The sequence below is a fragment of the Hyla sarda genome, chromosome 8 (genome assembly GCF_029499605.1).
Source record: "Hyla sarda isolate aHylSar1 chromosome 8, aHylSar1.hap1, whole genome shotgun sequence".
NCBI classification, from domain to species: domain Eukaryota; kingdom Metazoa; phylum Chordata; class Amphibia; order Anura; family Hylidae; genus Hyla; species Hyla sarda.
In genome coordinates, this window is record NC_079196.1 from 107,826,722 (window position 1) to 107,930,056 (window position 103,335).

The 103,335-nt window shown below is 42.6% G+C and overlaps 2 protein-coding genes and 1 pseudogene across 7 annotated transcripts; 2 read left to right on the forward strand and 1 right to left on the reverse strand.

The window, feature by feature from the left end:
- Positions 1–3,642: 3,642 nt before the first annotated feature.
- MDH1B (malate dehydrogenase 1B) lies at positions 3,643–62,968 on the reverse strand. Of its 3 annotated transcripts, none has more exons than XM_056533624.1 (11): positions 45,797–45,908; positions 45,521–45,657; positions 40,052–40,164; positions 33,080–33,214; positions 30,305–30,447; positions 27,462–27,961; positions 21,203–21,344; positions 19,247–19,401; positions 13,424–13,563; positions 8,030–8,099; positions 3,648–3,996 (listed from the first exon to the last, which is right to left on the reverse strand). In XM_056533624.1, exons 2-10 carry the CDS (start codon positions 45,540–45,542, stop codon positions 8,040–8,042), a joined length of 1,410 nt encoding a protein of 469 aa, XP_056389599.1. In that variant the 5' UTR covers positions 45,543–45,657; positions 45,797–45,908; the 3' UTR covers positions 3,648–3,996; positions 8,030–8,039. The 3 variants fall into 3 exon arrangements, with proteins under 3 accessions (XP_056389598.1, XP_056389599.1, XP_056389601.1); XM_056533626.1 differs by having other exon boundaries at positions 45,839–45,855; XM_056533623.1 differs by lacking the exons at positions 45,521–45,657; positions 45,797–45,908 and adding an exon at positions 62,892–62,968 and having other exon boundaries at positions 3,643–3,996.
- Positions 45,557–91,366, forward strand: FASTKD2 (FAST kinase domains 2). Of its 4 annotated transcripts, none has more exons than XM_056533619.1 (12): positions 45,557–45,903; positions 53,181–53,900; positions 57,954–58,057; positions 68,437–68,533; positions 69,597–69,720; positions 73,541–73,680; positions 75,282–75,454; positions 84,041–84,186; positions 85,294–85,509; positions 86,389–86,476; positions 87,884–87,998; positions 89,233–91,366. In XM_056533619.1, the coding sequence occupies exons 2-12, from the start codon at positions 53,247–53,249 to the stop codon at positions 89,359–89,361; spliced, it is 1,986 nt and encodes a 661-aa protein (XP_056389594.1). In that variant the 5' UTR covers positions 45,557–45,903; positions 53,181–53,246; the 3' UTR covers positions 89,362–91,366. The 4 variants fall into 4 exon arrangements, with proteins under 4 accessions (XP_056389594.1, XP_056389595.1, XP_056389597.1 ...); XM_056533620.1 differs by lacking the exon at positions 45,557–45,903 and adding an exon at positions 45,924–46,150; XM_056533622.1 differs by lacking the exon at positions 45,557–45,903 and adding an exon at positions 46,187–46,515.
- Positions 78,175–78,377, forward strand: LOC130289976 (U2 spliceosomal RNA; annotated as a pseudogene).
- Positions 91,367–103,335: the final 11,969 nt, after the last annotated feature.

The following is a 103,335-nucleotide window of genomic DNA, read 5'->3' on the forward strand; positions in this document are numbered from 1 at the left end:
TATTTACCGTGCCTGGATCCGCCCCCCCGTTCGGCCGGTATATTCAAATGAGGTGCTAATTGGCACTCTGACATCAGCGCCGGGCCGCAGCACTGCCCAGCTCATCAATATTCCTCTCCTCCCTCCGCCTCTTCTCCCCACTCTGTAATTAAGAGGGGAGGAATATTGAGGAGCTGAGCGGCGCTGCGGCCCGGCACTGATGTTAGAGTGCCAGTTAGCACCTAAATTGAATATACCGAAAATAGAAGATTAAGGCCGAACGGCGTGGGGGATCTGGGCACGGTAAGCATTAAACTGATCAGCCTCACCTGCACTACCAGCCAGTGCCGCTGGTTAGTGCGGGGGAAGAAAGCTGACAGTTTTCCTATAAGGGTGGTAAACTCCCCCCATTTATGATGAAGGCGAATATTACTTTAATTCCTAAGAAAGAACAGTCTATAATAGAGCTCACTGCACTGAGACCAATCTCATTGCTAAACGTGGATGTGAAAATCTTAGCAAAAATTCTGGCACGTAGGTTGATTGAGGTAATACCGACGCTGATTCACTCGGAACAGTCCGGTTTTATACCAGGTATGCAAATCAATGATAATATAGCAAAGATTTTGGCCAATATGCAGATGGCAGGGGATTCCTCTCGTTCCGCCCTGGCATTGGATGCAATGAAAGCCTTTGACAGGGTGGAATGGGAATTTTTATGGCGAGTTATGGACCAGTTTGGATTTGGTGAAAGATTTATTAGATGGGTGAAATTGTTATACAGTGACCCTGTTGCTAGTATAATAATCAATGGAAGATTGACGGATGCTTTCCCACTTTCTAGGTGAACTAGTTAAGGGTGCCCCCTCTCCCCACTCCTTTTTGTATTATTTATAGAACCACTGGCTGAGGCAGTTAGGAGGTCGGTAGATATAAAGGGGTTCGGTATAAAGGAGAGAATAACAAGATCCTTTTATATGCTGATGATATGATATTATTTCTAGATAAACCCAATGATATGATACCAACAGTAATGGAAATTGTTGATTTGAATTTGGAGAAATATCTCGAATGAAGGTGAATTGGGAGAAATCCTTTCTATTGCCAGTAGTGGAAGGGACAAAAATAATAAATCAGGGGATGACATGTTTAAAAAAAGGCGAATCCTTAAAATATGTAGGGATAGAAATTACATCAAATAGTAAATCATTCATGGATGCAAATATTAAACAGTTGAAGGAAAAAAATCAAGAAAAAAGTTAATATATGGTGTAAATTACCAGTTATCACAGGCAGATCGGGTGGCAGCACTAAAAATTATCTTCTTACAGCAAATTTTGTATGTTATTAGGGCCGCTCCAGTATGGGTACTGGACTTGTGGTTTAAAGGCCTAGAAGCAATTCCTAATAGATTAATATGGGGACGAGGTTGAGTAAGAATAAAATACTCATCTCTTACTCTTCCAGAAGGGAAAGGAGGATGGACATTACCGAATTTTAGATTTTACCTCCTGGCGGCAAAAGTACAGGATATAAAGCAAGGTACCAGAAATAGTATCTCGGAACCTATGATCAATTTTTACTCAAGGAACTATAGAAATATTTTTGAAATTCTAGAGTCACAAATGAGGGAGCACTCATTTAAATTTTTTTCTCAATATTTGAGATATATTATAAAGTTTGGAATGAAATAAAACATATTTGTGGAATAAGACACAGTTTTGGATGCACGAAGATTTGGGGGAATTATAAATTTAGTTAATTTAATAGAGGATTCGAAAAGCAATTTTGGGTTCAAAGGGGTATTGAATTTGTACATCAGCTTTATTATCAGGGGGAATTGAGACCCTTGGATTCACTGAGGGTAGAATATAATATTAGGGAAGGGGTTTAAGGTTCTTAAGTGTTGTCAGGTACCTCCTATTTCTAGTTTCTTGACTTATTCACAGTATTTTGTAATTACATCACTCATTTTACCATAAAATGTATGGCAAACCCAAAGAAATATTATTTGTGTTGGGAATTTGAAAAGAAAACCACAATTTTGCAACTTTTGAAGGGTTTTGTTTTTACGCTGTACACTTTACAGTAAAATTACATGTTATCTTTATTCTGTGGGTCAATATGATTAAAATGATACCCATGTTTTTGTTTTTTTTACAAAATAAGTATGTTTAAAATTTCCCTATTTTGACCACCTAGAACTTTTTTATTTTCTGTATATGGAAGAGAGTTTGCAGGATGCCAGCACTTCTTTACTGTTACACCTGAGGAACGTGTTGTGTATACTTAGCAGCAGCACTTGTACTAGATCCTAATTTTCTCCCTATCTTGCAACTCCCATTACTTATCGGTTCCCCAGGGTATGCATGCAGACAGGGTCCTCGAGCTGCATACTGCGAACATATAACACAAGTATAACCTTGAGTTGTGCCTTCACACAGCTCAACCCATAAAAGTAATATAGTGAAAATGTTATTTTATAGCGGCACAACAGATGAATGGAGGAAGAAAGAGTTAATGTTTGTTTTGTTTTTTGCAGCCCTGGCACAATAGGATGAAAACATTTTTCACTATACTACTCCTTTAAGGTCAGTATAGCACCGATTGTGTGGTGGCAGTGGTCAATATCACCTTGCAGTACTACCCTAGGGAGCGCCCTGGCATTTTTTCTTTCTCTTATATGGTTAGTAAAAAATACTGTAAAAATGAAAGGGGTATTCAAGGCCAAAACTTTTTTTTATATATCAACTGGCTCCGGAAAGTTAAACAGATTTGTAAATTACTTCTATTAAAAAATCTTAATCCTTCCAATAGTTATTAGCTTCTGAAGTTGAGTTGTTGTTTTCTGTCTAACTGCTCTCTGATGACTCATGTCCCGGGAGCTGTGCAGTTCCTATGGGGATATTCTCCCATCATGCACAGCTCCCGGGACGTGACATCATCATTGAGCAGTTAGATAGAAAACTTCAGAAGCTAATAACTATTGGAAGGATTAAGATTTTTTAATAGAAGTAATTTACAAATCTGTTTAACTTTCCGGAGCCAGTTGTTATATAAAAAAAGGTTTTGCCTGGAATACCCCTTTAATATGGACTAAAATGTGTAATATCCAAGTATGTACAATGGTCTTTCATTCAACTGTTGTTCTACCTCCATACTTCTATCTAATAAAGGCATGGTGGCTCCGTGATTTCAACTGTTGCCTTGCAGTGCTAGGGTCATGCATTCAAATCCCCACAGGGCAACATCTGCAAGGAGTTTGTATTTCAAAAGACACCTTCAGAGGTACAGTACATTCTTCTAGGTCAGAAGTGTTATGTGCTGGATGACCTACACAAACATTAGGTAGGTAGGATGAAATAACTATCTTTCTATCCTTGCACAATGAAGGAGCACTTCAAATAGTTCAAAGACAGGGGGATAAGGGCCCGGATCCACAAGTCCAAGAGAACACCGCAGTAAACAGCCACAGAATTACTCCAAACGTACTTTAAAGTTTTGTATGCTGAATTGACCCCTTTTGGAGTAATTCTGGATCTGTGTTCTGCTGTCTTTTTAGTATACCTAACTATCTAATTATATTGAGTAGGTATCTTCTGTGATAATGATGTTTTACAGTGCTGTTTGCAGTGATCTCACATGTTAAGCATAGCAGGGCAGATGAAAACAAACTACCACAGCAGCTGTAGAAAGTATTTATGATGAAGAAGAATCTAGAGATAGCACTTTTTCCACCAGCCTGCATGGCTTTCTCACTTGAATATATTGAAAAAAGGAATAGTGGAGACTCATAATCTAAAACACTTCACATTTTATGTTTTTTTTTTTATATTTAAATATCTGTTAAAATAATTATTTTTACAATTAATCTTATTTTGTAATGACAGACAAAGATCCTCATTGTGTGAAAATATGTCAAATGATAATAAACCGCTGCAATTTAGATGCGCAGGTCAGATACCCCACTGAGTAATGAAGAATCTTGGTTTGGTTCTTTTGATGAATTGTCCTCCTCTGAAAGAAGTTGAAACATGCAAAATAATGTTACAAAGGGTTAATTCTAATGGGGTTTTCTAATATTCCACTACATTTAGAAGAAAATACTTATTTGCAAAGAATTACAAAGAATGCCTAGATGCCCACACTATAGCCATTACTTTCATTTTGCATAGGTCCTCCTTGTGCTGCCAAAACAGCTCTGAGCCTCCACAAGACCTCTGAAAATGTCCTCAGGTATCTGGTACCAAAACGATGGCAGCAGATCCTTTAAGACCTGTACATTGTGACCTGGGCCTCCATGGGATAGACTAGTTTTTCCGCAAATTTACAGAGAGGATCAATCAGATTAAGAGCTAGGGAATTTGAAGGCCAAGTCAACACCTTGAATTGCGAGGTTTCTCAAATAATTCCTGAACAAATTTTGTAGTATGGAAAGATAAGTTATCCTGCTGAAAGAGGCCATTGCCATTAGGTAAATTGATCTGAACCATGTTTAGGTGTATGGTATGTGTCAAACTAACATACACGTCTATGCCAGGACCCAAAGTTTCCCAGCAGAGTTTGCCCTGAGCATTACACTGCCTTCTTTTCATAATGCATCCTGGTGCCAATGTACATGCACTCAGTAGCTTTGTCTAATGTAAAAAAAAATAATCATCGGACCAGACTGCCTTTTTCTTCCAATCGCTCTGATAAGCTTTCCTATTATTCCTGTTTCCAACATAGTGGGGGAAATTTATCAATAGTGTCTGTTTGCATTTTTCCTTTTGTTTTGTTCCCTAAATCTAAACCAACATTTCCTAGATCAGTGATGGCGAACCTTTTTGAGCCCGAGTGCCCAAACCGTAATGCACGCCAACTTTTTTTCCCCTCAAAGTGCCAGCACAGCAATTAAATCAGAATACTGAGGTTTAAGTTTAGAAAAAACAATAGCGCAATTTGATAATGTGTATAATTAATTATAAATAAAATATAATATATAAGCATAAAAAATGCAAAAGATGACAGGGACGGGAAAAAAGATAAAAACAAGAAAGTGTAAATGTGGGGGTCAATTGATCACCAATGGATCATAAAAAACACCTGTTGCTATAAAATATGTGCGGATAGTGACAATATATATAACATAAAAAGTATATAACGATGTGAAATGTATATCAAACACAAGTGTATATAAGGTGCAATGTGCGGCAAAAAAATATATGTGTAAGATAAATTCAATAAATCCGTGCAAAAAGAACAAGACAAATAAAGTGCTGATATATATACTTGACCCCACATGTAAAAAGAAGGTAGATTCCACGTCCCTGCGATCACCTCCAACGCGTTTCACCGTGACCGCACATTGCACCTTATATACACTTGTGTTTGATATACATTTCACATTGTTATATACTTTTTATGTTATATATATTGTCACTATCCGCACATATTTTATAGCAACTGGTGTTTTTTATGATCCATTGGCGATCAATTGACCCCCACATTTACACTTTCCTGTTTTTATCTTTTTTCCCGTCCCTGTCATCTTTTGAATTTTTTCTGCTTATATATTATATTTTATTTATAATTAATTATACACATTATCAAATTGCGCTATTGATTATTATCATTTTTATGTATGCTATATAGCTATATACGATTTCTTCATTTGTGTATGATATATGTACTCTTTTTTTGTAGTCTAAATAAAAATTATATATTTTATTGATTTGATGTTTATTGGTTTTATTAGATTTTTTATTTATTTATTTTATTACATATATTTTTATGCTTAGTGGGTTTACCCTATACGCTGTAGTGGCATATTTATAGGTTATCTAGTTGTTGTTTTGTGTTTTCTCCAATTTTACTTAGACCACAGTATACAGGACTTTTTTAGGTTGTTGTTAGAAAAAACAACTCATACAGTTGCCATAACTAATTAACATCTTTTGTTGTATGTGTGTGTGTTTGAGGGGTGCTGTGTGTGTCTGAGGGGTGCTGTATGTCTAAAGGTGCTGTGTGTGGGGGTGCTGTGTGTGTGAGGTGCTGTGTTTGAGGGGTGCTGTATGTCTAAAGGTGCTGTGTGTGTGTGTGTTTGAGGGGTGCTGTGTGTGTTTGAGGGGTGTTGTGTGTGTGAGGTGCTGTGTGTTTGAGGGGTGCTGTGTGTGTCTGAGGGGTGCTGTATGTCTAAAGGTGCTGTGTGTGGGGGTGCTGTGTGTGTGTTTGAGGGGTACTGTGTGTGTGAGATGCTGTGTGTTTGAGGTGTGATGTGTGTGGGGGTGCTGTGTGTGTGTGTTTGAGGGGTTCTGTGTGTGGGGGTGCTATGGGTGCTGGTCTGCTGTGTTTATGTGGGTGTGTTGGGGAAGGGGTGCTGTGTGGGGTAGGTGCTGTGTGTGTGGGAGTAGGGGTGCTGTGTGTGGGGGTTAGGGGTGCTGCAGATTATTTTTAATACATTTAGAAATGCTCATTTATTTATTTTAACAGCTAACCCTCCCCCCTTCTCATTTTCTTACCTTTGGAGAAGGAGGGGGGAGGACACAGTCAGCCCTGGCAGTCCAGTGGTAAGTATGGTTTCTTCCGCGCAGAATGCTGTGTGGCGCAGCAACGCTCCACACAGCCGGCTAGCAGGAGGACGGATCTTTTCAGATCCCTCCTCCTGCCTTTCCGGTAGAAAGCAGAGTATGCTGTGTGGCGCAGCGACGCTCCACACAGCCTGCTCACAGGAGGACAGATCTTTTCCGATTCCTCCTCCAGTCTTCCGGGTAGCACAGTGGAAATCCGGCGCCAGTGTGAGGTGGAAACTTGTGACCCGTGCAGACTTGCGACCGTTACTCCTCTCAGATCTTCGAAGGTTTCCGAAGCTAGAGCTGGGTGGAGCGAAGGCAGAGCAGAGGACGCAGGTCTGCACGGGAGAAAGAAGCCACGCCCCCTCATCTCCCCATCCCAGAGGACGCAGGTCTGCATGGGAGAAAGAAGGCAGAGCAGGGGAGAGAGGACATACACAGCTTCTCATCTCCCCTCCCCCTGCTCTGCCTTCGGAGGAAGCAAGTTTCCACAGGGAAAAGAAGGCAGAATAGCAGGGGAGAGAGGACGTACACGGCTCCTCATCTCCCCTCCCTAATGATTTCTATGTGTGAAGGGGGACATACTGCATGGGCTGGGGATAAAAGGGGGGGGGGGACATCACAGACTGGGGATTATTTCTATGTGTGAAGGGGGCCATACTGCACGGGCTGGGCATGGGGGGGGAGGCATCACAGACTGGGGATGATTTCCGCCCATGCAGTATGTCCCCCTTCACACATAGAAATCATCCCCAGTCTGTGATGTCCCGCTTAACACATAGAAATCATCCCCAGTCTGTGATGTCCCCCCCCCCCCCTTATCCCCAGCCTGTACAGTATGTCCCCCTTCACACACAGAAATCATTAGGGAGGGGAGAGGAGGAGTCTTGTACATCCTCTCTCCCCTGCTCTGCCTTCTTTCTCCCATGCAGTCCTGCGTCCTCCGGGAGGGGGAGATGAGGGGGGCGTGGCTTCTTTCTCCCATGCAGACTTGTGTCCTCTGCTCTGCCTTCACTCCACCCAGCTCTAGCTTCGGAAACCTTCGGAGAGCTGAGGGGAGGAGCGGTCGCAAGTCTGCACGGGTCGCAAGTTTCCACCTCAAACAGGCGGAGCGCATCAAAAGGCATCTATGGTGAACTATGGCCGCGCCATCACTGTCCTATAGGATTAAAATGAGAAATCTAATGGTTTTATAAACCAAGAACACACTCCCTATTTTAAATTTTAATGCAAATTCTAATGTCTGTGGGTTTCTTTCTGATTTTCTAGCACATGTGAGATACAATTTTGGCACATAGGCAATGCACCAAAATTGTGTCTTACAACCCAAGTACAAAGTCTGGGTTTGAGAATAATAAATCCCCATCATTGATGGGGATTTATGCTGCCTAATATACACCCACCCTTGACAGTTGTCACTGTCACAAGATAACATTGTCACAAGGGATTATAATGTTAAGGCTGATTAGTGTAAACATTCTACAGGTTATAACTATTACCAATGGTCACTTAAAGTTCCTCTGATACAATTTTTTCTTCTTGAGAAATACCAAAAGCAATGCTCTTTTCCTGAAATACAGATACAAGATTGTTAAATAGTAAAAAATATCACTCTGCATTTTACAAATAAATCATACTATGGGGGAGATATTCAAAAACTACTGTAATTGCTGTTACACTGATATTACACTTTTTTTCTCTTCAAATTTTCAAAGGTCTCGTTATGAAAATATGTGAGAGTTAATTTTCATGCCACTTTAGTTTTTTCGCACCAAAAATCGCCAATTTTGTCGCCGAATTGGATTTTTTTTGTGCCAACATTGACGAGTTTGGTGGCAAAATCAGCTATTTTGCCACCAAAGTTGCTGATTTTCACACCAAATTTTACATCCCAGAAAATTCTGGTGGAAGCATCTCATGTAATATTCCATGATTACTAGTGCCTAGACAAGCGATAACTGTATGAGTAAAACATTTCTAGGGCTTAAATGTGAGTGCAGGTGCAGTGACCATGAAAAAAAATTTTTTTTATATCATTTTCCAATAATTATTTATTTTTCAATAATTGATTAAATATAACCTTTTCCCCAAAAAACTAAAAGGAAAAAAAAATTAAATAAAAAAAAAAAAACTACAACCATTTCTGTGATTTCTACACTAGCTGGTGTGAAATTTTTTTTTATGTAAAATGGACTCTTACCCCTTTTAAAAATAAAATGCAAAACATGACATTTACATAGTCACGTCCACTTTTGCAAAACTGGTGTGACTAGTTTAAACCTTGGATAATTCTCTTGTAAAGCACTTTGAATATCTGATGTAAACTGAGTGAGTTTTCCATTTCGTCTGCTTTCAGTATACACTTTGAATATCTGATGTAAACTTTTTTGCGCCAATATTTTTGCGCAAAATGCAACATTTTTTATGTTAAGAGTTTTGAATATGACCACCTATGTGTTTTAAACACTACTTTAGTAAGGGCCATCAAAAATAAAATCCTGTTTAGTATACAGTATTTCAATTTAAAGAAGCACTCAATTTTTGCATACTGCACACTCACCATTACTAGTCCTGCAGCACCATTTGCTTTATTTCAGTACAGCTGCATCTATGTGTTTCTTTAGAGTAACCTGGTCAGATGATCAAGAGTCTGTCTTTCCAAACCTTCCTGTGCTTAATGTGTCAGAGAAGGATATCAGTTTTGGGGTTTGAATTCCTGTGAACTACAGGATGAGATCCCCACCTACCAGATCCCCTCCTACTAGCTGTTCGATTCCTCCTCTCCCAGCTCCATCTGCTATCTTTTTTGGGATGAAGAAAAAGGGGGAGATTTATCAAAAACTGTGCAGAGGGAAAGTGGTGCAGATATCCATGGCAACCAATCAGATTGCTTCTTTCATTTTTAACCCCTTAAGGACCAGGGTTTTTTCCGTTTTTGCACTTTCCTTTTTTTCCTCCTTACCTTAAAAAAATTATAACTCTTTCAATTTTGCACCTAAAAATCCATATGATGGCTTATTTTTTGCGCCACCAATTCTACTTTGCAATGACATCAGTCATTTTACCAAAAAATCTATGGCGAAACGGAAAAAAAAAAATTTGGAGACAAAATTGAAAAAAAACCATGCCATTTTGTAACTTTTGGGGGCTTCTGTTTCTATGCAGTACATTTTTTGGTATATGGGTCGGTATGGGTCATTTTTTGCGCCGTGATCTGAAGTTTTTAGCGGTACCATTTTTGTATTGACCGGACTTGTTGATCGCTTTTTATTCATTTTTTCATGATATAAAAAGTGACCAAAAATACACTATTTTGGACTTTGGAATTTTTTTGCGTGTACGCCATTGACTATGCGGTTTAATGATATATTTTTATAATTCGGACATTTCCGCATGCAGCGATACCACATATGTTTATTTTTATTTACACTGGTTTTTTTTTTTTTTTAATGGGAAAAGGGGGGTGATTCAAACTTTTATTAGGGAAGGGGTTAAATGATCTTTATTCACTTTTTTATTTCACTTTTTTTTTTGCAATGTTATAGCTCCCATAGGGGGCTATAAACACTGCACACACTTTAACATTGATCACTGGTTTCTCATAGGAAGCCAATGATCAATGATTCTGCCGCTTGACTGCTCATGCCTGGATCTCAGGCACTGAGCAGTCATTCGGCGATCGGACACCAGGAGGCAAGGTAGGAGACCCTCCTCGTGTCTAACAGCTGTTCAGGATGCCGCGATTTCGCCGCAGACATCCCTAACAGCCCCCTGAACTAACTGGCAGTGATTTACTTTCATTTTAGACGCGACGTTCAACTTGGAATGCCGCGTCTAAAGGGTTAATAGCGCGCGGGCTATTAGCCACGGGTCCCGTCCGTTGTTAGAGGCCGGGCCTGACCCGCTATGACACGAGGCCACGTCACATTATAGAAAGGGAAAGGACTCAGAACGTCCTTGGTCCTTAAGGGGTTAACCCCTTAAGGACGCAGGACGTAAATGTACGTCCTGGTGAGGTGGTACTTAACGCACCAGGACGTACATTTACGTCCTAAGCATAACCGCGGGCATCGGAGCGATGCCCGTGTCATGCGCGGCTGATCCCGGCTGCTGATCGCAGCCAGGGACCCGCCGGCAATGGCTGACGCCCGCGATCTCGCGGGCGTCCGCCATTAACCCCTCAGGTGCCGGGATCAATACAGATCCCGGCATCTGCGGCAGTTCGCGATTTAAATGAACGATCGGATCGCCCGCAGCGCTGCTGCAGGGATCCGATCATTCATAACGCCGCACGGAGGTCCCCTCACCTTCCTCCGTGCGGCTCCCGGCGTCTCCTGCTCTGGTCTGTGATCGAGCAGACCAGAGCAGGAGATGACCGATAATACTGATCTGTTCTATGTCCTATACATAGAACAGATCAGTATTAGCAATCATGGTATTGCTATGAATAGTCCCCTATGGGGACTATTCAAGTGTAAAAAAAAATGTAAAAAAATGTAAAAGTAAAAGTAAAAAAAAAGTGAAAAATCCCCTCCCCCAATAAAAAAGTAAAACGTCCGTTTTTTCCTATTTTACCCCCAAAAAGCGTAAAAAACATTTTTTATAGACATATTTGGTATCGCCGCGTGCGTAAATGTCCGAACTATTAAAATAAAATGTTAATGATCCCGTACGGTGAACGGCGTGAACGAAAAAAAATTTAAAAAGTCCAAAATTCCTACTTTTTTAATACATTTTATTAAAAAAAAAATTATAAAAAATGTATTAAAAGTTTTTTATATGCAAATGTGGTATCAAAAAAAAGTACAGATCATGGCGCAAAAAATGAGCCCCCATACCGCCGCTTATACGGAAAAATAAAAAAGTTAGAGGTCATCAAAATAAAGGGATTATAAACGTACTAATTTGGTTAAAAAGTTTGTGATTTTTTTTAAGCGCAACAATAATATAAAAGTATATACTATTGGGTATCATTTTAATCGTATTGACCCCCAGAATAAAGAACACACATCATTTTTACCAGAAATTGTACGGCGTGAAAACAAAACCTTCCAAAATTAGCAAAATTGCGTTTTTCGTTTTAATTTCCCCACAAAAATAGTGTTTTTTGGTTGCGCCATACATTTTATGATATAATGAGTGATGTCATTACAAAGGACAACTGGTCGCGCAAAAAACAAGCCCTCATACTAGTCTGTGGATGAAAATATAAAAGAGTTATGATTTTTAGAAGGCGAGGAGGAAAAAATGAAAACGTAAAAATTAAATTGTCTGAGTCCTTAAGGCCAAAATGGGCTGAGTCCTTAAGGGGTTAAAGAGACCTGTGATAAATGAAAGAAGCAATCTGATTGGTTGCCAACTGCACCACTTTTCCTCTACACAGGTTTTAATAAATCTCCCCCATAGTACATATACACTTAGACTTTGTACACACATTGGGCCTGATTAACAATGAGTGGAGTGCAGTATTCTGTGTGTTTTTTTTTCCCCCCAACAGGTATTTTTCCATGGTATTTACAAATTTTTCCTACATTTTGCACTTTTCCCTAAAATTGTTTTTTTTTTTTTTTACAACTGAAATACTAAAATTTTATGTGGGAACATTAATAAATATGTTGGAATAGTCAGTGACACGCCCCTTTTGGGGTTTTCCTGGAAAATGTTAGGATTTTGATAAAACTGTCGGGAACACAGTAAATGAGGGCCATTATGTTTCTAGGTGGCTACTTTTCTCTTTTTGCTGATTTATCCCAAATTTCAGCAAATAAGGGGCTAATTTACTGCAATTGAGCAAATCACAGTAAAAATAAGTAATTTGTACAGCAGCTTTGAAAAATCACAGTAAAAGCTGCCAAAATGCAGTAAAAATTTGAAAAATAGTGTAAAAATTCAATATGCAAACAGAGCCTAAAGAATTCAGAACTTAATAAAACACCTTAATTGTGATTATTGGTCAAGTCACTTTCTTCTAATGGCAATATTTCTCTGCATTAAAATAAGGAAACACTTTAAAACCGCGTGTAGTGTGAAATGGCAGTAACACACATATGAGATCACCGGGATAAACTCCAGCACTAGCAGTCTGATTAGATGTCCAGGTGCAATGATCAAATGCCACACTTAAAAGGGGTACTCCACTGGCCAGCGTTCAGAACTAACTCCCATCACGCCCTCTCCATGCAAGTTTATGGGAGGGGCGTGATGACACGCACCCTCCCACAGATTTGCATTAAGGGGGCGTGGCCGTGAAATCACGAGGGGCATGGCCAACCCCCGCAGCGTGAAAACAGCGTTCGGAACATTTAGTTCCGAACACTGGCAGTGGAGTACCCCTTTAATCTCTCTGCACAGCCAGAGAATTCATTTGAAATGAAGCCTGCAATATCAAATCCCGGAACAGCAATCAGAAATGCCTGAAAACCCATGCATGTCAGATTAGGAAAACCAGGTAAGGAGAAAGAAATAGAAGAACTCCTATATTATTCTGTAAGCAAAAAGAGAAAAAAAAAAAAAAAAAGTATTGAGTCGTATACTGTATGCATAAGGCTTAGCTATAGGGTTCAATGGCTAATAACTAGCTTGACTGTTTTATATTAATATACAAGGAATACAAAAGTGTGGTATACTACATGTTTGTGGCTCACAAAGTAAAAATATACTCATGTAAAACGTAAGCATATTTAATTTTTTTTAAACAAATATTTGGTTTAAATACTAAAAGACATAATATTAATATCTTAACAGCATAACTGATCAGCTGAACTGATTTATAGAAGAAAAGAGCTAAATGATCATGAGGCCTTTAATATTGTTATACCATAACTTTTAGAACTAAAACATTGAGTGTATATCATTCATTACTAGATTATTTATAAACTAGAATTTAACCTTACCTTAAGTAACTCATCCGCTGCTCGTAACAATGTCTCTTTTACATGATCCTGAATTGCTACTTGTGCGCATACCTGCCATTCTCCATTCTGGAATGTAACAGGCATGGAATAAACAATATCAAATGGAAGATTAAAAAAACCTAAAAGTAAAAGGAAAATAAAAAGTCACTTAAACAGTATGCATACTATTGCAACTTTTTAAGAATAGCTGTAATCAATGGAAAAAGGAGATTTTTTTGTACTCACCTTAAAATCTCTTTCTCATAGCATTCATTGGGGGACACCTATACTGATGGGTATATGCTCTTGCCACTAGGAGGCACTGACACTAGGATAAAAAAAAGTCGGCTCCTCGTTGGCAGGATATACCCGCCCACTGGAAGTGAGGCAATCAGTTTTGTCACAAAGCAGTAGGAGAAGTCAACAAAAAAAAATGTCTGAAGGACCCTAGAAATGAATCCCGGCTAAAAAGAACAATAACCGGAAAATAATATTTAGACAAAAAAATGAAGTAATGAATGCTATGAGAAAGAGATTTTACGGTGAGTACAAAAAATATCATTTTCTCGGTCGCTCTTCATTGGGGGACACCTATACTGATGGGACCCCAGCGAAAGGGCAGCAGTCCCGAGACCGAACCCACTCATCCATAGGGCCTACGGACGAGACCCCCAGGCCAGAAAAAACCGAGGCCCAAAAACAGAGCTCCTGGAAGATCCCCCCATCCATGGAGATGGACTGGGACGCAAAAGGAAGGGACTGTCCTTCGCAGAGATTCTAAACCTACATAGAGAGACAGGAAAAGTTTGACTAGGAAGCCAGATGGGCCAGAACCATCCTGGAAGGGGGTAGGAAATCAATTCTAGGAAACAGAGAACCAGACAGAGGGCTAGCCCGGCTGGAAATCACAAATGGAAAAGGGCACAACAAGAGAACCCCATCTAGAGTCAACCGATTCAAGGGAACATGGCGTAAAAACGCATAGAGAGAGCAGTGTACGCCTGAGTAGAAGGCGAGCACATAAAGATGGAGACCAGAAAACCACTAGAAAAAAGAAAGATGGAAACCAGCTCTAGAGAGGCCTGGTGCAGAAGATCGATGATCTAAACATCTGCAGACCCAAAACCCCACGAGCACCTGGGAGGTGAAACAGCTCAATTGGTGTAATCCGGAAGACCGGAATGCCCTGCATCTCGAGAGAACCCCCAAAGGAGGAGCCGGAAGGGAATAATGGCCCAAAAAGTAGCAGAATGCCCAGAAAAGGGGTATCCTGGACACGGGAAGAATGAATGGTGAAGAAAGGAGCGGAAGACTATGAAAGGGGAGTATCCGGATCACCAATGTGGCCGACATGGGAATTGGGGGTTCCCAAGTCTCCTAGAGGACTTACACCTGACAGGTAAATAAACCAACGTCCGCGAAATGCTCCGGGTGACAAACATCTGTGCAGAGACAAGAAGAAGTGCAGAACAGAAAGATCGCCCCATAAACAGGATCACGGAGAAGTCTGGGCAGGACCGCTACACATGCCTGAGACCTCAAATGTAAATAAGGCCCAAAGAACCAGGAGGGCCTACCTAGAAAAGAAGGCAAGCCACAGCATCCTAGGATAGTGTCTAAGACAAAGAGACTAAATGGTCTTGGACCCCAGTGGTCCGAGCGGACCAGAGCACTCCAAAGCAACAACTCATCAGGACGGGAACGGAGGGGAAATAATAGGGAAATCATCACAGGAAGGTTACTCCAGAAGACTGTGGTGTCAGTGTAGCACAACTGAAGCTGTCAAAGGGAAGGAGGAACACACCCTACCAGGGAGATTGCGCTGAGGGAGGAGGAGAGCAATGGCAGATCCCAAACGACAGACGGGGGCCATAGTCGTCGAGCCATAGATTATTGCATAAATCCCCCCAACAGAGGAGAGTGCCAAGGCTGCATGAGCAGCAGTACATAACCAAGAAACAGGAAGGGAGCCAGACTGCAATAGTGGGCAGTATAAGCACAAAGCAGAGACAGAGAAAAGCTCTTCCGAATGCTCTCAGCGAAAAACAAGGGCCCAGCCAGATACCCCACCTATATAGTGGGAAGAGAAAGATGGCTCCATCTCGGAATTGGAAAGCGCCCAGCGAAAAAGTCCCCCCTAGTGGAGGGGAAAACAAGGGGTGGACGAGATGAAACTCAGACACTGACCATGCCAAGCCCCCTGATCCACGTACCCCATGGAAAGGGGATTGTCAAAGTGCACCAGGCACTGTAGGAGCAGGGAAATGCCACCCTACGGCAACGGGACAAAGTACTGGGTAAATGTAGCTCCCAGGAACTCTGCAAGAACATATTGAGGAGCCGATTTGTGTCCCCAGAGGGATCTGAATCCTGGACACTGGAGCTGGGCAAAGATGCAAAGACGTGACTACAAATGCAAGGAAGAAGCACACACACATGCAGCAACCAACAGCGTTGAATGGAACCCTGGGCCAGATGGGCGCCAACAGAGCCAGTCCGGTCAGGTGTAAGGCAACCGAGCAGGCACCTGAGCCACCCTGCGCTGAACTGACTGCGATGACCCACCAGGCTCCATGCCAGAACAGGGGTGTTCAAGTGCCGTGGACCTGTGGGAACAAGATTGCAGGAAGGCCCAAGGCACACCCAACCGACAGAAGGGAAGGTGGGCTCAACACGTGCAGAGGTACAGTTGCATACGTAGGGACACAGACATGGATACCTCACGATAGTAGTGGGGTACCAAGTCTGCAGAAACAAAAGAAGCCGCAGACATCCAAAAGTCCGGCAGTATGGAAGTCAGGCCTCCTAGCAGACCAACGAGGCACTCTTAGAAAGGGGAACAGAGAGTGTTGCTGTTGCTGAGAAAGAAAACGCCCACACCCTATCTCCTAATGGACTTCACATGGAAAGTGAGTCACCAGACTGCAGTCATGGGAGCGGCAGGAAAGTGGGAGGTGATCTGGTGGATTAGAAACCATGCAGACAAAGTCTTGCTATATAGCATAGGGACCATGGCCACACCAGGTCCTACATTCAGAACCACACATTGAAAGTGGGTTACTAGCCTTCAGCCGTGAGAGCGGCAGGCATGTAGAGAGGGACCTGGAAAAGCAGGGAACCCTGCAAACCAGTATGTGGTGCACTGTATAAGGCCCATGGAGCAACATGGGGTGACACCTCGGCAGTGGGCTACCGTCTACAGAGTAGGAAATGAATGGTAGTTGACCCGACGTAGCAGTAAATCATGCAGACAACCGTTGACCGTTGATCAGTACAGGATTCCTGAACGCATCACTCCTCCGAACCTTGCCACAGAAAGTTGGGTACCGGAGTGCAGCCGAGCTAATGGGCGACCCAGCAGATGAAAGTCTGGCTGACTGGCATCAGTCCAGTGTTACTGCAAGGACCCTCATCCAGATTCCTCACAACAGCAGTGAGGTATGGGAAACCTGACCATGCGTGTCGCAGCCCTGAGATGGGAGACTGACGGTGGCGGAAACCATGCAGACAACAGTCTGGCTGAAAAAGTACACCTCCAGGCACTGGCGAAAAAGGGGGCGACAGTCATATAGGCAATCCCTGTACCCCTCTGTCACATGTGGGAGGGAGGGGAGGCCTAGGAGCCATAGATAGTATGCCCGCCACCCTGTGAGATCAGGGGAGGCTGAGGAGCCGTGGATTGTATCCCCATCCCCTCATATAGGGTCAAAAGGACACACTGGGTCACTCCTTCATACACCTTGCACAGCAGTGGGGTACCGAAACGCCAGCCTCAGATACATCAGCCATGTGATGAGTGACAGTCGGCGGAGGAAACCACGCAGACCACTGTATGGCTTACTGGTATGGGTCCTTAGAATACAACAGGTCACACCATCAGACACCTCGGACTAGTAGTGGGGTACCGGAATTCCAGCCACAGATACATCAGCCATGTGATGAGTGACAGGCGGCGGAGGAAACCACTCAGACCACTGTCTGGCTTACTGGTATGAGTTCATAGTAGACAATGGGTATCTCCTTTTGATACCTCACACTAGCAGTAGGGCACCGGAATCCAGCCGCGGCAGCTGTGAGATGAGTGACAGGTGAGACTACTGTCTGGCATATTGATATCAGGTCCCATCCCTGACCATGCAGGGACATTTCCACGGAGATTTTGCACTGGAAGTGGGGATTCGGAGCACTAACTGCAGATGCGGAAGCCTGTGGAGGAGGGACATACCGAATGCACCAGCCAAGAACACCCCCTTGATGGGTGACCTGCGGATACGACAGAGGGCGAACTGCGAAAGTGTCCATAGTGTCCGCCAGGAAAGCAAATGCCCTTGCGAGGGCATTCAGCCAGTGCCATCTAAGCAAGGGGGGGACTGGAATTCGGGCATGACAGACATGGTACAGCACCCAGCGGCAGATGAGAACAGACACTGACCGTATCCCCAGGAACTTTCAAGGGATCGCAAAATTCCTGGCAATGACCCCCCATGGCGGATCGCATATGCTCCCAGACAGAGTAAGAACAGCAGAAAACAGATATGCCAGAGACATACCTCAACTGACTAAATGTAATTTGCCATATCAGGTCCCATACAAGGTGACGGAAGCAAATAAAGCGGTCCCTATATACAGTCCCTAGGTGCAGATTTAAATCTTGTAAGAACAGATATTACAGGCCTGTAATAGCTATCGGATATCACAAGAGGAACCCATAGAATTTAAGGGCACAATTCAATTATTGACCACAAGAGGACGTCAAAGACCACCAAATGGTCTGAGTGACCAGCAGTTGAGAAGCACTTTTTATTTAGTGTACTAAACATGGCAGGAAGGAAGCGCGGGAAGCAAGTCACCCCGTGCTGTTTCTGCCCGCATGAACCCCTCTTCGAGATGGGCTATGACGGCCAAAGCATGAGCAGAAAGCATGCAGGCAGTCCTTGGAGTGGCAGCAGGATGAAGTAGCGTGTTAAAGAAGCGCCTGCTAAGCCGCCACACGGTTCTGAGCCAGGGAACAAGAGCAAGCCGTCTGGAAGAGCTCCCACCGGGCTTCTGCGGTTTTGGCGGGCTGGGGAGGGGCGCTGGGAGGATCTCCAAGGTAATGGGAACGACCTTTGCAGCGCGAAAACTTGGAGAGGAGGCGCAGCCCGACCTCCCGGTTAGCACGCTGGCTCAGGGGGAGAAGGGCGGAGCTACGTGCCGCCATTACTTTTTGAATTCCCGCCAGCTGAGCACCCCAGGGGTGCAGACCCGGGACACATGTCGCTCATGATGTCAGGAGCGGCCCCCAGCATGAATTCTGCCCTGCACAGACCCCATCAGCCACTGGCCCACCTAGTGCCCACCAGACACAGTCCAGACAGAAGCATTGGGATCCCCGGCTACCATCTGCACAGCCCTGCCTATGCCAGGATGTAGTATAGGTTAAGATAGAACCTGCATCAGCAGCCAGAAAAGAGTCACCCCGCATGGGGCAATGGCAGCAGTGACCCTTTTCTGGACACTCGCTTCAGCTTTTAGGTGCAGGTTCTCTGAATCTACAATAGATCTTGCCATAAGAGCCAGACCCCTGTAAGCAGCGTGTCTGTCACTATCTTATACTGCCCTTAGTAAAAGTAACATAACCTGACAGCCTCAATTTTCAATGTATCCTTTAATTGTGGAAGTTTTACTACATTTCAGACCACTGAATTTTAATAGGGCTTGTTCCATCAGATGTCTGAGAGGCCATAAACAGCTTCCCATGGCAACTGATCAATGGCTGCTATTCTTTAAGATCAATTGTAGAACAGGGGTTGTCCTGATGGAATGACCAAACTTAATTTTTACCTTCACTGAGGACACCAAGTGAGACGATCCCTCCGTTATCTGAATCTTGTTTCCAACAGGATAAGGCAATAGCAATGGAGTGAGCAGCTGAAAGACCAGATCGATGTTCCTTTCGTTTTTTCCACTCTGTGATAATGTCATTTTTTAGCCATTTTCTGCAAGCAAATTGGACCAATATAACTCACAAAATCTTTCAAATCCTAATCCTTTCTCCATGCATATATTTATAAAACTCATTTACTATTGCAAATGTGCCAGAATTTGCACCAAAATTGAAAAAACCCGACTAACTCTCCATTTTGCTAAGAAAACCCGAAAAGGCCATCAGGGAAAGGGGGCGTGGTCACTGAAAAGGGGCGTGTCCCCGACATTTTCACAAAAACCCAACATATTTACTAAAGTTTTCACATAAAATGTGGTGGATTTCAGCTGAGGAAAACCCGACAGATCAGAGCATATGTAAAAAAAAGCAAAGTGTAGGGAAAGTGGAAAATGTAGGGAAACCTTAGTAAATACAGTGGAAAATAAATTGTAGGGAATTAAAACCCACAAAGAAACCTACACTTCACTCTTAGTAAATAAGGGCTAATGTATGTATGTGTGTGTGTATGTATGTATGTATGTATGTTTGTTCCAGCATCACGTCCAAACGGTTGGAGATATTTCGATGAAACTTGGTACAAATGTCACTTATATGTCAAGTTTTTTGTCTAAAGTCCCATGAAATGTATGGGACTTCCACTACATATCTTGATCACATTACTCTTGGGCTGCAGAGATTGCCCGGGACTTTTAAACATGCTGCCGACTGTCCAGCAGGCAGATACTGGGAAAAGTTAGTGTGGGGGACAGGATAGGAGGTTGAGATATGATGACTGATAAAAGGGCAAGAGCATTGTTATTGTTGCTCCTCCACAAGGTATAGGTACAAAGACCAGACAATGCCGGGTACTCAGCTAGTATATGATAAAATAACCCTAGTATATGATAAAATAAGCCCTATCTTATTGGACAAATTAATGTCAAAGGAGTACATAACCTGTTCAGACAAATTCAAAGCGTTATTGTCATAAAATTTTTTTTTGACAATTCAGACAGGCATGTTACATGTGTTGATCCGTCTGGGTCTCAGTGCTAAGACTTCAATCATTACATGCAGCCGGGAGAAGCATGCACTAGCACACTTCACCCCGCGGCTCTTTGTTCAATTCATTTCACAACTGGAGACAAGTTTAATTTTAAGTCTACGTAGCTTGTCTCCTGCATTTAGAAGGATTGAGTGCTCGAGAGGGAAGTGTGCTGACCTTTTTCTCCTGGCTGTTTCTAACAAAGACAATGAGATATGAGGGTCTATAGTTTATCTAACAATTCAGGGAAGAAGTCAGATGAGTGTAAACTAAATATTAATAATGCAAGTACATATCAGGTGATGGGCTGGATTATACAACCAGGGGGTGTGTATTTGGTAGACACACCCATCAATGTAAAACATCCACACCATCTAAGTGTATAATCCTGTCACCTGATATTTACTCTCATTATTAAAATTAAGTTCATGTCCATCTGACTGATTCCTTGAATTGTCAGACAAAATATAAACCTTTATATCTCAGGAACAGAAGAGTCGACGCCCGCTTTCTGCCCAGCGAGCCGGGGCCTTGTACAGGAGATCACGGGGAGGCCCCAGAGGTCGGATCCCCCCCCCCCCCCCACAATCTGAAACCAATCCCCTATGCTTAGGATAGGGGATATGTTTTTCAGCACTGGACTACCCCTTTAAAAATGTACTTTATGCTGTCACTTTTGCAACAAATGGCTGCAACAATAAAAAAGAGTAACAATACCAACTGTTCTGTAAGTACACATATGTATAGTATAATACCAAAGCAATTTTCATACTCAACTGTTAATAATTAACACAATTAACCATAAAACACTTTTAAATTTCACACACACCTGTCGTGTATCAGGGGTAGTAATGGTCTAGAGAAAGTTGATGGACCCCAAATAGAACTGTCATATCTGTATACTTTTGCCAGATGAAGATCAAGGTGGTTAATGCCACTAATGTTGCCCCAAACTATCACATCTTTGATCACTGTAAGAAACATGAGAAAAAACATTTATGACTTTAGAGAACATAAATCTCTGATGTATATCTTCATATAGGAGCACAGAAGAAAATCATACTAACTGAAAATCCGTACATAGACATTGACCACATGGTAATACACTGCCACAGGTTTACTATTCAAGAACACATGGCATAATACTATACACAAGAATGGGGAGTCTTGTGAAAATTGATGGCAACATAAATTCAGCATGTTATCAGAAAATAGCTGCAGACAATTTGTATTCTTCTGCATGATAGCTGTGAATGGGATGTTCTTGCTTATAGTAGCGGGGACCAGTAGTCGGCGAGTGTAATGCAGCTCCAGCAAGCGCGACATAGACTGTGAACCTGTCGCAGTGTACATGTACGTTGCATGTCTTCTAGGGGTTAAATGTGAGTGCAGGCTGAGGTAGGTCCACACTTCAGCAACTGATTGGCTGTGTCATGACCAAAACTAGGAAGTGATGGTGGTGGGGTGATCAGGGCATGTGAGTACATGTTTTGTTTTTTAACCCCAAGAATTGCCTGGACAACCTATTTATGCAAATAAGCCTGCTTGGTATCTGTCACATTATAAAATGTAACTTTTTTTTATATACTATTATTAGCTTGAAAATACAAAACCTCTTTCAGGAATATATTCTAACGGTTTCAATATAAATCATATCTGTAGGGAACGCAAACTGGATCCCTATGTGAACTATTCAGCAGTCGAGTAATGTACACTTGGGTAATAGTGACACCTGGTGTCTACTGCAATTTAGTAATATTCAGCTACAAAGTTCAATTTATTGAATGATTTAGATATATATTTATTGCTTAGCACAAAAAGTAGAAGGAATCTCAGAATAACTGTCATCTAAACTTAAATTTATTGTTGTCCCTAACTAAAGATTTAGATTATTTAAAGATTCTATTAACTGTTTGGCCAGCTTGCTACATCTTTAGGTGTTTGAGGCTAGTGATGTGAAATGACACGCCTGATAGCTCTTATACTGGAATCTTATTTCTGTTGTCATCAAACAAGCCTCTGAAGATTATGAAGAGTAGGCTAAAAAGACAAAACAAAAACAGCCTATTACTGTTGTGACCAATCATATGGTCCTCATACAATGATAGGCATAAACGTGTCTAATAGAGTGACTGCCAAAATTACCAACCGTATATACTTGAGTATAAGCAGAGTTTTTCAGCATGATTTTTCGTGCTGAAAACGCCCCCCTCGGCTTATACTCGGGTGAACTCTCCACCTGTCAATCCCTTCTCATTGGTCTTCAACCTGTGGACCTCCAGATGTTGCAAAACTACTACTCCCAGCATGCCCGGACATGCTGGGAGTTGAAGTTTTGAAACATCTGGAGGTCCACAGGTTGAAGACCACTGCCGGGCCTTCGTCATCATCCAGACCCCCCCTTTAGTTTTCTTCTCCCCTCGGTGGGAAGGATGGGTGAGCTGGTCCGGGCCATCTATGCTGCAGGGACCATCCGGTGGGGAGGGTTAGTCGTTCCGGGCTGTCCATTTTCACCGGGAGACCCTCTTCTCCGCTCCGGGCCGGCTCCGGCCTAGTGACGTTGCCTTGACGACAACACACAGGGATGTCCGTGCGCAGCAGACTGGATGATGACGAAGGCCGCAGTGGCCTTCAACCTGCGGACCTCCAGATGTTTCAAAACTGAAACTCCCAGCATGCCCGGACAGCCGATGGCTGTCCGGGCATGTGTGGAGTTGTAGTTTTGCAACATCTGGAGGTCTGCAGGTCTGACAGGCGGTGATGATGAAGGGGGGGGGATGATGACGGGAGTGATGATGACGGGGGTCTGGATGATGACAGGGAGGATGATGACAGGGTGATGATGACAGGGGTGATGATGACAGGGGTGATGATGACAGGGGTGATGACAGGGGTGATGATGACGGGGGTCTGGTTGATGACATGGGGGGGGGGGTGATTATGATGATTATGATGATGACATGGGGGGGATGAGTATTTCCCACCCTAGGCTTATAGTCGAGTCAGTAACTTTTCCTGGGTTTTTGGGGTGAAATTAGGGGCCTCGGCTTATATTCGGGTCGGCTTATACTCAAGTATATACGGTAATTGAAATTACATTCCTTCTAGACTGGAAGACTGAAATCAAAAGCGATAAGTGTTAGGCTACATTCACACTGCTGGTTGTCTCTGGCAGTGTGAAGCCCGTTATTTTTGGATCGAGAGTAGCTGGAGAAAAATTAGTGCTTGCACCATCTTTTTATCTCGCTATTCTCTCCGAAATTAACAGCGCCCGACGGACTCCATTGACTATAATGGGGTCCATCGGGACCCGTTATTGGTCGTTATGACCCGTCAAAATTACGGCCGTCAAACTGCAAAAAAAAAAAAAAGAAAGAAAGAAAGAAAGAAAAAAAAAAAAAGAAAGGGGGAGTTTGAAGGCCATATTTGACGGGGCATACCGGCAGTGTGAAAGGGGCTCTGCTATGTATTTGGGCAGATGCCTGTGGCACCTGCCCAAATACATACACTGAAATTATCCTATGCAAAATCCAGGCAGGTAGACTAAGGTAATGTTGACATAATTTTTTGGGGGCTCATTTTAAATGGCACTGTCAGATTCAAAATGTTTTATATGTTGTACATCTTGCAATAAATATAATATACGTCACAAGAAAACTTTCTTTCCTTTTTATAGAAATCATGGCTTACAGTATAAAAATAAAACCCCACTAGGGCTACTCATACCATCCAGAACATAATTCTGTTTGGCTGCAGCATCTTCTTTGTCCAAGCTGAAGCACAGCCATTAACAAACTCCAGTATGTGAGGGTGGGACTAGCACATCTCTGTGCTCACTCCTGTCCTATCAGACTCCTATCTGAACAAAGTGGTTGGATGAAGAGAACAGCACAGCATAGCAGACCCAGGGAGTCTGTCATGCAGAGAGGCAAAAGACAGACATGCCCCCTTCAAAGCAAAGGATGAAAGAAAAATGGCATTTGTGAGAGAAAAATAGGGGCTAGACACATAATTATATTTAAATTAGGGATCGACCAATTATCGGTATGGCCGATATTATCGGCCGATAATCACGATTTTGGGCATTATCGGTATCGGCAATTATCTTGCCGATAAGCCGATAATGCCCTGCCCCCACCGCACCGCGACCGCCACCCCATCGACCAGCCGCACCGCGTCGCACCCCCCACCGTGATGCTAGGCGGTATATCGGTATGGATTTTTTCCCATACCGCTATACCGGTCGGGCCCCTCCCCCACCCTCCGAGTCAATAAAAAAATTTAACTTACCCGTAATGGGGGTGGTCCAGGCCATCCTTCCTTCATGTAGTGTCCGGGGGCGTTCCGGGTGGAGGGTGGTCCGATCCGGGCTGTCCTTCTTCTCCACTCCGGGCAGGCTCCGGCCTAGTATGCTGCATAGACGCCGCTACGCCGTGACGTCAGGTGCGTCGCTGCGCACGGGCGTCACTGCGCAGCGGCGTCTATGCAGCGTACTAGGCCGGAGCCTGCCCGGAGTGGAGAAGATGACCGCCGGAGAAGAAGGACAGCCCGGACCGGACCACCCTCCACCCGGAACGCCCCCGGACACTACATGAACGATGGATGGATGGCCCGGAGCACCCTGGCAGGTAGGGGAGAGAAGCGGGTGGTGGCGGCGGCGGTCTATGGCCCCGCAAAAGCCACTGCAGATCATTGATTTAAAGCGCCTGCTTTAAATCAATGATCTGCAGCGGTGTCGCAGGGGGTTAAATAGCCGATAACTTATACCGGAATATCGGTATAAGTTATCGGCTCTAACCTGCACCGATTATCGGTATCGGCCCTAAAAAAACGATATCGGTCGATCCCTAATTTAAATGGTCACTCTCATTAAAACTAATTTTAGCTATTGCACTCCTTATGGTAGATATTTCTAATGAGCTTTTTAAGCACAAATAAAGCATAGAAAATTTCAAGAGCACATATCCCCCCCATCTCATACACAGACTTTGGACCGAAGCCCAAACACAGAAAGTGCATTCTGGAGTGCTGAGGGGCGGTCCAGCCTCTTCCAATCATAGCTCCTCTCACACTAAACTGCCATATGATGTTTTTTATTTACCATAAGGAGTGCACAAGCAAAAATTAGCTTTAATTAGAGTGACCATGTAAATGATCAACATTCAGTACTGAGTAACATATAACATTTTTGTGGAATATGACAAGTACTCTTTAAGCCTAAAAAAAATTGCCATTTTTAGAGGCAAAAACACATCTGAAACTTTTTTTCCAGCCTATCCTATGGTGAACTCATAATGGAACTCTGCTTCAAAATAAAGACATTGGGCCAGATTGACACAAGATTCTTCTGACACAAGATTCTGGCACAGTTTAGTTGCTTAAAGGGGTACTGCGGTGTAAAAACAAAAATGTCAAACTCAACAGGTGCCAGAAAGTTAAAAAGTAAATTTGAAAATAACTTCTATTTAAAAATCTTAAAGGGGTTATGCACCATAAGGTGATTTTAGTACGTACCTAGCAGACAGCAATAGACATACTTAGGAACGATCTGCACTTGTCTTGGAGCTAAATGGCTATATTGTGAAATTACCATAATACTGTGGCTAGCATTTTGTGAAATTGCTATTTCCTTTTTGAGCTTTTTTTTGCCTACAAATCCCATAATTCCATTTTCCACCCTCCCACACATCAGCCACCCCACCCATTGAAACATAAATGAGCTGTATCCATTCAGAAGACCTGCGGTTTTCAATCAGGGTGCCTACAGCTGTTGCATTAGTTGCAGATTGATCCCTCCACCCATTGAAGCAGACAGGCTCCGTGTCATAGTGACTAGTGAGGTCAGGTCTCGGCCGCATTGCAACCTGGGTAAAATCTGAGACAACAGTCATTTTGTATGCTGTTAAAAATAAATAAAAAATCACAGAAGAATTGTGAGAAAAGCGTAACACACAGGTACAGACACTATATTGTGAACTATACTAACTTTACAGCCCCTGTAGCATAGACAAATAAAAAAAAATCCTGGAATACCCCTTAAATCCTTCCAGTACTTATCAGCTGCTGTATGCCCCATAGGAAGTTGTGTAGTTCTTTACGTTCTGACCACAGTGCTCTCTGCTGTTTGCGTCAGGAACTGTCTGTAGCAGGAGCAAATATCCATAGCAAACCTCTTCTGCTCTGGACAGTTCCTGACACGGACAGAGGTGTCAACAGAGAGCACTGTGGTCAGACAGAAAAGAAATTCAAAAAGAAAAGGACTTCCCCTGGAGCTGATCAGCAGCTGATAAGTACTGGAAGGATTAAGATTTTTAAATAGAAGTAATGTACAAATCTGTTTGACTTTCTGGCATCAGTTGATTAAAATAGTTTTTTTTCCACCAGAATACCCCTTTAAACTTAGATTAGACAGTCTAAAGATGTAGAAGATTTATTAAACAACCTGAGCCACTCTGATAAGTCTGGCACATTCTTAAATTTTTCCTTACATTTCACTGATATGTCAGCACCATGTCAAAATGGCATGCCAACGTATTTGAGCCTGGACAGCCATGGACCCAATAGAGTTTAATAGCACAAACATAGCCAGCTAGTGACTATCTTTATACTGTACATGTTTACGTGGACCCTGAAGCGTGGGTTGCTATGCTCTAGTGTTCAAATACAATACAAAACAGACACAGAATTACGTCAGGCACTATTGTGACATTATTGCAATGGAATTTTGCGGTGGAAAAAGCACAAACACTATGGTGACATCATAACCATAGAACATAGTCCATCAATAAAAAGAGATAATATATATTATCACAATGGAACTCCGCTTAAGAGAAAGACACTATTGTGACATCTTTACAAAAGGAACACAACCAATGGGGAAAGACAATTTAGAATATGGATACAAATATTGTGATATTGTTACACTAAAATACAGCAAAGGGAATAAATTAAAACACTATCATAGCATGACAGTGGAACTTTGTCTAGGAATAGAGACAACCAGTACTAGTCTGTGACATTACCCCAGCAAAACTCTACATAAGACTAGATGCAAAACTTAATGAATAACTTCATGTATTCATACATACCTGATGAATTTATTTTTAGCTTGTTTGCTATTTGAGCTTTTGCTTCAAACTCCAGTTGCGTTGGCAGAGCCACTATATTATGGGAGTTGATAGATGGGGCATTTTTTATTATAACCAAGGCTATGAGGTTCACATAAGTACTTCCTGATACCATCACTTTCACTTCTTTCTTTGCATTCTGATCAATGAGCGTTCCATACTGAGCATACTGGTCCTTGATCTTGCTAATATGAGCTTCTGAACTTTGATCTTCGTTGGCACGGATGTCATTAAGGACAATTACAAAGTCTGCTTGAAGAAATACATCATCGGTTATAGTATGTAGAGTCACTTTTCGGAGACATGGATACGCTAAGTCTTCAGCCTCCATTTTTAATCCTTGTAAAGTATCCTGGGAGTGGTCGTGGTCCAATAAATGTAACCAGATATCTTCATTCATGCCAAAAACTTTACCACTGGCCAACATGGGAATAAGATGATAGCAGGCTGGCATTGAAGCTCTAAAATTACAGGCATAATAAGGTTAACCTACTATTTTATAAAGTGTTTATCTAGGAGAAATAAAAGCAAAACCTGACAGCACCTGACAGGTTTCTTCATTTGGCCATTTGTAAATATGAACATTTCACAATTAAAAACATATTGCAAACAGTGAATCCCCTATACTAAATCCCTGAGAATAGCCTGATACTGACAACACTCTGTTTTTGGTCCTTAAATGTGTACTATGCACAGGATATAACACATCTCTAGGACGGTTGGTGGATTCATTTGCTCATTCCTAGTTGCTGCATTCTCCATACAGCATAAGTAGCAGTAGTCATGTTCAATGACACCTGTGGGGCGTAAATGCTCACTGTACCCCTTATTACATTACATGAGGGGTGTAGTTACCAAAATGGGGTCACATGTGGGGGGTCCATTGTTCTGGCACTTTGGGGGCTTTGTAAACACACGTGGCCTTCAATTCCAGACAATTGTGCACGCGCCAATACCAAATATGATTTATTTTTATTATGTTGACATATTTTTTATATGGAAAAGGGGGGTGATATTTTTAAACTTTTATAACATTTTTTTTTTTTTTAATACACTTCATTTAAATGCAGGCTCAATGAAATGCAGATCTATGAGGGCAGCCATGAATGCAGAGGTAAGCCCTCCGGCTACCTCCATAGTGAATCCCACTACGGATTGCATAGGGGTGTACATAGGTGTATTCTACGCCAGTGATTCCCAAACAGGGTGCCTCCAGCTGTTGCTAAACTCCCAGCATGTCTGGACAGTCAGTGAGTTTCCCGCTAGGAGTTTGCGCTGCGGCGATAAATTTGCCGCAGCTCAAACTTGAAGCAGGAAACTCACTGTACACCCGCCGGTGTGAATTTACCCTGTCAAACCTCCAGCTGTTTCAAAACTACAACTCCCAGCATGCACTCACAGACCGTGCATGCAGGGAGTTGTACTTTTGCAACAGCTGGAGGCACACTGGTTGGAAATCTTTCAGTTAGGTTCTGTTACCACAACTCCCAGCATGTACTGATCGCAGAAGAACCTGCTGGGAGATGGAGTTATGCAACAGCTGGAGGTACGCAACTACAACTCCCAGCATGCTGAGACAGCTGTTCGCTGTTTGGGCAAGCTGGGATTTGCAGTTTTGCAACATCTGGAGGGCTACAGTTTAGAGACCACTGCACCACTGCAAACTGCTGTGTGGGCATACTAGGAGTTGTAGTTTTGCAAGATCTAGAGGGCCACCATTTAGAGACCACTGCACAGTGATTTCTAAACTGTAGCCCTCCAGTTGTTGCATAATTGCAAATCCCAGCATGCCCAAACAGCAAACAGCTGTCTGGGTATGCTGGAAGTTGTAGTTTTGCAACAGTATAGTGGCCTCAAACTGTAGCCCTCCAGATGTTGCTAGGCAACTCACCGGCTTCCGTAGGATCCAGGGAGCCGCATTGCCGTCCTCTTCTGCCACCTATTATTGCCGCCGATTGCCACCGCTGATGGATAAGTGGACTTCAGTGCCGGTTCCCGTCAGTTAACCGTTCTGCCCAGCCTACTGTGGGTGGGCAGAACGAGGGAAATCGAACGTTAACCCCCCCGCCCCCGATCTACTATTGGTCGTCACTTGTAAACGACCAAGAGCAGGGATAGGAGGGGTGGCACCCCTGCCACCTCACACCTATCCCTTCAGGCGGATCATGGGTGTCTTGGACAACCCCGATCCCCCTTATTTTCCGGGTCACCGGAGACCCGTATGACCCAGAATCGCCGCAAATCGCTGGTGTGAATTCAACGGCGATCTGCGGTGATCGCCGACATGGGGGGGGGGGGGTCCTGCATGGGGTGCCTGCTGATAGATATTCCCACGCCCTTGGTCCTTAAGTGCCAGGGAACTAGAACGTACGCATACGTCCGTGGTCCTTAAGTGGTTACAGCTATTTATTTTTGCTCTGGTTTCCCTTACATATTTCCCAACATATTTATCATAATATTGCACAGGGTGTATACATTTGAAGCAAGTAAGCAAAAAAAACTATAAATAACTTCAGAACACCACGTTGACTCCTGCTCAGTGACTTTTTACCCCGTTGTGCAAAAAATTTGCAACTTTTTAAAAATGTTCTCCACAGCCAATTTTGTAAGACAAGTCTGAACTGGTGTAGATTTGCAACAAACTTGCAACTTTTTAAAAGAAAAGTAACACTTCATAAATCAGCAACTACAGCATAGGGAAAAACTAGAAGTGTTTATCAAAGTGGTTTTTGTCCAAAGTTGCACAATTTTTGCACAACAGAGACATTACATACATTTTATATCATAAATTTTTCCCACCATACCCAATAATCCAGATATTAAGAGGATTGAATTGTTGGCTAATTGTCTCTTTCTCTTCTTCCAGATCAAGGTGGGCTTGCATATTTTCTGCTGCAATGTCCTTCATGATTTCACTCAACATAGCTGATGTGACACTGTAATACTCCTGGAAAACACCATCATAAAACAACAATAATAATATTAATCATAATAATAACAGTAACTAAATGCTTATTTTCAATAAATTAACAAAATACTAATACCATAATTAATAAGCCCATACATAAGGGCGATGATTGTCAGCATGTACTTGTACAGTCACCACAAAGCGCACTGCTAAGGCTATGTTCACATTAGTGTTGGGCAAATCTGTTATGAAATGTCCGTTATTGTCACACAGGCAATTCTTAAAGTGGTACTCCGCCCCTAGACATCTTATCCCCTATACAAAGGATAGGGGATAAGATGTCTGATCGCGGGGGTCCCGCCACTGGGGACCCCAGCAATCTCTCCTGCAGCACCCCCTTCCTTTAGCTGCATGGAGCGAATATTGCTCCAAGGCTGATGACGGACGATCCAGGGGCCGGAGTATCGTGACATCACTGCTCCGCCCCCATCAGAAATAACAGACATTGTAACGTACACTAGTAATTTAATATTAAAGTCTATTGTGACAGAAGTAATCTCTGTTAGTCTCCATTATTTTTACATTCATTATTGCTACGGAGCATGCTCAGAAAAAAAAACGAAATCGCTCCGTGGCTGATGAGGGGCGATACAGGGGCCAGAGTATCGTGCCGTTACGGCTCCGTCCCCTTGTGCCTGCAAAAGGTGTGTGCTTACCTTTATAGTAATGCGATACTTAATCCCCTGTGCCATAATTACCCCCTCCATCTTAATCCTCTGTGCCATTATTCCGCTCTCTATCTTTATCCCCTTGTGACATTATTCCCCCCTCCATCTTAATCCCCTTGTGCTATTATTATCCGATATGGCAAAAGGGAATCAGAGGGAGGGGGAAATTATGGCAAAAGGAGATCAGAGAGAGGGGGGAATAATGGTACAAGGGGATAAAGATGGATGGGGGGGGGGGTAATCATCAATATATATATATATTATATATATATATATATACACACACACACATACACTATATATATATATATATATATGTATATATATAGTGTATGTATATATATATATATATATATATATATATATATATAGTTCTGGTTCCACTCCCATTCCTGGAGTCCCGTTCCCGGAGTACAGTTTGGCACCGCACAGAAGGGTGACGTCCTCCTGCGCTGTGTGGCACCTCCGCGCCACGTCAGGGGACACCACACGGAGCTGCGGCCGCAATACTTTACTGAGGGCTGCCACGGCCATTCTCCGCAAGGCAAATACTGGCCAGTGCATGACCGATATTTGTCCCCGCATAGCGTGCCCCCGCACAACCGGTGGCATAGACCTAGGGGTATGCATACCAACAGTTGAGAACCCCTGCACTACGGGCAAGCACAAAAATAAGCCCTGTATAGTATGCATGAAAGACAGTACAATGAAAAAGTGCAAGTGCATGGAACAATGTACAATAAAGAAGTGGCTAGGATCATGGATAGGTGTATCCACATAAAATATGAGACTCACTCCTATAGTAAAGTTTATTGCACCAAACCATCAGCCTATATAACCACAGCTATACCTTGTTAAAAATGATACATAAAGTAACAGGGCACAAAAGTAACTGATCATGTAACAGGCAGACCCCTGCAGAGTAGATCAACCAGGCTTGGTGTGACCCCAAAGTGACTCCTGGACAAAGCCTGTGAGGCAAAACGTGTGGGAGGTGTGGTGGGTAACTGGGGGTTTGGGGTCCACCATGACTGGTTGATATACTATGCATGCTTTTTATCCCCCACCGGGTGTCTGCATGTTACATGATCAGTTACTTTTGTGCACTGTTACTTTATGTTTCATTTTTAACATAAGGTATAGCTGTGGTTATATAGGCTGATGGTTTGGTGCAATAACCTTTACTATAGGAGTGATTCTCCTATTTTATGTGGAAACTGTACATTGTTCCATGCACTTGCACTTTTTCATTGTACTATCTTTCATGCATTCTATACAGGGCTTATTATTGTGCTTTCCCGTAGAGTATCATCCCCCTTCCCCCATTTTTTTATGCCCATTGCTGTATGTGTATATTAATGTATTTCTTTGGTAAATTAATAAAATGATGTGATTTTATCTTGATCCTACGGTCTTTATAGTGGTTTTTGTTTCTCCTTTGGTACTCTATTGATTCATACCACTAGACCTTTTTTGTATAGACATTTGGTATACATTTAGCCTTTCACTTCCTGGATAGGTGACCAATCGAATATCTGACTGTCCTTATCTAACCCGACAGAGCGTAAAAGGATCTGCAAAGAAGAATGGCAGAAAATCCCCAAATCCAGGTGTGTTATTTCTAACATTCTGTTTTCACATTCTCATTATGGGGTATTGAGTGCAGAATGATGGGAAAAACATGTTATTTTTTTCTTTTTATTTTAGCACAAGGTCACAACATAACAAAATGTGATTAGAATGTGTAACATGAATTATAACCTAGTGTTCATTGTGACTACCTAACCATCTGCCTCTTTACAAAAGCTGCTTGCTGAAGTTACACTGGGCAGTGCCTATTGCTAAATGACAACTAGGAAGTAAAATAGGATAATGAAATATATTACAAACTTCAACATACTAATTCGTGCACATAACTACAGGCACACTAGATGTGACATTACCTGGGCATGTTCCATAAAATCATTAAACCCTCCAAGTAGTAATCCCTTGCTTCCACGGTCTAACAGCTCCCTCCAAATTATAGGAGAGTGGTTGTGCTTCCATCCATTTTTCATGCAAATGTCTGCAAGCCACTTCTAAAGAAACAGCAAATAAAAAATTATTTAATGTCATATTTTCAGTTTTTTCTTTTGTTTAACAGTTAAAAAAGGTGACCTTTTAACCACGAACCCTATACATTTTTTATTATATATTTTGCTTGTACAAGTTGGTTTGATTTGATTACAATCTCTTTTGCATTTGCCATTTGTAGACAGACATTTTCAACAGGACAGCCACGGGTGCCTCCATATAAAACTGAGGACTAGACATAGTAGGAACAGGTGTAAAATAGGTAATAAATAGGGGTTTTCACCTAGATGTCAAAAGGTCCAAGGGTCATAATAGTATTATATCAATTCAAATAGTAAGATATGTATGTATTCTGCCTCAAAACATAATAACTAAATACATACATGCACTGGTCCCCTATAACATTAAAACCACTTGCCTAATATTGTCCTCAGGACAGGGGATAACCATCTAATCATGAGGGCTTTCAGCAGTCCGACATCCCCAAAAAAGTGGACCCGGGTCTCCTGTCAGAATAGACTTGACGGACGTGCATCTGCTTTGTCTCTCTATTCATTCTCTGTGTGAGCAGCAGGAGATAGCAATCTGCATATCTCCCGAAGAGAATGAATGGAGCAACAACTCACATACACGTTCTGCCACTTTATTTTGACAGGGGACTCTGTCAGAATAGGGTTCCTCTTCTTTAAATCACAGGGGAGCCCAGCATCAGACACCCCACTATCAGATAGTTATTCCCTATCCTGGGAATAGGAGATAACTTGTAACCATGGGGCAACAGCTTTAAAGGGGTACTCTAGTATTTCAAAACATATCCCCTATCCGCAGGATAGGCAATAATTGTCTGAACGCGGGTGGTCCAATGCAGTGTTCATGGACTTCCGTGCAAAGAATGAACATGTTCACATCTAAAATATGGAGTATCCTGCACAGAACTGTATTTTACATTGCCTTGCAAAGTATTCACCCCCTTGACTTTTTTGGTATTTTGGGGCCTCATAACCTGGAATTAAGATGGATTGTTTGAGGATTTTGATTATTTAATTTACAAAACATACCCACAACTATGAAGATTTTTTTTATTTTATTGTGAAGCAAACAACAAATAGGACAAAATAACAGAAAAAGTCAATGTGCATAAATATTAACCGCCCTAAAGTCAATACTTTGTAGAGCCACATTTTGCGGCAATCACAGCTCCAAGTGGCTTTGGAGGAGTCTCTGAGTTTGCCACATCTTACCACTGGGATTCTTGCCCATTTCTCCTTGCAAAACTGCTCTAGCTCCTTCAAGTTGGATGGATGGTTTGCACCTCTGAACAGCAATTAAGTCTGACCACATATTTTCGATTGGGTTGAGATCTGGTCTTTGACTAGGCCATTCCAACACATTTACATGTTTCCCCTTAAAACACTCAAGTGTTGCTTTAGCAGTGTGTTTAAGGCCATTGTCCTGCTGGAAGGTGAACCTCCGTCCTAGCCTCAAATCATGCACTGAGTGGAACAGGTTTTGCTCAAGAATATCCCTGTATTTAGCACCATCCATCTTTCCCTCAACTCCGACCAGTTTCCCAGTTCCGGCTGGTGTTCTTTGGGTGATGTGATGTGTTGGGTTTGCGCCAGACATAGCATTTTTCTGATGGCCGAAAAGTTTCATTTTAGTCTCATCAGACCAGAGCACCTTCTTCCGTACATTTTGGGAGTCTCCCACGTGCCTTTTAGCTGAAAATAATGGCTTTCTTCTGGCCCCTCTACCATAAAGCCCAACTCTATGGAGCGTACGGCTTATTTTCGTCCTATTTACAGATACTTCAGTATCTGCTGTGGAACTCTGCAGCTCCTCCAGGGTTACATTAGGTCTCTGTGCTGCCTCTCTGATTAATGCCCTCCTTGCCCGGTCCGTGTGTTTTGGTGGGAGGACGTATCTTGGCAGGTTTGCTGTTGTGCCATGCTCTTTCCATTTGGTTATGACAGATCTGATGGTGCTCCTGAGGATCATCAAATATTTTTTTTAAAATTTTTTTTTTTTATAACCTAACCCTGACTTGTACTTCTCAACAACATTGTCCCTTAATTGTTTGGAGAGTTCCTTGGTCTTCATTGCAGTGTTTGGTTACTGATGCCTCTTGCTTAGGTGTTGAAGTCTCTGGGGCCTTTCAAAAAAGGTGGGTATGTAATGACAAATCATGTGACACTTAGATTGCACACAGGTGAACATCATTTCACTAATTATATGACTTCTGAAGGTAATTAGTTACACCAGAGCTTTTTATGGGCTTCCTAACAAAGGAGGTGAATACATACGCACATGCCAATTTTCTGTTTTCTATTTCTAAACAATAGTTTTAGTTATATATTTTTCTCATTTCACTTCACCAACTTAGACTATTGTGTTCTGATCCATCACATACAATTCAGATTAACAAAACATTAAACTTAACCAGTTAAGGACTCATGGCGTACCTGTATGTCCTGACTCCCTTTAACGGGGTTTAACCCCTCAGGGGTGTGGAAATTTTATAAAAAACTACTTGTCCACGGGACTAAAATGGAGCAAAATCTACTTATCCCTCATGACGATCCACTTGTCAGGGCCAATTTTCGCTTTTATGCTCTAATTTTCTCCTCCTCGCCCTATAATAGCCATAACTACCTACTATAATGATACCTTTTAAATTTTTCAACAACATATTCTCTGAACAAAAAAAAAACAAAAAAAAAAAAACAAAAAAAAATAAAATAATATATATATATATATATATATATATATATATATATATATATATATATATATTAAGGGAAGTGAAATTGAAATAGTAAAAGATAATTTTGCAGATTTGGTGGTTTTCTTTTCTGCGCCATTTACCTTGTGGTTGAGATAACCTGTTAGTTTTATACAGCAATACCAGATTTGTATAGTTTACGTCATGTTTTACTAATTCTGAACTTTTTCTAATTTTTTTAATTGTCATTTTTAACCCCTGTAGCTTTATTTTTTTTTCCTCATACCAGGCTGTATGAGGGCTCATTTTTTGTGCCATAATCAGTTTTTTGTATCGGTACCATTTTGGTATTGATCTGACTTTTTAATCGCTTTTTAACTTTTTTTCTGGGATATTATAAAAATTGCAAATCTGTGGTTTGGTATTTTTTTACATTTACCGTACGGGATACATAATGTTATATTTTAATAGGTTGTACAATTATGCACAAAGCGGTACCAAATATGTTTATTTTTATTATGTTTGCATGTTTTTATATAGGAAAAGGGGGTGATTTGAACTTTTAACATGGAAGGGGTTAATGCAGCGGTCTTCAAACTGTGGCCCTCCAGATGTTGCAAAACTAAACTCCCAGCATGCCCGGACAGCCAATGGCTGTCCTGGCATGCTGGGAATTGTAGTTTTGTAACATCTGGAGGGCCACAGTTTGAAGTCCACTGGGTTAATGTGTGTCTTTCAAACTTTTATTAAAACTTTTTTTTTTTTTAACACTTTATTACACTTATATGAGGAATCATTAGATTCCTCAGACAGATGAATAGAGATCTATTGAACTCTATTAATCTGTGTGCTCTGTGATCCATTGATAGAGCCTGGTCCAGCCAGGCTCTATCAATGACAGAGCGGGACAGCAGGGAACAGAGGTAAGTCCTCCGGCTACCTCCATAGTGGATCGCCCCCCTGCGATCGCGCTGCGGGGGGGGGGGGGGGGGGACGATCCACCCAATTAGCCCACCAGGGAGCATTCACATGTCCCTTTAGACGCCGCTGTCAGCTTTGACAGCGGCGATTTGAAGGGTTAATAGCCAGCCGCGGCGATCGCCGCATGCTGGCTATTAGCGGCGGCCCCGGCTACTGAGAACTGCCAGGGACTGCAGAGTATGGAGCGGGCAGGTATCCCGAGCCCGCTCCATACATACTGCAGAGCGCCGCATGCATCTCCCCGTGCAGACCCGCCTCCTCCCCTCAGCTCTCTGAAGCTACAGCTGGGGGGAGTGAAGGCAGAGGACGCAGGTCTGCACGGGGAGCAAGAAGCCACGCCCCCTCATCTCCCCCCGCACGTCTGCAGAGCAGGGGAGAGAAGACAAATACACAGCTTCTCATTTCCCCTGCTCTGCTTCGGAGGACACAGGCTGCAGAGTATGGAGCGGGCAGGAGTCGGGAGCCCGCTCCATACAGACTGCAGATCGCCGCCGCACTTGTCAGGTCCGGCCCTGCTTGCCCGAAGCCGGGCTAAGGGCCGGACAAATTCACCTGCCCGGTGCCCAAAACTGCTAGTCCCGGGCGTCGGACGATAGGAATTCCACATCCCTGCCCCTTAAGGACTGAGGGTTTTTCTGTTTTTGCATTTTCGTTTTTTCCTCCTTGCCTTTAAAAAATCCTAACTCTTTCAATTTTGCACCTAAAAATCCATATGATGGCTTATTTTTTGCGCCACCAATTCTACTTTGTAATGACATCAGTCATTTTGCCCAAAAATCTACGGCGAAACGAAAGAAAAAATCATTGTGAGACAAAATTGAAAAAAAAACGCCGCTTTGTAACTTTTGGGGGCTTCCGTTTCTACGCAGTGCATTTTTCGGTAAAAATTACACCTTATGTTTATTCTGTAGGTCCATAAGATTAAAATGATACAATACTTATATAGGTTTGATTTTGTCGGACTTCTGGAAAAAATCATAACTACATGCAGGAAAATTAATACGTTTAAAATTGTCATCTTCTGACCCCAATAACTTTTTTATTTTTCCGCGTATGGGACGGTATGAGGGCTCATTTTTTGCGCCGTGATCTGAAGTTTTTAGCGGTACCATTTTTGCATTGATAGGACTTTTTGATCGCTTTTTATTCATTTTTTCATGATATAAAAAGTGACCAAAAATGCACTATTTTGGGCTTTTGAATTTTTTTGCGTGTACACCATTGACCGTGCGGTTTAATTAATGATATATTTTTATAATTCGGACATTTCCACATGCGGCGATACCATATATGTTTATTTTTACTGTGTGTTTTTTTTATGGGAAAAGGGGGTGAGTCAAAATTTTAATAGGGGAGGTGCTAAATGATCTTTATTCACTTTTTTTTTTTTTTTTGCAGTGTTATAGCTCCCATAGGGACCTATAACACTGCACACACTGATCTTTAACACTGATCACTGGTTTCTTATAGGAAACCAGCGATCGATGATTCTGCCGCTTGACTGCTCATGCCTAGATCTCAGGCACTGAGCAGTCATTCGGCAATCGGATAGTGAGGAGGCAGGTAGGGATCCTCCAGCTGTCCTGTAAGCTGTTCGGGATGACGCGATTTCGCCGCGGCTATCCCGAACAGCTCCCTGAGCTAACAGGCATGCTTTCACTATCACTTTAGACGCGGTGTTCAACTTTGAACGCTGCGTCTAAAGGGTTAATAGCACGGCACCGCGATCAATGCCGCGCGCTATTAGCCACGGGACTCGGCCGTTGTTAGAGGCCCCGCGCTATAGATCGGGAGCGGACTCATGACATACCGGTACGTCATGGGTCCTTAAGGGGTTAAACCGCTCTCACGACTGGAGAACGATTTAAACCCATGGGTCCCGACTGCTATCAGCAGCCAGGACCCAGGGTTAATGCCGGGCACCGCCGATCGGGCTGATGCCCGGCATTAACCCTTTAGACACCGCGATCAAAGTTGATCGCGGCATATAAAGTGAAAATAAAACTATCCTGGCAGCTCAGCAGAGCTGATCGGGACTATCACAACAGAATCGCGATGTCGCGATCAGCTTACTAGACGACAGGAGGGTCCTCACCTGCCTCCTGGTTGTCCGATCGGCGATCTACTGCTCCCAGCCTGCTCAGCAGGCTGGAGCAGCAGAGCACCAATAACACTGATCAATGCTATGCTATGCCATGCCATAGCATTGATCAGTGTATGCAATCGAAAGAAAAAAAGTAAAAAGTGTTTAAAGAAAGAAAGATAATACATGTGAATACACCCCCACCCCCCCCTAATAAAAGTTTGAATACCCCCCTTTTTCAATTTTTTAAAATAAAATAATGTAATAAAAATAATGTAATAAAAAAATCATATGTAGTACCATCGCGTGCGTAAATGTCCGAACTATTAAAATATAAAGGTTTGCTAAACAGCACGGTCGATAAAAAATATCAAAGCCCAAAATTGTGAATCTTTGATCACTTTATATACCATAAAAATATTAATAAAAAGCGATCAGAAAGTCCCATCAAAATAAAAATGGTACCGAGCCCTGATACCGCCCCATACGCGGAAAAATATAAAAATTATAGGGGTCAGAATATGACAATTTTAAACATAATAATTTTGGTGCATGTAGTTATAATGTTTTTAAAGTAGTAAAATAAATAAAACCTACATAAATTGGGTATCCTTGTAACCATATGCACCTACAGAATAAAGATAATGTGTAATTTTTACCAAACAGTGCACTGCGTAGAAACAGAAGACCTAAAAATTTGCTAAATGGCGTTTTTTTTTCATTTCACCCCACAAATAATTTTTTTTTTGTTTCGCCGCAGATTATGTTATACATTAAGTAATGTCATTATAAAGTACAATTGATGATGCAAAAAAACAAGCCCTTATTTGGGTCTGTAGGTGCAAAATTGAACGTGCTATGATTTTTTGAAGGTGAGGAGGAAAAACCGAAAGTGCAAAAACGAAAAATTGTTTTGAGTCCTTAAGGTGAAAATGGGCTGAGTCCTTAAGGGGTTAAAACTGTAATGTACCAAAATATGAAAAAATTCAGGGGGGGGGGTTGAATACTTTTGCAAGGCACTGTATATCAATTTGGAATAAAACTTAGTACTGATACCTCCCAGTCATCAGGATGTTGAGTAATTCTGTGTATTCGGAAGTTTGGCAGGTTCTTCTGAAGGTAATTTGCTAGCAGTTCTGCTTTGGCATAGTAGGGACAGTCTGCCCTTCCTGCATGAAAATACATTACATTGTAGAGTCTACATTAGTGGAGAAATAATGCAAGAGGGAAGTAACAAGTTCATGCTGTTAAAGGGGTTCTCCGGTGCTTAGACATCTTATCCCCTATCCAAAGGATAGGGGATAAGATGCCTGATCGCGGGAGTCCCGCCGCTGGGGACCCCAGTGATCTTGCACGCGGCACCCTGTTTGTAATCAGTTCCCGGAGCGTGTTCGCTCAGGGTCTAATTACCGACGACCACAAGGCCAGCGGCGTGTGACGTCACGCCTCCACCCCCGTGTGACGTCACGCTCCGCCCCTCAATGCAAGCCTACGAGAGGGGGCGTGGCAGCTATCACGCCCCCTCCCGTAGGCTTGCATTGAGGGGCGGAGGCGTGATGTCACACGCCGCTGGCCTTGTGGTCGTCGGTAATCAGACCCTGAGCGAACACGCTCCGGGGACTGATTACAAACGGGGTGCCGCGTGCAAGATCACGGAGGTCCCCAGCGGCGGGACTCCCGCGATCAGGCATCTTATCCCCTATCCTTTGGATAGGGGATAAGATGTCTAAGCACCGGAGAACCCCTTTAAAGAACAGGTGCTAATGTGGAATAACAGCAGGTGTAAATATGTAGAAGCCCAGACATTCACTAGAAGTAATTAGCTTTAGGTGATAGCGTCAACCAGGAGTATATGAGTGATGATTCATATAATTCAACATGTATGAAAATAGAGTGAGATTAATTGAATATATATATATATATATATATATATATATATATATATATTATGGTTCAGATAAATAAGGTACATGCCTTTAGCTAATCAAAAGAGACAAAGTCTATTACTGTGTTAGTCAAAATACTTTTAGTTTCTGTTAAAGTAAAAAAAAAAATGTAGTTTCTTCACCACCCTCACTGATGATCGTGAATGGACGCAAGGCTGCCACGAGGATTTCATTTGAGTGTATTACACTCCGATACGCGCTGTACAGTGTCGTGCCTGTAGCACAACAATAAGAGGTGAGTGTGCTCTCTCCCCATCCTTTGCTTTACACGAGCAACCTGAGGTTCCTCTATCTACTCAAATTTATACTGGGAATAACTGCACTTAGATAGCGCCTGCATTTTTCAGTTGTTTTCCCTACATATGCTCATAAGTAATTAAGTGTTATACAGTAATGGACATGTTTACCAAGGATCTGTGCTTGTATTGGGGGTAAATGGCCTTTTCCTGTGTCCCCCTTCACGCTGCTGGCTTGTTTTTGGGAACTGACTACTTCCGGTTTCCACTGCCTCCCTCAGATCCCAATCCTTAGGATTCTTTGTTTCAAGGTGGGAGGTGACTTACTTCCCTTACACACATTGGCCGCCCCACCCATTGCAGCACAGCCACCCTCCCTTTGATCACATGACTTGCCCAATATCACCTGACACACAAGCTGTGGATATGTGTGATGAAGACACGCACATGTGCGCTGGCAACGTCAGGGGGCTGGCTTCACATACGAGCCAGAGGAGGCAGCCAAGCCCCCTTTCAGCACCTGACTTGTGATGTATCATCTCGGGCCGCACAGCAAGCTGGGAAAGGTCCGAGACAACACTCTTTGTTGGCTGCAAACATTTATTTTTTAGGAAAAATAAAGACAAAGAAATCTAATACCAGCCACCAAACACAGGCAAGCAAAGTATATTAGTAACTAGACTAAGTTTTCTGCTCCTGTCTTACATTCAAAGAACCAAATATCCCAGAATACTCCTTTAAAAAAATAGTAATATAGTAATGTAAAATAGTAAGCTTTGGAGACAACTTAGGTCTTGTATATCATGACTGATAAACAGACCTAAATTGGCTCGAAACCTTACTTTCAGCAAGTCACGTTTACCGTTCTATAGAATATGTTTGTTTCATTGGTCTACCTGGTTTTGCTTACAAACCAGTTTCTCAATGCTAAGGAAAAGAAAGTGTTTGCTCATGTTGAATGAGTAGATTTAGGATTTAGGACACAGCACCTCGGGCCATCTAGAAAGCCTCATCTCTACTCACTGTTATAATTTTCAGTAAATTCTAAAGGAAATATACTTCAGCCATAGAAACATCTTTTCAGTTCTGCTCAAAGGCATTTACATCAACTCCATAGCACAACTCCATAATCCTTGCATTTAGCCACCCTATACATGAATACATACATACACTGGGAACTAGGGCTGAACAATATGTGGCAAAAGCAATCGAATCGCGAATTTTGCTTTTTGCAATATAGCGATACGGCCCCCCGGGAAAACTTGCAATTATCTGATCGGGCCGGCTACCGTGTGCTGCTGCAGGCGGGGGCCGGCCAGAGAAGGTAAAAACAAAATTTATATACTAAAAGTCAGTGTTTCCCAACCAGGGTGCCTCCAGTTGTTGCAAAACTAAGGCTAGGTTCACACAGCGGAATCTACGGTCAGAAAATTTCCGTGGGGGGAGAATGTGGAGGGGGGGGGGGGTGAAGAAATGGAGGAGATTGAAATAGGCAGTGGGCATAAAATAAAATAGGTGGATGGATGTGAAATGAGGGGGGGGGGATTTCACCATTTATTATATCGCATCGCATATCAAAATCACAATATTATAATCGCAATCGCACATTTTCCCGATTTAGTGCAGCCCTACTGGGAACCTACATATTGTTCTTTTCTTGATTTATGAGAATAAAAATGATGAATGCCCATTTCCGGATCACTGCCCCCCCCCCCCCCCAACAATGGTACCCAGCCGAAATGTTGCTCATGCAACCATCTTCAACTTGGGCTGATGTCCCACACAGGAGGAAATGTCTATCGTTGACCAGGCATGTTTGGAGCTGTAAACGGAGGAATTACAGAACTGACTCCATAACCCTAGGACACCCACAGACTCCCCTGGGGACTCAAAGTAGCTGATTTACAAACTGCATGCTCCATAATCAAAGTACAATATTCTTTTTAAATGGCACGGGGGGCACTCTTGTTATTGAGGGGGTCCGGCCACTATTTGAGAATGTACTTGTAAGCTGGCTTCACATAGCCCAGTATTTAGCATCAGTATTTGTAGGTTTAAATCAGAAATGTAACCCAAAAAGATTTTTTTTAAAACACCATGGAAAGATGGGTAACTTTTCTGTGTTTTGGATTACAAATATTCAAGCAAAATACTAAGCCAAATCTTGCCGTGTGAAACCAGGCGCCTTTACACAAACGTATGGAAAAAAGCCCGTAATACGGACCTGTAATACAAATGTGGAATGAAGTACAATCAGTATATCCTTAGTATATTGCACAGTAATAACTGATGGGCTGCCCTCTAGACTAGTGTTCAGCACGAATATTCGTATTGCGAATTGTTATCGCAAACATCGGCACTTCACGATTTTGCGAAGATTTAGAATATAGTGCTATATATTCTTAATAACGAATATTCCTGGTTTTTTTCACATGCTAATTTTTATGCAAATGTTTTATGCAAATTGCCCATGCGAATTTTCACATGAAAAAATAGCAAATGAACATAGCGAATATGCGAATTTCACGAACATAGGACGAATAATCGTCAATATATTCGCGAAATATCGCGAATTCGAATATGGCCCGTGCTGCTCATCACTACTCTAAACCAGTGTGTTCCAAAGTGTGTCTCCAGCTGTAGCAAAACTACAACTCCCAGTTGCTGGGAGTTGTAGTTTTGCAACAGTTGGAGACACACTGCTTGGCAAACACTGCTCTAGACATGCTGCATTTATTAAAATATGTGCATATTTCATAAGGCCATGTAAATAGCTCCATAGATTAACATTGGTGGTCTAATATACAAAACAAAGTAGGAAATTATGGTTAAAAAAAAAAAAAGTACATAGGTCTAAATTTTTATTACTATTGTTGTCGCTGCGGTAACCTGACTGCAAAATATATGCACAGTCAGATACTATATGCCATCCGTCTATTGCTATGCTACAAGTAAGGCTGGGTTCACATCACATTTTGTCCCATACGGGACCGCATACGGCAGGGGCAGCTGAAAACTTGCGCTCCCGTATGCCTTCGTATGCGGTCCCGTATGTAATTCATTTCGATGAGCCGACCGGAATGAAACGCTGACTCCCGTCGGCTCATTTTTGCCCCGTATGCGGTTTTCCCACCGCACCTAAAATCATGGTCGACTACGATTTTAGGTCCGGAGGGAAACCGCATACGGGGCAAAAATTAGCCGACCGGAGTCAGCGTTTCACTCCGGTCAGCTCATTGAAATGAATTACATACGGGACCGCAGACGGGAGCACAAGTTTTCAGCTCCCCCCGCCGTATGCGGTCCCGTATGGGACAAAACGTGATGTGAACCCAGCCTTAGTCGGTTTCCGACTTTGCTTGAATGTCCTTGCTACCAGATATGTGCTTAGCATAACTTGCATTGTTGTTATATGTGTTCATTTTCTTAATAAAGAAAAATTGTCAAAAAAAAATAAAAATAAATATAAAATATATATATATATATATATATATATATATATACATGCACAGTCAGAGGCATAAGACTGGGTTCACTTTGCCTTTGTGCTCCGACCCTTTCTGACTTTTTTTTTTTTGGCGCCCATTTTGGTGCCCAATGGACCCACAACTGACACCACTGGGTTCCAGCGGTGGGTCCATCAGGAATCCAGTATTTTATCGGATTTAGCAGGGGAAAAAAATAGGGCATGCACTGTATATATATACGCCTGTTGTTCAGACAGTCTGGCCGATGGAGCTCCATATGCCGCAGCACGACAGCAATGTAAATGAGCCCTAACGCTTAGGTCCTGGAAACCGATGCAAATGTTGCCACAATGAAAAGTACAGTTGCCAAGGCAACCATACCACGTGCAGAGAAGCTCTGTGCACTTGTCTCATCAAAAAAGGTCTCGTGTACGAAACTTCCCTAGGCATGATACGGTTGCCTCGGCAACTGTACCTCCCTGCACGGCCTGTATATCCTCGCGTGCGGGCTCACAACTTTATTTTTACGCTTTAATGGCGTGAAGGTAGTCAGCTGGTGAAGACCTATGTACATTTACTTGGACTATTTGGGACACACACCCTCATAATTTGTGAGCGCTCTATTCAGATGGCATTACACTGGATACAACTGTCTCCCCCAACCTGCAAAACTACAACTCCCATCATGGAGAGACGAGACACAGGTTGGAGGGTCACGGATACAGAGGCAGGTGTATAGCGCACCCTGGTGGCCAAGCTGTGCTAAAGCCCTCTGCCCTCTTCCAAGCACCAACATTTCGTTTATAATTAACAACCCTTCCCAGTACTCAAGCAATGCCAGCTCGCACCCCCACCAACAACCAACACTCGTTTTACCTGCGAGGACGAACTTAGCCATAACAGCCTCCTCACACGCGCACAGGAAACCCCCAAATGTGTTGCCAGGCAACGGTAAACAGGAGGCGTGGTCGCCTGGTGACGTCACCTCGCCCTCTCCGTTCTCTGCTTTTGTCCTAAAAAGTTCCACAACTCAGTTATTGATTATCAGGCACTGTAGGAAGCACCGGCGCCATAGCCCACCGTCTTGTCACATACGGCTCTATTTTATACATGTAAAGAGAAATGAATAGATTTAAAACGCCATGCTAATACTTTTGGCTGTTGTGAGAGACCGTAGTATTGGGCGTGGCTTACGTGACGTCATTCAATGGCGCAGTCCTGGTTGGAAGCGTGAAATGACAACCGGGTGGCTAGTGAAGGTGAGTGCCCGGTGCTGCTTATCACGTGGCGGCTGAAGGGCAGGATGATACCGGCCGGGTTTACAGCTGTGCCCGCCCTACGGGACACACTGGATAATCTGACCGCTGTTGTGGAGAATGGACTGTGCCCTTGGACTGTATTCACACCTGTTAGATCTTATAGACTTGCGGTCTAAATAAATCTGGTTTCCAGCACGTGACTGCACTTCTCCTCTGTATAAAGGGGTATTCCAGCTCCAGTTAAAGTGTACCTGTCCTCAACAATAACTTTTTATACAATGTAGATAATACCGTTATCTGTATTTATTGGCATATTTATTGGCTTTTCCAGGAGTAAAAGCAACAAAGGTGGAAGCTTTTGTCCTCATATGCTGTCCTCAAATCCTGACCCTATGTCGGCTGAGTTGTAATAAGATGTTGTAAGCTGAAAATAAAAGGGGTGTGGCTTAAAGGGTGGGCGTGTATTTTCAAGATGGGGCATTGGGTGTGGCTTGCCAGCCAGACTGACACATTCACCAGGAGATGCAGAGCGAGGCTTGTGGAGTATGGTACTAGAAGTTCCATATACTTGTATGGAATGTGAAACAAAAACCCCATCCTTTACATAAGGGGGTAGGTTAGGCTTATCATAACTATTATATATTTTTGTTTGACATATAAGTAGCATGTGACAAAGTATTAGAGAAATATCTTCAGCCGTACGGAAGTTATGCTGGAATATACATTTCCCATAGATCTGCATTGGACTTTAAACAAAAAACCTGACCCTCGCAAATGGGGGGGGGGGTAGGTTAGGGTTAAATGAACTCCTATATTTTTAGTGGATATATAAGCAAGGTGACCAAGTATTTTTGAAATATCTCCTGCTGTTTGGAAGTTATACAATAACATATATTTTAAACTTTAAACAAAGACCATGACCCTTGCAAATAGGGGTGGGTAAGGGTTAAATCACCTATCCTATGTTTGTTGACATATAAGTAACATGTGTACAAAGTTTCATGTTAATATCTTTAGCCTTTTGGACGTGATGCTGGAACATACACACACACACACACACACACACATATACATACATACACACACACACACACACACACACACATTGGGGGAGATTTATCATTAGGTGTCTATTGTAGACACAGATCTACCCTTTTACACTCTTGCTCAAGATTTACTAAAGTTGTGCACCCCGTTGATACATTTTGTGCAAATATAGAAACCCCTCCCACTCGCTCTACCGAGCACTCCTTGTCTACCGCACACTTCACAGAGCTGTGGCATTTTCCCGCGGTACACTGCTCACATAGCTAGAAGTGCCGGAGCAGCAGTGTGTGGCGAACGAAACTCTGCACAATAGTAAAATCATAAATCTGTATAAAGTACACAGAGGGGAGATTCTCAAAGAATTTTGCACCAAAAAAAGAATCAATTTTGGCACAAAAAATATCGACCACATTTTCAAAGAGCTTTGTGCTGCGGTTTACACTGTTCACATCAGTTTTGTATAAGTGGGCGTGTCCACGTATATTGTCGACTTTACATGATCTTTTCAAAGGGGTGAGAGTCCAGTTTACATCAAAAATTTCACACCAGCTTTTTGAGTGTAGAACTCACAGAAATGGTTGTTGTTTCATTGTTTTCTTCTCATTTTAGATACGTGAATGCTGAGGACTACATCATATTCGGTAGGGATGTAAGAAAAAATCGATTCTCGCGATAATCGCGATTTTTCATTTGCCGATACAGAATCGATTCAAAATATTTTTGAATCGATTCTTTTAGGGATGTGGAATTTTTAATAAAACGCACTTTTCTTACCTGCCAACGAGCCCGCGGAGCTCCGGTACAGGTGTTGGGTCCCCGGGCTGTATTCTTCTTACTTCCTGTTAGTCCGGCACGTCACATGGAGCTTCAGCCTATCACCAGCCGCAGCGATGTCCCGCCTCCGCTGGTGATAGGCTGAAGCTCCATGTGACGTGCCGGACTAACAGGAAGTAAGAAGAATACAGCCCGGGGACCGAACACCTGTACCGGAGCTCCGGGGGCTCGTTGGCAGGTAAGATAAAGTGCGTTTTATTTTATTTTGCAGCACCGGAGTACTAGATCGCCGCTGTCAAAGCTGACAGCGGCGTCTATTGGGATCTATGAATGCTCCCAGGTGGGCGATATATCGCGATGTATCGTCACCTAGACGGTATCGCGATATATCGCGATATATCGAATCGCCACACTGGTATCGCGATTCGAATCGAATCGCCAAATTCTTGGCGATTCACACCCCTAATATTCGGTGGATTGCAGTGATGAACAGCGATTGTTTAAATGTCAATAAAAATGTTACCGAGGGCTGTGGGGGAGTGTTTTTTTTTAAACATATATATATATATATATATATATATATATTTTTTTTTTTTTTGCTGCTTGGTTGGTATCTGGCTGATACTGAAAAGATGGGGGAACTACACACTTTTTATTTATTTATTTCTAAAAAAAAAAAAAAACAAAGCATAGGGTTCCCCGTATCTCCAGTATCAACCAGATACCAACCAAGCAGCAACAGCCTGATGTTACCAGGGTGGGAGAGGACCATTGTTAACTGGCCCTCCCCAGCCTAAATAACACCAGCCTGCTACCGCCTAGGCCCAGAGCGCCATTTTTGATGCTCCGGGGCTGTTGGTACGGGCTCTTCCCGACACCCCTGTGGTGGTGGGTACCAGGGTAACAATTGGGGGTTAACGCTAAGCCCCGGCTTAGTAATGCATTCTGTCTATAAGAGAGCTTCCACTACTAAGCCTGAAAATTCAATTATAAATAACATGACACAAATAAAAAAAATGTTTTATTTTAAAATACACTCCCCCACAGCCCTCATTAACCATTTTATTGAAATAAAAAAAAAAAAGCTGGTCATCGTCATAGTCCTCCGCATTCACGTATCCGAAATGAGAAGAAAAGAAATAGGGGTTAGTACATTTTTGTTTGCGGTCTTCCCTGGGGAGAGTGCACATAAGGCAGCGTTTTCATAAACAGGGAGCTTCCAATTGTTGCTAAACTATAACTCCCATCATAGAGGCTGTACTTAACCTCTTCAGGACGCCGGGCATTTGCATACGCCCGTGGGAATTCCGGTCCCCGCCGCTAGCCGGTTGGGGACCGGGATGCCTGCTGAAATCATTCAGCAGGGATAGCAGCACATCGCCGAGATGGGTCCTGAGACCCCCCATGTTGGCGATTGCAGAAAATTGCATGGCAATTCAGACATGCGATTTTCTGCTATTCCGGGCTGATCGGGTCTCTGGTGACCCGATCACCCGGAAAATAGGGATGATCGGAGCTGTCAGTGACAGCCCCGCTCATCCTGAGGGATAGGAGCGAGGTCGCAGTGCTGCGATCTCCTATCCCCTGCTATTGGTCAGAACGGATTCTGACCAATGGCAGCGCAGGACAGTGGGTTGCCATGGCAACCCCCGTTCTGCCCACCCCAGGATGTCGGGCAGAATGGGGGGAGAAGATGCATGGGGACCGCCGATTGTCGCTGGAGACAGCGGAGATCACGGCGCAGGTAGGGAAACGACGCCGGGGTTGGGGGGGGGGGGGGCGCAAAGGAAGGGGGCAGTAAGCGATATTTACTGCTGCCCTTCCTAGTGGGTGCCAAACTGCAACTCCCAGTCTGGGCATGCTGGGAGTTGTAGTTTTGCAACATCTGGAGGGTCACAGTTTGGAGACCACTATTACAGTGGTGCCCAAACGGTAGCCCTCCAGATGTTGCCAAACTACAATTCTCAGCATGCCTAGACTGCCCAGGCATGCTGGGAGTTGTAGTTCTGTAACATCTGTACCTTCAGATTTTGCAATTTTCATGAAATTTTTGAAAATTGCTGCTCTACTTTGAAGCCCTCTCATTTTTTCAAAAAGTAAAAATATGTCCATTTTATGATGCCAACATAAAGTGGACATAATTTGTATTTGTGAATCAATATAAAATGTATTTGGAATATCCATTTTCCTTACAAGCAGAGAGCTTCAAAGTTAGAAAAATTCAAAATTTTCATGAAATTTTTGGATTTTTCACCAAAAAAGGATGCAAGTAACGCCGAAAATTTACCATCAAAATAAAGTAGTATATGTCATGAAAAAACATTCTCAGAATCAGAATATTCGGTAAAAGTTTGAGTTATTAATGCGTAAAGCGACAGGGGTCAGAATTGCGAAAAAGGGCTGCGTCCTTAAGGGGTTAAGCAACAGCTGGAGTCTCCCTGTTTGGGAACACACTGCCAGAAATGCTCTGTTCCCATTATGCAAAACTGAGTCAGGACTGGACAGTGTAGCCCCGCCCCCTAATGATGTCATCATTGGGGCGGAGCAGTGAATGCCTCAGGAGTCAGACGCCCTTTCGATCTGTCCCTCTGACCTTGGACTACTACTCCCATCATGGGACAGTCTGTCCCATGATGGGAGTTGTTGTAGTACCGCAGCGCTGAAGGATGGCACTTGCACATGCCCCAGCTCCAGGACTTTTAGGACTACTACTCCCATCATGTACAGACTCCATCCAGGGTGGTATGATGGTCTGACGTCCACAGGTGGGGGTTGTGCTTACAGCCCAACACCGTGCAGGATGTTTGGCATTTGCCAGAGAACGCCAAGATTGGCAAATTCACCACTGGCGCCCTGTGCTCTTCACAGATGAAAGCAGGTTCACACTGACTTATAGGTTACCCTTGGGCAACCCCAAAAAAATAACTGTTTTCTCATACACCCTAATTTAAAAGTGCAATCTTTATTGTAATTTTCCGCACATTAGACTAAGTTTAAAATTATCATCCGCTCCATTGTCCTGATTTGGATTCAATATATTGACCAGCTGGTCTATTATTGTGAACTTATGAAACAGTGCAAGGTGCCTGCAGTAACAACTGCACTATTGAAGTATTCAGGACAGGCCGTCTGTGTTAAAACTTGAGGCCCCCCCTCAACATGTTTCACTACCGAAGTAGCGTTGTCAAGAGGCAATTGGGAGGTAATTGTGAGTGCTCAATTACCTCTTGACAACGCTACTTCGGTTGCAGTCTACAGGAGGGCCCTGCTATCTACAAGGTCGGGGGCTGCGGTCTAAAGGGGGGTCCTGCGGTCTAAAGGAAGACCCTGCTGTCTAAATGAGGTGCTGCTGTCTAAAAGAAGGGACCTGCTGTCTAAAGAAGGGCAATGTGGTCTAAAGGGGGGGCCCTGCTGTCTAAAGGGGTCTGTAAAAGCAATGGTCTGCAGTCTGCACATACACATGTGTATAGGAGTGCTATATAAAACATTTTTTTATGTACCGCTCCCCCAATAAAAATTAGGTCACTTTCCTATTGCTATACAAAAAAAGTAAAATAATTTTTTCTTTTACATATTTGATACTACCGCATGGCTAACTGTCTGAACTATGCGGCAATATCAAATTTACGCTGGTTTCTGTACAGGATCATTAATAATGATCCTGTACAGCAACTGGTGTAAACGTAAAAAAAAAAAAAAAAGAATTAATAAAATTGCTGCTGTTTGGTCACATCACATGCTAGGAACTTTTATTATGGCCATTGTACATAGTTTTTCAAGTAGAATCAGCTGAACCCCCTTTTTTTGGCATTTTGAATTTTTTTTCCGATTAATCGATAAAATAATCGACAACTAATTGATTATTAAAATACTCGTTAGCTGCAGCACTATTGCGGACATGGAGAAAGGAATGTCCGTTCAGGAAAGATCTGGCATGGAAATTCCACTGTATGCACTGAGCAGCAGAGTCACATTGAATTAAACGTGACTCTGCTGCAGCGGAATCTCCATCCCAATTTCCTGTCTGGAATTCGGATTAAATTTCTATCGTGTGAACCGAGCCTACGATTCTGGCCTAATAACCGCATGGATGATCCTCCTTTTGAACTTAGCCTAACAGAGTTGAGGGCTAACTTAGAATGCTTAAAAAAAAATATTATAAACATTAAAGAATAAATAGAGAAATACTTTAAGAAAAACATGGTTTGGAGAAGTTACATTTATTGTACAAATATCAGAACCTAAGAAAGAAAGCAAGTGTAACCAGCCGACACCTCACTGAAGACATACGAGATGTTCGCTTTATAGTTTTCTTTCTGTGTGATCATAAATGTGCGAGTTTTGATAAATTTGTTTCAGGCTCTGTGACTTTTATGCGACTTTTCTCATCTAAAGTGCTGTGTAGACAATAATGTCCATTCACAAGATTTACTAAATGCTGTGCGACGTTTGATAAATTGCACGGACAATAGACACGTGCTCAGAGACTTTTCTCGTCTAAAGTACTTCGGAGAATGGACAATGATAGTAAATCTCCCTCATTGAGTTTCATATATATATATATATATATATATATATATATATATATATATACAGTGACCCCCCCGACCTACGATATTTTCAACATGCGATGGCCTCTCAGAGGCCATCGCATGTTGAAGGCAGCATCAACATACGATGCTTTTGTATGTCGGGGCCATCGCATAAACAGCTATCCGGCAGCGCAGACTGCTTCAGCTGCCACCGGATAGCCGTTTACGGTGCCCCGTGTGGTACGGTGACGATCACTTACCTGTCCTCGGGGCTCCAGCGCGTCCTCTTCGGGATCCCCTGCATCGTCGGTGCTCTCCATCGTCGTCATCACGTCGCTGCGCACGCCGTCCCGTCATCCAACAGGAGCAGCATGCGTAGCGACTTGTGATGGCGGCGACGGAGAGCGAGGATGCCGGGGAAGCAGAGGCCTTGCCGGAGAGTCGGGGACACCCCGGGGACGCGGCGACAGTGATGGAAGGCGACATCCAGGGCAGCGGTGACGAGCGGTGATGGTCCGGAGCGGCGGGGACACGTGAGTATAACTTCCTATACCAGTGGTCTTCAACCTGTGGACCTCCAGCCAACGGCTGTCCGGGCATGCTGGGTGTTGTAGTTTTGCAACATCTGGAGGTCCGCAGGTTGTAGACCACTGTCCTATACTTTACATTGTACGGATCCCTCAACATACGATGGTTTCAACAAACGATGGTCCGTTTGGAACGGATTACCATCGTATGTTGAGGGACCACTGTGTATGTATGTATGTATATATATATATATATATATATATATATATATATATATATATATATAGTGTGTGTGTGTGTATATAGATAGATAGATTAGTAATGACAAAATAATTGACCAACTAATAGATTATTAGATACATAAAATACCTTTAACCTCTTTGTTCATTTTTACAGCCATCGCCAAGAGGGGAAAGAATCCTGTTGAAGAACATTGCCGGATTTCTTTAAAGGACCGACAAGATGCATAACAATTCTCTGCCCTATTTACTACGCACAACACGGATTTTACAGTCCTGCCATTGTTTGTTAGGAGTAAGGATAACATCTCTTCTGAGGAACTGTAGTTCAAGATCTGGACTTACATTACTTCATGAGGTCAAACCTTGTTCTCCTGCATCCATTGCAACATCTATTCCCATTAGGTTTTTTTGCTCTAAAAGTGCAGAAGAAAAAACTGCAATGTCTGTAAACAGTGATTCTAGCGGTTCCCATTCGAACCATGTCCATGCTCTCAATGATGAGCATAGCCAGAATACAGATCAAGGCCATATTCTGGATAGAGAGAAGACTAAGCCCCAGTCTAACAGCACAAGACCAAAGAAATTATCTGGTGTAGAATTGCTGGATGCCTTCACCAGTGATTCACAGAGTTTGCATGAACTTTATTGTCGTATTGTGGATCTATGGGATATCTTGGCTAATAACAAGAAATTGAAACCTTCTGACATGCAGCTTATGTCTGAGCACCCTAATTTCTATAACTTATGCTATGAAGTTATGAAGTCAGCACCCTCTATGTCAAACAGGTTCTTGGTTTGCAGTCTCCATGTCTTTCTGAGTCTGAAGGTAAATCAGAATACAAGGCTTATCCAGACTCTTCTAAATGTTATCCAGGTGAGGACAACTGATCACCATGATATGATTCCTCTTACACCTTACGTGTTAAATGTTTCAGTTCCATGTTGTTTTTTTTTCATTTGAAAAATTGTTTTTATGATCAACACTTTGTAAAGGACTCTTGTTAGGTCATGCTGTTGATGTTACCATTTGCTATTTTTTTATATGATTATTTTCAATAATGTTGGACAATACAGATCAATACAATGCATTCGGGAAAGATCAATTTCCACATGTGAGAGAAGAGAACGGGAAGAGGGGAAGAGAAGTAAGTTGCTGCCAGACACCTCTTTTGGAAGCCTTTTTCCTCTGAGAGCAAAATGATAGGAGATATTGAAATGCTGCTGTCTAATACTTCTCTTCCCTGATATCTCTGCTGTGAGAAGAGAGACAGGAGGCCTCTATACACATTAAATGGTCTTCAGTCTGGTTAAAATTGGTTTGTCTGGTTGGCTTTAAAATTACAAAAGTACAAAAAAATACCTCAGTGATCACCTTGTAGCCAAATAAAGTACACTTTCCCTTTTTAGCACAGAGTCTGATAACCGGGGACTCACGATAGCTGCAGGAAGCAGAAGATCGTAAGTGCTGGGCCCCCTCTTCACTAAACAGGCTGCTGAGGACCACAGATGCATATATACATAGTCATAAGTGAACTTTAGAAATGGGCTGAGCAACTTATCGACCAATCGATTATGAAAATAGTTGACAACTATTTTCATAATGGATTAGTTGCCGATTAATCGATTAGTTGTTTCAGCCTTATTGCATACCAAATAGTCCATCATATAGTGAAGAGAGAAATTAAAGCATGAATCTATTCTCTCTTTGTAAGGGTGTGCTTTGTGTTAAATTGAAGTCCTGACTACCCCACTGGTTCCGTGCACTTTCCATCCAACAAATTTTCTCTTCATGCAATCAACAGTAGTTATACAATGTTAGTAATGTATCCATAATGTTGCATCAACTTCCATAGATCATAATATTAGTACTGTGATGATTTAGAGCACACTATAGGCAAATATATGTGTGTGTAATTGTTTTTGCGGCTCATGGTTCCAGTCACACGGTCCATTACGACCATGTGAATGAAACCATCAACTGCAATAATGCAAGTTTGATGCAACAAAAACACAAGTTTTATATAGTTGCATAGAGTGCTCACAGTACTAATGTTATGAATGGAAGTTGACGGAACATTTTGGATAAGTTACTTACATTGTTGGGATAAGATGAACCTGACTAACCTATTATTTATGCATTGCTTCTGATGGCTCTGTCAGTTTGATTAACCACTAATGTGCTGTGTAAAAGGAATTAACAGTTAGTATGGTTACAAACTCCACAACCATATGGAAGAGTAATATGTCTTTGGAGCATTCTGATGTCTTTGGAGGACTCAGGTCTTGGATGGAAACGGCATTTGCATAATCAAGTAAGGCCTTGTTGACATAAGTGTCGAGCTCCCTTCAAGGAACACCGATTGCAGATTCCATTCCAATGACTGGAGTTGAGCAGAGAAAAAAATACTGCATGTCAGATTTTTTTTTTTTTTTTGCCCGCTCAACTCCTAGAAAACAATGGACAACAGACAAAAACCAGAAGGACCCCATTTAAAGTCAATGGGACCCATTGATGTCCAATGTGGATCGTCTAACTATGAACGAGTTCCAATGCAGGTGTGAACTAAGCCTTAGAGCAGAAGCTCTTGTTGGCTAATACTAATAACGCAGGATATTATAAATGCATACCTTGATTACAAAGATTGCGTATCATATATATCCAATATTAAATATTGTGGAGTCAATCAGAGTCACTATATGCACTCAGACTGTAAATGACTATAAATGTATCTACATGAATAAGGAATTGTCTGCAAGGAGAATTATAATCTTAAAATGACAGTGTACTTTTTGGCCTCAAGGTGATGGCTGAGGTATTGTTTGCACTTTTTATTGGTTTTAATATAAATAAAAGTTATGTTTTTAAATCTTTTTCTATAGTCAGTTACACTTATTGGTAATAATAGGGAGGATCTAACAATAAGAAATAATCAATGTTCACTACCTTCTTTAGCTAATTCATTGACTGTATCCTCTCTGTGCTGCAGAGTATATCTTAGCTGTCAGGACTTAAATGGGCACTGTCAGATTCAAAAACTTTTTATATGTTGTACATCTTGGCAAAACATTCACATTTCTAATATACTTTTTTTTTTTTTTTTTTATAGAAATCATGGCTTTGTCCAAGCTAAAGCACAGGCATGGACAAAGTCCAGTAAGTGAGGGTGGGCTAGCACTCGTCTGTTCTGATAGGACTCCTCTGTGCTCTCTCCTGTCTGATAGCACTCCTCTGTGCTCTCTTCTGTCTGATAGGACTCCTCTGTGCTCTCTCCTGTCTGATAGGACTCCTCTGTGCTCTCTCCTGTCTGATAGGACTCCTCTGTCCTCTCTACTGTCTGATAGCACTCCTCTGTGCTCTCTCCTGTCTGATAGGACTCCTCTGTACTCGCTCCTGTCTGATAGGACTCCTCTGTGCTCTCTCCTGTCTGATAGCACTCCTCTGTGCTCTCTCCTGTCTGATAGCACCCTCTGTGCTCTCTCCTGTCTTATACAACCCCTCTGCGCTCTCTCCTGTCTGATAGCACTCCTCTGTGCTCTCTCCTGTCTGATAGGACTACTCTGTGCTCTCTCCTGTCTGATAGGACTCCTCTGTGCTCTCTCCTGTCTGATAGCACCCTCTGTGCTCTCTCCTGTCTTATACAACCCCTCTGCGCTCTCTCCTGTCTGATAGCACTCCTCTGTGCTCTCTCCTGTCTGATAGGACTCCTCTGTGCTCTCTCCTGTCTGATAGCACTCCTTTGTGCTCTCTCCTGTCTGATAGCACTCCTCTGTGCTCTCTCCTGTCTGATAGGACTCCTCTGTACTCGCTCCTGTCTGATAGGACTCCTCTGTGCTCTCTCCTGTCTGATAGCACTCCTCTGTGCTCTCTCCTGTCTGATAGCACCCTCTGTGCTCTCTCCTGTCTTATACAACCCCTCTGCGCTCTCTCCTGTCTGATAGCACTCCTCTGTGCTCTCTCCTGTCTGATAGGACTCCTCTGTGCTCTCTCCTGTCTGATAGGACTCCTCTGTGCTCTCTCCTGTCTGATAGGACTCCTCTGTGCTCTCTCCTGTCTGATAGCACTCCTTTGTGCTCTCTCCTGTCTGATAGCACTCCTCTGTGCTCTCTCCTGTCTGATAGCACTCATCTGTGCTCTCTCCTGTCTGATAGCACTCCTCTGTGCTCTCTCCTGTCTGATAGCACTCCTCTGTGCTCTCTCCTGTCTGATAGGACTCCTCTGTGCTCTCTCCTGTCTGATTGCACTCCTCTGTGCTCTCTCCTGTCTGATTGCACTCCTCTGTGCTCTCTCCTGTCTGAAAGCACTCCTCTGTGCTTTCTCCTGTCTGATAGTACTCCTTTGTGCTCTCTCCTGTCTAAAAGTACTCCTCTGTGCTCTCTCCTGTCTGAAAGCATTCCTCTGTGCTCTCTCCTGTCTGAAAGCATTCATCTGTGCTCTCTCCTGTCTGAAAGCACTCCTCTGTGCTCTCTCCTGTCTGATAGAACTCCTCTGTGCTCTCTCCTGTCTGATAGAACTCCTCTGTGCTCTCTCCTGTCTGAAAGTACTCCTCTGTGCTCTCTCCTGTCTGAAAGTTCTCCTCTGTGCTCTCTCCTAACTGAAAGTACTCCTCTGTGCTCTCTCCTGTCTGAATGTACTCCTCTGTGCTCTCTCCTGTCTGATAGTACTCCTCTGTGCTCTCTCCTGTCTGAAAGCACTCCTCTGTGCTCTCTCCTGTCTGATAGGACTCCTGCGCTCTCTCCTGTCTGATGCCACTCCTCTGCAGTTTTTAATTATAGGAATCATTATCCAGACAACCCCTTTTAGGCTTTATAAACTTAACAGTTGTCATTGACCCTTTTGCTAATGGTGTTTATATAAACAACCCTTTTCCTTTTTCTTTTCCCTTTTTAGTTTGTTTGTCTCATGTTCATGAATTTACGTTTTTTGCAGAAACGTCTCAGCTCATTAAAGATGGATGAAATCTCTTTATTGGCTAACTGTCTGAAATTGATGGATTGCGACAAAAATGTTGATATCATTCACTCTGGTCTTTGGTAAGTTTAACCCCTTGGGGACGGAGCCCATTATGACCCTAAGGACGGGAGCATTTTTTGCAAATCTGACCATTGTCACTTTAAGCATTAATAACTCTGGGATGCTTTTACTTATAAATTTGATTCCGAGACACTTTTTTCGTGACATATTCAACTTTATAGTAGTGGTAAATTTTCATCGATACTTGCATCATTGCTTGGTGAAAAATTCAAAAATGTGATGAAAAATTTGAAAATTTTGCATTTTTCTAACTTTGAAGCTCTCTGCTTGTAAGGAAAATAGACCCCATCTCTTCTGAATATGGAAATACCCCATGTTAGGATGTAAAATGCTCTGCTGGCGCACTACAATGCTCAGAAGAGAAGGAACACCATTGAGCTTTTGGAAAGCAAATTCGTTTGGAATGGTAGTCAGGGGCCATGTGTGTTTACAAAGCCCCCCATGGTGCCAGAACAGTGGACACCCCTCACGGAACGTGACAAGGGGTATAGTGAGCCTTAACAACCCACAGGTGTTTGACAAATTTTCATTAAATTTGGATGGGAAAATGAAGAAAAAAAAAAAGTTTTCACTAAAATGCTGGTGTTACCCTAAATTTTTCATTTTCACAAGGGAAAATAGGAAAAAAGCCCCCAAAATTTGTAACACCTTTACTAAGAAAATGCCCCATATGTGGATGTAAAGTGCTCTGCTGGTGCACTACAATGCTCAGAAAAGAAGGAGCGCCATTGGGATTTTAAAGAGAAAATTTGTCCGGAATTGAAGGCCACGTGTGTTTACAAAGCCCCCATAGTGCCAGAACAATGGACCCCCCCACATGTGACCCCATTTTGGAAACTACACCCCTCACAGAATTTAATAAGGGGTGCAGTGAGTATTTACACCCCACTGGCGTTTGACAGATGTTTGGAACAGTGGGCTGTGCAAATGAAAAATAAAATTTTTAATTTTCACGGACCACTTTTCAAAAATCTGCCAGACACCTGTGGGGTGTAAATGCTCACTGTACCCCTTATTACATTATGTGAGGGGTGTAGTTTCCAAAATGGGGTCACATGTGGGTGGGGTCCATTGTTCTGGCACTATGGGGGCTTTGTAAACACACGTGGCCTTCAATTCCGGACAAATTTTCTCTTCAAAATCCCAATGGCGCTCCTTCTTTTCTGAGCATTGTAGTGCACCAGCAGAGCACTTTACATCCACATATGGGGCATTTTCTTACTCAGAAGAAATGGGGTTACAAATTTTGGGGGCTTTTATTCCTATTTTCCCTTGTGAAAATGAAAAATTTAGGGTAACACCAGCATTTTAGTGAAAACTTTTTTTTTCAATTTCCCATCCAAATTTAATGAAAATTCGTCAAACACCTGTGGGTTGTTAAGGCTCACTATACCTCTTGTCACGTTCCGTGAGGGGTGTAGTTTCCAAAATGGGGTCACATGTGGGTATTTATGTTTTTGCGTTTATGTCAGAACCGCTGTAAATCAGCCACCCCTATGCAAATCACCAATTTAGGCCTCAAATGTACATGGTGCGCTCTCACTCCTGAGCCTTGTTGTGCTCCCGCAGAGCATTTTACGCCCACAAATGGGGTATTTCCGTACTCAGGAGAAATTGCGTTACAAATTTTGGGGATCTTTTTTTCCTTTTTACTGCTTGTGAAAATAAAAAGTATGGGGCAACACCAGCATGTTAGTGTAAAATTTTTTTTTTTTTTTACACTAACAGGCTGGTGTAGCCCCCAACTTTTCCTTTTCATAAGGGGTAAAAGGGGAAAAAGCCCCCCAAAACTTGTAGTGCAATTTCTCCCAAGTACGGAAGTACCCCATATGTGGCCCTAAACTGTTTCCTTGAAATACGACAGGGTTCTGAAGTAAGAGAACGCCATGCGCATTTGAGGACTAAATTACGGATTGCATAGGGGTGAATATAGGGGTATTCTACGCCAGTGATTCCCAAACAGGGTGCCTCCAGCTGTTGCTAAATTCCCAGCAAGCCTGGACAGTCAGTGGCTGTAAAGAAATGCTGGGAGTTGTTGTTTTGCAACAGCTGGGGGCTCCGTATTGGAAACACTGCCGTACAAAACGTTTTTCATTTTTATTTTTATTGGGGGGGGGGACAGTGTAAGGGGGTGTATATGTAGTGTTTTACCCTTTATTATGTGTTAGTGTACTGTAGTGTTTTTAGGGTACATTCGCACTGGCGCTTTACAGTGACTTTCCCGCTAGGAGTTTGACGCAGCCCAAACTTGAAGCAGTAAACTAACTGTAAACCTGCCTGTGTGAATGTACCCGCTACGTTCACCTGGTGGGGGGGGGGGGGGGGGCAAACCTCCAGCTGTTTCAAAACTACAACTCCAAGCATGTACTGACTGAGGAGTTGTACTTTTGCAACAGCTGGAGGCACACTGGTTGGTAAGCCTTCAGTTAGGTTCTGTTACCTAACTCAGTATTTTCCAACCAGTGTGCCTCCAGCTGTTGCAAAATTACTACTCCCAGCATGTACTGATCGCTGAAAGGCATGCTGGGAGATGTAGTTATGCAATAGCTGGAGGTGCACAACTACAACTCCCAGCATGCCGAGACAGCTGTTTGGACATGCTGGGATTTGCAGTTTTGCAACCTATGGAGGGCTACAGTTTATAGACCACTGCACAGTGATCTCCAAACTGTGACCCTCCAGATGTTGCAAAACTACAAATCCCATCATGCCCAGACAGCAAAGAGCTGTTTGGGCATGCTAGGAATTGTAGTTTTGCAAGATCTGGAGGGATACAGTTTAGAGACCACTGTATAGTGGTCTCAAACTGCAGTCCTCCAGCTGTTGCAAAACTACATATTCCAGCATGCCCAAACAGCTGTTTGGGTACACTGGGAGTTGTAGTTTTGCAACATCTGGAGGGCTACAGGTTAGCGACCACCCGTAGCCCTCCAGATGTTGCCGCTCGCTGCCTCCTGACAGGTAAGTGGATCTTCGGCACTGGTCCCCGTCGTTTCCCCGTCCTGCCCCGCCTATTGTGGGTGGGCAGGATGGAGAAAACGAAAGTTAAGCCCCCCCCGCCCCCCGATCTGCTATTGGTTGTCGCGTCTAGACCATCTCGACCACCTCACTCCTATCCCTTCAGGGGGATCGTAGGTGTCTTAGACAACCGCGATCCCCCTTATATTCCGGGTCACCTTAGACCCGTAATGACCCGGAATCGGCGCAAATCGCAAGTGTGAATTCACTTGCCATTTTCGCCGAACGCCGTCATGGCCCCTGGGCATTTGCGCGGGGTGCCTGCTGATCGATATCAGCAGTCAGCCCGGTCCGGTCCCTCCCCGAAATTCCCACGGGTGCATGCATACGCCCTTCCTTCCCAACAGGTTAATCCCTTGAGGACCACAGGTTTTTTCGTTTTCGCACTTTCCCCCTCTAAAAATCCTGACTCTTTCAATTTTCCACCTACAGACCCATATTAGGGCTAGTTTTTTTGCTCCACCAATTTTACTTTGTAATAAGGGCATTTTGTATCTTGTGGGCTTCCGTTTCTATGCAGTGCACTTTTCAGTAAAAATGTCACCATATATTTATTCTTTGGTCCATACAATTAAAATAATACCCAACTTATATAGGTTTGATTTACTTCTGTTAAAAAATTATAACTTTATGCACGAAAATTTGTAGGTTTAAAATTTCCTCTCCTGACCCCTATAACTTTCTTATTTTTGCGTATATGGGAATGTGTACCATTTTTGTTTTGATGGGACCATTTTTGTTTTAGGGTATACAAAGTGACCAAAAATAAGCAATTTTTTACTTGTATGCCATTGACTGTGTCAGTTGTCGGTTTCATTAACCTTATATTTTTATAGTTTGGACATTTCCGCATGCGGAGATACCACATGTTTATTTTTATTATGTTTATGTATTTTTTATATGGAATCTGGGAAAAGGGGGGTGATTTGAACTTTTAATAAGAGGATAATGTGTGTGTTTTTAAACTTTTTTTTTTTTTCCTACTCTTTTAGTCCCCTTAGGGGACTTTTAGGACGAATCATTTGATTCCTCATACAGATCAATGTGATTCCATAGAACCACATTGATCTTTGTGCTCTGCGCTCGATTGATAAAGCGTGGTCCTGCCAGGCTTTATCATTCTACACAGCAGCCGCTGTGGAAGGAGAGGTAAGCCCTCCGGTTAACTCATCAGTGGATCGCGTCGGGAGCCCGCGCCATACCTGCTTAAAGGCACATGTGTATACACGTCCATGGTCGTTAAGGGGTTACAGAGGTGGCTGTGGAGTATGTGGGCTAATATTATTTATTTATATATATATATATATATATATATATATATATATATATATATATATACACACACACACCAGAGTAATTGCAGCACTCCCAAGAGAAAAAGATGTGGGTGCCAGACGCTCAAGGTCCGATCACGACCACTTCAGACAGTCCAACAAGTAATGGCGCAGCACTCCATAGCAATGCCAACAAAAAAGTGCATTTATTCACCACATCTTACCAATAGCAATGTTTCAGCTCAACACTAGAGCCTAGAGCATAGTGACAATCATCAAGTTAATATTATATAGTGACAATCCTCAGGGTTTATATACCCAATCGCAAAATACATCCAATAAAACCAATTAGCATCCATAAAGTGCAGAATTATTATAAAAATAGTATACAGTGCAGTGTTCAGTGCAAAAAATTGTACAAGTTTAAGAGTACTGACAAGTACATACAGTGCAAAATATTTAAAACTAGCCAAATATATAAAAAGAAGGCTTGAAATACAATGCTCTTGCATAATTAAGTGTAAACCATAATTAATATCACCTGTAATATAGCATATTTCAACATGTGGCCGCAGGAGAAGACTCCCCAGCTCCGTAACTGTCATGGCGCAGCCGGCTTGTAATAACCTGCCGTGCGCCTGCACCAGACACTCCGATCACGTGACACAGCTGGCGGCGCCATCTCCTGCGGCCACATGTTATAATATGCTATATTACAGGTGATATTAATTATGGTATACACTTAAAGGGGTATTCCAGGCCAAAACTTTTTTTTATATATCAACTGGCTCCGGAAAGCTAAACAGATTTGTAAATTACTTCTTTTAAAAAATATTAATCCTTCCAATAGTTATTAGCTTCTGGAGTTGAGTTGTTTTCTGTCTAACTGCTCTCTGATGACTCAAGTCCCGGGAGCTGTGCAGTTCCTATTGGGATATTCTCCCATCATGCACAGCTCCCGAGACGTGACATCATCATTGAGCAGTTATACAGAAAACTTCAGAAGCTAATAACTATTGGAAGGATTAAGATTTTTTAATAGAAGTAATTTACAAATCTGTTTAACTTTCCGGAGCCAGTTGAGATATATATAAAGGTTTTACCTGGAATACCCCTTTAATTATGCAAGAGCATTGTATTTCAAGCCTTCTTATATATTTGGCTAGTTTTAAATATTTTGCACTGTATGTACGTGTCATTACTCTTAAACTTGTACAATTTTTTGCACTGAACACTGCACTGTATACTATTTTTATAATAATTATGCACTTTATGGATGTTAATTGGTTTTATTGGATGTATTTTGCGATTGGGTATATAAACCCCCTACTTGATGATTGTCTCTATGCTTGAAAAAGACTCTAGTGTTAAGCTGAAACGTTGCTATTGGTAACGTGGTGAATAAATTCACTTTTTTGTTGACATTGCTATGGAGTAGGGCTGCACTATATATCGCAAAAGCAATCAAATCACGATTTTTGCTTTTTGCAATATATTGATACGGCCCCCCCGGGAAAACATGCGATTATCTGCTCGGGCTGGCTCCCATGGCGGGGGCCGGCCAGAGCAGGTAAAAACTAATTTAAATACTAAAAGTCAGTGTTTCCCAACAAGGGGCCCTCCAGTTGTTGCAAAACTACAACTCTTAGCATGCCCAGACCGGCAAAGGCTGTCCGGGCTTGCTGGGAGTAGTAGTATCACAACAGCTGGAGGCACCCTGCTAGAAAAACACTGAGCTAAGGGCGCAGGGAGAAAAATAAAAAACCTTCTGCTCACCTAGTCCTGGTCCCTGCAGATTCGTCTCTGTGCGCTCCAGAGTTTCCTCTATTCTTAGTACAGGCAGTAGGACCTTTCCCTTTTCAGCCAATCACTGGCCGCAGTGGTGTCATGTGTCAAGCCAGTGTTTGGCTGATGGGGAAAGGTCTTGTACTGCAGCAATACACTGGGTTTCCCGGGTCCCGCAGAAGATTTGAAATCCGCCCGGGAAGCCCAATATATTGCTGCAGTACAAGAAAACAAGAATGTGACAGGAAGGGAGGGGGCGGGGGGGATGTGACAAGGGGGGGAAATGTGGCAAGGTGGGGGGAATGTGACAAGGGGGAGGAGAATGTGCAAAGGGAGGGGAATGTGAAGGGGGAGGAGAATGTGACGGGGGGAGATGTGACGGGGGAGGAGAATGTGACGGGGGGAGATGTGAAATAGACGGTGGGCATAAAATGGGTAGATGTGAAAAGGAGGCGATTGGACATGAAATGGGGGGAGTTCACAAATTTTTTTATTATATCACATCGCATATCGAAATCGCAATATTTAGGCCCAAAATCGCAATCGCACATTTTCCCCATATCGTGCAATATGTATGTATGTGTGTGTGTGTTTGTATATGCAGTAACCCACATTTTTGTAAATGCTTTATTATATCATTTCATGTAGTCACAATGAATAGCTTGTATAACCATCTTTAATGTTGTGTCCCCTCAAAACAACTCAACACACCATTAATGCCTAAATCTTGGCATCAAAAAGTGAGTACACACCTAAGGGGAATAGCTATTTTCTCTCCCTAGTGTCATGTGACTTGTTAGTGTTACCAGGTCTCCAGGGTAAATAGGGAAAAGGTGTCTTAAGTTTGGCGTGATCACTCTCACATACTCTCTAATATTGGTCACTGGAAGCTCATGCTATAAAAGGATTTCCAAGACCCTGAAACTGAGCTGCAGCACAGTGGGCAATATCAATTTCACATGACAGGTTCTATTAAGAACAGGCATTGCCATAGTTGATCAAAAAAGTTGAGTGCACATGTTCAGTGTCATAGCCAGAGGTTGTCTTTGAGGAAACAGACGTATGGGTGTTGCCAGCATTACTGCAGATGTTAAAGTGGTGGGGGTCATCCTGTCAATATAGTACTATCAAATTGATATGCATGTCTGTTGTCCCAAAGGGAAGCCTTTTCTAAACTAGTACAAGAAAGCTTGCAAATAATTTGCTGAAAAAAAGACTTATGGAGGTAGAAAGTTGAAGAGATCTCCAGTGGCAACCTGTGAACTCCGTGCCCGAGAGGCTTAAGACAGTGCTGGAAAATAATTGTGGTCACACACAACATTGACACGTTGGGCCCAATTTGAACATTCCCACTTAGGGCTGTACTTACTTTTGTTGCCAAAGTTTAGACATTAATGCCTGTGTGTTGAGTTACCGTATTTTGAGTCTGTACACTCACTACTTTACATTGTCATTTCTTCATTGTTGTTACATGAAAAGATAGATAGAAATATGTATGTATAGTTTTGTGGAAACCGTTTCAGAATAATTTCTCACTGACTGCTCTCTAGATGAACACTTATACACATGACTACTTATCACAGAATGAGGAAGATTTCCACGAATTAAGGACAGGTTATCCTGAAACTTTTCCCATAAAACTATATATAAATCTACTCAGCTTCTCCTGCTTTATCACACGCTGCCAGCAGATAAAAGTGGAAGCTACATTTTGCCTTTAATTAAAGGGGTACTTCAGCCTAAAGACATCTTATCCCCTATCCCCCGCGATCAGGCATCTTATCCCCTATCCTTTGCATAGGGGATAAGATGTTTTAGGGCTGGCGTACCCCTTTCAAACAGTCAGTCCGTGTTACATAGAAACACAGTCAAGAGCTGAACAGCTTACCACTAATTCCAGCATAACTGCTTTTGTGCACTGAGAGGCCTGGGCAGGCAGCATTGACCAAGACTGAAGATAGGAGCCCGAAATGCGTCAATTGTGTGGCTTCCTGGTGTTGGATGTAAGTTTTTTTTTTTTTTTAAGATTTGCTGTTAAAAGTTATTTTTTTACTGAAGACACCAGGCTGCTGCATATCTGGTTTTTGCCTATACAGTGATCCCTCAACTTACAATGGCCTCAACATACAATAATTTCAACATACAATGGTCTTTTCTGGACTATTGTAAGTTGAAACCAGACTCAACATACAATGACAATCTGGACAACGACAGTCCAGATCTGTGAAACTTGTCAATGGCCGAAAGAACTGACCAATCAGAATGGGCAATTTGCTGGTAAAACCCCTGTATTACTGAAGCGTATGCACTGACTGATGTCTGGTAGCGCCCCCTACAGTACAGGGAGGAATTACATGTTCTGTACACTTTACCTGTACCAGGGTTATCTGCTCCTTTGGACACCAGGTAAGGGAGACTCCATGTTACTTTTTTAGGACATTTTTAGAAGCTCCTGTCCTCTACATAGACCAGTGTTTCCCAAGCAGGGTGCCCCCAGCTGTTGCAAAACTACAACTCCCAACATGCCCGGACAGCCTTTGGCTGTCCGGGCATGCTGGGAGTTGTAGTTTTGCAACAGCTGAAGGCTCCCTGCTTGGAAAACACTGAAATAGACAGTGATTATTACTTTTATATGTAAGGATTTGCTTTATCTATATTAGTTATCTACTTATTTTTCTTTAATTCTCACATTTTCCTATTTTTGGATGACATTTTGGTGCTTTAGAACCAATTACCAGGTTTCCATAGAGTTCTGGTCTCAACATACAATGGTTTCAACATACAATGGTCGTCCCAGAACAAATTAATATTGTAACTTGAGGGACCACTGTATCACAGAGAAATGGCCATCCTGTAGGCAAACTATGTCTCTTCAGGGGGATAGCCACTTTCTAATAAATGTGTCTCTGCTTCCACAAAGTAAGCAGAATCTAAATTTTGAAACCAACCTTGATGGACCCTATTGACTTTTAATGGTGACTATGAGGGTTTTAGTATTTTTTTGGACAACAGAGTAGTGCTGGGCGGTATACCGGTATGAACTGGATACCGTTTTTTTTTTTTCTCCCACGGTATGGATTTTTGCCCATACCGCTATACTGGTCGGGCCCCTCCCCCACCCTTCGGATGAATTGTAGAGCCCAGCGCGGCTAATTCATTTACTGTGTCCCCGCGAGCACGATCAATCCCCACCGCTAGCGGGGCCCCTGTGCCCACTAGCGGTGTCAAATGTGCCCCCCCCCCCCCCCCACGAGCTCTACCATCACCGCTAGCGGGGTCTCTGTGCCCACTAGCGGTGTCACAAGAATTCCGAGCGCGGCTCTGTTCCCCGTCCCTGTCAGCTCTTAATGTACGGGAACAGATTTAAAAGCCTCAAGCGCAGCTAATGTAGTACTGCGCAGGTGCAGCACTACGCAAATAGCGTAGGGCTAACGTAGACAGCGCTAGGAGCCTAGCGTTAGCCCTACTCTATTTGCGTAGTACTGCGCATGCGCAGTACTACGTTAGCTGCGCGCGAGGCTTTTAAATCTGTTCCCGTACTCTAAGAGCTTACAGGGAACAGAGCCGCGCTCGGAATTCTTGTGACACCGCTAGTGGACACAGGGACCCCGCTAGCGGTGATGGTAGCGCTCGCGGGGGGGCACATTTGACACCACAAGTGGGCACAGGGACCCAGCTAGCGGTGATGGTAGCGCTCGCAGGGGGCACATTTGATACCGCTAGTGGGCACAGGGACCCCGCTAGCGGTGATGGTAGCGATCGTGCTCGCGGGGGGCACATTTGACACCGCTAGTGGGCACAGGGACCCCGCTTGCGGGGTGGCCGGGGGGCAGTCGGTAATACCGTGATACCGTGATAGTAAAAAAAATTACTGTGATATTAATTTTAGGCCATATCGCCCAGCGCTACAACAGAGAGAGTGCCACATTGTGTGCTGTTTTTGCTGTCAGAAACACCAAAACCAGAATTGAGCAAAGCTAAAGTAGGTCAGCCTGAAAACAAATCTAACTCGGCTATCAAGTGGCTTAGTTCTGCTTCTTAATGAGGCACATTAAGTTCAGGACTGTTTTTTTTCCATTCTAAACGTGGCTGTCCAGTTTGATTTTGGACAGACCTAATGTAGTTTTCCAAACCCATGACCAGAATCCCTGGTGAAAACCTTAACATGCCACTGTGAAGATTGCTTTATGATAAGGGTGATTGTAGGAGAGGGCAGTTCTTCCCACTATAGATAGTCTCACCTGTAAGTCTTGCTGTGTTACTATATAATAAGGTTGTTTATCTTTTTTTTCCCCCTTAAGTTTATTAATGGAGCTTAAGTGTGACACCATTAAAGATGTCCCCACACTTCAGAACATGATGAGAATTGCACCAGCAAACCTTAGACGGAAATTGGAGGTAAAAAAGTTTTTCTTAACAATCTGGGTTGGGAACGTGTCATCAAAATGTGACCTATTGTTTAAAGGGAAACTGTCAGGTACATCACAGCACTAATCTGCTTGCACAGGTTAATAGTGCGGGAAATGTTGACACGTTACCGTTTTTTGATCTGTTGCGCCATTCCCGATTTGTTGAACAAAACTCTGAATATGTAAATGAACCTCTTGGTGCACCACATCCCCTATATGGCCCCATACCGCAAATGTTGCTTCCCCGCAGTGATGAAGACAGCATGTATTGGCAACATGCTAAAGGAGGAATATGACTATGAGAAATATTGTGCATAACTCATGAATAGCGCATTGGATCAGAAAAAGGTAACCTGCATTTGAATTGGCAACACCCGCACTAATTACCTGCTTTCCTCTAGACATAGATAGAGTCCTGGGTATAAAAAGATCACTAGAAAGATCTCTGTACTGTCCTTCCATTTGTACATTATCAGAGCGCCCATTTTTTTTTAACAAACTAAATAATCCCAAGCTTGGTAACTTTTTCTTGGGTCTCTTATGCTTCCTCCCCCAATACCCAATTTAAGGTGTCCAAAATCATATGTAATAATCCATGTTTGGTCTGACTAATGATTTATACAGAGGCAAAATACAGAGGCAAAACCTTACATTTCTCCACATTAAACTTCTTTTGCCATGTCTGTGCCCATGCTTCCAGCTTCCCCAGATCCCTCTGCAATATTATATTATCATCCTCTGTGGTGATCACCCTACCCAGTTTGGTGTCATCTGCAAATATAGAAATTCTACTCTGTAATCCCTCTGTAATCTAATAAATATATTGAAAAGAAGTGGACCCAGTTCTGACCCTTCTGGTACCCCACTTGTTACTGTTACCCAACCATAGTAAGTTCCATTGATCCCTACCCTCATAGAAGCCAATCCTGCATAAACCCATGCTTATATGAATAACTTTTTGATCACAGCATTTGGTCACATTTTATTTGTGATGTATTTTTAAATGTCTGTCCTCCATTTTCCAGTTTCAATATGTCCATGCTTTCTTTTAGGAAAAGGCTTTACAGATGATTGACAAGTTTACAGTATCTCAGTGCTACAATATGTTCTCCGTTCTTGCTGAAATTAATCTGCATTCTGAGAGTCTTCTGGATTTGTGTAGCCAAAAACTCATCAGTAAGTTTATTACAATCTAATTTGCTTTTCCATTTTGCTTGCCATAGATGGAATGATTTATTTCTTTATTTCCTTATATCAAGGAATAGGTGCTAAATCTCTTCTTTTACTGCAGTCAACAAGGTATGTCAGATTTACTAATACTGCCTTAGAAAATGCAAACTTTGACTAGACAATCTAAAAATGCACCAGATATATCACAGGCTCAGGGTGTTTGATAGATGACGTCTTTTTTAGATTGTCTAGTTAAAGTTTAGATACACTTTTTTTTTTTTAAACGTTTTATTAAACGTTTTATAAAACATACATCATACAAAAACAAAGAAAAACATAAACCCAGAAAACCCATCCCACCCACACAGAAACTCTCCGCACCCCCCTCATCCCAGTGTCCATCCTTCACAGCAGATTAAACAAAAAGAATCAAGTTAGAAATAATACAGTTCAGTATAATGGGAACAAGGAATATCCAGAACCACGGCCTCGGATTAAGAATGTTGCTTTTTATTGAAGTATCATCGACACATTTTGGATCCCAACATGTGTCCATGGTCAGCAAACATTGTGCTGATTACCATGAGGGCAGTTTTTCCAGCATTTCGATTCAGGGCATTGAGCAAGTCAATATGCCTGCACATGGGGGCGATCATAAACAAAAATTGCTTGACCGAGAGGTCTTTTGGATACTCAAGATGGGAACTAGATTCCCAGCAGGAATGAACAAAAGACAAGATATCATTTTGCACTATTAATATCTAGGTTCTCTGTTAAAGGGGTACTCCAGTGGAAACCTTTTTTTTTTTTTTTTAATCAACTGGTGCCAGAAAGTTAGATATTTGTAAATTATTTCTATAAAAAAAATCTTAATCCTCCTGGTACTTATTAGCTGCTGAATACTACAGGGGAAATTATTTTCTTTTTGGAACACAGAGCTCTCTGCTGACATCATGACCACAGTGCTCTCTGCTGACATCTCTGTCCATTTTAGGAACTGTCCAGAGTAGGAGAAAATCCCCATAGCAAACATATGCTGCTCTGAACAGTTCCAGATATTCTTTGTTCCATTAGTCTTGTGCGTGTAGTCCCCACGCATCTGTGCACACGTGGCGGATTGGTGAGCTGAATACTCCATTTCTGTACAAGTGCAGTACTGTATAATATAACATCCCCCAGACAAAAGGCAAAAGCATGTCAACATACATACTCAAATATAAGGCAGAAGCATCATATGAGAAGAAAGTACAACATCAAACAGTACGGGAGAGGGGGCAGCAGCAAGGGGCACACGGAACCCCAACACAGAACGGGGACTCGGACAGTGAGCAACATACAAAATAGGGGCACTAACAAGGTGAGGCAATCAATGAGCAAAACATAGAAAAAATCAAGGGTTAGACCAAGATTTTGTTCACACCTTACAGATAAGTACAAAAGTAGACGGGAGGTCCGGGGGGGCGTGTCTGTGCTGCCATTTCCAACAGATAAATAGGGGTCAAAGTTGATTTGTTCTTTTCTGTCTGGAAACAGTGCTCTCTGCTGACCTCTCTGCTTGTCTCGGGAACTGTACAGAGTAGAAGAGGTTTGCTATGGGGATTTACTTCTACTCTGGATAGTTCCCGAGACAAGTGTCATCAGAGAGCAAAGAACAACTCAACTTCAGCAGCTAAGTACTAAAAGGATTAAGATTTTTTAATAAAAGTCATTTACAAATCTGTTTAACTTTCTGGAGCCAGTTGATAAATAAAAAAAAAAGTTTTTTACTGGATAACCCCTTTAAGGCCCCTCACATTCCACGCCACTACATTTAAATCGGTAGCCATAAGGAAAACGGGGAAGCATAAGCGAAAACATAGAGGGGAAAATACAGTAGCCCCTAGAGGGAAGAAAGACATAGCAAATTGAGCACTGCAGAAGGGCCAGAAGGAAGGACACAAAACACACACCCCATACCGACAACAAAAACCAAACAGTCGCAACTTGCGACACAGGGGGCAAACAAACAGCCCAGGTAGAGTGAGCAGGTAACATGTAGACAGATAAAACCTTCACAAACATGCCGTGGTCAAGTCCGAGCAAATACGAACAAAATATATATAGGACATCTGGCAGCATATATAGAAACCTACAAAACAGATGGCTGTGGATATATGCAGTAAATGAAAAAACAAAGTGCAATAATAGAATAGCATAAGCACAGGGCACAATCTGAGTCATAACGCCTGAAAAATGAGCCAAGGCACAGGTAATCCAAATCAGGATAACAGGACCAACAGTTAAATGCAAAGTTCACACAGGAACCTCAGGTACCCTGCTGCCGCCACAGAGGTGTCATACATATAGGTAGTTCCTAAGTAAGCGAATCCATGTCCCTGGCTTTCGACAGGATGATATCTCTGTCTTTAAAGTGCAGAATACAGATGAGGACAGCTCGGAGCGGGGCTCCAGGAGAAAGAGGACGAGTCGGCACCCTATGGGCGCGCTCAACAGCTAAGAGAGGTGTCAAAGCCTCTTTTCCAAACATATTAAGGAGCCAATTCTCAAAGTACTCCCCATGGTCACGACCCTTGGCCCTTTCAGGGATGCCCACCAAGCGCACCTTGTTCTGTCGCAGGTGGTTTTACATCAGATTTAGCGGCTAGTGCAGTAAAATTAGTGATCACACGATCCTCCAGATCACCCACTCTTTCCTCAACCGCACTTATCCTCTCGCAACCCTTCTAGCTACATTTTAACATCATTATTGCTCTTGGAGACAGACAAAAAGATAGCCTTCAGGGTAGGCTCAGCAGTAGCAGTTGGAGGCAGTGAGGCACCCAAAGTAGCAGGCAAAACGCCAGCAGAGGAGGGGTTAATGGTACTAGGAATTTGTGCAGCGACGGCTTTCACTGCCCCAGCATATGAGACATCAGGGTGAGGCTCAGCAGGGTCTGTAGAAAAGAGGGCAGCAGTGGTAGAGGAGTCCCCAGTATAGGCAGAGGATGATACAGTATGCAGGGGGTTAACCCCAGACTTACCTGCAGTTTCATGGCGCTCAGTCCTGCTCAGCACAGTAGAGGAGGCCACATCTGCAGAAGAGATCGAGACCCCGGCCAGCCAAGTCAACCCCATCAGTCTCCTCCTCATTCCAATGATCCTCTGGGGCCCGCTCCGCCTGATCAGTAACTCGTGCGAAGCGCTGTAGGCGCTCCACAACTACCGCCACCTCCACACAAGATGGCACTGGCTCCCCCGGCATCTCGTCCTCCTGCACCCACTGTGTCCTGGTACTGCACCTCCGCCCGGCCATCCTGACTCTTTGATGCTCTGGACACCTTCAGGAAGAATTAGGTAGCAGATATGGAGATATTTTAAGTCAGATGCACAGGATATAAGCAGGATGCCCAGCGGAGCTCTGGACCGTGCCACCGCTCACATGCCGCGCTAAGCTACTCCCCAGACCAACTTTATGTTAACCTAAAGTGTACCTGTCGTTTTTGCTAATGACAGGTTCACTTTCATTTGCTCCAAAATGTTCTTTGAAAATAAAGTTCTTTGAAAATAAAGTGAATTTCCAGTGAGGGTTGATTCATTTGGATTGTAACTGTATGAGGGCCTAGACTACTGGGCAGTCGCCACCACTCTCATTGCTAGCAAACGGGGCCCTGGAAAATAACATTTTAAAGAGAGCTCCCATGGCTCCATGTTGATAATGATGCCACAGGTCCCTTAGTACTTCATCACCATATCAGGTAAAGCAAAGGGGCAAATAGACGTACTTGTGAGTATAGGTTTTCTGTTTTTCTCTTTAATGAGTTTTTTTTTTCTTTTTCCTTTTTTTTAGATTGCTTAGATGAGCTTTCCTGTAAAAGGATCAGCTCCCTGGTTGACTACTGCTCCAAACTGTTGTATTTCAATGAAAAGCTATTGTCAGCCATTGGAGATAATATAATGAACAACATTTACATGTGGAATGTATGGCAGGTAAGGGAAGATCGGCAGTAACATTAGAAAAAACAAAACATTTTGTTTGCCGACATTTAGTTAATTGAAGACAATTGCTTTACAAAATGTTCTTTGTTTAGTGCTAGCTTACGTGGTTATCTGCAGGATTCTGTTTGCTGCTGTTAGTTTGAAAATTAATTTATGTCCGGTCAGTGAACCCCTTCCCAACACCCCATAGTAAATATATACATCAGTGGACCAGTGTGCATAGCTGCCATATATTTACAATGCCCCCTTCCTCTGTGAGCACTCCTGCAGCTGAGGAGCGTATAGTTTTCACCGGATCTTTAAAAAAATTTTTAAAAAAATCCAGTGAGAGCACACAGAGCAGGGAATGTTAATACATAAACAGAAAGTAAAAAATAAACCGATATTAATAAAATTAGAAAAAAAATCCCAGCTCCGCCCCCACCCCACTATGTTTACATGCACTAATAAATAAATTCAATTTACGTAGACATCATATTCTCAGGTATTAATGCATTTCTGTTGCAAAGAATATATTTTAGATACATAAAATAATTACCCCAGGGGGCACCAATTTTAGTCTGGTCTACCCTGCTTTTGCACCCATACTTAAACATTCCTGCAACAGGACAAAACAATCTCCATGTACAGAGGTTGCAACCAAAATGACATATTTAAGCTTAAGTTCAATGCGCCAAAGCGATGTCTTGTGTTGTACAAATGTACACATACTGTAGAACCCCTTTGAGAAGACTAGACAAAATTGCATTATAAAGGGGTGTTTTATGGTGTCTTCTCAAAGAAAATGACCGCTATGCATAAATCATTGTTAACTGAGAAGCTATTACAGAAATTCTAGTCGGTATAAGACTTTGCTGATTCATTTTTAGGGTAATTAGAATTGATTAATTAAACCACCTTAAAACAGATTCCAGAAGAGAAATGTTTGTCACCTTTTCCCCTCCTTCATAGCTCAGACCAGGTCATTGTAGCTCAAGGGGCTAAAACTTAGCTGTAGCTGAAACACAGAGATCAGTGTGAATGCAAGGGGAAGGTCCAGCACTCCGGGCTACTAGTTTAGTAAAGAATAACATGTTATTCTCTTCATGTTAAAAATGTTGACTGAAAGTCTGAAAATCTATTCACATGATGCATCTCAGCTAGCTAACATGTTTTGAACAATGATGTCCGCAATCACCATAGTCTGATATGGGATAGCATTTAATGCTTCCGTCCATTATTATGTTATTAAGACCTACAAAACTAAATATCAGCTCCAATTTTAAATGATAGAGTCCTGTGTGTCTTACAAAAAATGTGGGATTGACAAAAAGAAAAAAATCATCTTTAGAAAACAAGTGACCATGTGCTCTGGTCATCAAGGCCCAAAACACCCCTGGTCTTAAAAGTGTTAAAGCCTCTCTTAAGTGAACCTTCTCTTGATGCCCAGGAAATGCACCATCAGCAACTGTCTGACACTGTTGTCCTTATCCAATGTACTGTATATGCAGGTTGTATACGTGTTCAGCCACTGCCTGCCTGCATCTAATAAGGTTAAGAACTGTGCTGTTATACAGAAAAGTCATACTCTGTTTTGCTTATTCTTTTCACAGATCTCTATGGTTCTAAGAAGTATGACTTTCCTCCGTTTCCGACATGTTCCCCTTCTAGATTACTTTGCTGAAAAAATCATGGAGGAGTCACAGTCACTGAGAATAAACTATTTAATAACAGCGGCCAAAGTGTATTCAGTTGTAAACCACTTACCTGAGGGAAAGGGAGATAAGTAAGTATAAAGGTCTGTGTAATTTTACCTATAAAACAGTTCGAGCAGCCTGCCAGCAGAGAGATGCCATGTTGATAAATCTGAAAAAAACTTAAAGGTGTTATCCACCATAAGGTGATTTTAGTACGTACCTGGCAGACAGTAATGGACATGCTTAGGAAGGATCTGCGCTTGTCTTGGGGCTAAATGGCTGTGTTGTGAGATTACCATAACACTGTGGCTAGCTTTTTGTGAACTTGTATTTCCTGTTTGACTGATGTTTTTTTTACTACAAATCCCACAATGCCATTTTCCTCCCTCCCACACATCAGCCACCCCACCCATTGAAACAAAAGACCTGTGGTTTTCAATCAGGGTGCCTACAGCTGTTGCATTAGTTGCAGATTGATCTCTCTCCCACCAAGCGATCCCTCCACCCATTGAAGCAGACAGGCTCCCTGTTATCAGCTGACTAGTGAGTCAGGTCTCTGCTGCATTGCAGGCTGGGAAAAATCCGAGACAACAGTCATTTTGTATGCTGGTAAAAATAAATAATGGGGTGAAAATCACAGAAGAATTGTGAGAAAACCATCACACACAAGTACAGACACTATATTATGAACGACACTAACTTTACAGCCCCTGGAATACCCCTTTAAAGGAGAACTCCAGCAAAAGTTAACCTATCCCCTGCAGACAAAGAAGTGTATAGTCCAGCTCACTCCCTCAGCCCGTCGCGCCAGGACCGGCGTGGGCAACACCGACTGGAACTGACAAGTAAAAGCAAAATGTCCAGCGCGAATATGAAGGAACTGGATGTTTATTCCAATAGCCAAAAAGACAAGGAGAACATGACAAGGTGACGCGTTTCGGTCCTAAGACTGGACCTTAGTCATACATGTATGACTAAGGTCCAGTCTTAGGACCGAAACGCGTCACCTTGTCATGTTCTCCTTGTCTTTTTGGCTATTGGAATAAACATCCAGTTCCTTCATATTCGCGCTGGACATTTTGCTTTTACTTAACCTATCCCCTATATGTAGCTGATCGGAACGGGGTGGTCTGCCGCTGGTCAACAAACCCCCTGCCCCCCACAGTATGCCCCCCCCGGTAACTCTGGGACGAGCACGTGTCGTCTACCGTAGAAATGAATGGAGCACGTGCGTCTCCTTACTGATGGCTTAGTCTCATCCCGGAGATCACAGGGGTTCCAGCGGTCAGACAACCCCCCCCCCCCCCAAATCAGCTACTTATCCCCTATCCTGTTTTTGCCAAAGTTCTCCTTTAAAAACAAGGCCTGACCTCAGCATAACTGAAGCACACCCACTTTTTCCATCACATATAGGAAAAGTGGAGCAGGTCTTCTAGTTGTCATATTCAGCCTTAATACCATAGTTTTCAATATATAATGCAGGACTTCTGACTTATAGGAAACAGCTGGGCACCTTTTGGCTCCTTAGTTAAAAAAAAATAATGTTCCAAATATAAATTGAAATTCATGTATATGTATTGGTAAATAGTGGCGGAACCTTACCTTGAAATATCTGTGCGTACGTCATTATTATGTGCATTTATGGTGTGTATAGTTTTCTCAGTCGCTTCATTGGGGGACACAGGAGACCATGGGTATTATGCTGCTGCAAATAAGTCTGCTCCTCCCAGCAGGATATGCCCGCCCACAAGCACAGAGCTAATCAGTTTTAGCTTAGTGTCAGTAGGAGGCAGATAGAGAGTTCTCTCCAGACCTGGTATTTTCTATTATTATTTTCTAGTTCAATATGTCTAGTTAGGATCTCTTTCCTTTGTTGTTTGTTCTAGTTGGGCAACAGAAGCATGGCGCTGCCTGATCTCCCACATGCGACAAAGGGGCACGGTGCATAGAGTATGGGCCGTTAACCCCTTATCTCCAAGGCCAGAGCCTGGCGGAGTACCCTGGGTTCCTCGCTATGGCAGCTTGGTGCGATGCAGTGTGGTCATAAGCTATCTGAAGCCGCCCTGGGTGAGTATGAGTAGATGGAGTCTGGGTGAGTATGTACATTCCTCCCCCCCCCCCCTTCCTCTATCTCCCAAGGGTCTCCCTATTCGAGGGTTGAGCCCCCTCTGGGGATCCCCTTACTGGAATTTTTTTCCTCCATTGTATACAGTCCGGCACCTTTTCCTGTGGAACCTGCCCACGAGAGGCTCCGTGCACTTCTGCTCCCGCCTTGCCTCAGCTAAACCAACTGGCAGCGGGGGAATCTTCAGGCGGCAGTTTTACTTTCATTTTTAGCCGCCTGCATGGTCCCGACCGGCCCCCTGTTTTTTCCCCATGTTGCAGCCACTGGGCTTTTACTATGCGCCCTCAGCGTTTACGGCGTCGCCTTACTGTCTTTCTCTCGGACAGGCGTGCCAGGGGTTAACACATACCCCTTCTTCCTTGGTGGGTGCGGGGGAGGACGCGGACAGGGTGCACTTTTCTCCCGCGCTTATCGGGCGGCGCCGCTTCTTTTCTGTTTAAAAAAAAAATCGTCTCATGGGCGCTCAGCACCCACCAGTGGCTGAATGGCTAATTGTTCAGCACTGTTCTCTCTCCTGTGTTAGCCCCCCCCCCCCCTCTAGTGGCCAAAAGTGGTTATTGCAGCTGCATAGTTTTTCTTTGGCTATTTATCAGGCTTGTGTCAATTTAGTAGTCTGTAGTATTTCCCTCAGATCCCCTGCTACCTAGTATGCTCTTCCAGGCCTTGAGAGCATTCCTATCGCTTCTCCTTCTTCTTTTTTTTTTACAGTTAAGTGTTGTATCTGTTCTTATCAGTTTAATTTCTGATTTGCCCATTTCTGATATGCCCCCTACCTGGGGACCATATATTAAATGGATTTTTGAGACCTGGGTCCAATTTGGCAGCTTACTTCTGGCGCCTTGGGCATTGACTCGTGATAAGAATATCTTCAGGTACATGCGCCATTTTTCTGATACGCCCCCTATCTGGGGACCGTGTGCTAAAGGGATATTTGAGAACGGGGGCCGCTTGCGGAACTTTCTTCCGTCACCATGATATAGCAGTATCTGCAGGTTCAGTGCACCAATTCACCTCAACTCTCTGCTTCAGTGACCTGCAGCAGTGGGTTGTCTTTGACAGCACTGGGATAAATCCTACTTCAAAGACGTAGAAAAATGCAGTCGGCACTCACCATGTTCTTCAGTCTTCAGGTCTTTATTAACATATACTCACGTATACATGTAACAGGACAGGAGACGGTGCATGGAAAAGGGAGGGGGGGTACCATCAGTCGTGGTACCCCACTTTTCCATGCACCGTCTCCCGTCCTGTTACATGTATACGTGAGTATATGTTAATAAAGACCTGAAGACTGAAGAACATGGTGAGTGCCGACTGCATTTTTCTACGTCTTTGAAGTTGTATCTATTATCTTCTTCGTCTGAGCACCGCACAGTTCTCATTCATAAGCAGCCGTGATCCATAGGCACAGAGATTATACCTCCATTTGCACTCAGCGCCGGATTCATTTCTACATGTCTATGCTGTTTTGAGAACTGGGATAAATCCTGGCTGTCCCCTTAAAAACTTTTTTTTGACAGAGGTTTAGACTTTGAGACACTCATCAGCGTGGCTCGCCACTCTTCCCCCTATAGTCCCTTGGGGCTTACCAGGTAACCCGGCAGCACCTTGTCTGTTTTCACCGCCGATCCTGTTACCTCACCACCTGTGCCAGGTGGCTGAAATGGGTGCCCTGGCATGTGCAGCGGACTCTCTGCAGTTTCCATGGGGCTAGTCCGGTGTCAAATGGATGCTCTACGGCGCCCATGGTTAACGTGTCGTCTGCAGCAGCTGCAGTACTGGCACTCCACTGTGAGTGAGAGTTTGGCCGATGTACAATAGATCCTCTCCACCGCCCACGGAGCACGGGATGTTTTCTGCATCTGCGGCTGCAGTTCCGGTACTCCACTGTAAAAGTGAGTGGATTGATGTCTTATGGACCCACTACTATGCCCATGGAGAGGGGGGTGTCTACCACATTCACAGCTGCAGTTTCGGCACTCCCCTATAGGTGTGAGTGGACCGCTGTAATATGGACCCTCCACAATGCCCATGGAGAGAGCAATGTCGTCCGCATCTGCAGTTCCGCCACTCCACTGCATGTGGGAGTTGCGAAGAGGTTTTCCTGCAAGTACGTTGGGCTCTCTGCATCGTCCAGGGGAGCATGCTGTCTGTGGCTGAGCTTTGGTTCCGCCCTTCCTGTTGGGGGTGGCCAATGGCTGTGTTCCTGCTGGTTCAAGGTACATTCTACAGCAGTAGGGACCACTTTACCAATGCTGTGGGTGGTGTAACGTTGCTCTTCAGTGTTATCTGCTATGGCTCTGAAGGGCTCCTAGATAGAGCACTGGTAAGTTACTGGTTTTGGCAAAACCGAAGCCCCGGTTCAAGCCCTCTAGTGGGTGGATACCTTAACAGGCAGCTCTGGTACTTCACATTAATTGGAAGTCCATTTTATGATTGCTTCTTTCACGATGGTGGCTCAGGTACCTTGCAATTACGCAGCTGCCTCAATGGTGGCATGTCATTCCTCCCTCAGGGTGTGTGTCTGTTGTTCAGTGCTTAGACGACGGTCTTGGTGGGCGTCCAGAACATGTCTTCTGTTGTTACGCTTTACTGCTTCAGCTGGACTGACACATGGCTCTGTCTCCCTCTCTGTTCTGACCATTGGGATTCGCTGCTTGTTCGGCCTGGTCTGTCCTCTTGTTACTTGTGTCTGTGGGAGCTGGGCAGCACAGGAAGCTCAGTGGTAGCGGTGCTTGTTCCTCTGCCTGCCATTCCCCCTTAGGGTCTATCAATCCTTTCTTGGAGGTCCCAGATTCATTCATACCCTCTCCCTTAATATTCTGCCTTTTCAGCACCTTCTTGCATAGTACTGTCTTCCAGGTGGATGTTACAGTTGCTGTCTCCGGGGTGGTTTCCCCGTGTTGTCTCTAGCTTAGCGGGGTTCCTATCCTGGACCCCACTGCTGTTACTTACGGGAGACTGTCCCCCCTTATATCCGCGATCTACCTCTGCCTTGGGGCACGTCACCTGGGGCATTTAGCACATGCTTGTAGTTGGCATGGAGTCTACTGGTGTGGGTCTTCGTGGTCCCTTACCTTATTTCTGCATCTGAGAGCCTCTGGTTCTGATGGTGACTGCTATGGGGTTTCCAGACAGCTCTTCCCTCCTTACCGTCCTGTTTATCTCCCTCCGTCTCCCTTTTGGGCCATGCAGACCTCGTGGTTGAGGGCTTTTTTGGTCAATCTGGTTGGCCCTGTCTGGCCAATGCGCCCTTCTTCGATGGGGTAGTCCTCCCCTTGCACACTTTTCTCTGCCCTTCAAGGTGATACTGAGTGTTTGGGTTTTTCTTTTCCACCCGGTTTCTTGCAAGGTGGCCCTGAGCCTGTGGTTTTTGTACCTGGGCCTCCTGGTTTGGGTGGTCGGCGGCAAGGAGTAGGAAAATAGAAAAATGAGAAATGGAAAGAAAGTAGAATATGTGGTCAATAATAGATGTATAAATATCTATATAAGATTAAATGAATAATAAAGATCAAATACGTATGAGTGCTAAGCCAGGGATGGACCGCACATAAAACACAGTATATATACACACAGTATGGGTATGTCACTCTATGCGCACAGCAGCCCACCCACACGTATATCAAAATGGACACACACGTGGATTTGCAGGTCCGCACACAGAGCGACCGCACACAGGAGATATGACAAGGAAAACTAACCTGAAAATGGATAAATTGAATGTAACAATTTATTTATACAATAAAATTAATGTATATCTGGGCAGGGCCCTTGCTCCAGGTATACCAAGCAATGAATAAAAAACGGCTAAAAATAGAGAGATATTAATCCATCGTAAAGATAAAAATTGTGCTAACATAAGAAAATGGTACTAGAACCTATTTCAGAGTTCAGTAGTAGCAGAGTTCAATAGAGTTCAGTTTTAACAGTTGTAGCCAGGAGGATAGCTATTGGCTACAACTGTAACAAAGTTTAATGCAGTTCACTTATAGCTGCCGACTTTTCAGAGAATGATGCCGCTGATTGGATGTTGCCTACAGTGCACTGTGGAATTAATTATATAGTATAGTTTTTGATACCTTGTTTTCAGATGTTACCGTAGTGGATGCAGTGAGTCTCCCTCAGAGTGGCATACTCCGTGGATATGGGAATCTGTGCTGGTACGGTCCTGCGCCCGACCTTCTTACGGTAGCAGATGTAGCTGGTGGTAACGGGTAATCTCAGTGGCTCGGTTCAGCATCCGGCCTTCAAGGTGGCAGCGGTGGCAGCGGCAGACCCAGGAATAGAATCCGGGGACCCGGCAATTGGTCCAGCCGGTATGTCTCTTGGGGTAGTTGGAGAACTGCACTCCGTACAACAGAGGGAGGTGAGCGGTCAGCGTCCCTCGTGTGAATTGCACGCGAGCCGCACAGTGGGCGTGCAGGTGCGGTGCTCCAGCGCTGTCAAAGATAGAGGTATAGATGGAATATCTCAAATAATTATTAGAATTGGAGGCTATACGCATTTCACGTCTTGCTGCCGCATTCCTCAGTAGCCCAAAAAATATTTATGTCCATGTTTTCTACGGGTTTCCGGGTGGTTATTTTCCGGATTCTTCCGGGTCTGGTCCACTTTCTTCTGAGAAGAGATATGGCTCACACTCTGGCCTCACCTGCCCTTTTCTGGCGGTTGTTTTCCCTACCCTAGGGACTGCTTTGGTACGTCTCATGGTCTCCTGTGTCCCCCAATGAAGCGACCGAGGAAAAGGAGATTTTTTTTGTACTCACCGTAAAACCTCTTTCTCGTAGCCTTCAGTGAGGTACTCAGCACCCACCCATTTAGGGTTCCTGGTCAGGTTGTCTGTTGCCTGTTGTTCCTTTTTGGTGTCCTTCGGACTTATCAGCCCAACTACATAAAATACCTATTTTTTGTCACAGCTTTCCATCTTGCTTGTATGCAAACAAGCAGGTAATATGTGTTACTTCTTCTCAGCAAGATCCCAGCTATTTGACTATGTAGGGAACTATAGCTGGCCCATTTACTTAAACAGAACTTTTTTGCAGTTCCCCTTCTACAGCAGGTACCTGGGGTGCTACCGTGCAGTGAAAGACTCTAAAGGGGACACAGTGCTGCAGCCCCTTATTCAACGTCATAGCCACAGAATATTAGTGACAATCCTAGTCCTCTATAAGATGAATGATTTCTGTATTGTTCACCCGAGAAGAGTGTTGCCAGAAGTGTCTGGCAGAATGCTTGTTGTACTACTGAACGGGTCCAGACGGAAGAGAAATCCCAGGATGAATGCAGGCGCACACCGCTGATAGCAGAAAACCATGGGCACCGTGGATTATAGATAAAAGTTATCTTATTTTACATGGACGATGCGTTTCGAGAGCAGCCCACTCTCTTTTTCAAGAATAGACTTGAAAAAGAGAACAGGTGGCTCTCAAAACACGTCGTCCATGTAAAATAACTTTTATCTATAATCCATGGTGCCCGTGGTTTTCTGCTATCAGCGGTGTGCACCCCACATTCAACCTGGGATTTCTCTTCCGTCTGGACCCATTCAGCAGTATCGCAAGCCTTCTCCAGCCACCCCCAACAGGTGGCTCTAGGTCCGGAGGCAGCCACGCTAAGGAATCGCTAATTTATGCTTCTATGAATGTTGAGCTCTGAGCCCAACATCTCCAGGTACTTGAGCATTTTGCGTAACTGCATGTACCCACCTTACCTTTGGTAGTGGCACAGGACAGCGCCTTTGGTTCTCTGATTTTTGCCTTCACATATTCCAGAAGTGTCTGGCAGCCACTTATCCCGCTCTTATAAACAGTAAACACACACTTTGCAGGGATAAGTTACCCTTGGATCCTTTCCGTTGTGTCCTAGGTCTATCTTGAAGAGGGTTAAGGTGCCTCAACCAAAAGCAAGTCTGTTTCTGAAAACTGCAAGGAGTATTGTAGAGAGGCAAGGTAAATGAATGGAGTTATTAAAGGGATTTCATGTCTCACAAAATAATGAAATACTTATCAGTTTGGGCCCAGTTGTTAGAATGAAGGGAGCACAGCCCTGGTATGGGTTTTTCCTGAACCATGGTGCAGAACTGCAGGGAACTGCACCCAGCCTCACTTTTAAGGGACTGCACTACTCTGCTCATGCTGGTGGCCCAGTGGTGCCAAGTGAAGGGGACACAGCATAAAACCAGCCCCTTCAACATCCCCTTTATTCCCACAATTGGTGGGGGAGGCAGCGGTCAGGCCACAACTAATCATAAAGTAATGACATATCCTAGTGATATGCCATAATTTAACAGGGCAACTTATAAACATATTAAGGGAAATTTATCACGGCTATTTTGTATTCTGCCATTGTTATTTGGCTTTGGTGCTAAAAAATCAAAGGGACAGAAAAGGAATTACTCATTCACCTAGAAGTAACACACCTATTGGGATAAACCATTCTGAATAAGAAGAGTTTAGTTTGACAACTGTCTTATGTCTATGACCAATGTAAGAGTTTTTGTCTGATGTGATCCTTAACAAGAAATTCAATATAACTTTTTTTCTGTGTATAGATTCCTGGAGACTTTGGACACTGCACTTCATTTACATATCAATAGTATTAAAAACAAGAAGCTTCTTAAAACTGTTTACAACTTATGTTTACTTGGATTGGTTCCTCGATCTGCTATCAACCAACTTCTAGAAGACAAAAGTTTAAGTGAGTTTGTGAACCAGTGTATACATCCTGCCCTGCAGTTTGCCTCTGCAGTATATAAAGGCTATATAGCTCTTACTGGTCAGCGGTGTTCACACAGGGCAATGTGCGGCCAATAGAAATGATTTTATTATCCTTGTGAAAGATGCTATCGGAACACTGAGTGCTAAAATGAACATGCATCAGTGCTCGGTTTAGTTCATTTCTATAAGTTACCCCTCAATACTGATCTTAAAGTGGCACAATCAGTGTACATGTATTCAGAGGAAGTCCAGAGAGTTTTTGTTGACTTTCTCTGAATATCTGGAAAGGGGGAATATGTAAAGCAGCTTTTCAGTTTGCTTTCCCTCAACATCAGTTTTTCCCTCCAGTCACAGAGTTTTTAGAACTGCTTGGGCTTTAACTGGAGTGAAAATCTGATGTTTATCGAATACTACCTGAAAAGATGGTGTGATCCAGCTGCTTTGTATGTTCCCTATTGCCAGAATGCCCAGTGGAGTGCTAATAGCCTTTGAAGCTCCACACACCAGGATACATCCTATCCCTGAATATCTGCACATCCATCGCACTGCTCTCAGACCTAAGCAGTGCTGAATAGGAACATACAGGCACAGTGCACAGCTAAGGGCCACATCCCATTCATTTAAATGAGCAGACTGGAGTCAGATAGTGACTCAGGTTGGCTCATTTTTGAATCGTATCAGTTTTATCGCTGGGCTTAAAACATTGGCAGACCACGATTTTTATTTCGGCAACAAAACAGTAATACAGTCCAAAATTGAGCCAACTGTAATCACTATCTGACTCCAGACGACTGGATATAAAAAATTTCTGCCAGATCTGGTGGCTGTTATGACACAATCGTGGTGGGAATGTAGCCTAATCTCTGTTGCCCATCCTTTTTTAGGGATCCTGGGGGGTCTCAACAACCAAACTTCATGTTACTATGAAACGTCAGTAGTCGTCTTTTATTTTTTATTTTTTTAGACAAATACCCTTTATTGGTTGAGCGGTATATGTTTATTGTGTAACAGTTTCAGTCTCTATTCTATAGATCCATTGGACAGTAGAGCAATCCCTTAACTGAACATTTGCTTTTCTTTCCCCCAGGCACTCTGGACAAAACTGAGAAAGCCTATCTGAGCCATATTAAGTTATGCTTGCTTTTTGATTTGGGTTCAAGTCCCTTTTCAATAAAGGATTTGGAGAAGATTGAGGCCAACCATAGCCATTCAGTCACTATGTGTCACACTTTTCTGAAGAACTATTTTAAAGACCAAGCCTTGTACCAAGAAAACATGCAGTTTCCTATGAGCTACTTCATAGGCAAGTACAGCTGTATGTGTATTTCATATCAATATTTCATATAATTTCATATGCAATGTGCGTAAATGTCCAGACTATCAAAATATAACGTTAATTAAACCGCACAGTCAATTGCATAAACGTAAATACCAAACTCCAGAATTGTGTATTTTTGGTCACTTCATATGCCAGAATTTTTTTTTTAATAAAAAGTTATTAATAAGTCCCATCAAAACAAAAATGGTACCAATGAAAACTACATATCATGCCGAAAAAAATTTACCTTCATACAGCTTTTTATGTTTAAAAATGAGTGTTATAGGGGCCAGAACAGGAATATTTTAAACATAGAAATTTTCATTCAAAAAGTTATAATTAGTAAAACAAAATAAACCTGTATGAATTAGGTATCAATGTAATTGTATAGACCTACAAAATAGAGATAATGGGCCACATTCACTATGGTCGATTTGTAGGGTTTTTTGTGTCACGTGTGGTAAAAACTAACGTGTAAAAAAGAAAAATCCCTGCGTCTTTAAGGGGTTAATTCACAAGAACGTATCTTCCAACTCTTTAGCGTTGGGGTATGTTAACATGACAACGCCGACACTAGGATCTGCCACAAATCTGAACAAGGTTGAACACCACAGTGGCTTTTTTATGCAGAATATGTAGCATGCAGCATCCTCCCCAGTTTTTAGTTTTTTTTTGCTGTTTGTAAATGGTGTATTAAATTAACTTACATTAGGAACAGTGTGTCAACGGATTTGAGAATTTACCATGCTACTCCAAAATCCTCATCAAATTTGTATTATGTAAATAGATCCTTATCTTTTCATTTTATAGAGCATTAAAATATAATTTTATCATCACTATGAATTTTTTTTCCGTTTCTGGCAGACTTTGTGCTCACCTTGGATAGAGAACAAAATAAGTTGGTTTCGTCAGGAGATATACAGAATTTTGATGGTTCTCAAAATGTCACACGGTAAAGTTTTGTTGACTGGCCTTTGCTATGTCTTACATATTTTTCCAACGTAAATATTAATACAATAAAATATTTTGAAATGTTTAAGTTTTTCCTTGGTCAATATCAACACCTTTTAATATGTCACTGAAACATATCAGAAGGTGTAAGGGTATGTTTTCAGCGAAAATTGTGCAGAATGTCCACATATTCTGCACAGACTTTCTGCCGCCGCAGAGTTCCATTGATTACATTCGGATTCTGCGGCACTGTTCACATTGCAGTATTTCCGTGCCAGATGAGTCCACAAGGAAATGCAATGCTGTCTATGAGGTGGCGCATTTTCGTGCTGTCCTAGCACCTGCTTTTTAGTCAAATGTGCGGAATGTCCACACCAGTTTTTTGTGCAGACATTCCGCACATTTTTCGCCCATTTAAACCCAGCCTAATTGTCCACACTAATGACTGTCTGACAGGACCACTTTGCACAGATTTTCAATAATCTGAAATTCTGCCAAAAATCACATCTTAGAGTATTATAAAATGCTGTATTTGTAATGAAATGATGCAATTGGAGGAATGAAGGTAAATTATCCCCTGAATGATGGGGGCAGCAGTGCGCATACACAGCCAGTTCTCAGTTCATTCTCAGTGGTGATTTTTAACATTGCTCAGTGCACAGCAATGTTCAGAAGCCTCAAAGAGAATGAATGGCACTTCAGCTGCTCCTTTTATATTTAAGGGAGATATGTCATACTAAAATACTGGGGTTCCCCCGCAATCTCCTGTACAGAGCCCCTGCTCTCCCTGGGTGCCTGAAGTGGGGTGCTGCCACGCTCCCTCCATATATCTCTATGGGGGATACGTTTTTTAGTATGAGACTTCTCCTTTAAACTTCACAGCTGTGGTAGGAAGCAATAGTGTCTCTATATACAATTGAGGGTAAGGACAAAAGACAAAAAAAACACACATACGCCTAGTGCATTATGTTAAGGTATCAATTGGATTAGAAAAGGTGGTAATTATTGTGCTCACCTACAGCACAATAAATATGTGCATATCACCCCGATGAAAGGGGTACAGATGAATGGAGGTATCCGGGGGGTGCTATGAAGCCGTAGGGAAGTGTAATCCGGTGCAAGGCTATCCACCGTGCATACAGTCGGATAAGTGGAAAAACCCTCTTTAGGCGCTGCTTCTCCCGATGGATACACTCGAGTCAAATCTAAAGGTCTAAATAAAAATCATCTTTTAATCGACTATCTGACTTGAGTGTATTCATCGGGAAAAGCAGCGCCTAAAGAGGGTTTTTCCACTTATCCGACTGTATATACAATTGAGACTGATTCAGTACCAGACTCACTATGGAGTAGAATTTGCATACAAATTAATTCACAGATGTCTGTATTTATTTTTTTTTACTTGTAGAATTGCTGTATTATGCTGCACAGCGAATGCTTTTACTTTGGGGAGTCTTCACCCAGTTGGAAAGATGGCTTTAAAACTGAGGCATCTAAAACTTCTTGGTTTCACCGTTGTGGTGGTGAGTGTTTTAAAATTGAAAAAGAGGACCTCCCCATATTTGAGTAGATTTATGGAGAAAAATCAACAGGGATGACTTTTTAGAAGACGGTATTTCTTTGCTCTACTACATAAAGGGGTACTCCAGTGGGAAAAAAATCTAATCAAGTGGTGCCAGAAAAACATACAGATTTGTATGTAAAAAATGTTAAGCCTTTCAGTACTTCTCAGCTGCTGTATGCTCCAGAGAAGGTTGTGTAGTTATTTTAAGTCTGACCACAGGGCTCTCTGCTGTCTGGAACTAACCAGAGCAGGAGCAAACCTCTGTATATTCTTTCACCATTTAATTTGAAAAAATTCCTTTGGAGTACACCCTTAAAGTGTATCTTTTATTTACAAAAACGTATGTAGTGTAGATAATAACATTATATGTATATTTGTAATATTTATTGGTTAACAAAAGTGTATATTTTTTTGAGTGTAAAAATTGTGTCTTGTCCCTGAACCTATTGCTTGTGTTTATCTGTGCAGAGAAAAAATTACAGGCAGTATGGGCGGGACAAACAAGGCTCTGGCTTGTCAATCAGCCTGCTGTGTGAGCCGGAGCGTGTGACAGAGCATGCGTAATTGTCCGAACTATTAAATCATTACATTCCTAATCCCTCATGTTCAATGGTGGAAATTCAAAACAATTTATGATTTTTGGTCACATCACATCCCAGAAAAAAATGTAGTAAAAAGTTATCAAAAAGTCAGAACTACTAGAAAAAACTACATCTCATGGCATACAAAATGAACCCTTACACAGCTCCGAAGGGGGAAAATGGCTTCAGAAGGTGGCAATGGACAATTTATTTATTTTTTATTGTTTTTAAAGTAATTTATTTTATAATTTTTTAAAATAATCATAAAACAAACCATAAATTAACCAAGTTTGGCATCATTAGAATTGTATTGACCCATACAATAAAATTAGCATGTCAGTTTTATTGTATTATATACTTTAGAAAAAATATTGGCCCGCAAATATTTTTTTTCCTGGCTTTTTAATACATTATATGAACAATGTTTTCCAGTAAAAAGTACAACTTGTCCCACAAAAAATAAGACTTTTAACATGTCAGTGTAAAAAAGTTATGGATCTTAGAAGCTGAGGAGGAAGAAACCTAAGCCACAAATACAAATTTGGGATTTGGGATGGGGTTAACTGTAAACAGTCAAGTTTTAACATCCACTGTCTAACTTGTCTCTTCAAGGTTCCTGTAAACCAGTTTATAATGTTGACTGAAGCTGAGAAAGAGGCGTTTCTGGGAGAAAATATTTATAATGATACTTCCAGCAGTCAAACTTCAGTGGAGGCAAATGAAGCAGACTACACGTTATGAGACACAGGTGGTCTTCTGACATGGATTCTATGAAGAAATAATAAATTATAATTCAGTTTAATGGAACTTCTTGGATTTATTATGGCTCATCAAAAACATTTGTGCTGCTTGTGTAGTTTTTATATAATTATGCAACATTAAAGTTAAAGGGGTTATCCAGGATTAGAAAAACATAGTTGCTGTCTTTCAGAAACAGTGCCACTCTTGTCCTTAGTTTGCCTGTGGTATTGCAGCTTAGTTCCATTATAGTGAATGGAGCAGAGATGTAATAGCACACACAAACTGAGGACAGGTTTGAAGCTCATTTTTTCAAGAAACCAACTATGTTTTTCTAATCCTGGTTAACCCCTTTAATGATGTCTCCCATTTTAGCAGTGTTTCTTTATAATGTGTTATCTCATTCTGATGACTAAAATGTGCTGATGATTGGAATCCCTTCCTGTGTACAGAAACAGGGACAAGTCAGAAGATACCAGAACAAGCAGGTTGCCTTGCATTTTCTTTTGTGGTTGATTAATGGATCTTCAGGACTGTAAAGAACACCTTATTAGAGTACACTATTCTTTCCTTCACAAAAAAAGGAAGTAGAGCGGAATCAGGCAACTATAGGCTAGTACACCTGACATCAATAGTGGAAAATTTAATGGAAACTATACTAAATGATAGGATTGAGGAACATCTAAAATCCCATGGATTGCAAGATAAGAACAAACATGGATTTTCTTGAGGGAGATCAGGTCAGACTAATCTTAATTTTTTTGATTGGATGACTAAAATAATAGATGGCGGAGATGCAGTAGACCTCACTTATCTAGATTTTAGTAAGGCTTTTGACACTGTCCCTTATAGAAAACTTATCAACAACAGTCATTGAGCTTGACTCCCACATTGTTGAATGGATTAGGCAGTGGCTGAGTGACAGAAAACAGAGGGTTGTAGTCAATGGAGAATATTCAGAGCAAGGTCTTGTTACCAGTGGGGTACCCCAGGGATCTTTACTGGGACCAATTCTGTTTAAAGGGGTTCTCCGGTGCTTACACATCTTTTCCCCTATCCAAAGGATAGGGTATAAGATGCCTGATCGCAGGAGTCCGCCGCTGTGGACCCCCGGGATCATGCACGCGGCACCCTGTTTGTAATCGGTCCCCGGAGCGTGTTCGCTCTGGGACTGATTACAGGTGACCTGTCCTGTAGGACTCCCGCGATCAGGCATCTTATCCACTATCCTTTGAATAGGGGATAAGATGTGTAAGCACCGGAGAACCCCTTTAAAGCTAGGCAGACAATGTCATAGAGCAGCAGGAAATGCTAGCAGAATTCTTGGATGTATAGGGAGAGGTATAAGCAGGAGAAAGAGAGAGTGCTCATGCCACTGTACAGAACACTGGTGAGACCTCATTTGGAGTACTATGCGCAGTACTTGAGGCTGTATCTCCAAAAGGATATAGATACTCTAGAGAGAGTTCAGAGAAGAGCTACTAAACTAGAACATTGATTGCAGGATAAAACTTGCAGGAAAGGTTAAAGGACCTTAACATGTATAGCTTGGAAGAAAGAAGAGACAGGGGATATGATAGAGACTTTTAAATGCATTAAGGGAATCAAAGGAGAAGAGCATATTTAAAAGATGTGGGGAATAGCCTTCCTAAAGAAGCGGCCGCTGCAAATACTGTGAATGAGTTTAAGGCATGCATGGGATAGGCATAAGACTATCCTACATATATTATCCCCTTAAGGACGCAGCTAATTTTCACCTTAAGGACGCAGCCCTTTTTTGCAAATCTGACTTCTGTCAGTTTAAGCATTAATAACTCTTAGATGCTATTACTTTTCATTCTGATTCCGAGATTGTTTTTTCTTGACATATTCTACTATATGTTAGTGGTAAATTTTCGTCGATACTTGCATCATTTATTGGTGAAAAATGCGAAATTTTTTCAGTTTTTTAACTTTGAAACTCTTTACTTATAAGGAAAATGGACATCCCAAATAAATGATATATTGATTCACATATATATTGATTCACATTATGTTGGCATCATGAAGTTGACATGTTTTTACTTTTGGAAGACATTAGAGGGCTTCAAAGTTCAGCAGCAATTTTTCACAAAATTTTCAAAATCGGAATTTTTCAGGAACCAGTTCAGTTTTGAAGTGGATTTAAGGGGCCTTTATATTAGAAATACCCCATAAATTACCCCAATATAAAAAAAAACTGCACCCCTCAAAGTATTCAAAATGATATTCAGTAAGTGTTTCACAGGAATAGCAGCAAAGTGAAGGAGAAAATTCAAAATCTTCATTTTTTACACTCGCATGTTCTTGTAGAAATCACCCTAAAATTTGTAACCCAATTTCTCTCGAGTAAGGAAATATACATATGAGGTATGTCAAGTGCTCTGTGGGTGCACTAGAGGGCTCAGAAGGGAAGGATTGACAATGGGTTTTTGGAAAGTGAGTTTTTCTGAAATGGTTTTTGGGGGCGCATGTCACATTTAGAAAGCCCCTATGGTGCTAGAATAGCAAAAAAAAATCCCAAAAATTTCCCAAATTTTTTTTTAGGGAAACTAAACCCTTCAAGGAACGTAACAAAGGGGTACAGTGAGCCTTAACACCCACACACACCCCATAATTTGTAACCCCATCTCTTCTGAGTAGGGAAATACCCCATGTGTGGACATCAAGTGCACTGTGGGTGCACTACAATGCTCAGAAAAGGAGGAGTCACATTTGACATTTTGGAAAGCAAATTTTGCTGAAATGCTTTTGGGGGGGGGCATGTCACATTTAGGAAGCCCCTATGGTGCCAGAACAGCAAAAAAATAAACACATGGCACACTATTTTGGAAACTACACCCCTCAAGGAACGTAACAAGCGGTACAGTGAGCCTTAACACCCCACAGGTTTTTGACGACTTTTCGTTAAAGTCGGATGTGTAAATGAAATTTTTTTTTCACTAAAATGCTGGTTTTCCCCCAAATTTTACATGTTTACAAGGAGTAATAGGAGAAAATCCCCCCCCCCCTATTTGTGACCCCATTTCTTCTGAGTATGGAAATACCCCGTGTGTGGATGTCAAGTGCTCTGCTGGCGCACTGCAATGCACAGAAGAGGATTTGGTTGGAATAGATTTGGAGAGATTTGGTTGGAATAGAAGTCTGGGGCCTTGTGCATTTACAAAGTACACCGTGGTGCCAGAACAGTGGACCCCCCACATGTGACCCCATTTTGAAAACTACACCCCTCACAAAATTTAATAAGGGGTGCAGTGAGCATTTACACTCCACTGGCGTTTGACAGATCTTTGGAACAGTGGGCTGTGCAAATGAAAAATAAAAATTTTCATTTTCACGGACCACTGTTCCAATAATCTTTCAGACACCTGTGGGCGTAAATGCTCACTGCACCCCTTATTACATTCCGTGAGGGGTGTAGTTTCCAAAATGGGCTCACATGTCGGGGGGTCCATTATTCTGGCACTATGGGGGCTTTGTAAACACACGTGGCCTTCAATTCCGGACAAATTTTCTCTTCAAAAGCCCAATGGCACTCCTTCTCTTCTGAGCATTGTAGTTTGCCTGCAGAGCACTTTACATTCACATATGGGGTATGTTCTTACTCAGAAGAAATGGGGTTAAAAATTAAAAAAATAGGGTAACCACCAGCATTTTAGTAAAAAAAAAATATATGTTTTTTATTTTCCCATCTAACTTTAACAAAATTTGTCAAACACCTGTGGGTTGTTAAGGCTCACTATACCCCTTGTTACGTTCCGTGAGGGGTGTAGTTTCTAAAATGGGGTCACATGTGGGTATTTATATTTTTTGCGTTTATGTCAGAGTCGCTGTAAAATCAGCCACCCCTGTGCAAATCACCAATTTTGGCCTCAAATGTACACAGTATATTCTCACTTGTTGTGCCTAATTTAGTCCTCAAATGAGCATGGCGCTCTCTCACTTCGGAGCCTTGTTGTGCGCCCGCAGAGCATTTTACACCCACATATGGGGTATTCATAGGAGCAATTGCATTACAAATATTGGGGTATTTTTTACCTATTAACTCATGTGAAAATAAAAAGTATTGGGCAACACCAGCATCTTAGTGTAAAAATGTTTATTTTTTTTTACACTAACAGGCTGGTGTAGACCCTGACTTTTCCTTTTCATAAGGGGTAAAAGGAGAAAAAGCCCCCCAAAATTTGTAAAGCAATTGCTCCTGAGTACAGAAATACCCCATATGTGGCCCTAAACTGTTTCCTTGAAATACGACAGGGCTCCGAAGTGAGAGAGCGCCATGCTCATTTGAGGACTAAATTAGGGATTGCATAGGGGTGGACATAGGGGTATTCTACACCAGTGATTCCCAAACAGGGTGCCTCCAGCTGTTGCTAAACTCCCAGCATGCCTGGACAGTCAGTGGAGGCTCCGTTTTGGAAACACTGCCGTGCGATATGTTTTTTAGTTTTATTTTGAGGGGGGGGGGACAGTGTAAGGGGGTGTATATGTAGTGTTTTACCCTTTATTATGTGTTAGTGTAGTGTTTTTAGGGTACATTCACACAGGCGCAGGTTTACGGTGAGTTTCCCGCTAGGAGTTTGCGCTGCGGCGGAAAATTTGCCGCAGCTCAAACTTGAAGCAGGAAACTCACTGTAAACCTGCCCGTGTGAATGTACCCTGTACATTCACATATGGGGGGATAGCCTCCAGCTGTTGCAAAACTACAACTGCCAGCATGCAGACCGTGCATGCTGGGAGTTGTAGTTTTGCAACAGATGGAGACACACTTGTTGGAAAACCTTCAGTTAGGTTCTGTTACCTAACTCAATATTTTTCAACCAGTGTGCCTCCAGCTGTTGCAAAACTACAACTCCCATGTACTGATCGCCGAAGAGCATGCTGGGAGATGTAGTTATGCAACTACTGGAGGTACGCAACTATAACTCCTAGCATGCCGAGACAGCTGTTTGCTGTTTGGGCATGCTGGGAGTTGTAGTTTTGCAAGATCTGAAGGGCCACAGTTTAGAGACCACTGCACAGCGATCTCCAAACTGTACCCCTCTAAATCTTGCAAAAATACAAATCCCAGCATGCCCAAACGGCTGTCTGGGCATGCTGGGAGTTGTAGTTTTGCAACATCTGAAGGGCTACATTTTAGAGACCACTGTGTAGTCTTCACCAGGAAGCCGTATGTTATCGCCGCCCGCTGCTGCCGATCACAGGTAAAGAACCTCCACCGCTGTCTGTCACGCTACTGTTCCCCCGTTCTGCCCGAATAACAGTCGATGGGCAGAACAGGGGAACCGAAATTTAACCCCTCCTCCCCCGATATGCTATTGGTCAGTCTTCTGGGGGGGGGCGGTCTCAGGACCCCCCTGGGCATATGCATGGGATGCCTGCTGATAGATAGCAGTCCTTCTATTCCGCTCTGGTCCCTGACCTGCTAGTGGCGGGGACTGGAATTCCCACTGCCGTACCCATACGCCCTACGTCCTTTAGGACTCAGGATGCAGGGCGTATGCATATGCCCTGCGTCCTGAAGAGGTTATAGGAACAGGGAGTATTCATATTATTAAAAGTAATGGGCAGACTAGATAGACCAAATGGTTCTAATCTGCTGACACATTCTATATTTCTTTACAGCAGGATAAATAAATTGGATTATCTACTTATCTACTATATTATCAGCCCTCTGTACGCCGTTCTTTAGTACTAAGCATCCCCTTTTCCCCCACTCACATAACTGTAAAAGACAGTGCAGCATTTTGTCGCCTCCAGGGAGCTTGTCTATGCAACTCCTATTTAGGTCAAGTTTGTGTGAGATTGCATAGAGAGCCTTTTGCTGTAGCAAGTAAAACTTACTTTGACTATTCTTGTACATCAAGCTACTGTTAAAGGGAATGTGTCATCATAAATGACCTATTGTACCTACAGTATTGACATACACAGTCATGGCCATAAATGTTGTCACCCCTGAAATTTTTCAAGAAAATTAAGTATTTCTCACAGAAAAGGATTGCAGTAACACATGTTTTGCTATACACATGTTTATTCCCTTTATGAATATTGGAACTAAACCAAAAAAAAGAGGAAAAAAAGCAAATTGGACATAATGTCACACCAAACTCCAAAAATGGTCTGGACAAAATGATTGGCATTCTTTCAAAATTGTGGATAAATAAGATTGTTTCAAGCATGTGATGCTCCTTTAAACTCAGCTGGGGCAAGTAACAGGTGTGGGCAAAATAAAAATCACACCTGAAAGTAGATAAAAAGGAGAGAAGTTCACTTTGTCTTTGCATTGTCTGTCTGTGTGTGCCACACTAAGCATGGACAACAGAAAGAGGAGAAGAGAACTGTCTGAGGACTTGAGAACCAAAAAAAAGTCCATCTCCAGAGATCTGGATTTGCCTTTGTCCACAGTGCGCAACATTATCAAGAAGTTTGTAACCATGGCACTTTAGCTAATCTCCCTGGGCATGGACGGAAGAGAAAAATTGATGAACGGTGTCAACGCAAGAGAGTCCGGATGGTGGATAAGCAGCCCCAAACAAGTTCCAAAGATATTCAAGCTGTCCTGCAGGCTCAGGGAGCATTAGTGTCAGCGCAAACTATCGGTCGACATTTAAATTAAATGAAACGCTATGACAGGAGGACCCCACTGCTGACACAAAAAAGCAAGACTACTTTTTTCCAAAATGAACTTGAGTAAGCCAAGAGCCTTCTGGGAAAACATCTTGTGGACAGATGAGACCAAGATAGAGCTTTTTGGTAAAGCACATCATTCTACTGTTTACCGAAAAAACTGAATGAGGCCCTCAAAGAAAAGAACACAGTACCTACAGTGAAATATGGTGGAGGTTCAATGCTGTTTTGGGGTTGTTTTGCTGCCTCTGGCACTGGGTGCCTTGAATGTGTGCAAGGCATCATGAAATCTGAGGATTACCAACGGATTTTGGGTCACACTGTACAACCCAGTGTCAGAAAGCTGGGTTTGCGTCCGAGATCTTATGTCTGCCAGCAGGACAATGACCCCAAACATACGTCAATAAGCACCCAGAAATAGATGGCAACAAAGTGCTGGAGAGTTCTGAAGTGGCCAGCAATGAGTCCAGATTTAAATCCCATTGAACACCTGTGGAGAGATCTTAAAATTGCTGTTGAAAAAAAAGGTGCCTTTCCAATAAGAGAGACCTGGAGCAGTTTGCAAAGGAAGAGTGGTCCAGCATTCCGGCTGAGAGGTGTAAGATGCTTTTTGATGGTTATAGAAAGCGACTGACTTGTTTTTTTTTAAAGGGTGTACAACCAAATATTAAGTTAAGGGTGCCAATAATTTTGTCCAGCCCATTTTTGGAGTTTGGTGTGACATGTCAAATTTGCTTTTTTTCCTCCCTTTTTTGGTTTAGTTCTAATACACACAAAGGGAATAAACGTGTATAGCAAAACATGTGCTACTGCAATCCTTTTCTGTGAGAAATACTTAATTTCTTGAAAATTTTCAGGTGTGCCAACATTTACGGCCATAACTGTATATAAAGAATTGTTGGTGATGTTTATTCTTATTTTCCAATTTACTATTTTAAAAATAATACTGAAACCGTGCAGTTTTCATCCTAGTCACCAGGATAATCATAAGCTGGGACTATTTGAACTGTACAGCTCACTTTTTAGCACCGTCCTTCCTACCATCACAGACAGGAGTACAGTGAAAGGTGACACCGGTCACCGGTCATAAGTTTCCATCCCCTTTTAGCCACATTCACTAAAACTCAGTTTTCCCAATCGTTGACATTTAAAGAGTACCTGTCACCAAACTAAACTTTTAATGTATTGTCCCTTATGTAATTATAAGACACTTAACGATTTACTTGCTATTAAAATTCTCAATCATTAAATGTTTTTAACCCCTTAAGGACTCAGCCCATTTGGTCCTTAAAGACGCAGAAAATTTAATTTAAACGTTTTCGTTTTTTCCTCCTCGCCTTCAAAAAATCATAACTCTTTTATATTTTCATCCACAGACTAGTATGAGGGCTTTTTTTTTTTGCGTGACCAGTTGTCCGTTGTAATGCCATCACTCACTTTACCATAAAATGTATGGCGCAACCGAAAAAATACTATTTGTGTGGTGAAATTAAAAAGAAAACCGCAATTTTGCAAATTTTGGAAGGTTTTGTTTTCACACCGTACAATTTATGGTAAAAATGACATTTATTCTTTGGGTCAATACGATAAAAATGATACCCATGATAACCTACTTTTCTATTATTGTTGCGCTTAAAAAAAATCGCTAACTTTTTAACCAAATTAGTACATTTAAAATCCCCCTATTTTGAAGACCTATAACTTTTTCATTTTTCCGTATAAGCAGCGGTGATATGAGGGCTAATTTTTTGCACCATCATCTGTACTTTTTATAGATACCATATTTGCTTATATAGGACTTTTAATCCATTTTTTATTAATTTTTTGGGGAATAAAATGTTATAAAAAAGCATCCATTTTGGACTTTTTTATTTATTTTTACATTTACGCATGCGTCTCTAGTTTCGGAAACCTCCGGGTTTCAGGGACTGGGGACGTGACGTAGGCTTTCACGCCCCCTCCCATAGACATGAATGGAGGGGGCGTGGAGTGAGGTCACGTCCCCAGTCCCGGAAACCTGGAGGTTTCCGAAACTGGAGATTCAGTTTAAAAAGGGGTCAAAAGGTGACCCCGGGAATTATAGACCTGTTAGTTTAACCTCCATTGTATGTAAATTGTTTGAGGGTTTTCGAAGAGATGCTATTTTGGATTATTTTTATAAAAATAAATGTATGACCCCATATCAGCATGGCTTTATGACAAATCTGTCCTGTCAAACTAACCTGATCAGCTTTTATGAGGAGGTGAGCTCCAGACTGGACCAGGTGGAATCGCTGGATGTCGTATATCTGGATTTTTCCAAAGCATTTGATATGGTGCCACATAAAAGGTCGGTACATAAAATGAGAAGGATTGGGCTGGGGGAGAATGTGTGTAAGTGGGTAAGTAACTGGCTCAGTCATAGGAAACAGGGTGGTTATTAATGGTACTTATTCTGATTGGGTGACTGTTACTAATGGGGTACCACAGGGGTCAGTCTTGGGTCCTGTTCTATTTAATATATTCATTAATGTCCTTGTAGAGGGGTTGAAATAGTAAAGTAGCAATCTTTGCAGATGATACTAAACTCTGTAAAGCGGTAAATACTATAGAGGACAAATGGTTACAAATGGATCTGGATAGGTTGGAAGTTTGGGCTGGGAAGTGGCAGATGAGGTTCAACACTGATAAATGTAAGGTAATGCACATGGGGAGGAAAAATCCGGGCTGGGATTATGTATTAAATGGGAGCACACTTGGGACGACTGACGTGGAAAAGGACTTGGGAGTCTTAGTTAATAGTAAATTTAGCTGTAGAGACCAGTGTCAGACAGCTGCTGCCAAGGCAAATAAAATCATGCGGTGCATCAATAGGGGCATAGATGCCCACGACAAGGAAATAATTCTACCACTGTACAAATCACTAGTCAGACCACACATGGAATACTGTGTACAGTACTGGGCACCAGTGTACAAGAAAGATATAGTGGAGCTGGAGAGGGTTCAAAGATGAGCAACCAGGGTAATACGGGGAATGGGAGGACTACAGTACCCAGAAAGATTATCAGAATTAGGGTTATTTAGTTTAGAAAAAAGAAGGCTTAGGGGCGACCTAATAACTATGTATAAATATATCAGGGGGCAGAACAGAGATCTCTCCCATGATCTATTTATACCCAGGACTATATCTATAACAAGGGGGCATCCTCTACGTTTAGAGGAAAGAAGGTTTCTGCACCAGGACAGATGGGGGTTCTTTACTGTAAGAGCAGTGAGACTGGAATTCTCTGCCAGAGGAGGTGGTCATGGTGAACTCTGTAAAATAGTTCAAAAAGGGGCTGGATGCAATTTTGGAGAATAATAACATCACCAGTTATGTATACTAGATTTATAGGGACAGAATGTTGATCCAGGGATTTATTCTGATGCCATATTTGGAGTCAGGAAGGAATTTTTACCTCTAGTATGATGGTTTTTTGCCTTCCTCTGGATCAACTCCACTCAGTATGGACCTATTAGGGGTATAGGTTTAACTTGATGGACTTTGGTCTTTTTTCAGCCTTATGAACTATGTTACTAAAAACTACTGTGATTTCAGTTACAGTGATATTAATTACACTTTTTTTTTTCATCTCACATTTTCAAAGGTCTCTTGTGCTGCTTTGAAAATATGTGAGAGTTCATTTTCATGGCACTTCAGGTTTTTTTCGCACCCAAAACTGCCAGATTTGGTGCCAAATTTCTTTAGTTTCCGCCATTTTTCATTTGCCGCCAAATTTCCAAGTTTGGTGCCAAATTTTACATCACGGAAAATTCTGGTGGAAGCGTCTCATGTAATATTTCATGATTACTAGCGATAACTGTATAAATGAAACATTTCTAGGGCTTAAATGTAAGTTGAGGTGCAGTGACCATGAAAAAAAAAAAAGAAAAATTATTTTTTTAATAACATTTTCCAATAATAATAACTTATTTTTCAATAATTGATTAAATTATCTTTCCCCAAAAAAAACTAAAGGAAAAAAAATACAACCATTTCCGTGATTTCTACACTAGCAAAAAGCTGGTGTAAAATTTTTGATGGAAAATGGACTCTCACCCCTTTGAAAATATCATGTAAAGCATGAAATTTACGTAGCCACGCCCACTTTTGCAAAACTAGTGTCACTAGTGTAAACCTTGGATAATTCTCATGTAAAACACTATTAATATCTCAAGTAAGCTTTTTCGCACCAAAGTTATGGCGCAAAACGCAACATTTTTTATGTGAAGAGTTTTGAATATGACCCCCTGATTGGCCCTGATTTACTAAGTTTACTAAGTTTTCTTTGTGGGTTCTAATTCCCTACAAGTATTTTTCCATGGTATTCACTAAGGTTTCCCTACATTTTGCACTTTTCCCAAAATTTTGCTTTTTCTACACCTGCTCTGAGCTGTGGGGTTTTCCTCAGTTCAAATCCACCACATTTTCTGTGGAAACTTTAGTAGGGGTTTTCACAGAACATGGACTGGCTTAAGCAGGGGGACATGTCTGGCACTGCATGATTTGAGTCCCTAGCGGCGTAGTGTGTTACTGATGGTAGCCTTTATTACTTTGGTCCCAGCTCCCTGCAGGTCATTCACTGGGTCCCCCCGTGTGGTTATGGGATTTTTGCTTACCGTTCATGTGATCATTTTGACACCACGGGGTGAGATCTTGTGTGGAGCTCTAGATCAAGGGAGATTATCAGTGGTCTTGTATGTCTTCCATTTTCTAATAATTGCTCCCACAATTGATTTCTTCACACCAAGCTGCTTGCCTATTTGCAGATTCAGTCTTCCCAGCCTGGTGCAGGTCTACAATTTTGTTTCTGGTGTTCTTGGACAGCTCTTTTGACCTTGGCCATAGTGGAGTTTGGAGTGTGACTGATATTGTGAACAGGTGTATTTTATACTGATAACAAGTTCAACAAACAGGTGCCATCAATACAGGTAATGAGTGGAGGACAGAGGAGATTCTTAAAGAAGTTGTTACTGGTCTGTGAGAGCCAGAAATCTTGCTTGTATGTAGGTGCTTATTTTCCACCATAATTTGCAAATAAATTCTTTAAAAATCAGACAATGGGATTTTATGAATTTCTCCTGCAGTTCCCCCATACATCAGCAGCCTGGAGCTATGTTTGCTCCGTGGCTGATGACGGGCAATACAGGGGACGGGGTATCACCCGTCCCATAGACTTGCATTGAGGGGGCGGGGCAGGGCGTGACGTCACAATACCCCGACCTCTGTATCGTCCGTCATCAGCCATGGAACAAACATAGCTGTACGGGGGAACAGCAGGAGAGATCGCGGGGGTCCCCAGCGGCGGGGTCCCCAGCGGCGGGATCCCCGTGATCAGACCTCTTATCTCATGCGTATCTATGGTTCTGCCAATCTTTGGATTTTAAGTTCTGGACTTCTAGACTGACAACCAAGACATGATCAGTAAAGCTTCACCTATCACACTCTTCAAGCGATGTACAGTAAATGATCCTCCCCCTTTCTTCACATTAAGTGAATAATGAGCACTGCCCTGCTCTACTAATGCTGGTCACACAGCAAAGGACAGGGCAATTCCAGCATTGTGACATCCAGCTGTGAGTGACTAGTTTAAGAGAGGAAATATAGATTCTGTGCAGGCATGTAACACAAGTTAGGGCTATATTAGTACTACACCAAAATATAGAACTAAAACCAAGATTATACTCTATAATGATTACAAATGTAGTTCTGTAGAACACAGGGCTAGGAGTTCTGCAGAGGCATAGAACAAGCCCATGATATGTATACACAGAGACTGCTGTAGGTTTAGACTTTTAATATTTAAAATGAACAATGTTTCTTTGAACAACTATGGACTATATCCACACTGGCATCATTCCCTCTCCTTATAAAGGAATCCATGACACTGATGAAATCAAGTGATCAATAACAGATTTTACTGATTTTAGTGAGGTTCATCATGGTTTATGCAAGTTTGACAGCTACACTACTCTTGACCAAAACATCAATAGAGCACCATTGGGAAGCTCTGAACAACATAGTATTCAGAATATTAATTCCACTGAAGTTATCAGCAAACACTCTTAGTGGTTCCTCACCACAGTTTCCAAAGTTCTAGGCAGCACTCCGTCAACATGAAACAAGGCAATTCCAGCACGGATCAAATGTAGGGCAGTAGCTCCGTTTATTGTGCCTTAAAAGTCATGGACACAGATGGTGTAAACAAGGTCGAACATTTTGGGTGTTGCCATCCTTAGTCATACTAAGAATATTCATCATATTAGATGTATAAAAGATGTAGTTCACCTAGGAATTTTCAGACTTGTTCTAGGTGAACACCACATTTTGATGAAATGTATCCTTTTTTAACAGGGGAAAATGAGTGTACTGCAAAAAAGGATGCAACTGTAAGCCAACTACCCTGATCTACTATAATACTAAAGGTAATCTGTCAGCTTCAATTCACGTTCCAAACTGTTGACACTGTTGAGATGCATGGTTCTTTTCATATATTTGTCCAGTCAGTAATAGAGGTGTCTCGGCACCACCAACCAGAAACAGCAATATGGTATGATCTCCCATGGCATCAACAGAGTTCAATCGGGGTGCTCACGCTGAACATGCAGGTAAACTGTCTATATCTAGAAATAGAAAGCACGGAAGCCTGACGAAAAGCTGGTAGTGTGATAATGGACCGTCGCCCGTCTCTCTCTGCCCCTCTTGTTCTCCCTCTCTGCTCCCCTGCTGCCAAAAGTGATGTGATTAATAAAAGCTGCATTTGATACAAGAGAAGTCTGGGTGAGTGCTCCGTGCTTTCTATTTCTACATATTTGCATTTCATATATTTGTGCTTCCATAACATAGAAAAATGTTTGCTGGTGCCTGATGTCAAGCGTTCCCTGAAGTACTCAGGACTGAAACTCATCCCCCAGCCCTGTTTCTACTTTATTGACAGCTGGAAGCCAAGTCCTGTTTTAATTTGGAAACATGTCTTGCCATCCAGCTGACTGGCAATCATGGAGGAAGGGGGAGCAAGGAAGCATTTCCACTCACAGCACTTCATTCTGTTTGCGCTAGTGAATAACAGCCATTTTCTTTGTTATGGAAGCACAGATCAGTATATAAAAGGTACCATGTGTCTTTCTGCCCTTACAGCTGTCTACCAGTAACAGTAGTTTGTTACTACGGCACCTTTCAAAGGATCGTATATGTTAGACAGCAAGTGAACAGTTAGTTCATGAATTAATGTGTTAGGGTAAGTTCACATAAGTGTTGTGCTTCATCCTATTTGGCGACCGTTCAGTCAATTATTTGTATTTTTTATTTTTTGT

What these genes read in the sequence shown, in the direction of transcription:
- MDH1B (XM_056533623.1), bottom strand. Translation starts at nt 62,955, where the DNA reads ATGACAGTTACGGAGCTGGGGAGTCTTCTCCTGCGGCCACATGTTGAA. An exon ending in ACTTGGTGTCCTCAGTGAAG is followed by an intron (nt 13,564 to 19,246) that starts GTAAAAATTAAG and finishes TTTTACTTTTAG; the next exon opens with GTTTTTTTAATCTTCCATTT. An exon ending in CAGCGGATGAGTTACTTAAG is followed by an intron (nt 8,100 to 13,423) that starts GTAAGGTTAAAT and finishes TCTGTATTTCAG; the next exon opens with GAAAAGAGCATTGCTTTTGG.
- FASTKD2 (XM_056533619.1), top strand. Translation starts at nt 53,247, where the DNA reads ATGCATAACAATTCTCTGCCCTATTTACTACGCACAACACGGATTTTA. An exon ending in ACCTTAGACGGAAATTGGAG is followed by an intron (nt 68,534 to 69,596) that starts GTAAAAAAGTTT and finishes GCTTTCTTTTAG; the next exon opens with GAAAAGGCTTTACAGATGAT. An exon ending in ACATGTGGAATGTATGGCAG is followed by an intron (nt 73,681 to 75,281) that starts GTAAGGGAAGAT and finishes TTCTTTTCACAG; the next exon opens with ATCTCTATGGTTCTAAGAAG.